Source organism: Jaculus jaculus, chromosome 8 (genome assembly GCF_020740685.1).
Source record: "Jaculus jaculus isolate mJacJac1 chromosome 8, mJacJac1.mat.Y.cur, whole genome shotgun sequence".
Lineage (NCBI taxonomy): Eukaryota > Metazoa > Chordata > Mammalia > Rodentia > Dipodidae > Jaculus > Jaculus jaculus.
In genome coordinates, this window is record NC_059109.1 from 29,278,555 (window position 1) to 29,422,733 (window position 144,179).

The 144,179-nt window shown below is 40.7% G+C and overlaps 1 pseudogene; it reads left to right on the forward strand.

Annotated features, from left to right (window-relative positions):
- The first annotated feature begins 9,660 nt into the window (after positions 1-9,660).
- LOC101598251 lies at positions 9,661-70,514 on the forward strand (annotated as a pseudogene).
- Positions 70,515-144,179: the final 73,665 nt, after the last annotated feature.

The window sequence follows — 144,179 nt, forward strand, 5'->3', positions numbered from 1 at the left end:
GGGTTAGCAGTTAGGACACTTGCCTGCAAAACCAAACAACCCAGGATTGATTCCCCAGGATCCACATAAGCCAGATGCACAAGGTGGCACGTGCGTCTAGAGTTCATTTGCAGTGGCAGGAGGCCTTGGCATACCGATTTTCTCCCTCCCTCTCTTTCTTGCTCTCTCTCTCTTTATCTCAAATAAATAAATAAATAAATATTTAAAAGATAATGGCCATATCCAATTTCCCTTTGTACACCTACAGTTGTCTTCAGGATCACTAAGGAAGCCTCCTAGGCTAAAAGGCTATTCTGCTCACTGCCTGTCCTTAACTAATTCTGGACAGCTGCCCACTTGTAGGCAGGATCCTGAATAGCTACATTCATCTATGTTTTTCGGGAGTGTTTCTTTCTCAGTGTTCCTTCCCTATCCTCACAAAACTCAGTCATTCCTTATCATTTTACCATCCTTTACTTTCACTCATATATCTTCATGATGAGTTCCAATTTCCCAGCTTGCAAATTATTTTCCGTTGATTTCATTTCAGACTGGCTTCTTGGTGACACGTAGGAAAGCAGCCGAGTCTCATCAGTTACAAGCCTTCAGATTGCGCTTGGTGGAGTTTACCATGGGGATGATTTCCTGCAGGTTATTCATCACATCAAAAGCTTATTGATCTTGTTCCTGTGAAATCAGAAAGTTTGTCCTTAAATCTGTGTCATAAAATGTTCATAATTACATAGAGATAAATGAAAGAATGAGAGCACAGATGAGTGAGTAAATTATTAACAATCTCAAGATTCTATCTTGCAGACCATGCCTGGACATGGCCTGCGCAATAGCAGTCATGTGCAGGATAAGTGGAAACATGAAGGCTGACCAGTGACACACAAAACCTTGGGCTTGACAAGACAGTCAGCTTCTGAGTCCAGGAGAAATGAATATAGTAGCGTAGACCCCTGGATATGAAGGCTGCGGGGAAATATGAGCAATGGTGACCTATCATATACATCAGGCTAGAAGGGACCTTGTGCATCAAAGAAAGAATTCTTCATGGAATTCTGAGGTAAGCAAATTCTTAAATGCATACCAATTGCTCTGAACTCACTGCCAGAGTGCCTGTCAGAGACACCAGGTCCCATATGACAGAGTCTCATTCCAGGAAGGGCCTGGCTTTAACGTCAAAGACCTGTGCTAAACCATGTGCCCGCCTCCTGCTCACAGAAAGCAGAGCGGGTTCCTGAGCAGCGGGACGGTGCAAGGTCAGAACTAAGCAGAGCAGTTCCCCAGCTGCAAGCTCAGACCCAGAATGCAGGGCTTGGGTGGGAGAAGTCATTCCTCCTGCTTGGCAGGCGGGCAGAGTCTGGATGTTCAGAAGTGAGGGAAGGGTATCTCTGACAGAAGGAATTTCATGAATCAAATGGGCTGCATTCCAAATACTGGCTGTATGGCCATAAGGAAATTAATTAACTTTGGGTTTTTTTTATTTCTTTGTCTATAAAAGGGAATCACAAAAAGACATTTCAGAATGCTTTCTAGAATTCATGTGAAACGTTTGATGGTGTTTCTAGCAAACGTAAAATACGTTAATCAGCTCTGGCTGTCATCACAAAATACCACAGATGAAATGGATTTTTTTTAATACTTTTTGTTCATTTTTTATTTATTTATTTGAGAGCAACAGACACAGAGAGAAAGACAGATAGAGGGAGAGAGAGAGAATGGGCGCGCCAGGGCTTCTAGCCTCTGCAAACGAACTCCAGATGCATGCGCCCCCTGTGCATCTGGCTAACATGGGACCTGGGGAACCGAGCCTCGAACCGGGGTTCATAGGCTTCACAGGCGAGTGCTTAACCGCTAAGCCATCTCTCCAGCCCCGAAACAGATTTTTAAAAAGGCAGATCTATCTCCCACACTGGTGCAAGTTGGAAGTTAGTACAGGGGTCGGGCTGCTCCGTTTCTCTCAGCTCTCTTGGCGTGCAAGCGGCCACCTTCGGTGTCTTCACAGGCCTTTGCTCTGTCTAGACATATCCATCTGTTTCTTTTTGTGTATTCAAACTTCCTCTTTGGAATTTTCCAAATTTCTTTACAAGACTGCAGTCACATTGGACTGGGGCCCAATTGAGTACCTTAATTTTACTACTTCTTTAAAAGGGCCCGTCTACAAGTAGTCCATTCTGAGAAGAGTAGAGACTGGGGAAACTTTTGAACTAAGAATGAGGGGAACATAGTTTTAACTGTAACAGGAAGCACTTATCACAAATGTGAGAAGGGTATGGGACCCAGAAGGCATAAGGCACTGAAAGACTACTCCTTCACCCATCCCATTGTTCCCCAGACACAGAGCAGACTGCGTCCAGGGATCTGTTCTAAGCTCAGGAAACACAGCAGTGACTAAGGCTGCTGAGTTCCTCTTCAGAGCTTCCTCCTCATGTGAGGGGGTGGGAGGGGAAAGCCAGACCAAGCACTGAAGGCAGCATTTCTATCTAAAGGCCTCATCAAGACATGTGGGATATAAGGTTTCTGTAAGAATGTACATATCCACCTGTGAGCTATTTCCCTAAGTAGGCAGTGAGGACAAGGTGTCATCTTCTGTAGTATGAAGAAAGGGGTACAGTCCTGTGTTCCTGGAAGAACCCTAAGGAAAAACAGGGAAGTTGTTAACAACAGGGACAAAGGCTGCTCAATGAGCTAGATGACATCCTGAGTTTCATCCTCAGTCCTGTTTGGGAATACCTTGGTCCACCTCTATGAGAACCAGCCCTAAGGTGCCATGAGACTAAAGAAAGAAAAACTACATCCATACTGCATGGAATTCAAGGTACTGAGGATTTATCGACAGAGGAGTGTTTCTGGGAAGATGACCAGTTGGATTTTGATCATTTGAGTCAGAGGTAGGGAAAGATATGATGCTCAAAACAATAATGACAGCTGGAGAGGTTGCTTAGTGGTTAAAGCACTTGCTTGCAAAGCCTAAGAATGCATGTTCAAATCTCCAGGTCCCACACAGCCAGACACACAGTGACACAAGCATGCAATATCGCACATGCACATGAGGCGGCGCATGCATCTGCAGTTCATTCACAATGGCTGAAAGGCCCTGGCATGTTTGTTCTCTCCCTCTCTCTCTCTCTCTCTCTCTCTCTCTCTCTCTCTCTCTCTTTCTATCTCTCTCTTTCTTCCTCTCTGTCTGTCTAAAAAGAAGAGAAAAAAATAATGAATTCATTCAAACTAGGATGTATCTGGTTTACCTCCAGCTAACGGCAGAGCTCACATGGACTCTCATGGTTTTGTTGTTTATACATGTGTGAGGATGAGGTGGGTGTCATGGCACATGTGTGAAGGTCAGACGACAGCACCCAGGTGTCAGTCATCTCCTTCCACCTTGTTAAGGACAGAGTCACTCTTGTTCACAGCTTCCCATATTCTACTGGCCCCACCTCCCATTTCACCATGGGAACACTGCGATTACAGATGCCTACCACGGCGTTTGGATTTTGTGGGTTCTCAGGATCTGAATTCGCTCTAGAAAGCTTGTATAGCGAGCACTTTTAACCACTAATCCTAACTTCAGTCCTGCATATTAGGAAACTAGGCCAGTCATGAGAATTATGACTCAACAAGTCTTGCTTCCATATCAGGCTAGTCCATATGCCTTCCTATAGTGTTGTCCTCTATGATTCGGTAAAATTTCTATTTGGTATTCTCAACAGTCAATAACCTTGATTGTCATCTAGACAGGATGTGGAGCAGTCTAGGAAACAAACCTCTGGACATGACTCATTACTTGAGGGCATTTCAAGGGAGGTTTGATAAGGTGGGGCCCGTCCACCCTGAGTATGGGTGGTGCCATTCTATGGGCTGGTGTCTTGAACTAAGTTAAAAGGAAAAAGAGAGTAGAGCACCACCATTCATCTCTCTCTCTCTCTCTCTCTCTCTCTCTCTTTCGCTCTCGCTCTCACTTTCACTCTCTCGCTCTCGCTCTCTCTGCTTCCTATGGTTTCGATGTGACTGGCCGCCTTGTTCTCCTGCTGCCATAGCTACAGCTGCTCTGGCTATAAGCCCCATCCACCATGATAGTCTATGCTCTCAAGTTGTCAGTCAAAACAAGCTCATTAAGTTGCTTTTGTCAGGCATTTTGTTGCAGTAATAAAGCAATACATTCTTTGTTCTACTCCTTAGGACACAACTCATACTGCCAATTCAGTCTCTAAAGTGATGATTGTCTCATTCAGTGAGATGACTGGTAGCAGGAAATTCTTCCATAGGCTGTGATTCAGTCAGAAGCAAGAATCAGTGACAGCTTTTATTTCTAGCTAACGGGGGTGTCACTAAAGGGAGATGAATCCTTAACTGAGGGAATCTTACACACAGTAGCAAGGTCGACAGTGCCAGAACTGAAATGAATTGGAAGGCACTCAGATGCAGTTTACTTTAGAGTTCACTGGTTGATGTGTGGGTGTGTGGGGCAAAATGCTTACACATCTGGTGTCAGAAATATTATGTTGACTGGTACTTGAGGGAAGAGAAACATTTTTTATGTCTCTTCTTCATTAATCTTTTATACTATCAATTTTCGTAGAATAAGAGCTATGAAAGCAGAGCAGGAAGGAAGGACATAGGAAAGAGGAAACAAACATCAGCTACATGAACTAGAAAGAACAAGACTAAAATCTTCACTAAGGAAAGGAGCCAGGGGAGGGATGATCACTGGGCTTTGAGCTAGGTAACCAGGAGGATGTGGAAGAGACTGTTTGGTCCTTAGTCAGGGACTGGAAAAGTAAATTTTGATCAGGCGGACATCATGGACATGAATTATAGCTGAGGAGGAAGACCACTTCGAAGATAAGTGACTCTGGCCCTGTCTTTTGCTCCCTTTAGAGAAAGAAACCCAGTGCCAAGTGACCTTACACACTGTTTATGCCATCATAACCAGCGACTGACTTTAAATTGATACCTTTCCTTCATCAAATACGTTGTGGAAAGAATGTATGTGAGGGCAGAAGGAATGTCACAATAGTTATCACATGATGAGATGACTTGTGTGCCCAAAGATTCTTTATCTTTCCAGTGAGTTATGAAGAAGGATAGAGAGTTGGCTTGTGAGTATGGGAGATGACGGCCTTTTTATCCAGGAATATGCCTGTTCCCCTACTAACCCATGGGCCAATAGGGTTCTTTAGTCTGCATTTCAATTAAATTTGGAAGTAACCCATGTGAAGATTTTCAGATACCCTTAAAAAATGGGTTTTTTTTTTTTTTTTAACTTTTAGTTAGTCTGTGTGGTGGTTTGAATAGAATAGATGGCCCCCAATATATTCCGGTCTTATTGTTAGTAGTTTGCATTCTGCAGCCACCTGGCTGGAGGCAATGTCACTGGGTAGATCTTTAGGTGTGGTGATGGGCTTCAGATTTCAATCTAAAGATATGCAAAGTGTGCCTAGCTGGAGTTCCTGAAGTGTGCTGTGGCTTTTGGCTTTTGGCTTTTGGCTTTTGGCTTTTGGCTTTTGGCTTTTGGCTTGTGTTTCTCTCTCTCTGCTTGGGCCTGTGAAGGCAGGCCAGCTTCTTCTGCCATTATGGATCTCCTGGATCTGTAAGCTTCAATAAATCCCTTCCTCCATAACTGTGCCTGGTCTGGAATTTTATCTCAGTGAACCTGAAGCTGTCTGCGACAATATGTGAACTTTTCTTCTTTACATTTTTGTATCTAAAATACACATTACTCTGATCATCCAATAAGGCAAATTGTTGGAATCAATCTGCTTGTTGCTTCAGATTGTGACCACCCCCACAGTAGGCTGGTAGGAACAGGTGTTGTAAGGCTGCCTTTGTCTAGAAAGGGCAGCAGTCCTCCTGTAGCACTAACTCCTGTGGAACAGGCTGTGGGAGCACGCCACAATGGGCCCTTACAGGCTGTGTTTAGATGCTGCCTATTAATAATTCATATTAAACTGAAACATGCTTGCTTCCAAAGCATGTGTCAATGGGATCAACTTTCATGCATTTTTGTGCTTTTTAGTATGGTATCTACATGCATGTGCATGTAGATGTATGTTTTGTTTTACTTTTACTTTTAGTTGACATAATAATGATTTATATTTTTCAGGTACATTGTGATGTTTTAATACATGTACACATTGTGAAATGAGCAAATCAGGCCAATTTAGAATGTAATTTATCATTGCATTCTGGGAGTGAACATTAAAAATCAACTCTTTTAAGGAAAAAGTGGAATTTACAGTAGAGTAGCTGGCAGTGAGGGTTAGAGAAAGGCAAATGGGGTAGGACTGCACTATACTAATATGTTGGAAGAGGAAGACATACAATTCTAAGAAAGTGATATATGTAAAGAAACATAGGTTTAAGCATGCTTTATAACACTGTAACAGTAACTCATAGGTCACATCAAATATGAGGCATACCTATTGGAAATGTATACTTTAAGTTCACCAAACTCATAGCAAAACTTTCATAGATTGCTTCAGAATCTGATTGACCAAGGAACAGTATTGTGATTATGTGCTGGGTATGAGAAGACCAGAAATATAAACAGCAGGAAACACTGTTGTCATTCAAAAAGAACATAGAGAGGGAAAGGAGGGGATGAGGAACAGTTGTTCATTATGAATCTTCTACTTGAATTTTTCCGGGGTGCATGTGTTACTTTGATAAAATATTAAGGTGAGGAAATACTAATAGTAATAGTGTAGGTGACAGAACCTGGTCTCTTTGCAGACAATAGAGAGAGAATGACACTGGTATAGTGTGTGATTTCATGACTCAAAGTCATGCTAAGGTGGAGCTGCACTTATTTGTGCAAAATGGTGGGTTTGCAGGTGGTGTGGGACTCAGCAGTACAGCATTGTGCTTTGTCATGTCCAAGGCCTTAGGGTTGATCCCCAACACAGGAAGAAAAAAAAAGATGGGTTTAGTAACATGGAGAAGCAAATGATCCTAAAAGACCACAAGATGGTGAGTTCAGTGTTGAGAGTTTATATATTCCAACCCAAGGAGGCAGAAAGTTCCATCAGCCACTTCTCGTGAGGACAGTTGTAAGGCCTGTGAGAATGCCTGAGAATGGAAAGTTGCAGTGCAATTAGCAGCTGACAGGGGCCCTACAGACATGATGACAGTTTTCTTACAGTCCCCTGATTACTGCTGATTTGTTTTCTGTGAGTTTCTGGGTTTTAGGTTTGTAGAGAAGGGCTCAACCTGATGCAGTGAAATCACATTAGGAACAGTTCACTTTGTCTGACTTCATTTTCATTAAAATTCCTTAAACAACAGATCAGTAACCATCATGAATGGCATGCCCATGGGTCTCATTTGAGCTACTCAACTCGCCTAGATTAATCTAGGCATTATCTTTCCAAGACTAAATGGAAATTGGACATTTGGTGTTTTAGTCAGTCTGGAATTACCACTAATGCTCCTGTGGGTCTGTATAAATCATAAAACACCCCTGCTTCTCTGACTGGATTCAGCTCTAACGTAAGAAACTTCATTTAAAGACTGATCATATTGTCAATGTTCTCTCCAGAATCCTATTAGTGATTCCTGGGATGTGCTGGCCTCCTAGGTGGGTTTTGATAATTGTGCATCTCTGTAACACTTTTGGCAGCTTGGTAGGGCATCATTAAGCTGAATGCGCTAATGTGTTGACCCAGGAGGAACCAGAACTAGTGGGATTTGAATTGTAACTTGATTGAGATGTCAGGAGCAAACATGTCCTTTAAGCAGATGCTACCTGACCCAGATTCAGAAGTCAGAAGGTAAAATGTCTACCATTTAAAGTAAGATAAGCAAGATACTATGCTGATCACTGAACTCCACTTAGGATCTCTGTCTACACACACATACGCAGCTGAAATGTTAGCAACAGTAGGTGCCTGTTCCTCCCACTGAAGAACATTTACTCATTCAACAAACACTCCCTGAGCATGTGCTGTGTGCCCAATATGGCTATAGGCACTTGCATGCATTAAGAAGAAAACACAGAAATAGCTGCACTACAAAATGTGATCTAAACCCTTGGCAGCGAGGAGACTGAGGCTAGAAAAGTGTCATACTCTTATTTTCTTTTTTTTTTTTTTTTCTAGAGGAACACAAAGCTGATCTTAGATGGTCAGCTGAGCATTATGGGAAAATGCGTAACATGTGCTAACACATGTCAGTATAAACGTCCGTCTGATATTAGTAACAGTCATGTCATGAGCCAGTATTGCCTGGTTCTTTAAATTTTCTAAACATTTCAAATCTATCAAGATAACTGACTTTCTCAACACTACACCTTTGTCATGGACACAGCAGAGAGACAGGGTACTTTCTGTACAGATGCACAGCTCATTGAAAACCTACGGATTTTTTTTTCTCATTTTACTACTTTATTTCCCTAATCAGTAGGAAATATGTGAGACTTCAGCCCAGAGTAGAGAAACAGATCTGAATATCAATAGAATGAAGGTCTAGGAAGTTAATTAGAACTGACTAAACTTATAAGTTTTCATTTGGTCTCACACACACAGGTGATTTCAAGGTCATGACTAGAAAAATCTATACCTTCACCATTCTTTTCTTTTTTATTTTTTTTATTTTACTTATTTATTTATTTATTTATTTATTGAAATAAAGTCTGGCTCTAGCCCAAGCTGGCCTGGAATTCACTATGTATTCTCAGGCTGGCCTCCAACACATAGCAGTCCTCCTGCCTCTGCCTCCCAAGTACTGGCATTAAAGGCGTGCGCCACCACACCCAGCACCTTCATCGCTACTTTCATATTATCTAGTGCAAACACTGGGCTCCAGGAGGCAGGGTTTTAACATGTCCACTGCCTGTCCTTTCTCTCTGATGCCCAGCTTTTGCTCCAAGCATCAAGGGCCCTACAATGAGAGACATGACAGCTAGAGACCCCAGCACCCACTGTCTGTGCTGACACGCTGATGGCATTAGAGCTGAAGCAGAGAAGTGTCTAGGCCATCTGGCGGCAGAAAAGTAAGCTGAAGGGAGAACCAAGAAGAGCATCTCAGAAAACTTCGCTCAGCCATCGTCAGCCCACAGGGCAAGACAACTCAGAAGGGATATCCATCTCAGTTCAGGTGACATGGTTTCCAGCTCAGCAGAAATGCTAATGGCTTTATGACCATGACTTTTAAACTTCCAAAGGCAATGTAACGGTAAATCTTGCAAGCCTGCCGGGTGCTTTGGCCGTGGCTGATGGCAATGTGACCAGCACATTATTGCCTTAACTCTGACTTAATGCAAAGCACAAAGACCCAGTGTCAGAGAGCCAAGCTCTGACCTCATTTGTACTTCATCAGTGTTACATCAGCGAGGCTGGACTGGAAACCTATCAGGTACACAGCACTGACAGCAACTTTTAATTGGGTGGTGATACCCCCACTTTTCTGATGGAACACTCGAGCTCAGACACCTTGAGCAACTCTCCCAACATCACTTAACTAGAAAGAGAAGAACAGGCTTGAAACTCAAGTTTCTACCACTCCAAAGACAACAGCCTTTTATCAGCCTTCATCTCTTCCACAGAAAAATCTATAGCTTGCTCAGTCTTTCTCACCAAGCTGCTGAGAAAGTGAACGAGCTAGTATTCATTTTTAAAGCTCTCTGAATGAACTTCAATATTATCTGAAAACTTATTTCTGCTCGGTACCAAAGTAAGCATGACTAGAGTAGCTGAGTTACAAAGCACATGCGGCAGCCCTTACCTCAATGTAAGTCATGGTTATGATGGTCAAGTTGAAGGTACTGACACTGCAGCAGTAAGCACCTTCCACATAGTCATAGTACTCAGGAGAAGTACCACTAAACCCTGATCTCTAGCCATGGCTGAGGATGAAGGAGTTACCATCTATGGCCCCTGTGCTGAGCCAAAGCCACAACTTAACTTCTGGGCTAACTATCACAATGTGACCCATGTTCTCGGTCTGGTTCCACTACTAGCAATCATTTTAAGCCGCTTATTATGCCCGCCCCTCCACCGTCTGCCTTTAGTGTAACCTGCCATGAGGTGCATTGTGGAGGTACTGCTGCTCTCAGAGACTAGAAGCTAGATGTGCTGAGCCATTATATCTACTGTAAAAGTCCCAAGTGGCACTTATTTAACTTGTACATACAAAGTGCTATGAAATGAGCCATTGTCCAGGAAACACAAATGCTAAGGGACTTTCCTGCTAGGCCATTGTGCCCCAAGAAGAAAAGGCCATTGTTCCCTTCGTGTGGTTTGTCGTGGCATGTAGTGAGGGTTCTTTCTCTCTCATCTCTCTCTGGGGCGATGGAAAGCTAAGCATCTCATTGACTAGATTAATTTGTGGCTTTCATAGGATTAACTAAATATCTCCAAAGGTAAAAGTTGAAGGAACTTTGAAGGATTCCATGTCCAGCAACAAGGCCATGCTGCTGGGGTGACCAGTGGATAAAGAACAGTGAGAGGCCCTGGGATCTGGGGAAATGGCTGAACAGCAAATTCAAGGAACTAAACTGCTGTGTCATGGGAGTCTAATGTGTTGGGTTTTTGTGTGAGAATTTCCCAAGTCTTTGCCCAAGATCTTATCCACTTTCTTCAGCATCTTCCTCCCCTTTTTTTTTTTTTTTTTTGAAATATTTTATTTGCAAGTAGAAAGAAAGACTAGGCATGCCAGGGCCTCTAGCCATTGCAAACGAACTCCAGACACATGCACCACCTTGTGCATCTGCCTTATGTGGGTACTAGGAAACCGAACCAGGGTCCTTAGGCTTCATAGACAAGTGCTTTAACTGCTAAGCCATCTCTCCAGCCCTTTATTACTTTGTGTTATTCTCATTTTATTTAAAACTAGAAAATAGGAGATAATAATGGGGCTGCCATTTTGTTTGGGAACACCATTTCTCATGTAGTTGACAGTATTTCTCCACATGTCTCCCCGTCACATACAGTGCACACTAGTGAACACTATTTGTTGAGTCTCACAATGGCCTTCTCCAGTGGTGACTATCTTCATCCCACTGACAGCACACCTGAGGCTCCAGAAGACTAAGTTCCCCAAAATATAAAATTTTATACCCTGAGTATCTGATGTTGTTATCAAAACCCAGAAAATACACATGGATTATCTCAGCTTATGCCCTGAAATCTTCTGCAAAGGTTTCTGGGTACTAGTGGGTAACAATAGAAGAATAATAATAAAAAAAAACTCACTTCTAAGTTCCCCCAGTAATAATGGCAACATTAACAAAGAACACAAACGTGACCTCAAACCTCTTCACACATATCATTTATTTACTATTTTTTATTTTTCTGTGATAAGCCAAAGAAGAAACAAAGCTGGAATATAAATTTTGGCTCCAGGGATATGCATTCTCACTTGGCCTTACTGGGTCAAGGGTTACATAATTTTAGAAATTAACAACTCAAGTCTTGAGACCCTCTGAGGGTGGCTTTGTGTTTTGGACACCAGGAATGTGTGCCCCATGTAGGATAAATGGCTGGCCCTCCCACAACAGGTTGGTAAAGACAGCTTTTACTGGAATCAACCAAAAAGCAAGGTGGTGTGTTAATACCACTCTCCCCTGTGGGCTGCAGACACACTGGCAGGTAGTTGTTGGCATACCGCGCATTGCCCACCAGGTAATTGCAGGGTCGTCTTGCACTCTGACCCACCAATCTTATCTAAAACACCAGTGAGAAGTCACCGAAGCACAGACTACGTAGCTTCAATTTCCTGCTCGTACAAACAGCCTGAGGTTGCTCTTCTGCTTCCTTCACACTCAAAGCATTTCAAGGATAGCTGTAAGCAACTCGCTTTGTGTAAAAACTGTGGTGATAAACAGGGTTTTCACTTACTGAAAGATTAGATACAAAAATAATCCTATCATTTCACATTTTAGAACCTAAATAGAAGACTCAATTAATTGTGAAATGAAAGAGTGAATGTGTGTTGTTGTCAAAGAAGCAGGATGTAAAATGTACACACCACTGCTGAGCTCAAAATTGTATAAGCTTTAGAATTCTTTATTGAATTGTGTTTTCCATGTAATTTTTTTGTAACAAATAAAACTATAAATAGTGCCACTTATGGGTTATTGCAATATGCTTATTGACTAGTCAGAGGCTATAAGTTTCCAAAAATGATTTCATATTTAATTTACATTACCAACCACATTTTAGAAAGGGAAGTAAAACTGTGGCCTAAACAATGCCCAGCTTGATCTCATTTCAGTGGCTTATGTAGGAAGGAAGTGTTATTTGCTGTTTTCTTTTCTAATTAGCATCTTTAAAGAGAGAAATGTTCCCTGTAACTTCACTACCCGTTATTGTACAGAAAGAGCAAGAGCGCCCGGTGTACTCCAGGAAGTAGTGAGCAAGGGTTTACCTTGCTCTTTGCTTCCACCTCGTGTTCAGTTGCCGGTAGAGTAAGTTTTAAAATGGCCAGTTAGCATAAAATGTTCGTGAAAAGAAAAGGTTTATTTAGCCTATGGATCTACTTTGTTTTTCCTTGATACTGACTTATTTTCCGTGCTAAACATGAAATCAAAAGTGCAGTGAGTATTTTTGTCTATCAACAGGCTCGTAAGCGCTGTGCGGGTAGCAGCTCCCAGTGATGCATAAAGCTGCCTTGGGGAGCTCAGGGGTCACAGACACCATTACATTACTGCTCCCTTCTTTCATCGCTGAGGAGGACATGGAGGCTTAAGGGATAAAGTGACTTGTTCAAACTGACAGACCAGTTATTTGTCAATGCAGACTGGAAATAAGGTTAGCCAGCTGTGAGTCCAGGCTGCCTTCCACCAAGTCTCCTTCTTTCCAACCAGATGTCAAAGTTCATGTTGTAAAGAGGCCCATATTATATGAACAGCAAGATGATCATTACTACTGCTAAATCACTCTCAAAATCATACGAGTTAACATATTTTTTCACAATCAATTATTCTTCTTATGAAAGAAAAGTTAACAATGAGGTTTAAGAAGTTGTATTTTCATTTTTATTTTAAATTTACTAAATCATAGCTCAATTTGTTTTTAAGCTGCACCTAATTATCTTCTCTCCCTAGACTATATTTTAAGTGGCGAACGATCTCTATTTCACTTTGCATTTACTTTGTGGTAACTGGGCTAGAGAGATGGCTTAGCAGTTAAGATGCTTGCCTGAAAAACCAAAGGACCCAGGTTTGATTCCCTGGTACCCACATAAAGCCAGATGCACAAAGTGGCGCATTCACTTGGAGTTTATTTGAAGTTGCTGGAAGCCCTGGTGTGCCCATTCTCTCTGTCTCTCTTCTATTCTCTTCTCCCTCTCTCTCTCTCTCTCTCTCTCTCTCTCTCTCTCTCTCTCTCTCTCATAAAATAATGTAAAAATTTTTTTTAAACTGTGGTAGTAAATGCCATGGAAATTAGCTCTAGTTTCCATGATAATATGCTGTGGACTGGGTGCCTTAAACCATGGAAATGTGTTCCTGCCCTTTTAAGAAGGTCAGGAGCCTGAAGTCAGGAGCCACATGTTGGGTTTGGGAGCCTTCACCAGATCTTCAAAAGACCGCATCCTATGTCCTTTCTTAGTGGGGTTGGGAAGCTTTCTCCCTCTTCTAATAAAGCTGGAGTTTTATTTTTGTGTTCTCACTTTTTGTCCACATTTAACCCTAGTTACACCTTAAGGTCATTCAGATATTCTCACACTGAATGTGTGATGTGGAAAGAAAGGAAATTTTGTGAACCTTACAAAACTCACTTGAAATCACTGAAAATAAAAGTAATTGGGCTGGAGAGGTATCTTAGTGGTTAAGGCTCTTGCCTCCAAAACCTAAGGACCCAGGTTCAATTTCCCAGTACCCATCTAAGCCAAGGTAGCACGTGCATCTGGAGTTTGTTTGAAATGGCTGGAGGCCCTGACATACCCAATCTCTCTTTCTCTATCTTTCTCTTTCTCTGTGTCTCCCTTGCTAATAGATAAATAAATAAAATATTTTTTAAATAATCTGCAGGGGTAGAGAGATAGCTTAGCAATTAAAGTACTTGCTTGTGAAGCCTAAGGACCCAGGTTCAATTCCCCAGTACCCACATAAACCAGACTCACAAAGTGGCACATGCATCTGGAGTTCATTTGCAGTGGCTAGAGGCCTGGCATGCCCAGTCTCTCTATATGCCTCTCCTCCCCTAATAAATAAATAAAATAAAATGTAAATAATAGTAAATGTAAATAATATTCTCCATATCCATTAGCCTTTGTAAGTCTTTTGGTTTCTGGTCTTTACCAAGACTTTCCTCCATCCTGTGCCAATGTAAGAGGCAGATTAGTAGTATTTTCTTTATCTTTGGAAAAATTCTCAAAAATGTAAAACACAAACCACTGTTCCTCATTCTTTAAGACCTTGTGTAAATTCTTAAAAATGAAGAACTCTGAAGTTTGAAAAGACCCCTTAACACATCCTGTCACATTCCAGGATTTTATCTTTGTAGCTAGGGACACTGAAACCTACCTAGGTCCTTGATGATGATATTATTCCTACTGATTTCCAAAAGGTTGTGCTATTTCTTCCTTATGCCTGGCTATGCCTGTGAGAAGGACTCAGTGGATGTCGCCATTATGACTGTATCCACCAGGAATGGAAGCCTCCCCCCAAAGCCATGCAACTTCAGGGCTCTAAGGCCATGATTAGAAAAGTTTCTAGGGCTGGAGAGATGGCTTAGTGGTTAAGCGCTTGCCTGTGAAGCCTAAGGACCCCGGTTCAAGGCTCGGTTCCCAGGTCCCACATTAGCCAGATGCACAAGGGGGCGCACGCGTCTGGAGTTCGTTTGCAGAGGCTGGAAGCCCTGGCATGCCCATTCTCTCTCTCTCCCTCTATCTGTCTTCCTCTCTGTGTCTGTCGCTCTCAAATAAATAAATAAAAAATTTTAAAAAAAGAAAAGAAAAAGAAAATTTCTGTTTATAGACAGCAATGACCACTGGGGTGGCTCAAAACTCACCAAAGTGCTAAGAAAAAGTAGATAATAGAGTGTTCATCACTGAGACATCTCTACCACGCCCTCCAAGGCTCAGGGACCACTGTGGAAGAGGTGACAGAAAGAATGTGGGAGCCAACCATAACTATTTAGAGGTCAGCTTGGAGAGAATAATATATTTAGCCAGACAACAGTAGTAGTTTTCCCCCTAGAGCTTATGATCTCCCAAGCCAGAGGCTTTTGATTAGTTTTCAGTACCAGGCATGGATTTTTCATCATGTCTTCAAGTCCAATCACAGAACAGTTTGTTTACCCCATAACAGACATGCCACCATTGCACCAATTAGTACATTTGGCTTGGCTAGCCAGAGGTAAAGCTTGCAGGGTCCACTGCTGGTTAAGACTATTGATGACTTTTATCCCCCAACAGACGCCATAGCTCTTTCCAGCATTCTGACAGCTAGGCAGCAGGAAGGAGACTTCCAGCTTAGCTCTAGCTTGATTTTTCAGTGAACTGCAGTCTAGACATGTGGAATGATTAGTAATATGGTCTTATAATCTAGTTTGCAGGATAACCAAGAGCCTTGGCAATAGCCTGTAATGTTTGGGGGGCATTAGGGGCTTTCCTGGCCAAGAACTTGCTAGAGGGTATCCCACTCCTGGCACTGAAAATTTTCTAATAACCATCTATAGCTTCTTGACACAACATTAAACACCTTGACAGGATACTTTCGCTCAAACTCTTTCTTTTTTAGTATATGTATTATTAGCTAGCAAAGAAGAGGTCTCCATATGACTTATTCATAACATCTAAATTTTTTATTAAGTAGAAACTTTGTATGGGCACATCATATGTTGGTACCACTGTTTCCCTCCTCTCTGTCTCCGCTCCACTGAGGGCCCTACTTAGTGGGAGTGCTGCTATTCCCATGGAGTTGTAGGTTATGGGTTGTGAGAGCAGCAGTAGCCACTGGGTGAGGCAATCCCCGGACATTCCCTCCCACCCTGTGGCTCTTACATTCTTTTAGCCCCCTCTTCTGAAAACTCCCTGAGCTGTGTTGGGTGTGTTTTAAGTCTACTTTAGTGTTGAGCTCTCAGCATCTTCTGGATTTCTAGTGTCTGTCTCCATCACCCTGGCCCAGGTTGTCAGGCTCGCTGTAGGAGCAGCACACTTGCTCTGTCTCATCAGCTCCTCCGTTGTCTCACCAAGGCCCTCATTGCTATGTGTGGGTGGTTTATCTCCTGCCAGGGAGTTGACCATCCTTGTCTTCTTAGTAGATTTTTTGATTGTCCTCAGTTCTCACTGCTTTCTGAAAAATGAAAACAGAATATCAATGGAGAACGAGATCAGCATATGTTCAAGGGGATAAGCATTGCTAATTTAGAGAGCTTTCAATGTGTGTAGCCTCACTTTTGGACAAAGATTAATGGGAGCTTCTCATTAAAGTCCATAATCTTGGTCTCCATAGAATTCTGACTTGTTTCCCAGTTCCAGCTATGGGTTCCTTTCCACTGAGTGGATCTCATAACCAATCAAGGAGCCATTGGTTACCCACCTAGGCTGTGTTCCTCTATTACTCAGGGGTGTACATCTTGTCAGGTTGGTTGCTTTCATATAGCAGTGCCCTTGCTTGCTCATAATGTTGTTGGCCATTTTCCCTTAGCAGTTTATGTAGCTCTTTTCAGCACTGTATAGGCCAAACATCTAAAATTTTGATTAACCCTCCTTTTCTCCATCTGTTCCCCTGTCCCCAGTTAGACCATGTCACCCAAGTCCTAGGATGTTCCTATAGTGTAGTGGTCTCCACACTCACCTAGCAGTCTCTTATTTTCAACACCGGTAAGTTTTTAGCCTCATCAGTATCTACCCCATCAGTATTAGTTAAACAGAAACACTTTATCTGCATTTGCAATTTAATTACCAATACCATGTGCAGTGCAAATTGCCTTGTGGAAATTATGAAACCTGCACAGCCTGGAATAAAGGTACTCTAGCTCAGAGAAGAGCTGCTCGTGTGCTCATCAGAACCCACTGAACAATATGCAAAAATGAGTCCATGAGGATCGTCTCTTATCTGAATAGTACCTGAAACTAATACATGGAATGTGCTTTGCTAAGGGTCTTAGGACTGAAGTAGGAGGAGAGCTGGGGGATCTATTTCCCTTGTTTCCTACTGATAAGGTTTGTTCAGTGTAAAAATGCACAAGAATGGGAGAATGTACCCCTGGGTATCTGTGTACACTGAGCATTGGACTCCTCATAAAGCTGACTCCTCTGTTAACTCAGCCTTGTGTGAAATCAACTATATTGATTTTATCTTTATTGCCTCTTTCATGTAGGCCTTAATTTCAGTTTAAATTCTTACCCTTGGATACCTGATACAAAGATCATTTTAAAATATTTTCCTTACAATTTTCCCCAGTGTTCATGATAACTTATACATTTACCTAGACTTTACAATACCAAAGAAAAGGCAAGAAGTGGGCTTGGTTAAGTGCCAAAGCTGAAGTTGAGACTGTTGTTCTCTATTCTGTTGCTATTTTTCTTGACACAGAGAAAGAAAACAGCAAAGCCTTCAAAAGACTCTAGGTATGCGTCCTAGAAGTACAGATGTAATCACACTGAAAACAGACCACAGACCTTCATCCTATGACTCTCTCTACCATCCTCCAGCCAGCAACCTCTGCTTCCCATACTTCTGTGCTCAGCCAGACCAACACCTGACCTTCAGGAAAAGTGACCCTGAGATTCTCAGTTTCTAAGTGTGCTATTTAAACACACACACACACCACATACTCCTTTATACTCGAATTCATTACATTAAGTGTTTTAAATTGCATTTATGAATGGTTAACATAAAATGACCTGACCTCCAGTTTCAAAACCCTTAATTTCTGCAATAGTCTCTGGCCTTTTACCACCAAAAGCCAAGATGAATCATCTCTTCAGGGTGAGTGTAGAGCCCCTGGAGCTCTGTCCTTCTGGCTTACTGTTACTGCTCATTTTGTTGCTTCTTCTTCTCTGATGAACACAATTGCTGCCTAAGCTATAGTTGGGCCCACAAGCATCAGAGAATAGCACATGTTGAAATAGCAAAAATCAGCACAACATGGGGGAAAGTAGACAACTGTATGTCATTAAAATCAAAAACTTTAAAGCCAGGCATGGTGGCACAAGCCTTTAATCCCAGCATTCAAGAAGCTGATAGGAGGATTGCCATGAGTTTGAAGCCAGCCTGGGGCTACAGAGTGTGTTCCAGGTCAGCCCGGACTAGAGTAAGAGCCTACCTTGAAAAACAGTTAACAACTTTAGTGTTCTAAAGGATATCGACTACAAAATGTAAACATAATACAGAGAATGGGAGTAAATATATGCAACACGTATGTCTGAATGTCTGATGAGGGCTTTGAGAATGCATACACAATTCAACAATAAAGACAGCCACCCAGATTTTTTTTAAGGATGGATAATCTGAATATCCATTTCTAAAAACAAAAAAAAATAGAAACATAAACAGTCAATTCGTATAGGACAGGAATGTTCAACATCATTCATGTTAAGAAAACCAAAATAGAGGGCTGGAGAGATGACTTATTGGTTAAGGCGTTTGCCTGTAAAGCCAAAGGACCCAGGTTCTATTCTCCAGGATCCACATAAGCCAGATGCACAAGGTCATACATGCATCTGATGTTTGTTTGCAGTAGCTGGAGACCTTGGCACACCCATTCTCTCCCTCCCCACCCTGACTCTTAAATAAATAAACAAACAAATAAATAAATAAATAAAAAGAAAACCAAAACAGACACTACAGTGGGCTACCACTTCACACCAACTGAAACAGGTGCAATCAAAACAATGGACCACAGTGAATTACGGCAAGGATGCGGACACAGTCGAGTCCTCACACGCTGCTGATGGGAATGCAAACCATGCAGCCGCCCTAGAGAACACTTTCCCACCACTAAGCTGATACTCACCAGAAAATAAAATACACATGCCCCTAGAAACTTCTAACTGAGCATTCAGAGCAGCATTATAAATAATAGCCAAAAGTGACTCAAAGGACCAACCTTTCATGAATGGGTAACAAAATGTAATACGTGGACACTAGGAGATTTCCTGGGAATGAAGAGAAAGGATTAATTATGGATTGAATGTGAAATATGCCCCATGAGCTCATGTGTTTGAACACTTGGTCCCCAGATGGTAGCACTGTTTTAGAAGGCTGTAGTGTCTTTAGGGGGTGGAGACTCACCCAAGGGAGGAAGTCACTAGAAGTTTCATAGCCTGCCCTACTACTTGTCCTCTTTCTCCTACACTATGACTGCAATGGGATCAGCTGCCTGCGTTCCTGACACCATGTCTTCCCCATCAGGCTGGACCATACTCTTCCTATGCTAAGCTGCTTTTATCAGGTATTTTGTCACAGTAATGAGAAGAATAACTAATATAGGAATTTATTCTTCTACATGACTGAATCTTTAAGACATAATGCTAAGTAAAAGATGCCAGTCACAATTGGCCACATGTTGTATCATTCCATTTATAGGATATGTCTACTCAGGCAAATCTATAGAATAACAAAACAGATTCACCATTTCCTCAGAGTGGGAACAGCAAGAGAGTAAGTAGCAAGTGCTAATGGGCATGGAAAATCTATGTGCAGTTATCAAAATCTTCTAAAGCTAGGTGAAGGGGGTGGAGGTGTAGCTCCTCAGTGGAGTTCTTGTCTACTATGTGCAAGACCCTGTATTTGATGCACAGTATCACACACACACACACACACACACACACACACACATGCACAGAGAGAGAGAAGAGATGATGGTGATTTTGCACAACTCTATGAGTACACTAAAACAATTGAAATGTGCAGGTTTAATAATTTTTACTGTATCTAAATTACTTCTTGATAAAGATTTGTATGAGAGGCCAACAAAATGGCTCAGTAAGTTAAGAGTGCTTCTTCAAGATGAAGGACCTGAGTCCAATCCCCAGCACCTACATTAAAAAAACTAGACATGGCCACACATGCTTTGCACCCTAGCACCAAGACAGAAGAATTGATGCCACTCACTGGTCACAAAATCTAGCCACAAAAAAAAGTGCTCCACATTCAGTGAGAAACCTGGTCTCAAAATAAAATAAAAATAAAGTAACATAATAAAGCAGAGAGGGCTGAAGAGATGGCTTAGCGGTTAAGCACTTGCCTGTGAAGCCTAAGGACCCCGGTTCGAGGCTCGGTTCCCCAGGTCCCACGTTAGCCAGATGCACAAGGGGGCGCACGCGTCTGGAGTTCGTTTGCAGAGGCTGGAGGCCCTGGCGCGCCCATTCTCTCTCTCTCTCCCTCTATCTGTCTCTCTCTCTGTGTCTGTCGCTCTCAAATAAATAAAAAAATAAATAAATAAAGCAGAGAAAGATACGGGACATCCTCCTCCGGTGGGCAAGAGAGAATCACACACATGAGCACACATACACACAGATGTGTATTTGTATGCATGCATATACAACGGCTCACATGCCATCCTTCTGCCATTACAGTCAAGCCCCTGGGGCAAACTCACAGACTAGAGAAAGAAACATGAAATCTCCCCTGTATTTGCAAGAACATAGAGCTGAAACAACTGAACCTTCTATTACTCCCCTACAGTTGCTTTTGGGGTTCCTTGACAATGCATGGGGGAAAAAAGTGACTTTCTCCTGTTCAACCTACTAAAATGCTATCTGACAGACTCTCAGACTTCTCAAACGCACACATTGATAAGGCACCTTAGCAGACTAAACCTGTGCTGTCCTGCACAGTAGCTGCTGGCCTCTTGCACCAGCTGAGCATTTAAAGCATTGCTAGTTGGACTTGAACTATAATGTAAATTTAAAATACAAACCTAGCTTTTTTTATTATTATTTTGCTTATTCATTTTTGAGGCAGGGTATCAGTCTAGCCCAGGCTGACCTGGAACTCACTGTGTATGCCAAGTTGGTCTCAAACTCAATCATCCTACCTCAGCCTCCCAAGTACTGGATTAAAGGCATGAACCACCATATTCAGCTACACTTGACCTTTTTTAAAAGGAAAATGTCTCATTAAAAAGATTTATTACATTTATTATATGTTGAAATGACCATGATATATTGGTTTATATAAAACATGTTATTAAAATTTATTTTACCATTTTCTTGTATTTTTCATGAAATTACTTCCAGAACATTTAAAATTTGATATATGGCTCACATTATATTTTTACTGAATTGCCCTTGTCTAGAAAATTGAGTGCTAAATGAGGTCATCAGACTAGTCATGAAAAATCCTGGAAGCTTGGAAAGACTGAGGACAAAAAGAATGCTTTTCTGGGAAGCTGTTGAAATACATGTATAAGACAGCAAGAATCAAGAAGCATGGGGCAGGGCTGAAGAGATGGCTTAGCGGTTAAGCGCTTGCCTGTGAAGCCTAAGGACCCCGGTTCGAGGCTCGGTTCCCCAGGTCCCACGTTAGCCAGATGCACAAGGGGGCGCACGCATCTGGAGTTTGTTTGCAGTGGCTGGAAGCCTTGGCGTGCCCATCCTCTCTCTCTCCCTCTATCTGTCTTTCTCCCTGTGTCTGTCACTCTCAAATTAATTTTAAAAAATGAACAAAAAAAATTTTAAAAAAAGAAGCATGGGGAAGTTGCTCTCTCCCTCTCTTCCTCCCTTTCTCTCCACAACATTGAAAATCCCAAGACAAATCTAATGTAGAGCTTCTTAGATATGCATTAATAAAATAGGCAGAAATAAAAATAAATCTCTTATAGTTGTATTTACAATAACTCTTAGTTTATACCTATCTTGTGTATGACTTTTTTTATTTTTGAACATACCCAGCACATAGTAGCTATTCAATAAGTATTCATCAAACTTAACTAACACAGGAAAGAGCCTAGCCAAGCCCTTAGTATTTGTGCTGTGTTTTTGTCAGCTTTCCAAATCTGGAGTTGTAAAACCCCTTGGTACCTCCAATTACCACCATGAATAACCAAGCTCTACAAAAGGAAAAATAATATTAGTATTTAACCTACAATTTTGAATTTGGTAAAATTTATCCTTAGAAGAACAGAGGATAAATGATAATATCTAGCAAGGAATAACCAGGATCATATGATTCAAAATTTTGAGAAATTTTAGTCTTAGTGCTCAATGGTTACCTACCATGATCCAAAGAATCCAATAAATAATGAGTGTAGGCCAAGCATGGTGGCGCACGCCTTTAATCCCAGCACTTGGGAGGCAGAGGTAGGAGGATTGCTGTGAGTTCGAGGCCACCCTGGGACTACATAGTGAATTCCAGGTCAGCCTGGGCTAGAGTGAGACCCTACCTGGAAAAACCAAAAATATATATACACATATATATAGATATAGAAATAAAATGAGCCAAACCAAGCCAAGGCTGATACCCATGGGAGTACTAAACAGAGAGCCTGTCGTCTACTCTTGGCTGCTGGGCAATGTCAAGCTGTTCACATACTAGTTTGTTTTTACCCAATTTCCTGCTTTTAAAAGCAGTTTTAATGAGCATAAGAGCAGATATTTATCCTGGAAAATCAGTTACAGTCATGTTGGAGCTGCAGAAATGTGTGCCTCTGGGACATTGGTGACATCCAATATATTATTTCTGACTCTTAAACAACTAAACAGCAGGAACTCTGCCTCAGATTTTTATTAGCTGCTAGTGGGGCTGGGGAGACAAGTGTGTGGAAAGTGGGGGTCCATTGAAATGTGTGCAATGTGTTAATATTGGGGTGTTTTAATGAACTAATGACTTCAACCTAGATTTTGAATTTTGTTTTGTTTTGTTTTGTTTTGTTTTTTGCTCTGCTAAGCAACATCATAATCTGAGCAGTCAATTTCAAATCAAATGTATTTTCACTATTCTCTCAATGCTGTTGCATATCAGTTTGGGAAACAGAGTTGGATAACTTGCATCATAATGAGAAATATCTTTACTTTTTCACATCAAATTATTAATGTTGAGTAATGAACAACTTCAATCTTTAATAATGTTCTTATAATTTCAAGCCAATAAGTCAGGCAAACGTAGAAAATAATAGCAAGAAAGATTCAAAAATTTTTAACATCTAAATATTTTACCTGGGGCTGGAGAGATGGCTTAGCTGTTAAAGCAATTGCCTGTAAAGCCTGAAGAGCCACGTTCTAACTCACAAAGGTTAGGCAAGCACAAGGTCACATGTGCCCACTAGGGGGTGCAAGCATCTGGAGTACAATTGCAATGATTGAGTTCCTGGCACTCCAATTCTCTCTCTCTCTCTCTCTCTCTCTCTCTCTCTCTCTCTCTCTCTCTCAAAAATGTAAAAAAAAAAAACTATTTCATTTTCTTATTTTAGAAAAACAGTATACACATAAAATAGACTTAGATGAAATGTTAAACTAGTTGATTGCGATTCAAAACCATCTAAAATGCCATCACAGTTCCAAAGTAACCACTATGTTGAAAGTACCTTCTCTCCCATGAACTTTTTGTCATTTTTGGCAAAAATCAGATGGCTGTAGTTGCCTGGATAAATATCTGGATCCTGTATTGTGTTACATTGATCTATGTGTCTATCTTTGTGCCAGTACCATGCTGCTTTTGTTAGTATGGCTTTGTGATATAGCTTAAAATTGGGTACGGTGATACCACCAGCTTTAATTTTGTTGCTCAAAATTGTTTTGGCTATTCGAGGTTTTTTATGTTTCCAAATGAATTTTAGGATTGTTTCTTCTATTTCTGGGAAGAATGTCTTTGGCATTTTAACGGGGATTGCATTACATTTGTAGATTACCTTTGGTAAGATTGACATTTTCACAATATTGATTCTTCCAATCCAAGAATATGGGATGTCTTTCCATTTCCTACTGTCTTTTGCAATGTCTTGCTTGAGTATTTTATTTATTTATTTGAAAGAAAGAAAGAGGCAGAGAGAGAGGGGGGGGGAAGGAGAGAGGGAGATAATGGGCATGCCAGGGCCTCCAGCCACTGCAAACAAACTCCAGATGCATGCTCTCCCTTGTGCATCTGGCTTATGTGGGTCTTGGAGAATCGAACCAGGATCCTTTAGCTTTGCAGGCAAATGCCATAACCGCTAAGCCATCTCTCCAGCCCTCACTTGAGTGTTTTAAAGTTCTCATTGTAGAGATCCTTCACTTCCTTGGTTAGGTTTATTCCAAGGCACTTTTTTATTGAGGCAACTGTGAATGGGAGAGACTCCCTGATTTCATCCACCACATGTTTGTTGTTAGTATATAGAAAAGCTACTGATTTCTGTGTGTTTATTTTGTATCGTGCTACATTGTTAAAAGTGTTTATCAGCTCTAACAGTTTGCTGGTAGAAACTTTAGGGTTCTTTATGTATAGAATCATATCAACTGCAAATAATGATAATTTATCTCCTCCTTTCCAATTTGTATCCCTCTTATGAGTGTCTCTTGTCTTATTGCTATATCTAGGACTTCCAATGCTATATTAAATAAAAGTGGACATGCTTGACTTGTTCCTGAATTTAGTGGAAAAGCTTCAAGTTTCTGCCATTTAGTATTATGTTGGCTATAGGTTTGTCATAAATAGCTTATATTATGTTGAGATACATTCCTTCTATTCCCAGTTCCTGTAGAACTTTCACCATGAAGGGATGTTGGATTTTGTCAAATGCCTTTTCTGTATCTACTGAGATGATCATGTGATTTTTGTCCATCAATCCATTTATATAGTGTATTACATTTATCAAGTTGCATATATTAAAACATCCCTGCATCTCTGGGATAAAGCCTACTTGGTCAGGGTGAATAATCTTTCTGATATATTTTTGTATTCTGTTTGCCAATATTTTCTTAATAATTTTGCATCAATGTTCATGAGGGAGATTGGTCTGTAATTTTCTTTCTTTTTTTTGTTCTGTCTTTGCCTGGTATTAGTATCAGGGTGATGTGGTCTTTGTACATGGAGTTTGGTAGAATTCCTTCCCTTTCTATTTTATGAAAATTTTTGAGAAGCAGTGGTGTTAGTTCTTCCATGAAGGTCTGGTAAAATTCACCAATGAACCCATTTGGGCCTGGACTACTTTTAGTTGGAAGACTTTTTATAACTGCCTGGATCTCCATACTTGTTATAGGTCTATCTAAATGGTTTATCTCATCTTGATTTAATTTTGGTAAGTCATATGAATCAAGGAAATCATTCATTTCTTTCTGACCTGGCCAGTGGGGAGTTGAACAAGGACCCGAGGGGAAGCTAACCTGAGTGAGAAAAGGCAAACAGACACGAGAAGGAGACTATGCTAGGTGTTTGTCAAGTCCTCGAGAGTTTATTTTTTCTACGTAGGTTTATAAAGGGTTGTAGGGGGAAGGGGACATGGTTAGGGCAAAGATCACAGAGTTACTGGTTAAACTGCAATGACTTTGTTTCTTCATCAGCTACCGGCAGGATGGGGGAGTGTTTAGCCAGGTGTACAATTCCATTGTTTCTGGTAGTTGAATATTAGGTAAGGAAGTAGAAACTTAACTTGCTATGTGGCAGTTTCTGTTAACTTGGCTGAGATTTGGTTCATAGCTCCCAACATCTTTCAGATTTTCAAACTTAGAGGCATATATATTCTTAAAGTATGTCTTTGTGATTTTCTGAATTTCTTTGGTGTCTGTTGTAATGGTGCCTTTGTCATCTCTAATCTTATTAATTATTGTCTCTTCTCTCTTTCTTCTGGTCACATTTGCTAAGGGTTTACCAATATTGTTTATCCTTTCAAAGAACCAACTCTTTATTTCATTGATTCTTTGGATTTTTTTGTTTCTATTTCATTAATTTCTGTCCTAATCTTTATTATTATCTCCCATATACTGATTTTTGTTTTGCCTTGTTCTTCTATTTCCAAGGCCTTAAAGTGAAGCATTAAATTATTGATGCATGAACTGTCTAATTTCTTTCTGTTTGGGGTTTTTTGTTTGTTTGTTTTGTTTTCAAGGTAGGGTCTCACTCTAGCCCTGGCTGACCTGGAATTCACTCCATATTCACAGGGTAGCCTCAAACTCACAGAGATCCTCCTACCTCTGCCTCCCAAGTTCTGGGATTAAAGGTGTGTACCACTATGCCTGGCTCTAATTTCTTAATATGGGCACTTAGAGCTATAAATTTCCCTCTTAGGACTGCCTTCATTGTGTCCCAAAGGTTTTGATATGTTGTATTCTCATTATCACTTAATTCTATGAATTTATTGATTTCCTTTCTTATTTTTTCAATCATTTTTTTCATCATTCAATAGTGAATTTCTGTATGCTCTGTAGTTTTTCCTGTTTCTGATTTGTAGTTTAATCCTATTGTGGTCAGACAAAGTACAAGGGATTATTTCAGTTTTCCTGTATTTGTTAAGATTTGCTTTGTGTCATAATATATGGTCTATTTTGGAGATGTTCCACATGCTGAGAAAAATGCTTATTCTACAGTGTTTGGATGAAATGTTCTGTAGAAAGAGAGATTAGCACTTCTAGTGCAGACCTATGTACCTGCTATTTTGCCAGTTGGCCTTGTTACCTTTTGAGGTGGCTTCCAATCTCATCAATACTGAGTGCCTACCTCCATGTTATGCTGTGGACCTGGAGTTCTAATCAGTTGTACTGAATGTTCTGCTACCAGGTCCTGAATGTGATCTCTGGAGGTTCGTGGTTCTGATGGTTGGGGGATGAGAGACTGTATGAAGCTTGAAGCTGTACTAGAACTGCTCAGTTGGTCCCACCTGTATCCCTTTCAGCAGCTGCTTAACTGACCTTCACTGTCTTCCCTTCTGGTTTGATGAGGTTAGAAAATCTCCTTGTTTCATCTTTGCTGCTGTAGCAGGGTGCCTGGCTGGGTGGATGCATAAATCCACGTGGGCCACAAGTGCCTCTGCAGTATTCTGGCTGGTTTCCTCCTTTCTAGTAGAACTTGGTCTCTCCTGCTTCTCCACTGTGATTGATAAAAGCCTATACACCTTGAATTTTCAAAAGAAAAGTATATTTTTCTGTGGTTTTGCTTAAATCCCACACTAGGTGGGTTTGGTGTGACTCCTATGCAGCCATCTTAAGTGTAAGTCCTGCTTTGATATCTTTTTATTTTCACCTTCCCTAATCATCCATGACAACATGTAGCAGACCCAATAACAAGTAACAATAGGTCATGAAAGCCAGCAATGAAGTCACTCATGCAAAAGCCACTTCATGTTCACAAGAGGACACTTCAGAGCATTCTTCCTTACTCTCTGGCTCTTACATGTTTTCTACACATCTTCTGCAATGTTTCCTGAGCCTTGGTGAATGTGATAGAGATGTCTCATTTAGTGTTGGGCACATAACTGTCACTTCTCAGCATTATGAGGAGTTTTGAGTCTCTATAGTCATAACTGCCTCTGTGAAAAGAAGTACCTCTGACCAAAAGTGAGCAGTACTAATCTATGGACATCAATATAAGTATTTAGAGGGCAATTTGATGGACATAGCATATTCATTTAGTCAAACAATACTATCAGTTTCCCTCTCTAGGGCTTAGGATCTCCCCAGTCTCAGGCTTTTGATGATATTTTTAGTGCCAGGTGTGCATTCCTTCCCATGCAGCTGGTCTCAAATCTAAGAAAAGAGCACTTTGTTACCTCCATAACAGTCATTCCATTATTGTGTCAGTGGGTACATCTTGCCTCGTGGTTTAGCCATGATCTTGCAGTATGCACTGCTGGTTTAAACTGTTGTTGACTTATCTACTCCAACAATTTTCATAGGACTTTCTAGCACAATGGCATTGAGCCAGGCAGCTTCCACATCAGTTCCAGCTTGATTTTTCCATGTCCTGCAACTGAATCATGTGCCATTTTGCACCCAGTTTTATGTGAGTGCTAGGGATCTCCACTTCAGACAGCAGGCTGTGGAACAAGCACCTTTAACCCCTGAGCCATATCCTCAGCCTCCTAATCTTGTTTTGTTTTTGTTATTTTGAGACAGGGTCTCTCTCTGGAGCCCTGGCTATTGCAGAACTCAACTTGTAGCCCAGGTTGGCCTCAAATTCACTGCATTCCTCCTGCCTTCATGCCCCCTACTCTGCCATATGAGATGCTGAGATTGCAGGTATGATGTGGTAACCCCTAGCTCAGAAGTTGTCATTTCTGCCACAAAATAAAACTAATATAGGCCACCATTTGAATCCAAAGTGTGATGGTGTGTGTATGGCATTTTATAGCTTTATAAAGTCATTATGCCTCTTAAGAGGGAAAATTGGATATAATTTTGTTTGTGTGAAATCTCTCTAACATGTAATGTCTTTCGAGCCTTTTTAACAAATTTGAGATTGATAGCATCATTGCACCCTTAGGGAACTTGACAGATACTTTGTACTTGGAGATGACACATATAATTTATAAAAGCTATGAAAATAGGCAAATAAACTTCAGAAATTTAGCAAATGCCTTTACTAAAATCAGAGAAAGTGGACTCAACATGCCCCCAACATGGATGCAGATGAGAAAAATACCAATGGAGTGCAGTTAGACAAAGAGGGACAGGAGTGGAACAGGATTACCTCTGGGCTCATTTCAATTAACACGATATACTCTGTTTCTTTCCATTTTCCTGCAAATTCCATGACTTTATCCTTCTTTATGCCTTAATAAAATTCCTTTGTGTATAAGCACCATGTTTTCTTTCTCTATTCTTCTGAAAAGCAATAGCATTTGAATCTATCTGTTAAAACTTACTTTTAGAATCCTCTTATTCCTTTGGATACATCTTCCCTAAAATGATCTTTTATTTTAAAGGCCTTTTACATGAACTAGTATGCAATACTGGTACATAAGTGACACAAAAATACCAGTACAGGTGCAACAGACCATACAGTGTATTCTATTTGTATGAAATACCCACCCTAGGAAAAAAATCTATGAAAGCAAAAGATAAATGGTTGTTAAAGGTCAGGCCAGTGTGAAGTGAAAAGTAAGGGCTCACTAAATACAGTATTTCCATTAGAGTCATGAAAATCTTCTAGAACCAAATTGTGTCCATTGAGAATGGACATAGCTGTAATCAGAGATAAGAAGCACAGTGGTAGACTGGTAAGGCTTTCAATGTGTGAGCCAGATGGAGTCAGGCTGGGGAAAGGTGGAGGTTACACTCACTGTGGTGTCTCCATTAAGTTTGGTCTGCTGTTGGCTGTAGCAGACTGCTGCCTCATCTTCTCTCCTAACTCCTGCCACTATTGTTAGATCAAACAAAATCAGCAAAGATAGTTTATGTGTCTTTGAGTCTGTATTCCCTCATTGATGTATTTCTCACAAATTTCCTACTGCATGCTTATCATGACTTCTGTCATGGTTCCAGTTCTCTAGATCCCCAACACAGTTAATGACTTCTCACATATTTTAAGATGAGTTGATCTTTTCTTAACTATACTTGGGGCCATACTCATTCTGTATACAGAATAGATTGCATCCTCAAACACTATACTCACTGACTTCACAGAGCCTTGGGTCCCCTGCCTTTCTCTTCTCTCCCCTGGTGAACTTGGCTAGAGAAACATGTATGACCATCAAACTTGGGTGAGCTTTAAGTTTATAGTAACCAACACAAATGACCTTTAATGCATCTTCCAAAAATTGTACCACATTTCTGAGTGCCTTCCCTCTCCCCTTCTCCTAGGTGGCTTTTCATACTATTTTCTCCTCAAACATCTAATGCATTCTCCCCTACTTCATGCATCTTTATCCATATACTCTTCTTGCTTCCTTCCCTTTCTACATATAAATTACTGCTTTAGACCCATCTGTACTGTCTTTTATGAAAAATAAATATTACTTAGTATATCATTTAAATTCCTGCATTTTTTCTTTCTTGTTTATTGACTTATTTGAGAGGGGGGAGAAAGAGAGAGAATGGGCATGCCAGGACCTCCATCCACTGCAAACAAACTCCACACACATGCACCATGTTGTGCATCTGGATTATATGGATACTGATGAATCAAAGCTGGGTCCTTAGGCTTCACAAGCAAGCACCTTAACCACTAAGAGATCCCTCCAACCACTGAGTTGATTTTTAACCACCCTGGGTGTCCTCCCCTGTGGTGTCATGGTATCCACTGTGAGTCATGAAGGCCTTAGTCCCTGTAGAATAGCTGGAGGATTGCACCTCAGGGTACTTCTGCCTACTCCATGGCTCTTACAGTCTTTCTGCCCCTCTTCTGCAGTACTCCCTGAGCTATGGCAGGGCTGTTGGCAGGCTAATTTAGTGTTGAATTCCCTGTAGCCTCTAGATTTCTGCTTTTATGGGTTTTGATTGATCACCAAGTCTTTCACCATCATCCTGGAGCTGGTTCTCAGGCTAGCAAGCAGGAAGAGCAGTATTCATGTCATAGCTTCCTCTGAAATTTCTCCTGGGCTCTGACAGATGTGATATAGGTGGCATGTCTAGTCATGGGCAGCCTCCTACCTTCTTATCAGTGGATCTTGCTTCTCCTCCATTTTCTCTGCCATCTGTAAAATAAAACAGATTCCCAACCAAGAGTGAGAAAAGCTGAAGTTAAAGGAGGTCCCATATGTTATGTTGGGTCCTTCTTGAATTTTTTATTTCAATTTTTTAAACTTTTTGACTTCAGAATTTTCATCTGATGCTCTCTCTCTCTCTCTCTCTCTCTCTCTCGATTTTCTCTTTTTATCTTATTTATTTATCATGGGGGTTATTTGGTGTTTTGAGGTAGGGTCTCACTCTGGTCCAGGCTGACTTGGAATTAACTATGTAGTGTTAGGGTGGCCTCAAATTCACAGCAATCCTCCTACTGCCTCCCAAGTGCTGGAATTAAAGGCATGCACCACCACGCCCAGCTTGGCTCTCTATTTTTAAGAGTAAATTGAATCTCTTTGCTGAGACTTTTCAATTTACCAAACTATTTTTTTAGTATTTTATTCATTTATTGAGAGAAAGAGGCAGAGAGATAGAGAATTGGCATGCCAGGGCCTGCAGCCATGCAAACAAACTCCAGATGCACACACCCTCTTGTGCATCTGGCTTACATGGGTCCTAGAGAGTCAAGCCAGGATCCTTTAGCTTTGCAGACAAACACCTCAACCACTCTCTAGCCATCTCTCTAGCTAAATTTACCAAATCATTTTTATTATATGTTTCTTTTAAGCATACTTTCTTTGTTATTTGAATGTGTTTATAATAGCATTTTTAACTCTTCAAATGTCAAATCCGAAACCTGAGAATATTTGAGTGATTTTAATTCACTGCTTTTGTCCCCTAAATATGCACCATACTTCCTTGTTTCTTTGGGTAGATTTTTGTAATAATTTTTGTTGCAGACTGAGCTTTTCAGGTAACATTCTGAAACAATGCTTAGTTTTATTTCCGATCTGAATATGGGTGTTCTATTTTGTTTATTCTGGTAAAAGTACTTATGACTTAATTTATGAAGGGAATCACTACCCATATGTGAAGATACTGAAGTCTGTTTGGCTATTATTTTCCTTCAGTCTCAGCCTACCTTTCTGACAGTCACCCCTGTGTCTTTGTAGCATAGAATTTATTCTTGCAGCTCAAACCAACAAATCTTCCATTTTCTATTCATGTGTCTTTATGTAAACTGGGAAGCACATGTTAACTCTTCTCTACACCTGAGTTCAGCTCTACCAGTGGGAGATAAATGGATGGCTTGGGACGTCTGTGCTCTCTGGTACGTTATACACCTCGGTCATGAAGATGCACTTGACTGCTGAGCATATGGGAAAGTTGTGGGATGTGTAAGAAGCAAAGCTTTCTCGTTTGCTACTGAGAGAAATTAGATATAATTTCATTTCTCTTATCCAACCTCCTCTAACATTGGACTCATTTTCTGGTAGATAATAAGGTTTATTATAATGAAAGGGCATTTCACAATAGGGCACCACTGAAAATTGTAGATATTTTAATATACAACCATGTGCATCTACTAATGCATTTGTTATTGAATTTCATTGCTATTCTGTGCTGAGAAAAAATAAACATGTAAGTAACCTCTTCAGGCTGCTCAATGTCATTAAAAACATTATGCTTTAAATAGCCATACTAGACAAGTGAGAAAATCTAAACAACTTTTCTTTCATAGAGTAGTGCAAAGCAAGAAGCCTATGCAGTCATATCTAATTATTATTATCTCATTACTGAACTAAGGAACAAAACAAAGAAAAGAAAAGGAAATCTCAACTGACAAAAGGTAAACAAGCCGGTGTTTTCTCTCTATTTCTGAAAAGTGATCCTGTGATGTTTCAGCCATAATGAACAAGCCATTGAACATTCCCTCTTATTTATTCAGCAAGCACGTATCAAATGCCTGCTGTGAGGCAAACACTGCTAAGCACTAAGCACTTCTATATCAAGTTTGTGAGTCAGTGCTGCACAATGGCAAGAGTGCCCTGCATGTTGAAGAATCCAGAGGATGGGTTCAGGGAGTGCACCCCAGAAGGGGTGACATGACTTAATCCCACAGCATGAATGGAAATTGCCCCTAGAATCTGGAAAAGAGACCAAGTGTTCTGCATGCAGGCAGAAGCGTGAGTTATGGAAGGAGCTATGATAAAGCAAAAACAAAGCAGATTCATGTCTGGAAGTAGTTCATATCTCAAGCCATGAGCTTGGAGTTAGTGGGAATGTGAAGAGTAGGGCTCTGGGGCCCTGCCCTGCTCTGTACTCTCGCTGCTCTCAGGGTCTACCTGTGGATGTCTTTTCCAGTTACTCAGCATGTGTTATGAAGGTGCTTAGAAATCAAGCTAGCCACTGATGTTGCTGATTCTTAGGAGCAGGACAAGGTAAATGCATTAACAGATAGTGTGGGTCTGGCCAGACCATTCCATTATCTTCCTGTTTAAAGGTTAAAAGCACTTCTCTGGAATTTAATTATCAATTAATCATTCTGGAACTGTCCACTTTGTGAAAATCAGTGCCACTCAACGAATGTGATAATCTGTATTTTTATTTTCATTTTAACTATATTCAGCTTAACCTTTTAGGTAGGTCATGGCTGCTTGTGCTTGATTTTTATTTACCTTTTATAAAGTAATTATTATTGGGAATAGAGAGCAGCCTGCTAGTGAATCCATTCATTTGAACTGAATGCCCCATATTCTTCCATGTGATACATTAAGAACCATCACTACCTAACCTGACTAGTTTGTTTGAGTATCATAAAAATGCACTCACCACATACACACACCATACACATGCATACTCACCAAAATAATGAACTACCAAGCTATGGAAGAAACTTAAATGGATATTGTGAAGTGAAAGAGGCCATCTTTTGCTGTTACATACTGTAATCTCAACTGGGCAACATTCTGAGAAGGGTGAAACTAAGTAAAAATTAGAAGATCAGTTGTTGGAGCTGGAGAGATTGCTAAGTGTTTAAAGTGCTTGCCTTCAAAGCCTAATGACCTGGTTTTGATTCCCCAGTGCCACGTAAAGCCAGCTGCACAAAGTGACACATGCATTTGGAGTTCATTTGCCACAGCTAGAGGCCCTGTTATGCTCATCCATATTCATATTCTCTCTCTCTCTCTCTCTCTCTCTCTCTCTCTCTCTCTCTCTCTCCTTGCAAATAAATAAACAAAAATATTTTTAAATAAAAAATAAATTTAAAAAAGAACAGTCATTGCCTGAGGTAAGGGGTCGAGATCTATGAACAGTCAGTGCATGAGAAATTTTCAGGGCAGAGAAAAATATTCTGAATGGTATCATAAAGTGGGCATACATTATTATACATTTTTCAAAGCTCATAAAATGTATAGCAGCAAGAGTAAAGTCTAAGGTAGGGTATGAACTGTGGGAGACAGTGCATCAAGGTAAATTCATCAGCTATAACAAATAAACCACAGTATAACATTGATAGCGAGGGACATCAAGAGGCTAAAGACAAGAGCTATATGGAGACTTCACTTTCCACTCCATTTCTTATGAACCTAAATTTTTTCTAAAAATATTAAAATATTATAAACTATTAAAAGATAAGTAGGGGGGTGGAGACATGGCTTAGCTGTTAAGGGCTTGCCTGTGAAGCCTAAGGACCCTGGTTCAAGCTTGGCTCAATTCCCCAGGACCCACATAAGCCAGATGCACAAGGTGGTGCATGCATCTGGAGTTTGTTTACAGTGGCTGGAGGCCCTGGCACAACCATTCCCTGTCTCTATCTATCTATCTATATCTATCTATCTATCTATCTATCTATCTATCTATCTATCTCTATCTGCCTCTTTTTCTCTCTGTCACTATCAAATAAATAAAAAATAAACAAAATTTTTATTTAAAATATAAGTGGGACATGGAGTTGCTCAGCCATTCAAAGAGCTTGCTTGTAAATCCTGTTGGCCAGTATTCAATTCCATGTAAAGCCAGTTACACAAAGTGGCCCATGATGCTAGAATTTTCAGAGGAAAGAGATCCTTGTGGGATGATTATCTCTCTGTCCCTCTCTGTGTTCACAAATAAATAAATTTAGAAAGTAAAAAGACAAATGATTTTAAAACAACTTTGTGCTTTGAGAGGGAAAGAGAAGTAAGCAAATAAATGTGTGGTTTAAGTATATAAAAAGTAGGTATATGAAATTATTATTTGACATTGGAGAAAACTGAAAACATCCTGACCTAGAAACAAATGATTTATATGTCCTGAATATATACAAAGAAAGAACTGCTTAAAAGATACAGTGGTCATAGCCGGGCATGGTGGCACACGCCTTTAATCCCAGCACTCAGGAGGCAGAGGTAGGAGGATTGCCATGAGTTCAAGGCCACCCTGAGATGACAGAGTTAATTCCAGGTCAGCCTGGACCAAAGTGAGACCCTACCTCGAAAAACTGAAAAAAAATAAAAGATACAGTGGTCATAAACCTTGGAGCTCAGGGGAAATATCCAGAATGGATACATAATGGATACATAAGTTAGAACTCACAAGCATGCATGAATAGCTGGAGTGATAAAAATTGTGAAAACAATTTAAGAAATAATTGAAGACTGGTGTTTCAGCCTACCAGTCTTTTGTCTTTGAAGTCTGATAAACAGACAGACACAGACCATAGGCCAATAATGTGTGGAAAACCCTAAAAATAAAATAACAAAGTTCTTTGGGATCAAAGAAGGAACCATTAGCTCAAGTTCATGTAAAAATCTGTCAAGTTCCTGAAAGGCATCTTAGAAAAATTAACAATATCATTTGTAAACAGTAAGATTTGTCTGTAGAAATAAATAAAAGATTTTAGGGAAGGAAACAAAGAAAAGCTTAGAGGGAAAATATACTCCTTGCCCCCCCCCCCCCCACCACCACCACCAGCAAAGATGTGCAGGTCTAGGAACTGAGCAGAGCTCAGCATTAACTACTTGGTGTAGGTTAGTAGAAGATGATGTCACAGTGTGCCAGGACAGGAAGAGGGAAGCTGTTCAGGTGTCAGTAGATGTGTCTTATTGGAAGAGTCCATGTATCCTGGGAGCAGAAGAGCTTAGAGATCAGAGTAGATAAAATGCAACATTTATCTTAAAATCATCCAAAGACTATGTGAATTGATGGGATGATAAGAACAGCTTTAACTAGTCGGGTTAACTAGTGGTGTCCTGAAGTGACGGCTTTTATTCATGAAGGATTTATTTGCTGCTCTCTTCTGCTACTGAATGGCTGTGGTGTCATAGTCTTCTGTTGCAGCATGTCGAAAATAAAGCAGGTGTTAAATGATATCTTTTCTCCTAAAATATAAAATACTGATTCAGTAATATGCTGTATTTTCTCTTATATCATACAAGAAGTAATACTATGAAGGATGCAATTTATACAGCAGTATCTTAGTGTGCTTGTGAGTGACTTAACAATTGATAGGAGATGAAATCATTGAGGCTGTGGGAAGAGATGTCCTCTAAATTTTAAATAGAATATGTCATCAGATCTGTGATCAACTCCATTGTTCAATTGTAAAAGCCAGAAAAGTCACATTTCATTTCTCTCTCAGTATAATTTCATGTGAAACTTTACTTAGAAGGAAAGTTGCATATTGACATATCTGAACCCACACTACTAACACACTGCAGATGCCGCCTCTCCAGTGGGCCTTGTTATGACAGCTTGTTTCTTGGTTAGCCATTTGCATTTTATTATAATAAATGAGCCAGGCAGTGCTCTGACCTACCTGCCCTGCCAATGTCTGCTTTGAAGGAGAATAAGAACAATTAATCACTTAATTAAATTCCATTAGCAAAAAGTAAGAAAACAACATTGTGTGCCAAGTATAAAAGTTGCTTCCCCGTCTATGCACATTGGATTCTCCAAGGTACACTTTCACTCCAGGAAAATGTTCAACACCCTGAGACTCTTTCAAGGGCATTCTTTGCACTTTTGAAAAGTGTCAACCCTCAATATTACAGCTTTTCACTTAAGACTTTTGGGAGCACTTTCAATCTTTCATAATTTATAGACATCTCCCAAAACTGGATAGGCACTGTTAAAGCAGCACTCAGAGTAAAGGACCAGTATCTAGATTGAAGTGCTCTATGACATCAATAAAGAGAATAAGCTTTAAAAAAAAATCTAAAGCAGAAGCCAACCGTGTTAGTGTCTCATCATCTTATTATCGTTTTATTTCCAAATTCCCTAAAGAGTTGATCATTGAAAATATGTAATGTTGAAACTGGTCTACCATTGCCTCTTCCTGGAATCTTCCAGACACTTAAAGTGATCTTGTATATTTTTCTTTGGTAGTAAAATCAAACATGTTCAATAGTTTTTCTCTTTTTGCTTAGTCTGGGTTATGATTTGAAGGTGAGGTGCCCTCCATAGACACACGTGCAGGGTTACTTGGTCCCAGGTTGGTGATGCTGTTTGGGCCTCAGTGGTGGAAGTAAGTCACTGGAGACGGGCCTTGAGGGTTTTAGTTTGACACGCTCCCTGTATGACCTATTTCCTGACTATGAATGTAATGTGAGTGGGCTACCTCCTAGTCCTGGTCCTGCTTCCCTGCCTTCGCAGCAATGGTGTACTGCACCCCTTCTAAGAATTCAAGCCTCATCAAGTTGCTTCCTGTCCAATATTTGATCACAGAATGAGAAAGGAACCACTACAGTCTGCAAAGACCATGGCACTCTGAATTGCAAACTCACATAGAAAAATGAGAATTAATCTTGTTTGGCAGATGTATTTCTTAAAATGTAACCTTAAAATATATCAGTTTTAATCCTATAAATGTACTTAGAAAATTCAGGTCTCCTTAATTTTAATGCCCTACTTTGAAATAAAACAGGTTTAAGATAATCCTGATAACATGATTCCATCCAGTATATATCATCTGCTTTTTTTTGTTCAATATTAACTTTACATAATATCTGGGCACTGTTAAATCAGTGTGTGACAAGAAATGTTCAAAACCAAGTTTCTCTCTTTACTTTAGACACCAGAAATCTCATATGTCAACTATTAATTATATATATTATTATATAGGTCTTGAATTTATACCACACATGCCCAGCCAGAAAAGCAGTGAATTTGAATAGTTCAAAGACTATCGTGCATGAGAGAGAGAGAGAGAGAGAATGAGAATGGACATGCTAGGCTTCTTGTGGATGCAAATGAATTCCAGACACATGCACCACTTTATGTGGATACTAGGGAATCAAAGCCAGGTCAACAGGCTTTGCAAGCAAGTACCATTAACCACTAAGCAATCTCCCCAGACCAATTCAACAAATATTTGTGTGACATTATACACCACTCAAAGTGAAAGACTATTTCCCCCAAGGCAACTACTATGCTCAATGTTCATATCTAAGAGTTGAAGGATCATAGGTCAATAGAAAGTTCTTTTCAGTGCAAAGTGGAGTCAGTTTCCACTGGAAATAGCATGAATGGGTTGAACCTAGCCTATCATGGGTCAACTGGGAACATGATTAAACATATATGCCCAGTTTCTGAACGTGTGCTTTCAGTAGCCTGTGCCACTGGCAATTTCCTATAGAAATTCTGATACAGAACCTATTTTAAGACCTGCTATCACCCTGAAATCTTAACAAGATTTTGTGAGTCTTCCTATCCTAAAGGCTAGCCTTCACCTTACCTGTGTCAGGATTCAAGACTGCTTTTTAGAGATGGGCGTGGTGGCACATGCCTTTAATCCCAGCACTTGGGAGGCAGAGGTAGGAGGATTTCTGTGAGTTCAAGGCTACCCTGGGACTATATAGTGAATTCCAGGTCAGCCTGGGCTAGAGTGAGACCCTACCTCGAAAAAAAACAAAAAAGACTGCTTTTTGTTTTTCAGTACTAGGGATAAAATCCAGAATGTCTATATAATAGCAAGTGCTCTACCTTTGATACATTCCAGGCCCTGGATCTCATAGTTATTGAACATCTGGATTGATATGTAAAAAGCACCAATGTGTCCAAAAAAAAAAAAAGAACAAAGAAAAAGAGAGAGAAGCTACTCTAGACAAGGGTACCACTAAGAAGCTGGCACTGAAGTGGTCCTTAGACTATGAGAGCAATGTTTGCTTCTCGCCCTAAGAAGAGTTGAACATGGAGGATAGGTTTGCATGGGGACAACTCTGAGGTAAGAGGTACCCATTCCAAGACTGAAGAACAGCCAACTTCCAACCCATACCACAAAACCAGCAGCTGACTTGACCAGAAATTGAGAACCTAGATTTTCATTGTCTCCTGGAATAAGAGCATTATCACTGGACTACAATGAAAAAAGCATAATTACTATTTATAAAACATATAATTCCTAATTAAGGTATTATAGAAGTGCCAGAAAGATGGCTTAGTAGTTAAAGCACTTGCCCAACAAAGGCAAATAACACAGATTCAGTACCCCAGTAAATACATAAAACCAGATGTACAAGGTAGCACACATGTCTGGAGTTCATTTGCAGTGGCCAGAGGCTTTGGTGTGCCCATTCTCTCTCTCTCTCCTTCCCTCCCTCTCCCTCTTTCTATCTCTTGGTCTTTCAGATACATAAGTAAACAAGTAAAATTTTTAAGAAAATATATGAAAGGATATTAGATTGCTGTTTAGAAACAGCACTTAAATTGGTGCTAACTTAGCTGTGTAATTTATTATGGTACTCAAATAGAACAGAAATTTAATAAAACTGGAAGTACTATGCATATGCAGGGTATTTCTTCACAGAAATAATACCAAAAGATCTTAAGATATAGCATTTCCAGGCTAGAAAGATGGCTTAGCAGTTAAGGTGCTTGCCTTTGAAGCTTAAGGACCAGGTTCAATTCCCCAGTACCCACATAAACCAGATGCATAAGGTGACACATACATCTGCAGTTCATTTACAATGGCTAGAGGCCCTAGTATGCCAATTTTCTCTCTCTCCCTTTCTCTCTCTCTTTCTCATATAAATAAGTAAATAAAATATTTTTAAAAGATACAGCATTTCCATGACAGGTGATAAATTATTTCAAATTAATATGTAAATTCACTAACAAAAATACTATTTTAAAAATACATATATATAGGAAAACTATCTCTCCAAGAAGTTACATAGTGTAAATTCATTTTTTCATTATGTTAATAAGGATTATTTTATAAGTCAAGTACAAACATATATTCGAGGCATTTCTTACTCAAGATTTCAAAAATGAGAATTTGATAGGTTATCATAAAATATAAATTTGACATAAAAAGAAGCCTTCATATTCTTTACATTTAAAAAATGATTGACAATTTTAATTAGTAAGATACAAACTAGGTCAATGTTTTAAAATACATATTTAAGGCTAAGGGTAACATATACAGTAAATCACATCAAACCCACCTACATTCTGTGATATTTTACAACTCTAAACCCAGATCAAGATATACAACAGTACCCAGAAGGTTCCTTCACAGTACACACACACATGCACACACACACACATACATACACATATACACATACACACATATACACGCACACACACACACACATACACACATATACACATACACACACACTTGAAAATTTAATATCTATCTGACTAGAAGTTTTTAGTAAAACTGAAAAAAATGGAAAGCAATGAGTCAAAGAAAGCTCTAATTAGAATATCTTTGTCCATTTTTTTCATGATGGAAACTTCATGTTAATGTCTGAAGCACTTGATTCACTTTAGAAAAGTATTTCACATATATGCTCTTTAAAGAAAATATTCTAGGGGTTAGATAGAAAGCTCAGCAGCGATTAAAGCATTTGTTTGCAAAGCCTGAAGACCCACATTTGATTCCCCAGTACCCACATAAAACTAGATGCACAAGGTGGCACATGCATCTGGAATTCATTTGCAATGGCTAGCCCTGTCATTTTGTCTGCACATGCGTGCGCGCGCACGTGTGTGTGTGTGTGTGTGTGTGTGTGTGTGTGTGTGTGTGTCCCCTCTGTCTTTCTCTCTGTGCTTACAAATAAATAAATATGAAAAAAGAAAAATGCATTTTATTTTTCATCTTTAAACACATCAAATTTCATTTGTTCATTCCTGTAAGCTGTATTAATTGAGTTATTGATCACACACTGCCATTGTTCTAAGTCCTTAGAGCACAGAGTATAAGATTCTAGGAAGAACACAGGTAAATAAGTAACCAAATAAATTAATGAAAGGATAGGAATATTTCAGAAGTGACCAGTTGGCAATAAACACCCTAAGAGTCATATAATGAAGAACAAGAAGTCAGGGCCAATTCCTGAAAAGGCCCTTCTCAGGAGCAAACATCAGGGTTGCAACTTAAGGATGAAATGGCATCTGCTGTGCAGAGCCATAGAGAAGAGGAAAAGGCCCTAAATGGGAAGCAAACAGAATAGATCCCTGTGTCCCAAAGCAGAGATTGTGGTGCAGGGTTAGTCACAAGATGTAAAATCACTGCTGGGAGGACTCCATGCTATGAGGACTCGCTGAGAAGCCCACAGAAGTCCTGCAAGAAGTGTTTCCTTAAAGGTTAAAGGCACATGCATTTATCTGCCAAGTTCCCGCTGTCATTGTTTGCATGCTACCCCATGGATGCTAGCTTTGCTTTTTCCTACTGTTTACACAAGAGTTGAAGGGATCTCTCAAAAGTGCCAGGACCAAGTGAGGGAACAACTTGTAGTTGTCAGCATGTGGCAAGTGTGAGTTCTCAGGGAGCCTGAGTTCCTTGGGGCTGTGTCCATGTGACATGGCATGCTAAAGGCATGAGAAACAAAGGCTAAGTCCAAAGGGCCACATCACAGGCACCACTGTGCCCCCTAAGAAAGTTGAACTTTTTTCAATAAATGTAATAGAAACTCATTGCTCTAAAATGTGAGGAGAGACAGGAAATGCAGCTCAATGGTAGAGGACTTACCCAGCATTTGTAAGGCCTTGGGTTCCATCCTTAACACCACCAAAAATAAATGAACAAATAAGTAAATAATATAAGCTAGAAAGTGTTGTGTCTAATGACTAGCTCAAACCATCCTTTGTACAGGGTGAAAATTTTGTTAGGGTTTATAGATTTGGACTTTTTCTGGAATATTGCCTTAATCAACCACAAGGAGTGTCATAGTGACTGGTGAAACTGAATGCATTTTGAAAGAAAGTCAGGAACATCTCCGCATGATCTAGATAAACTTAGCCTGTTCTTCAAACATTCTCCTCATTTTTAGCCTCAGTGAAAATCCCTGTCTTCAAGCGCTGGGAGAGAGGAGATTTCCTCTTGGATTTTGACCTTCATGTATGTTGTTGCCTGTTTAAAATATCTCCACTCTCTCTACCTTGACCCATTTTCATTTTTTTATTTCATTTTAATTATTAACTCCCTTAAATTCTCCCCTGAAAACCCATCTAAATTAGGCCCTCTGCTGTGCTTTCCTCTAGCATTTAACATAATTATTTATCATTTTATGTTCAGTCATTTAACCCGTCTCCACACTCAGATCGTAAATTCAGTGCAAAGTAGGATCCACAGGGTGATGGTGTCTGGCTGTGTTCTAGCCTAGGGAAGAAGTGCAGGAAATGTCAGCTCTGGGGGTGAATGAGGGTGTGGCAATGAAGGTAGGCAAACTCCCTCTGGTTAAGGCAAAATGGATCACAGGCCAGCCTGTTGACCCTTGTGGAGACTTATGGGACACCTTTAAGGAGTTTTACTACAAAACCAAACAATTGTCCCAGTCTTGCCTTGAGCAAATGGTATAGACCTGAAAAGAAAAAAAGAAATCATTTACTGGAAACATGAATAAAATCCTTTGTAATAAGACAAAGTATCCCTTAAGTGGTTTGTTTTATACTTTGTGATCTTCACAAGAAAGTTTTCCTGAGGAATGGGGACAATCACTAACAACACTTATGGGAAGAAATGACTCATAGCTTGGCATGGTGGCACACACCTTTAATCCCAGCATTCGGGAGGCAAAGGTAGTTCAGGTAGAACAGTGAGTTCTAGTTCACCCTGAGACTACATAGTGAATTCCAGGTCAGCCTAAGCTAGAGTGAGACCCTACCTCTAAAAACCACAAAAAAAAAAAAAAAAAAGAAAAGAAATGACTCATGAACACCTTCCAGGTTAGCAAGATCTTTTGTTGTTGTTGTTATTGATTTTAGAAAGTAATAACTTGAAGGATGGGGAGATGGCTTAGCATTTAAGGCAGTTGCCCGCAAAGCCTAACAACCCAGGTTCAACTCCCCAGTACCCACATAAAGCCAGATGCAGTGGCACATGCATCTGGAATCCATTTACAGCGGCTGGAGACCCTGGTGCTCCCATTCTTTTATTTTTTTTCCTCTCTCTCTCCCCCCTCCCCCCGTCTCTCTATGCTTGAAAATAAATAAATAAATAAATATTTTTTAAAAAGAAAGAAATAACTTGATTTTAGATAGCACAGGTTACAAGGAGCTGCAGGTTCTTTTCAATTAAAAGTTGCAATACGTTTCTTATTTCTAGTGCAAGGGGTTGAATGGGGTTACAGAAAGTGCTGACCTGGTATTAAGATGGACTGTCTAGTCATTAAGCATCCTATAGAACAGGCACTTCTCTAAGTCCCTGAACACAGGGCAACTCCCACATGTAGATAAATACACTTCCTCTTTGCCCACTGCTTTTGTCATTTGTATTTTATTTTTTAAATATTTTTATTTATTTAAGAGGGTGGCTTTTTGCCACTGCAAACAAACTCCAGATGCATGCACTACTTTGTGTATCTGCTTTATATAGATACTGGGGAATCAAACCCAGGCCGCCAGGTTTTGCAAGCAAGCACCTTTAAACTAAGAGCCACCTCTCCAGCCCTGGTCTTTTTATTTTAAAAACCAAGATAAACCAGCATTTTTACGTGAAGTCTTAAAATTTTATGCCAAAAAATTAACTCCATATGTCTTTTAGGCTAAACACTAATATTTTGCTTATATGCGGCATAGATGTGAGAAGAAGGAATAACTAGAAGGTAAATAAATTAAGATGTTGATTCAACTTACAATTTAATGCATTCTTAGCAAAACCATATTTAAACATGTCCATTCAAATACATTTTTTAATTATTTTATTTATTTGAGAAAGAGGGAGATAGGAAGGCAGAGAGAAGGAGAAAGAGAATACGCATGCCAGGGCATCTAGCTACTGCAAATGAACTCCAGATTCATGCCACCTCATGCATCTGGCTTATGTTGGTCCTGGAGAATCGAACCTAGGTTCTTTGGGTTCACAGGCAAGTACCTTAACTGCTAAGCCATCACTCCAACACTTAAATACAATCTTAAGTTACTTTAAAATTTTTCATGTGGCTGTAAAGTGACAACAACTCATAATATAAATATTAGTTACCAAAAAGTGGAACTTTTAAACCAGAAGATAGTTCAGACCAATGAAGCAAATCTTTCAATGATTCTTACAAAAAGAATTTTTTTTAAGGTCTCTCTGGATTTCATGATCTGCTGCATGCCATCACCGGTCTCAGGAAAGTGTTCCTGATTCCAGTGGGTAATCCCTTCCCAAGCCAGCTGGATTTCTGTGCTGTCAGGAACCTAGCCGTTTGGGATTTGTTGAGTAAGGCAACTTAGGAATTGCTTCCTTCAGATGGAGATGCACTTTGTAGTGAATTGGGGCTTTCAAAATAACAAACTTCTGTAAAAGAAGCTTAAAATGATCCCCCAAATAGTGAAATCTTATCTAGCCCATCTGATGGAGAACTGAGGGGAAGCAAGCTAATTGAAATCATTGAAACAGCAAAACAGTTGCCTGTTCTTTTTATCTTTTTTTTTTCTTTTTATCTTTTATCCATTTACTGTAAAAGAAATTGTCACATCAGATAGAGTGTCAAAAAGTGGTGTTAACCAGGTATAAATGGCTTTTAAAGCTGTCTTTTCCCATCCATAAGGTCACAGCACTGAGTCCTCGCCTGCAGCAGAATGCTGTTGATGAGGACTGGCCATTGAACAGGGTATGCAAAGAGATGGTGTCGTCCATTTTAGAGACATGTCAGCCCACTCCAAGAAAAGATTTAGTCTTCTCCAGTGCAAAAAAAAGTTGAAAATGCAAAGTTTTAATTGAAAAGGCCTTAAGCCACTTTCAACCTCTTATATTTAAAACTCAAATTACCCCTTTCAGGATTTAAAAGAGAGAGAGAGGAGAAAAGGGAGAAAAGCAGCACTAGACATAAAGGCAGCAAAATGGTGATTTAGCATCCAGGAATGGTCTTCCGGATCTTGAAGCTGAGCGTGCATGCTAGTATGAGGGGGTTAAAGTAATGGGACAATTATGATAAAATCACAGGCATTCTACATAGTAACTAGTTTTTGGTTTTTTTTTGTTTTTTTTGTTTTTTAATTTAATTTATTAGTTTTCTTTTCAGTAAATACAGGCAGTTTGGTACCATTATTTAGGCTCATCTGTGATCTACCCCCTCCCATTAGACCCTCCTTATTATTGAAAATGGGTCGTGCATTGTGGAGTTAGCCCCCAGTTATTAGTATGGTAAATGTCTCTGCAAATCATGACCCAACATGTAACTCTGACATTCTTTCTGCCCCCTCTTCCGCAAGATTTCCCTGAGCCATGTTGGGTTCATTTTTGGTCTGCTTCAGTGCTGAGGTGTTGGGGGCCTCTGAGGCTCTGGCTCTCTGATTTGGTAGGAGTTGATTTTTCTCTGCATTGATCTCCTTCCCCTTTGTGCTGGTATCCAGTTCACAGGAAAACATCACCCTTGCTTATTTCACCAGTTGTCCTTAGTTTCAGTTGGGCCCCTTCTGAGGTATGGTGGGGCAGCTCTCTTCTTAGGATCTGCATCTATCTGGAAAAGAGAAGCAGATTCTCCAACGGAGAGTAAGTTAGCACCCAGAAAATTGAGATAACACTTACTTTTTTGACAGACAGTTTGATAGGTGTAGGCCCTCTTATACCCCGTGATTGATGGTAGCTTGATATTGTAGAGTGGGCTTGTGTTTGGGTATGGTTCTGACTTGTTTCCCAGCTCCAGCTAAGGGTCTAGTACCACTGAGTGGATCAGTTAGCCAAATCAAGAGCAATTGATTCCTCACCATGGCTGTGTACCACTATTGCACTTGTGTGGGTATCACATCCGGTTAATTGTTGCTACTTAGGTTAAACAATGTGTTGCTTGGACAGATCTTGGTCACTTCCCCCAGTCGCCTATGTAGCGCCTTCTGGCACTAGACACGCTGACTGTCTGGGGACTGACTCTCTCCTGGCTTCCAGCCATGTCATTCCATTTTACATGTCAGCTGCGTATGGAGTCTTCAGCAATAGGGTCTTACCACTGGCCTTTGGTGGGTCATCAATTACTCTGACAGAAGTCTGTCATTGTTTTGGGAAACCTTGTAGGTTTCTCTGATCAAAAGCTCATTGTGGATTGTAGGCCCAAGCTGGAAGTGGGGGTTACAGGTCAGTGTCCACTAAGAAATTGAGGAAAAAGATAACTAATATACAAGAGTTAGAGAGGAGAGACATAGAGGGGAGAGGGGGACAGGGAGGGAAGGAAGATGTAGGAGATTTAGGTCAGTCTTGATCCTACCCTCTCCAGTGTCTTGTGGTTCAGGTGTTTCCTGTAAGGGACTAGTGAAGGTTCAGTCATTTGGTCTGTCTTTTAGGAAGTAGAATTTTATGGTACCATTGCCGTTTGCGTCCGGATTACTGTTTTCCACCCTTTGATTCCCTCCCCGCCCTCCCATCCATCTTATTGTCTAGTCCATGAGGTACTTGCTGGGTATGTAAGGCATCTTGGGCAAATTCAGGTTAGGTGTTGCAGATGAGTGAGACTATGTGTCGATTTTTTTTCTGTGATTGGGTAAGTTCGCTGAGAATGATCTGTTCCAGGTTCAATCATTTTTCCTCAAATTTCTTTATGTCGTTTTTTCTTACTGCTGTATAGAATTCCATTGTGTAGATATACCACATCTTTGTTATCCATTCTTCTAATGATGGACATCTGGGTTGATTCCAGCTTTTAGCTATTACGAATTGAGCTGCTACAAACATGGTTGAGCAAATCTCTCTGGCTTTTGGTTTGAAGGTTTTAGGGTAGATGCCCAGTAATGGTATAACTGGGTCTGTTGGTATTTCTATAGTCAGCTTTTTCAGGAGTCTCCATATTGCTTTCCAAAGTGGTTGTACCATCCTGCATTCCCACCAACAGTGAATGAGTGTCCCTGCTTCTCCACATCCTTGCCAGCATTTATTTTCATTTGACCTTTTGATGTTGGCTATCCTTATTGGGGTAAGGTGGAATCTCATAGTTGTTTTAATTTGCATTTCTCTGATGATTAGGGATGATGAACATTTTCTTAGGTGTGTGTTTGCCATTTGTATCTCTTCCTCTGTGAATTGCCTGTTTAACTCTGTGCCCCATTTTGTGAGTGGGGTATTTGTCTTCTTATTGTTTAGACTTTTGAGTTCTTTGTAAATTCTAGAGATAAGGCCTCTATCAGTTGGATAACCTGCAAATATTTTCTCCCACTCTGTGGGTATTCTATTGGCTTTGTTTATTATATGCTTATCTGTAAAGAAACTCTTCAGCTTCATATGATCCCAATGGTTGAGTGACTGTTTAAGAACTTGAGCCACTGGGGTTTTATTCAGGAAGTCTTTTTCCATTCCTATATCATGGAAAGTACTTCCTAAATTTTCTTCCAGTAGTTTTCGAGTTTCTGGTCTTATGTTGAGGTCTTTGATCCATTTGGATTTGAGTGTTGTGCATGCTGAAATGTGTGGATCAAGTTTTAGTTTCCTGCATGTGGTTATCCAGTTTGTCCAGCACCATTTGTTGAAGATGTTATCTTTTTTCCAGTCTATATTGTTTGGGCCTTTGTCGAGTATCAAGTAGCTATAGTTGCTTGGCCCAAAATCCGGGTCCTCAAGTCTATTCCATTGGTCTATACTCCTGTTTTTATGCCAGTACCATGCTGTTTTTATTACTATGGCTTTGTAGTATAACTTTATATCGGGTATGGTGATGCCACCAGAGGTATTTCTTTTGCTGAGGATATGTTTGGATATGCGAGGCCTTCTGCCTTTCCATATGAAATTTGAGATCATTTTTTCTATGTCTGTGAAGAACATTGTAGGGATTTTAATTGGAATTGCATTAAATCTATATATTGCCTTTGGTGGGATTGTCATCTTCACAATGTTAATTCTGCCTATCCAGGAGCATGGGAGGTCTTTCCATCGTTTCAAGTCCTCCTCAATTTCTTTTTTGAGAGTTTTTATATTTTCGTTGTATAGATCTTTTACTTCCTTGGTTAATTCCTTTTTGTTATTGAGAACTTTAATATGTGGAAACACTTTGACTTGATAGTATTCCAGTCCTATTACCCTTTTTAATCCCTTATTCACCAACCCCAACTGCACTAAGGACCCTCCTCTTTCCAGGTAGTCCTTCCTTTGTCTTGTTGTCCTTTGTTTGTCTTCCTCTAGCCTCCATGTCAAAATGGTGACAGCTTAGAATATGTCGATGGGTCATGTAGTGGTGCCAGCATCCACTGAGAGATCATGAATGCACCAGTCAGTTCATGTCTGTAGGACAACACCCCAAAGTACTCCTTCCCACCCTGTGTCTTTTACATTCTTTCCACTGTCTCTTTCACAACATTCCCTGAGCCATAAAGAGCCCATTAGATATCACATTTAGTGTTGAGCTCTCAAAAGGCTCTTATTTTCAACTTTGCTAAGTTTTGAGTCTCCTCAGTGTCGACCACCTTCTCTATAGAGAAGGTTCACAGGCTAGCAGTGAGAGCAGCACTCATGTTCATTCTGCCACTTTGTCTGCAGTGTTTCTTGAGCCCTGGCATATGTGACAGCTATGACTCATCCAGTGCTGATCATTGGTCTTTCTTTTTCTCTCATCATCTTGATAAGTCTTGGGTCTTTCTAATAATCGTCACCATCTGTAAAAGGAACTGTCTCTAACCAAAGTGAGAACAGCATGAATCAAAGGGCATAAACAAATACATTTAGAAGGGTTTTCGATGGACATCACATCTCCAACTTGCCAAAGAACTGTGGGCACTTCACACTTAGAGTCTATGCCCTTCCAAGCCATAGGCTTTTGACTAGGTTCTCAGTATTGGGCATGAATTTCCCCCTGCGGAGCAGGCCTGTAGACAGAGAGAAGTTACTCCCACGACTTTGTGGGCCACTGTTGCATCTGTTGGCACATCTCGCCTGGTTGATTGATTATGTAGCTTTCAGGATCCACTACTAGTTAAGACTATAGATGACTTTTACTCCCAGCAGCCAACACAGCACTTTGCAGCACTGTGACAAGTAGCTGGAAAGGAGGAATCTTCCTGGTCAGTTCCAGCTTGATTTTTCAGTGTCCTTCAACACCAGCCTGTGGTGTCTTCAGCAGCAAGGTCTTATCATCTAGTTCTAGTGGATAACAAAGTGCTTTGGCAATGACCTACACACTTTTGGAAGTCTTATGAGCCTCTCTGATAATACCTCTCTGTGACAGGGTAGTAGACGATCCATTTCTGGGGCTGGGATTTATCTGCAGCAACCTACGGCTTCATGGCAAAGCTTTCTCCACCCCAGCATGGTACAAAGTTCAAATTCTTTTTTCTTTTTTTAATTTTTTTATTTATTTGAGAGCGACAGACACAGAGAGAAAGACAGATAGAGGGAGAGAGAGAGAATGGGCGCGCCAGGGCCTCCAGCCTCTGCAAACGAACTCCAGACGCGTGCGCCCCCTTGTGCGTCTGGCTAACGTGGGACCTGGGGAACCGAGCCTTGAACCGGGGTCCTTAGGCTTCACAGGCAAGCGCTTAACCGCTAAGCCATCTCTCCAGCCCCACAAAGTTCAAATTCTTAATGATATCAAGGATCCTTGTTGTTTTTCAGCTGTGCCCTGATTGCACACTATGCTTCAAATATTAAATTAGCCTTATCAGAAGATGCCTCTTTTTGGAACTCAGAAAAGAGGGTAGAGCAATATGTGCAGAAAGAGATGGCATGGGGAATCAATCACAGATGTGCTCCCAAGCACATGTTCACTGGTGGAATAAGAAGTGGTCATCTCCTCTGAGAGCAGAAGATGTGGTTTTAGATGGGGAAAGCTCAACACAGCCATTATGTTGCAGGAGGAAAGAAATCAAAGCCAAAATTAATATAAGTCTTCAGATAAATGGATAGGAAAGGTAGCTAATATATTAGGTAAGATTTGTTGTAAGGAGAATGCTGTGTGAGATAAAAGGCAAACTGGGATTGGAAATGAGGAAATGATCTCTGAGTAGTGAAATGGATATTGTACCTAACCTTGGATCTAGACATTATAATTATAACTTGCATATACCCGTGTAGTTCCAGAGGTAAACAGTACACAGCCTTGCACCTTGCATCCAGTAGTCTCTGTCTGACATTGTTCATGACACTGATGCTGTATAAGGTGATCTGACACAGTGCCAAGCATCATCTCGTCAATCTAAGAGACAGACAAAAAACAGTACGTTAAAATCCAGCTTGCTGAATTATTGTATGTAGAGGCAAGACTTCTAAATGTCTTGATTTGACACCCACAGAAAATCAGAGGATAAAAACTTAATAGAAAGTAGAATATAGAATAATTAATAATTTGTAAAAGAATATATATATATATATATATATATATATATATGTATATGTATATACTAATTTTTATTATAAATTTGCCTGCAGCAATACCCACAAAAGGTATTCTGTGTTCATAACCATGTGTCTTTCTAGGGAGTTCGTATCAACTATTCCTTACATTTGCAAAGAATACAATTTCTACACACTGCAATTTTGTAAGCAGATCTTAACAGCAAAACAGAGCAACCATCAACATGCATGCTGTGTTTTCGCTTTCCCAACAGCAGGTGAATCCTCTATCATGAAAACTGAGTGAAAATTATGTATATGTGAACATTACTGATGTCAAGGAAATGGGGAAATGACACTTTGTTCACTTAATTTTTTGAATTTTTTTATTTATTTTTATAGTCAGTGAAGACAGTCAAGTTGGTACCACTGTTAGCCTCCTCCCTGTCCTCCTCCTTTAAATATTTATATAGGATTTTTTTGTTTAGAGGATATTCCTTCTTAATAATAGTTAAAATAGCATTTTTAAAGATTATACAAGCTCTTCTAGCCTTAAATAGCCACCATGTGGGTATATTCTCTTTATGGGAAATTGGGCACTCTGGAGCTTCAATCACACAGCATTGAATTCCGTATTCTTGAGACCTACCCACGCTTCCCTCACAGTGCATGAGGCTGGAACATGGCTGGTTTTACAGTTAGCAGAGTGATAGAATTTATTATGAAATTATTGTTAAAGCAAAAATTCTAATGCCAAGAGCCTGAGGTTCTTTTGTAATTGGAGGGAATTATTTTAGACATTGAAATGATGCATCCATTCAACAAATGATGAGTGCCGCATTGTTTGGTTTTCTGATCTTTCAGCGCTCTTCACTTCATTCTTCCTCCCCAGCCCACAGCTCTTGGCACCAGTCTTCATCATGCTGCTCTTGATCCAACAACTGATTCAGACACAGCTGATTACATGCTCCATGTGTGTGCGCCACTTTTCTCTAGCAAATATTGGGCCAATGATCAATACCAAGTTGTGCTAGAAACATTGTCATATAGTTCTCATGTAATTTACTGTGACCATGACCACTTTTTTACCATTCAGGCTCCACCTCTGGGATTTGACTCCATTTCATAAGAACTAGAGGTAAAGGTCATGAAAGTGGCATGTCTTTCTGGAAGGAACATCCTTATGCACCTCTGGGATGGAAATTCTACTCAGCTTTCTTTGTACAGTGAACTTTGGTTTTACAGGAAGGGGGGGACACCAGGAGGAACAGAGGGAGGGAGGAGAGGAGAGGGGAGTGAAAAAGATATCTTTATATAAATTCTTTGGTTTTTTTTTTTTTCAACAAAATACCCACACAATTGAATTGGGTAGATCCTTAAAAAAGCGGGAAAATATATTTATATTGTTTGTATATTTTCTGTTTTATACATTATATCTTCACATATGATTTCATAGCATATATTCTATGTCTTTTATTATTGCCCTTATCATTTTTTTTTTCTTCTCTCTGTCTTTAGTAGAACCTTTCCATACAAAAGAAGATGTCCCCGCAGCAGGGTATTTCCTCAGGCTCTCTGTTCATGGATGTACTGTATATGCAATGCTTCTCCAAGTTCACTTTCTAGGACCCTATAAGGCAATTTTGTTTTTTTGTTTTTCCTTTTAATTTTACTTTCATGCTTAGCTATTTTTAAGAGAAAAACTTAAAATGAAAAATGTCAAACATAATGGTCCACCTTAATGCAAGTAGTACCCATTCAGACAGCTGGATCATAGACTCACAGAGAAAAAAAACTCATGACGCTGAAGCTTGGAGACTCCACACACAGCTGAAAAATGACAGAAGTATAAGGAAGAGGCTTGTGGGAAAGGGAAGGGTTGCTCTACAATCAACAGACTCAGTAGTATGGAATTCATAAAAACAGAGAGAAGCTCTGCTGGCACCCCAGCTACTCGGGATCTCATCTGCATTCCTTCTTAAGCCTGGGCTGTGGAGCTATAAATAGAAGAGCCTATACATAGAGACAAGTCGTTTCCACCAATAGCTAGCTTACATCTAGAGATGCAGCGCATCAATATTCACTTCTGCACACTTCCCCACTGGGAAGCTCCCTCACCTCATGCTGTGTGTAGCCAACTTTGAAATCCACTAACGATGTGCTACATACAAAGAGTGCAAGGAGAATTATTTATTTTTTAAGTTAATACATGCAAGAATCCTCTTTGTTCTAAAAGATTTCTGGCATCTAGTTGTGTTATACAAATGCTGGGCACCCTTAAGTAGCACAGGGTTCCATGCTAACTCCTGAGCCTTACCCAGCCAATATTTTTCTAAAAATAATTTTGATACCAATAAAAATGTAATGACAGTCTCTTGATACATGAACTTAGTATAGACTTGTCATCAAATACTCTATAGCAGTTACAGTGCCAAAATATACAGGTGTTTTCATGTGCATAGCTAGATGATACTTTTAGATGAACAAGCCTTTTTAAGAAAATAAGGTTTTCTCTCTTCATGGAAGTATAACATACATGCACTATACCATACATTTCACTACAAAAATAAAAAAGCCTCCAATTGGTATACCTTAACGTACAGATGTGAGGTTTTCATAATATGTTGTTTAAAAGTCAAAGTGTACAAGGGAGATGTGTGATGCAGGGCCTTTAATCCCAGCAGTCAGGAGACAGAAGTGGGAGGATCACTGTGAGTTTGAGGCCAGCCTACATAGTGAATTCCAGGTCAGCCTGGGCTAGAGTAAGACCCTACCTTGAAAAACCAACAAAAAAAAAAAGGTCAAAATATAACCCAAATAAAAAAATAAAATAAGGGCTGGAGAGATGGCTTAGCGATTAAGCACTTTCCTGTGAAGCCTAAGGACCCCGGTTCGAGGCTCGGTTCCCCAGGTCCCACGTTAGCCAGATGCACAAGGGGGCGCACGCGTCTGGAGTTCGTTTGCAGAGGCTGGAAGCCCTGGCGCGCCCACTCCCTCTCTCTCTCCCTCTATCTGTCTTTCTCTCTGTGTCTGTCGCTCTCAAATAAATAAATAAATAATTTAAAAAATAAAATAAAATAAAATAAAATGCTGCTGCTGGTGGCATAGCAATAACTAATGCCTATCATACTTTTATGCTAAGAGAATTTTTGCCATGGCAGGGTATGGATTTAGCTCAAAGATGGCCTCATGAAATTTCCTGATGGACTGTCAAAATGTTAGATCTGGTGCCTCACTCCACACCTTCTGGATCTGAACCCCAGGACCAGGGTACTTAGGGATGTGCATATATAAAAGCCACCCAGGGAACTGCCTAGTAATTCCTGTTATCAGAGGACATAGGAACTTCCACATGAATTAATTGTATTTTGGAGATAAGGCCTTACCGTGTTTGCTTCTGTCGTTATTTCTTTGTCACACGTACTGGGCTTTATAGAAATTTGTTTGCACACTTTCCCCAGAGAAGAAGAGGCTCTCATCTACTTCCTTGGCACATGGCTCCATCCACGACCTGCATCAGGGCATATCCCTGGCACAGTAAATGTTGGTTCACAACAGTCGGCAAAGAATATGGTATTCTGGTACACAGGAAGAAGCTTCCTAAATGCCTGGATTACTTCTAAGCCCTTCTTCATTTCATTAAGCACTCTTTTACTTCCTTGCAGAAGAATGTTAATACTGTGTTTTGTAGGTTTTTTGTTTTGTTTTGTTTTTTCAAGGTAGGGTCTCACTCTGGTCCAGGCTGACCTGGAATTCACTATGTAGTCTCAGGGTGGCCTTGAACTCACATCGATCCTCCTCTTTATTCTGCCTCCCAAGTGCTGGGATTAAAGGCATGCTCCACCATGCCTGGCTTAAAACTGTTTTATGTGTAATTTGTAAGTTCTCATGAAGTGTAACTTTTTTTTTTTTTTTGAGGTAGGGTCTCACTCCAGCCCAGACTGACTTTTAATAACTTATTGGTTGTGAGAATAGTCCTTTTCACCCAAGCAGGTTACTTCTGTTTAAATCTTTTTCTTAATTATTTTTTTAATTAGCTAACAAAGAAATCAGTTTCCATATGAGCTCTTCCTATATCTTTAGTTTTCATTACCTACCACCCCTTTATCTCCCTCCTCTCACCCCAAGACTGCTTAAACCTTTCCATCCCAAAATTTTGCACTTCTACTTTCGTATCAATAAGTTTTTCTTCCCCTCCTTTAAATTCCCTTCCCCCGACTCATGGCCTCTTTCTAGTTTCCAGTCTTCTACTGACTCACTTCAACTTAAAACATATGAATATAAAATTCAAAGTTAGGATCTGCATACGAGAGAGAGCATATGCTGTTTATCTGGGCCTGAATTACCTCACTTAGTATAATATTTTCCAGTTGTATCCGTTTCCCTGCAAATGTCACAATTTTATTTATTTATTTATTTTTGTTTTTTTGAAGTAGGGCCTCACTGTAGCCAAGGCTGACCTAGAATTCACTAAGGAGTCTCAGGGTGGCCTTGAACTCATGGCTATGCTCCTATCGCTGCCTCCCAAATGCTGGGATTAAAGGCATGTGCCACTACGCCTGGCTTTTATTTTTCTTTGCATTACAGCTGAGCAACATTCCACTGTATGTGTGAATCACATCTTCATTACACATTCATCATTCATGAGCATCTAGGCTGATTCAAATTTCTAGATATTGTGAATGAAGCAACAATAAACATAGTTGAGTAAATATCTCTGTAGTAGGGTGTATATCCAGAAATCAAATAAAAAATGGGGTATGGAACTAAGTGGAGAAATCTCAAAAGGAAAAATACAGTCAATATATATTTTAAAATTGTTTCAGCATCCTCAGCCATCAGAGAATGATTAAGATTCCATCTCACTCTGGTCAGAATGGCTGTCGTCAAGAAAACAAATGACAACAAATGCTAGTGAGGGTGTAGGAAAAGAGGAAGCTTTATTCACTGTTGGTGGGAGTGTCAGCTGGTACAACCACTACGGAAGTCAGTGTGGCGGTTCCTAAAAAGCTAAAAATAGACCTATCACATGACACAGTTATACTACTCAAATGATTCTACACCCTTCTAACAGAGATATTTGCTCATCCACATTGGGGTTCTTACTGGCAATATTTGTAAAAATATAGCTAGAAGAAACATCTAGGCCCAGTGTCCCCCAATCAGGAGGAAAAATAGATTTGAAAATTATTGGTGAAATATGTAACACTCAAGGAAGTCTTTTGGAACCCTGTGGTATAATTTGGGGTATTGGACAGAAGTGACACCATCTGACATACCTCAAGTAGCTCCGCAACAAGGGCTAATGGAACAAGACAACAGCCAAAGGCCTGTGTCCACACCATTGCTGAACCAGGGAAGGTGACTTTCCCTTCTTTGGACTGCTTTCTGTGGAATTTCTACTTCCCTCTTCATCCTAGCTGTCTACTGACATGTAAACACACACAGCCACCTCTATATGAATTTACACAACCAATTTCTTACTATAGTTGATGATAACCAAAAGAGGAAATGAGGCTTAGTGTATCAATAGGATATAACTTAAAATGTCCTATTGATGTTTAACATAAAAGCATCATTTCAACATCTCAAATCTATTTAGGGTTAACGTACTTAACCAGTGTTCAGACTTTCACATATGTAATAATGTCCATTAGCTTAAAAAGTCATTTGGTCCTTATCGAATGCTCCTTTTCAAGATTACAGTCTGAGACATTATCCCTACATATTATAGGTCATCATCATTTTGCCATTTGATCATTGACTTTTTCCCCAGTTTTGTAAAACATGAGATTATAAAACCATCTGATAAGCATAAAATTCTATGAAATTCCCATAATAGTTTTAAAATAAGTAAATTACTAAATAATTTCAGGATTAATTTTTTGTGTTGACAAAAATGATCTCAAAACTTAACATCACCTCAAAGCCAGCCTTCCTGCTGCTCAGACTTAAATGTCCTCATTCCATCAATATGAAGAATCAATAAGACTATAGGTATTCTAAAGAAACTCCCTTTCACATTTCAAATTATATACTATTCAGTAAATGGAAGAAAATGGTCACTGATTGCACACAAATTTATCTAGACAAGGACGGTGATTCATAAAGACAAAATGTGCAGAAAAAAATCTAAATTTTCATGTATGGCAAATATGTGAACTAAAGTGTGCAAGTCATCACTTTTCACTACTAGGACAAAACAGCTGATATGAAAGATTTTTAAAAGGGAAAGATTTCTTTTGACTACTGGTTTTAGAGGTCACAGTCCTTGGTCAGATAGCTCTCTTGCTTTATTTGGACCTGAGGTAATGTAGAGCGTCATGGACGTAGGAACAGAGGAGGCTGGCTACAAGGAACCAGAGATGCACACGAAGGAGCCAGAGACAAGATGGGCCCTTCAGAAACAAGCCCCAGGACCTCTTAACAATTCACACAGACTTCACAAATTAACCCATAGATGAAGTCAGTGTCCTCATGATCCAATCACCTCGCAACATCACCACCACTGAGGGGTTGAGCTTTTAACACATAATCCTGGCCTACCTGTGTGTGCACCTGGCCCTAGTCCCTGTGATTTCAACAGAGCAGTGTATGCTGAGAATACTGGGGATGCAAATAAAACTGAGCTACAGTCACTTTAAAGAGAAGAGGTGGATGCTAGGAAGGCAGAAATAACAGACTCCAAGGCAATTCCCCTCCTGAGATTGCCTCCTAGAAGGTGAGTGGAGCAGTTTTCCTGAGCTCTGCTTTCACAGTGTCTCACAGCCTGGGGCCTCCTAGCCAGATTTTAAGTCAGAGAATTGTATAGTCATTACAGCTCCTCCCCACTGTGCCTTTTCTCAGAATTACCACCGCGCTGCTCTTGGAGGACTTTGCCCTCGATACAGGAGCTTATCAGCAGCTTAAAATTCTCCTCTGAGCTTTGAGCCTCTGATGGCTTTGCCTAATAGCATTGGAAGCTTTTATGGAAGCAGCAGTGGCATAGTTAATGAGACCCTGGGAAGGCACCTGAAGTGAAATAAAAGATGGGATAAATCAAAAATAAAAATAGATATCTAAAAATAGCACCCATGGATTCAGACTATGAAGCTCTTAATCTGCTTTCAATGTAAAGTACACAGAAGAAAAAAAAAAAACTACTCCAAAGTTAAAACAGAAAAAGCACTTCAAAGTTGCACCTGTAGGTGTGTTAACATGTGTATGTCTGTGTCCATTAAATATTAACCACTTTCTGATTGCTTTGTTGTGTGTGTTTGTGGTCCTGGTGGTGGAGCCCAAGGCCTCATGGATGCTCAAGGCAGATACTCCACCATTGAGCTATATGTCTGCTAAGCATTTTCAATTCTTTTGTTTTCCCAGTGATGCTGGCAGCTGGTTTTGTGAGTGTCCATGGCCGTACTCTGGAGAACTGTGCCAGTTTGTTAGTTGCGAACACAACCCATGCGCGAAGGGGGCCACCTGTGTTCCGAGGTCTGGAGCCAATATCATCTGCCTCTGCCCGTTTGGGAGGTCTGGGCTTCGTTGCACTGATGGTAAGAGCATTTGGTCATTGAATGTGAGATAGCAAGAGTCACTCAAAGGAGGGACAGCTCCTGATGGATCAAATGCCTCAGATCTTGTTCTCTGTTCTCAGTCAGATGAGACAAGACCCATTAGTGAGACTGATTGCTGAGCAGGTGTTTTTCATATCCATCAAGTCATTACAGGGGAGATAATGAGTTTTCCCTGGAGTTAGACCACTGAAGATCTCTGCAGTATGAATTCTTCAAAGTCAGTCTAATGATAAGAGAGTAACAAGGAAAATCAAGAGCAATACATAAAATCCAATTATCTCCTGTCGTCTTTCAACCTGAGAGTGCAATACTAACAAACCCACTTGTGGCCCAGCATGACTTCTACATTCAAAGATAACAAGACTTATGACCCCATTAGACATACCAAAACACTAAATCACAAGTACTAGCCATGTGCCTTTCCGGGCAAATAAATATGTAGGAAGCCTAAATTTAAAAGGCCACAAGATGCCATAATCAAAAATTACTTCAAGAAGGAAATTGAGGGCTGGAGAGATGACTTAGCAATTAAGGTGCTTGCCTGAGAATTCTAAGAACCCAGGTTCAATTCCTTGGGATGTACGTAAACCAGATGCACAAGGTGGCATAAGCGTCTGGAGTTTATTTGCAGTGGCTGGAGGTTCTGTTGCTCCCATTATCTGTCTGCCTCTTTCTCTTTCTCTCTCTCTCTTTCTCTCTCAAATAATTGAACAAATAAAAGTTAAAAAAGAAGGAAATTGAAAACTCCAATGTTAGCACAGATACACAAGAGATCTGTGTCAGCACATATTTCCAGAAATAATAAAAAATAATTTATATTAATATTTAATCAGTAGTACTAGACCTGTTCCACCTCTATTTTGAACATTAAAATATAAAACAAAGCTTGTTTTGTTGGCCCTAGTGACAATGGCATTTGGCAAAAATAAATTTAGAAAAATGCTACCAAAAAGAGCCCATGGCACTATGCCTCAGAAACATAAAACGAAGCAAGACAACCCAGCCTCCAAAGACACATTAGAAAGACCGGCACCACATGTGCTAGTTATAAAAATTAAAACTAGAATAGGGTATTATCTGTGGCTAAAAGAATTGATGTTGTTGGTCTATATGTCGTCAAAGGGAATTGAGACAATGGATTTTGTGTACAGCTGGAAGGGGAAAAGAGTTAAAAAACAAATACCTAAGACATACTAGACATGCCATGCTCCATGTGGCCAAGTTATACTAGAAGTTAGTTGTATCATCTTGATAAAAAGAAAGACCATCTTAAACTGGGTAGAAATGAAGTCTTGTTCTTTCTTATAAAAGCCTCATGCTTCTCAGACATAATCATTCCATCTAGATAAAAGCTAATGAAAAATGCAATTGGTTTCAATAAACTTGATTGCTAAGGGATGACTCATCAGTTTTGCTTTATTCATGAAAGATAAAATTGATCATGTGAAGTAAGAAATGAAGATTTATGACAATGTCTTCATGTATTCACATACACACACACACACACACACACACAAACACATATGATTGTTTCCCTCCTATCTGGGTCTCAATCAGAAATTTAAAGACAACAGAGATTTATGGATTTTGTAGACATGAAAAATAAGACACTTTTTTTGCCTAAACGTAACTAAGAATTTCTTGCATGTACCCATGCAAAGGAATCTCTTAAGATAATTAACTCACTCATCAATATCTCCCACAAAGTTGACTACATCCAGGCATAAGAATTGTAAAGCTTTACAAGAAAGATAAGATTCTGCTGGGCACCACTGGTAGTGCAGGCCTTTAATCCCAGCACTCAGGAGGCAGAAGTAGTAGGATCACCGTGAGTTTGAAGCCACTCTGAGACTACACAGTGAATTTTGGTCAGCCTGTGCTAGAGTGAGACACTACCTCAGAGAAAAAAAGAAAAAAGAAAGAATGTTGTCCTCATGGAGATAAAAAATAAGACCCAAGACACTGTATCAGACTCTTTTTTTTGGTAGGGTCTCACTCTAGCCTAGGCTGACCTGGAATTCACTGTGTAGTCTCAGGGTGGCCTCGAGCTCACAGTGATCCTCCTTCCTACTTCTGCCTCCCAAGTGTAAGGATTAAAGGTGTGTTCTACCATGCCCAGCTATAATATTAGACTTCTAAGACAAAAACTGTGAAAGGAATAAGTGAGTAAGAGTAACTAGGGTGGAAGATATTGTGTAAATGGATCATCAAGATGCTGATTCTCAGAGGAGTCACCTCTGCTGAGGCCTGGAGAATAAGGAGCATGCCACAGGAAAAGCAAGGCAAGAACTATCCAGGTAGAAGTTTCAGGAAATGCAAGACCTTGAGAAATGATAGAATCTGGACAACTGAAATAATATAAAGTCGCTGAGGGGGATGCTAGGAAGATGGCTTAGTGGTTAAAGGAACTTGGTTGCAAAGTGTGCTGGCCTGGATTTAATGTCCAAGTCACCCATGATAGTAGGTCACAAAAAGTGGAGCAGGCATCTGCCATTCATTTGTGATGGCATAAGGTGCTGGTATGTGTGTGCATACACACACACACACACACACACACACACACGTGTGTGTGCACATAGCTGAATAATTTTTTAAGCTGTCAATGCTGCCAAATGTGTATTTTGGTTCGTCTGGGCTGCTGTAACACATCACCATGGACTTGAGTGACTTATAAACTTACCTCGTACAGTTTGATGGCTACATGGCTCAAGACCTAGCACCAGTATATTCAGGTCTGCTAGGGACTGGTTTCTCAGTTCATAAGCTGTCTTCTTACTACATTCTCCCATGTATCAGAGACTAGCTAGGTCCATATGGTCTCCTCTTTACTAACCTCACTCATGAAGACTGCCCCATGGTCTAGTCCACTCCTAAAGTCTGCACCTTACCAAGGCACTCACATTTCAACACATGACTTTGGAAGGCATAATATATAGTAATGAGTGTACAGGGAATAAAATCATATATTGTCAGAACCTAGAACACATAAGGCCTTGGAAACATGGGAAGGTTTTAGTCTTTATGTCAAGATGACTATGGAAGAAGAAAGGAGGTTGTAAAGAATAACTGGAAGACAAATGGATTCTGTGTTGTATTTGAAAGATTCTAGTTACAGCAGTGAGAGAAGCTTAGAAGCTTATCCTACTAGTTCTGCTAAAAGATGGTTGTGCCCAACATGAGGATGATGTCAGTTGAGACAGAGGTTAGATACTAGATGAGAATATTCTGTCTTCAATGCCCCTAGCCCTCCCCCACCTTAGATATATAAAACTGACCCCTCTCTCTCTCTCTCTCTCTCTCCCATATTAAAATATTTTTTAATCTCGAATTTTGCTTCAAAACCAAAAAGAGAGAAAGAACTAGAAGCATTTTAAATCTGTTCTGGAGATATACTGATAGAATTTCTAAGAGAATATAAAAAAGGGTAAAACCAAAAATACCTATCTTTCTTCATTTTGTTTGTTTAAACTATGGGCTAGATGGTGGTACCACAGGAAGAATAGAAGTGTAATATATTTCCTAGAAGAAACAGGATATAATGGAATTTTTAGGAGACTATTGGGGGCAAGTAGGAATTTGATTTGGTATAGATTAACAAAAAGTACCTGAGGATATCCAGATGGTAAGGGTGCATGGATGCCTGGATAAATGACACAGTTCTGTGAAGACTGGTCCAGGACTAGAGACAAGACAGGAGTCAACAAAAAAGAAAAAAAGAGGTGTTGTTTCACATTTTAGAACTACTGGTTGTCTAAGAAGAAAGTATAATGAGAGGTTATGAAGAAGAAGATAAATCCTAGAGAAGCCCTCAGGACTCCAATCTCTAGGTTCTGGTGGAGGAGATAAAACCATATTAAATCCCAACCCCATGCCTGACAAATGCCCCTATCTTCTTTCAGCTTGTGCATTGCTCCTTTCTTACTGTGCCATTGTCAGCCTGGATTCCCCACACAGGCAGATACAGGATGAAAAAATTTGCTTTCTACTTGTTGATTATGGAAATATGACAAGGTCTCCAGGAAAAGAGAAGGAAGAACAAATCACAGAAGACAGGAAGTCAGACGAAGCTGCACTGGCTTTCCTAGGAAAGCTCCTAAGAGAGCTGACTCAGTCACTCCATTGCTCCCAGCCAATGCGCAAATTTCTAACCACTGGCTTCTGGTTCCATTTGATTGAGGGGGGCCCACAAAACATTAATTTCCCCACATTTCTTCACCCACATGCAACAGAGGTAAAACCGTTCAACTCACTGCAGCTTAGGTGACAGCCGACTCTCACTGCCGCTTAGGTAACAGATGACACTCACTGCAGCTTAGGTAACAGCCAACTCTCACTACAGCATAGGTGACAGCCAATACTCACTGCAGCTTAGGTGACAGATGACACTCACTACAGCATAGGTGACAGCCGACTCTCACTGCAGCTTAGGTGACAGCCAACTCTCACTGCAGCTTAGGTGACAGCCAACTCTCACTACAGCAGAGGTGACAGCCGACTCTCACTACAGCAGAGGTGACAGCCGACTCTCACTACAGCAGAGGTGACAGCCGACTCTCACTACAGCAGAGGTGACAGCTGACTCTCACTACAGCTTAGGTGACAGCCGACTCTCAGTACAGCGTAGGTGACAGCTGACTCTCACTGGCAGCGTAGGTGACAGCCAACTCTCACTGCAGCATAGGTGACAGCCGACTCTCACTACAGCATAGGTGACAGCCGACTCTCACTGCAGCATAGGTGACAGCCGACTCTCACTGCAGCTTAGGTGACAGCCGACTCTCACTGCAGCTTAGGTGACAGCCGACTCTCACTGCAGCTTAGGTGACAGCCGACTCTCACTGCAGCTTAGGTGACAGCCTGACATGAAGAGATGCTGGAGGTGTAATAAGAGGAGCTAATCGCATACATACGACTTTAAAATAACAAAGATGCCCACTCCTCTTGCATCTCTCTCCAGTTGCCATTTTTGGCTCTAGGATGCTTCTAAATGATTTCTTTACTCCTCCCTGAGTCTTCTTGGAGAACTCATTATTGCTAATATGCCCTCTCTGAGAATGTTCCGAAGATGCTGAATGTACACTTTTTCATAGAACATCATGACTCTACATGCTCAATTATGACTACACATTAAAAGACCACAAAAAAAAATTCAGAATTCTGTCTCTTTTCTCAATAGCAGAGGATGAAAAGTCATCTATTTTTATTTTGTCAGCAGGTGTGGCTGCTGTACTATGCTCTCCGCTCAGGATGCATGTGTATCTTCCATCCTATCCTGTAGGGAATAAGGGAAAACAGAATCATGACATTTTCTCTCTTGCTAGCATTTTCACTGTGGAATTCATTCTGTGGTGCCAGTGGCAGTGAGGAGTAGAGCTAAGATAAGCAGGCATTGCAGATGGGAAATCTGTGGCTCCATCCTTGGAGTCAAGCTTCACTGCCCCTGCCTGTCTCCTAATGCACTCTTGCTGTATTTTGTAATACTAGGATAAATTCTTCTTCAGCTTCCTCATTCTAAGAGAGGATGCTTCTTTATCTTCACTCATCTTGCTTCTATTCTACCAATATTTCTTAAGGAACTTACTTTATCCCCAGTTTATACCTTCTAATTGGACTTGGCCCAAGTGGTATAGCATGCTGGCTGACAACCCAGGGCTAATATTCCCATTGTAAAACTAACTTGACAGCCCTAATAATCTCTGCACCCTAACTTCCCTGGGCCTAATTGTAAAAATAGATGTCATAGAATTCATGAGATAATGTGTGCAAAATGCTTGAGGCATTTTTTATTGGACATAAAGAAAAAAATGCTTTTGTTTTGTGAAGGTGGTCCAGGTAGCATTCTTACTCCCACAGGAAACTTTCACTTTTCTCATCATGGGAAATAAGGCTGAATCCCCATTCCAGCTGCAAAGAAAACTCTTCAGAATGTCAATAGAAATCAAAATTAATGTTCTTTGAAGATGCTTTTAGAGTTGGTGGCACTCTTTGCAGTGATTAAGGTCGGCCAGGGTCTTACAAAACCAGGGAGCCAAGCAGTGCTCCCAGGACATGGATAATCACCAAATATTTAAAGGATGATACCTGCAAAGCAGCTTAATGTCAGGCTGGCATTTCATAGTGGCATATTTCAAATGCCTGTGACGTACTGTCACATAAGCCCATAACTCTTGTGATAGCATCCACTCCAATATGAACTGGCTTCTCTCCAGCTCCACAGCTGCAGATTGCCCCACTGCTCCAAGTGTCCAGTGTCCCTCATTTCTCACTATGTTTGAATCTGCATTTTCCACCTCCCAGGACAAAACTAAAATGCTAGAAGATCAAGTCCAATCCCAGAGGGTAGCACGCTGACGGGTCATTGTGGTCACTCGAGAAAGGGCTCGGGAAAGTGATAGCTCTTGCTCAGGGTGGCTGCAGTCATTGAGAGCTCTGTGTTCTATTTTTTCTTCCTTAAGAACCAAGGAAATTGCTTTTCCTTTGGCTCGGTGGGAAGTTGAGCACCTCCTGCCTCTCACTGCCTTGCTTATTTCAGCATATAGAAAGACAGCACACAGAAAACAGCAGTACTTAAAATATATCTAATGTACACTGAAGTGTTCTCAAAAAATAAATCTGACAGCCTCCTGCTAGCTAATCCATTGACATACTGAATTACCATCTCTTTTTATCTCTGTAAGTGGTAGTCTTAGCAAAGCAATATGTCATTCCAATTATAAATACCAGTGCTTAGTGCTTATAAACCAATGAATCTTGTATGTGTGAACATGTATGTGTGTGTGTGTGTGTGTGTATATACATATACATGGGAAATATTTTCTGATCTAATGCTTTCATTACATTTACAAATTTCTTTTTATTCTTTAATTTATTTTATTTATTTGAAAGGGAAAGAGAGAGAGGCAGGTAGAGAGAATGGGTGCATCAGGACCTTTAGCCGCTGAAAACAAACTCCAAACACATGTGTCACCTTGTGCATCTGTCTTATGTAGGTCCTGGAGAATAGAACCTGGCTGCTTTGACTTTACAGGCAAGCACCTTAACTTTTAAGCCACCTCTGCAGCCCAACATTTACAAATTTCTAATGTCTTTATTTAATGCTTTAGCGTTACTCTTAATGCACTATACTTCCTACAAATGACCAGTGTTGAGGTTTGAGTATTGTTTTATATATGTAATATGCATAAATATATAACATATATGCATACATGTATACATACATTCATATGTACAATAACAATTTAAAAATTATATCTGTTGGCCAGGCATGGTAGCACATGCCTTTAATCTTAGGACTCAGGAGGCAGAGGTAGGAGAATAAAATAAAATATCGAGTTAGTTTGTGGGTCTCCATATCTTGATTCCTAGGGAGCCATACATCTTTCATGGTCTGCTTTTAAACAGAGAACAAAGGCTATCACCGCAGGCTGTGTTCACTGCCATCAGGATAACATGACCTCTAAAATCCAAACACCCTTTTTGTTCCAGTCAGCACCTTGACATTGTCAGACTCGTCGATTTTTCCCAACACAAGCATGCCTTGCTTATTAAAATGTTTTCTGGGGCTGGAGGGATGGCTTAGCAGTTAAGAACTTGCCTGTGAAGGCTAAGGACTCCAATTCAAGGCCCAATTCATCAGGACCCACGTTAGCCAGATGCACAAGGGGGCACTCGTGTCTGGAGTTCATTTGCAGTGGCTGGAGGCCCTGGTGCGCCCATTCTCTCCCTCTCCTCTCTCTCTCTCTCTCTCTCTCTCTCTCTCTCTCTCTCTCTCTCTCTCTCTCTGTCTCAAACTAATAAATAAATATAAACAAAAAAATATAGTTGCTAAAAAAATGTCTTCAGCATGGATACACTGTACAGAATAGTCCCTCCTGAATATCCTGAAGACAAATGAGTTATACAAACAACACATAGAAACATAAAGCTCTCTGTTTCATCCTAAAGCTCACCAGAGTTTAACTTTGCAGGTCTGTCAGACAGGCTTTTCCACAAGGACTCATTTTTGGGTATCAAATGAATCCTGTCAGATTCCACCACACCTATTATGTTATGCTTGGTTGGTTGAAGAGCTGTACTAATGTGATGCACCTGCCACTTACCAGCAATGGAGAGAACAGACACATTGGTGGTGCATTAAAAAAACAATCTTTTCACAGAAAAAGAAAACTGATGATTAGACCCTGAGTAAATATATGCCACACACAAAAACCATGAAACAAACATTTTATGAAGATACAGTGGAATTCATTGATCGTTAGGAGTGAATTCAACAGCAGATAGAGATGTGTGCCTATGAAATAATTTGCTTACCATACTGCAGGGTTATACTAACTATTCATGGCTCTCTTTGTCCACCAATATGCTCATATAAGGTGTCTGTAATATTCTATTGTTCTTGCCCTTTGAACTTGAAAATGTTCTCTTCTTTTTCTTGGAATGAGAACTGTTTAAAATGATACAGTTCTAACCTATAACCCCACATTATATGCCCTCTATTCAAAAGCTGTTTTCCTATTTTACACAGACCTTTTAATGGTTTAATGACAACCTTTTAAGGTTGGTCATCAATCCACCCCTGCAGCTGAATTCCAATAAGGCAGGTGCCATTTCTTCCTTGGGCACCGCTGTATCTGGTAGGCTCTTAGACTTGTACTGAGTTGAAAGTTTAAAGTTCATCAGAACATTTATCTAAGCTGTTACTCTGAATTCACTGCTCTGGGTTTTAAAAGAGAATAAGTTCTTGTCACACAAAAGTAATCAAATGAAATTATCAATAAACAAACAGTCTAACTCAAAGCATTTCCAGTTTCCTATGCACTAATGCAGCAAGGTGTCTGAATAACTTGTCTGGGATGAAATGAACCTGTGTCTAGTGAGGATGCACCACAGGCCAGGCCCTGGGCTAAGTCCTTTTTATTCACTTTGCATATGATTTGTGTAATAAGCTAATGAGGTACATCATTATTTCTATGACACAGATGGAAAACTGAGGTTCACGGATATAAAAATGAGCCAGGTATGATGGTGTGAGCCTTTAATCCCAGTGCTTGGGAAATAGAGGCAGTAGGAGGAATATGAGTTTGAGGTCATGCTTGGCTACAGAGCGAGTTCAAGCCTAGGACCTAGACCCTGTCTCAAGACAAATTTCTGTTGCTGAAATGACCTGTCAAAAGTGATACAGTCAGCCGGGCGTGGTGGCGCACGCCTTTAATCCCAGCACTCGGGAGGCAGAGGTAGGAGGATCGCCATGAGTTCGAGGCCACCCTGAGACTACGGAGTTAACTCCAGGTCAGCCTGAACCAGAGTGAGACCCTACCTTGAAAAACCAAAAAAAAAAAAAAAAAAAAAAAAAAAAGTGATACAGTCAGCCAGGCATGGTGACTCTACCTTGAAAAAAAAAGTGGTACAATCTTTAGAGGGTACCACCAGGAATCTCTGGCTTGTCTTTCTCTAACACACAGTGTGTAATATGCTGCTGTCAGTTCGGGCACTCACAGTGTGCAGCATCTTAGCAGAAACTTTGAGGAGTCCTAATGCAATGACAGTGTTCAACGGGGAGCTCCTTCCCAACCAGCCAAGCCACTGCTCCCCCAAGTGAGGTGTATGCACCTCATTACAATACTGGGACAATAACTATTTCTTCTACCTTAGTCTTTCAATCTCTAGAATTCATATTTAATGATATCAATATTGTCTGAGTACATGTATATGATTTTAAAATAGCATTTATGACATGATCAAAGTGTTTATACTCAATTCTATTATCATGTGGCATTTACATTAAGTAAGAATCTCCAGTTTAATCTTCTGCATGTCCCAGTGACATAACTTCCATAAACAATGTGATTTGAAAAGAGAAGTGAGATGATGACAGGAGACACGTATATTTCATCTGCTTTTTACCTTCATGACTTTAACTTGTGGTTTGTTCTGCTTTTTCATTGAGAGGGGGAAATAGTTGGAATTTGTTCCTAGATGTATATGTCATTGAAAACTAGATTATCATTTAGAATCATGTTACTGTTTCTCATTAGCCCAGGGATTTCTCTGGCTTCATTGACTATGTTTATTCTCAGGAAGGCACTGAGGGTAAAGAATACCTACCAGTAGCTGTGGTCATTTCTTTCCCCACCCAGTGAGGATTACAGGTCAGCCTCTGGGTTATTGGCTTGTCCTGCAGGGAGCAAGTGGATTCAGAAAGGACCAGAGATGCAGGAGCTCCCTCCCCGCTAGCATGCCAGGCATTGACAGTTAGGAAGCTGCCCAGCAAGCCAGTCTGCCCATGAGAAGTATTTAATAAAAAGTTTGACCCAGGTCTTAGATTCTGTGACTCAGAATTCATCAAAATATTCTTAACTTTTTGCTTGCATGTGTGGATATACTATTATTAACAACATATTTTGTATGGATACATAGTGTATTAGTACCCTCTTCCATATACAATATGAGTTAATTTAAGCTATTATCTCTGGAAAATGTTTGTCATATGGTAAGATGGATGAAAATTTATTTGATAATTATGTAACCAAAGTGGTGTGACTTAATATGTCTTCATTTAGAACAGGGAAATGTTGCCTGGAATAAGGAATGTAATGGAATCATGGAAGTTGGGTGGCTGTGTGGAGCAAACTGAGGTACAGGTGAAGGAAAATGGCTCACTGCAGAGCTGGAAGGGAACCCTGAAGCCAGAAAATAACCTGGATCAGCTATAACAGTACATTTGCAGCTCTGACATCCCATGAAGCACATCTGGCTTATAAAAGATGTTAAAGAAGCCAGGCGTGGTGGCACACATCCTTAAGCCCAGCACTCAGGAGGCTGAGGTAGAAGGGTCACTGTGAGTTCAAAGCCAGCCTGCAACAACATAGTGAATTCCAGGTCAGCCAGGACTAGAGTGAAACCCCACCTTGAAAAATAACAGCAACAACAAAAGAATGGAAGATGGGTGTAGGGGTGCACACCTTTAATCCCAACACCCAGGAGGCAGAAATAGGAAGATCACTGTGAGATCAAGGCTGTCCTGAGATTACATAGTGAATTCCAGGTCAGCCTGGGCTAGAGTGAAACTGTACCATGAAAAACCAAAAAAGAAAGAAAGAGGGAGGGAGAGAGAGAGCAGGAAGGAAAGCAAGGAATGTTAAAGAATTTTATCATTAGTAAAAATGCTGTTTTGATATTTCTAAGCTAGTTACCAATCCAATAAGCATGTTTTTCTATTTTATATTGGTTTTCTTGTCCTATTTGAATCTGAACTTACTATTTACTGAGAATCTTCTAAAAACATTTTCAGGTTTAGTCTCTGCCATTCATGACATTCACCCAATACCCAGTGCATATTCTGAACTACTGTCCGTTAGGTGTAATTATGGCACCTACATGAACATCCATCAGAAAGGCAGATCTTCAGTGACAGTGGGCTGCTTTTCTAAATAGCACAGTATTAAGACAGTGAAGTGCAGCACAAAACAGCTTGGGGCCCAGATGACTTGTTTATGAAGTAGACTGCAACTGGAGAAGCAGTTTTGACATTAGGGAGTAAAGGCAATCAGTGTCCCTAGGTTCTGGGCTGTTTTGTGGTGTGTTTTTATTCCCAAGGATGTGCCAAGGTGCAATGCGTGATCAATACAAAAGGAGAAAGCTATATCCAGGACGCACAGAGCCCAGGCTAACTTCAAATTCACTATGTGGTAGAACCTGGATTTGAACTCCTTGTCTTCCTGTCTCTACCTCCCAAGTGCTGGGATTATAGGTATGGGTCACCACACCCAGGTGCAAGGTGAGGGGAATTTTTGTGACATAAAAATACAGGGTATAGATACCCATTCTTCAACATTTCTCAGCCTCTGATCATGGGAGTTGGTTTTCATTTCCAGGTGATTTACACATTTGTAAAGATAAGAAAGTGACTGGGGGGAAAATGTATATTGTGCTTAAACCTGTATAGCCACTCAAGCAGAAATAAATCATCAGGATCTGTCATTTGAGCCTGGGGAGTTCCCTTAGCACCTGTCACCAATGCTCATGCTATGAAATAAGAGCATCACTAGACTCAGGTTCATTCGGTCCCCGTGTGGAACAGTGAAAAATGCTTTCATGGGCCAGGTGTATCATTACCTATAGAGTCTCATTCTTAAATCCTCAAGTGCTGTCTGTCTATTTGGTTAAATATCATTTTAGGTGAATGACATGTGGAGCACTAATGCTCTTTACCTCCTACCCAGGAGAAATGGATTCAGACATATCTCAACAAGGAACTGATTTTTTTTAACCATCTTATACTGTTGCCAGATATCAAAAAGCAATTGATGACCTACTCCTGCCTCCTCTCAGCAGCTTCCGCAGGGCCCCAAGTGGCCAGCGGCCAGCCCAGCAAGCCCCAGCTAGGGTTTCCCTCTGGCTTCTTCACTGCTGGCCTGAGTTGCCAGCGCATGCTCCAGGAGATGCTGGAGAAGAATCCATATGTCAAACTTCTTCATGATGCTATGAAGCACTCGAGTTGTACTGTGAAGAAAGAAAGACACTTTTCCTGTGAAGATTGTAATGGAAATGTCAGTGGAGGCTTTGATTGTTCAACATCTCAGATTGCTTTATGCCAGAATAATATGAACATATGAATAATATGAACCGGGTGGTCACCCACGAGCTCATTCATGCCTTGGATCATTGTCAGGCTCATGTCCACTGGTTCACCAATGTGAGACATCTGGACTGCTCAGAGATGCGTGCTGCAGACCTTAGTGCAGACTGTTCACTTCTAAATGAAATACTCAGGTTTCCTTTGGAATTAAAAGGACACCATCAGACTTGTGTGCGAGACTGAGCCACTTTTCTGTTTCGGCGGTTAGGAATATCAGCAAAGAAGAAGCCCAGAAGGCTGTTGATGACGTTTTTGAATCTTGCTTCAGTGACCTTGAACCTTTTGGAAGGATCCCTCATGATAAGACTTTTAAGCAAGATATGCTCACAGAGACTTTCAAGATGGCCACCGATATTACTCAAATATATGAAAACAACATTTTATATTACCTGGTGCCAGTCATCATGACAGAAAAAAATAAGATGCTTGGACTAGACAGATAGCTCAGCAGTTAAATGCATCTGGTTTTGCAAAACTTGAAGGCCCAAGTTTGTTTCCCCAATACCTATGTAAAGCCAGGTACACAATGTGGCACATGCATCTAGAGTTTGTTTTCAGTGGCTGGTGTGCCCATTCTCTTTCTATCTGCATCTTTCTCTCTCTCAAATAAGTTAAAAAAAAAATGGAAGACAATAATTGTATCTTTATAGCTAGTCAGTAAATAAGATAAATGAAATTTTTATATTTTCTACATTATACCATAATATACTATAAGTAAATGTTTATTTATTACTTTAAAAAAGAGAACAATTGAGTTGAGTCTCTGAAAAAGCCAGGTCTGGAATGTGTGGGGTAACATACAAGGGAGTTTCCACGTAAGCAGAGAGGCTTGTCAACTCACCAGTCTCATACCCAGCTTCTCATGAGAGTCTTAGCAGCTAGCTGCTCCTTGCCCATGCCTTCCTCTTAAACTTGGTGATCTGGCTAAGGTGTACTGCAGTTTTTAATTCTTTTTTACCTTATATTCTACCATGAATAATATTAATATTCCTTTTGTCAACTCAATAATTGAGTTTGCTTGCCTGCTTATTTCAGCATATGTTCAGAGGCCTCTGATATAAACAATTCTTTCCAACATGACCTGGATTTTTTTTTTATTAGCTCCATTCATCTCACAGAACTAATTTAGAGAAAATGATTTCAAGTTATCCTTCAAATGCTTGTCTGTATCATACCCATAGATACTACTGATTACATAATTTTAACTGTTGGAAGAAGCAAGAAAGTGGCGTACTAGACATATTCTTTCTATTGAACTTAAAAGCCTTTAAAATCACCTACATAAGACATGTAAGCAGAGGGGCAGAATACTGGGTGGAAAGGTCTAAGTTGGGTCAGGAGGGGGGACAGAGGATAAAGGGCAGGGAGGAGGGTTAACCACAATACTAAAAGGCTTTATAGAAACCTATTTCCTTTTTTAAGCTTTTTAAAATATTATTTATTTATTTATTTATTTGAGAGAAAGAAGCAGAGAGAGAAGGAGGGAGAGAATGGGCATGCCAGGGCCTCCAGCCACTGCAAATAAACTCCAGATGCATGCACCCCCTTGTGCATCTGTCTTATGTGGGTCCTGGAGAATCGAACCAGGAACCTTTGGCTTTGCAGGCAAACACCTTAATGCTAAGCCATCTCTCCAGCACCCAGAAACCTATTTCTTTATCAGCTAACTTAAAAATATAATTTAGGCCAGGCGTGGTGGCACATGCCTTTAATCCCAGCACTCGGGAGGCAGAGGTAGGAGGATCGCCGTGAGTTCAAGGCCACCCTGAGACTCCATAGTGAATTCCAGGTCAGCCTGGGCTAGAGTGAGACCCTACCTCGAAAAACCAAAAAAAAAAAAAATATATATATATATATATATATATATATATATATATATATATATATATATATGATTTAGGATTGAGAAATAGCTCAGCATATAACAGTGCTTGCTACCTAAGTATACAGGCCTCTCAGGCTGGCAACTGCCAAGTTCAGCTCCCCAGAACCCTGGTAAAAAGCTGAGTGTGCACTGGGTATGGTGATGTTTGCTTTTAATCCCAGCACTTGGGAGGCAGAGGTAGAAGTGTTTTTTTTTATTTTTAATTAATTTTTTTGTTTATTTATTTATTTGACAGCAACAGACACAGAGAGAAAGGGGAGGGAGAGAGAGAGAGAAAGAGAGAGAGAGAATGGGCACGCCAGGGCCTCCAGCCACTGCAAACGAACTCCAGATGTGTGTGCCCCCTTGTGCATCTGGCTAACGTGGGTCCTGGGAAATCAAGCCTTGAACCAGGATCCTTAGGCTTCACAAGCTAGCGCTCAACCACTAAGCCATCTCTCCAGCCCCAGAGGTAGAAGTTTAAGGCTACCCTAAGACAGTGAATTCCAGGTCAACCTGGGCAAGAATGAAACCCTGGCTGAAGAGATGGCTTAGCAGTTAATCACTTGCCTGTGAAGCTGAATGACACCAGTTCGAGGCTCGATTCCCCAGGACCCATGTTAGCCAGATGCACAAGGGGGCACACACATCTGGAATTCATTTGCAGTGGCTGGAGGCCCTCACACACCAATTCTCTTTCTCTAGCTGGCTCTTTCTGTTTCTGTCACTCTCAAATAAATAAAAGTACCAAAAAAAATTGAAAATAAAAAGAATGAAACCCTACCTCAAAAAACAAAAAAAAAAAAGAAGAAGAAGAAGAAGAAGAAGGAGGAGGAGGAGGAGGAGGAGGAGGAGGAGAAGAAGAAGAGGGAAAAGAAAAGAGAAGACAAAAGAAATGAAAGGAAAAATTCTGACTGTGGCCACATACACATCAGTCTCCCCTGTCCATGGGGAGCAGAGGCTAGAGAATCACTGGGCTCAACCACAGCAGCAGCTCTGGAGTAAGGGAGAGACTCCATCTCAGAGGAGAGATATGGATGGGTGATGAGAAGGATCCCAGTGTTCCTCTAAACACAAATACATGGGACACACTACACACGTACATATGTATATGTGTGTGTGTGTGTGTGTGTGTGTGCGTTTGTGTATGTACGTATATATATACTTTAAACAGAGAGAATTGGACAGAAGTACCTCAGTGTGGATAATGCTGTACCCAGACATAGGTTACTATAGGAAAACCCCAGGGCTAGGAGTGGGATACCTCCAAGTGAGTTCTTCATCAAGGAGGCCCCCAAAACAGCATAGGCAGATTTTCTTGTCTACACATCAGAACTGTATGGTAAGGCCCTATTCCTAAAGATACCACATGCTTCCATTGTAGAAAACTCGGAAATAAATCTGGAACTGATGTTGTAGTCATGGTGCTAAAAAAAAAATACTATGCAGGCTGGGGAGGAAAGTCATCAATCATCTTAACCAGCATTACCCAGCAAGCTACACAAACAGCCAGCCAAGTAAGTTGTGCCCATTGGTGTAATAGTGGCAAGAGTGGTATGGAGGTAATCAACTGTTCTCTGAGTGGATTTGAGGCCCACTCCGTGGAAGGAAATTCATAGTTTGTGCTAAAAGCTGAGTCAAAAACTCCCAGCTAGGAAGATCATAAGCCTTAGTGGGGGAATCTTCTACTGTGGTTTGGCTAATAGACTTGTTGTGCCCATAAAATTGCCTGCAAAATATTTATGTTTATGCCCTGATAATAGTGATGCTTCACTTTTTATCATAGAAGCCTTTCTTTGTAGAAGACAGTGGTGACTTGGAAGACTTAAAACTTGTCAAAATGCTGAGAATAAGTGATAAGGGCTTAGCAATAAATAAGACATATCTATCACACCCTCCAAGGCTTAGGGAACATTGTGGAAAAGGAAGAAAAAAAAAGAGTATAAGAAGTACTTTGCAGTTCTGTCTTCTGGACACAAAGTTACCATTGTAATCAGGACCAGACAGTGACTGTCATTTATTACACAAGACCTTCATAGTATTGGGCCTATCAACATGTCATCATAGATGATGGGGGGGGTGAAAACATTAAAAATGACATCAAAATAGAAGAGGATAGAAGAAGGACTCGTTGGAAAGAAGAAGGGCTTCGTTGGAAGAGACTGGGGGAGGGGCAGAAGACGGTCATGGGAGGGGTCATGATCAAAATAATTATGTACATGTATTAAAATTGTCAGTAAAATAGTGTAAAAACAAACTACTTATCCAAACACGATTAATTTTGCTTATGTTCTCTAAGCTTCCCCTTGCTTCTTTTTGCCTTTTACAGATGATAACCCTTCAATATTTACATATCCTAAAACATGTTCAATCATTTATAAAGAGCCATATGCTCATTTTAGGTAACTTTCTACTGGTAAAACTGTGTAGATGCAAATATGGATAAAGTTATATTTCTTATATTCTAATAAAATCAAACAAATCTAAAAGACTATTATTTTAGGGCATCATCATTTTAAAGGAAATTTCGAAATATAGCACCATTTATTCTGCCAACTCAGAAAAATAATTTCTTAGAAGAAGAAATGAGTCCAGCAAAGGAACAGTTTGAAGTAGAACTCCAACTATTGTAGAAGCTACTAGTCATGATAATAGCTGGTAACTCTGACAGGTTTATGGCCTATGTTTATTGTCAATAAGTTCACCATTAAAATCTGGGGTTCCTATCAGTATGCATTTATAAGACAAAGATTAAGGTGGGGAATAACAAAAAATAAAAATAGGTGAAAAGAGAAGGGGAAGAATGGTAGAGAGAAAGAGAAAGGGGAAGGGGATGAAAGAAAATGAAACAAAGAAGCTATTTATGAGAATTATAGTTTGTAAGCAAACACTGACTTCACATATATCTACTTGGCATTAAGATAATCCCATATTTTCAAAATATACATGTCCTTCACAACATTAAATGCCCCTCGTCTAATGAGAAGCAAAGAATAAACTCAAAAGTAAAGGTAATCAGTCTTAAATGATCAAGTCAAGATCCCAAAAATGTATGGTAATAATGATATTCTGAATGCCAAATCTGGACATAAAGTAATCATAAACCTTACTTAGTATGAATGATTTCTATGGGCAATTCCTAGGGAGGGAAGGTCTACTAAGGGTTACTAAGAACCAGACTTCCTATTCCCTTCTGAGATGTTTTTAATTTTTTTTATATTTTTTATTTCTTTGAGAGAGAGGCAGAGAGAGAAAATTGGTATGCCAGGGCTTCTAGCCATTGTAAATGAACTCTAGACACATGCACCACTTTGTGCATCTTGCTTATGTGGGTCCTGGAGAACTGAGCCCGGGATTTTGGCTTTGCAAGCAAATGCCTTAACCACTAAGCCATCTCTCCAGCCCCTGAGATGTTTTTAAATAAATGTTAAGATTCAAACTCTTAAAATGTCAAGTGTGAATAACTTCCAATCGTCCACTTGTTAATACATTTTAAAGCATGTCTCTTTTCTGTTGCCTGAGCAGCAAGCAAGTGCATGTATGTCCTGCTGGCCTCCTCAGCTGGGTACTTGAGTGAAAGAAATGGCAGCAGTTAACTCTTTCCTTCTGCCATCCCGAAGCTCTGAGCCCCACTGGAATGCCAGCAGCTTCAGGGTTAATGCTGCTGTCTAAAACCCAGCATTTTGCTACCTATTTTGATTCTCTCCATGACCAAATGCCTGGAAAGTAATATCTGATCTTTTCCAGGGGGCAAGTCTGAATATTGCACTTAATAATTCCATCTAAGAAATGGCATTTTGTAATTCTCTCTCTGCCATTGCAAAGTGGCCAAGGGCATTTCTGAATCTCATCTTTCCCATTCATGTGTATTAATTCAACTTGAAATTGCTAAAGTGGGACCCTTTCTGCCCCAAGTCTTTAAGCTCTAGAGAAAGAAGAGCTGTCATCAGGGTGAGAGGCTGATAACTGCTTGTTGGAGTGTGTCCCTGTCATTCTCCAGGTGATGGCTTAACATACACCTTATTGACAGCAAATACCAAAGGGGGCTTCCCTGGAGACTATCACCATATCCGCCCTACTGAGCAAGCTCCCTGGGTACATGTCAGGGCTGCTTTCTTTCTTAGCTATAGCACAGTTGAATTTTCCTAAAGTAGCTATGTCCACTGCATTTTAAATTTGACTGTCTGTGTAAGTTTCAAAATTAGAATATTTTAAAAATAAATACCTCAGAGAGAATGTTTTGTCTATAGTTGTAAAACCCTTGACAAGTGCAGCCTGTTTCTTGCCTCTGCTAAATCCTTTCCCTCGAGACTTGTTACATTAAGCAAACACTTTAAGTAGCAGCACACCCTAGCATCTTGAATTTTGAGCGTCTGAATGCAGTTTACCTCCATGAGGGGAAAGCCAAACAGATATCCTCCATAGCCATTTCTCCCACACTTCATGTCTGCAGAGGAATTGCACAATATCTCTTCCTGCAAATTAAGACTCAAGACACCTCCCTGCTGATGTCTCAAGACTCTCTTGATTATTCAACACGTGTTGCTTTTTTGGAACAGGAGACTATGAAAACACCTGGACAACGCACAGAGGGTTGCAAATTTATGAGTATATTAAGCAAAGTCTAATTATAACCTGATTTTATATAATCCCCAAGACAAAAGCCTATTTCTAGTGAAGCAGTTTTTGTAAGAACAAACTTAGAAGTGATTATATCCCAAATATGCTACTTGGTAACATTGAACCATTACTCAAAATATTCTTAGCAAAAGAGGGGCACTGTGAGGACACTTGGTGTGGTGTGGAGGGTCCTGCACGGTGAGGACAAAGACATGAAACAGCTGTGTGACACTGAGCAAGCTACTTCAGCTTCACTTTCCTCAGCACTGAATAAAAGAGTTGGACCACATCGGGTCACTCTTCAACATTTCTATTCCAACCAGGACCCATACACTGAATATAGAGTAAATACCCAGATGTGGTGGTGCACACCTGTAATCCCAGCATTCAGGAGGTACAGGTGGGAGGATCACCATGAGTTCAAGGCCACCCTGAGACTACATAGTGAATTCCAGGTCAACCTGAGCTAGAGTGAGACCCTACCTTGAATAATAAAAACAAGAGGAAGAGAGAAAGAAAAAATAAAACATGACTTATCCCCAGCTTCATTTTATTATTGTGTCTACTTCATTACAAGGCATTGTAGGTTGCTATGAATTAACAAATTAGAGTCAGCAATTCTTGAGTCTTCTTAACACAGACAGTTGTATAAATGCTTTCTTTAGAATATCTCCTTTAATCTCTAAAGGAGCACAGACTAGCTCTTATTATTATTATTCTATTTTATAGATGAACTCACCAAAAATTAGAAATGGTATGAAACCACTACAAGACCTGGTCACAAGCAGTTAAGGCACTTGCTTGTGATGCCTAGGGACCCAGGTTCAATACCCCAGGTCCCATGTAAGCCAGGTGTACAAGGTGGTGCATGGATCTGGAGTTCATTTTCAGTGGCTAGAGGCCCGGGCACACCTGTTCATTCTCTTTCTCTCTGTTTCTCTCTCATCTCTGTATCTAATAAATAAATTTTAAAAATATATATCAAAAGGCCTGGTCAATCAGTGGCAGAGATGGAATAAAAATACTTTACTTATGAGTACACCAAAAACAATAACAAAGTTTATTCTTTTCAGAAAAGTGGGTTAATTTGGAGGATATTATATTAAGTAAACTAAACCAAAGAAAGATAAATCCCACATGTCATCACTCATTTGTGGAAGTTGAAAAAGTTGACCTCAAAGAGAAGACTGCAGTAGTGGTTACCAGAGGCTAGCGGATGGGGGACAGGGATCCAAAAGATGTTGGAAACCAGGTCTCTTGCAAGGAAACCAGGTCACAGATGAGCCTACTAATGGTACCAAACTGCCTGTATTTGCAGAATAGAAAACTAATAAAAAAAAAAATATTAAAGCCAAAAAAAAAAAAAGTCACACTATGATGTAACCTTTCCTTTATAAACCCTTTTCCTCTGAGGATCAGGGCTCTCTCCCTCACTACCACTGTTCCGGATTGTGTGGACAGAGCCCAGGCCTAGGCTTGTAACAAATAAACCTGCTGCTGCTTAAAAAAAAAAAAAGATGTTGGAAAATGTGCATCAAACTGCAGTCAAATCAAAAGAATAAACTCTAGGGTTTTATAGCTCAAGAAAGTAGCTGTGGTCTATAATGACCTAGTATGTATTTTATGGGGAACTGAAAGGAAGGAACTCAGAGACTAAACATCAATGAATGGTGAAGAGATAGAAATACAAATTGCCTTTGGTCATTATAAATTGTATATATTTGCTAAATTATATATGTATATGTGTGCTACAGTATACCACATACACATGAATATTCATTGTAAGTTTCATAATTAAATTAAACATGGCTATAAAACCTGTGCTTTGAACTTTAATATATGAAAACACATACCTGTGTTTGATTTGCAATTTGATTATATTCCCATCCCTTTATCCTTTTGTGTCACTTTTCCCCACTCCTAACCCTTGAGGGCCCTCCTCTTTCAAGGTAGTCCTTCCTCTGCCTTGTCTCTTTCTTTTTCTTATCTTTTATCACCCATTTCAAATCACTGATGGGCTCAGAACAGATCAGGTCTTGTGAGAGGATCCATAATTACTGCAATACTATGGGTTCACCAGTCAGTTCATGTACAATACCCCAAAGTATTTTTCCTACCCTTTTGCTCTTACATTCTTTCTATCCTCCTTTTTGTAATGCTCCCTGAGTTTTGGAGGACATGGTAGAAAATCCCTTTGGTGCTGAGCTCTCAGCAGCCTCTTATTTTCTACTTTGATGAGTTGTGAGTCTCCTCAGTGTCTACCGCCATCTCTGTAGGGATGGTTGTCTGAATAGCCATGTGAGCAGCACTCAGTGCATTCCAACCAACAACTACCTTTGCAATGTCCCCTGATCTCTGGAATATGTGTATGACAGAGATGACTTTTCTAGGGCCAAGCCCTGGGCTTTCTTATCATTTTGATGAGTTTTGGGTGTCCCTAGTATTCACCATCATCTCTAAAAAGGTTCCCTACCCAGCCTAGTGTGGTGGTACATCACTTTAATCCTAGCACTTGTGAGGCAGAGGTAGGAGAATCAGCATGAGTTCAAGACTACCCTGAGACTATGTAGTGAATTTCAGGTCAGGGCTAGAGTGAGACCCTACCTCGAAAAACCAAAGGAAGAAAAAAAAATTCCCTAACCAAAATTGAGAACAGTATTAATCAATGAGCTTAAACATATGCATTTAGAAGGTTGTTTGATGGAACTAATCTATATTTAGCAAAAAAAAAAAAAAAAGATAAAGAAACATGGAAGTTTTCCTTTGGGGTTCTATGACCTTCTAAGCCATATGTCTTGACTCAATTCTCATTACCACATGTGAATTCTCTCCCAGTGAAGGGGATCTCTTATCCAATTAGTGAGCAGTTATTCACCTCCATAACTTAGGTGCCAGTATTGCTCCTTAGAGTACATTTACCTGGCTGGAAGGTTTTGAAGCTTGCAGGATCCACTGCTTGTTCAGACTATAGATTACTGTTCTCTGCCAGTAGCTTACACAGCACCTTTCAACCTGATGGCAGCTGTCTGGCAGGGAGACGGCTTCCATCTCAGTTCCAGGGACATATGCTCTCAACTCTTGTGTTATTCTAAATCTCACAAGTGTGTTTCAAATACATAGTTTCAGTAAATTCTGCATTTAAAAGAAACTCTAATCATGAAGTTCTTACTGATTATTTCACCAAAACTGAAATATTTGCTGTAGCAGTTACCTCCTCATTGCTGGGACAAATCACAAGACCATAGGCACCTAGTGGAAAGACAGGGTTTACCTTGGCTTATCATCTCCAGAAGTCATGTCATGCAGAGTAGAGGCCGGACATCGCACCAGCTGGGAAGTGGTAGAAAGAATGAGCTAGCCTTGAATACCAAGTGGACTGGACTATAAACATGTAGGCTCACCCCAGTGGCCTATCTCTTCCAACAAGGTTCTACCAGCTGGGGACTTGAGGACATGGGGGACATTTTTACATTCAAACTATCATACCTTCTAAAAATAATGAATCAAGTATAAAATTATGAATTGTTAACCAAGTGTTATATGACTAAGATGTTATCTAAACAAACAGACTTTGGGAGAGAACTGTAAGTTATTACCGCTAATGTGGAAGTTAGTGCCAGAATTTATTAAATTTGACATCAATGTCCCTAACTTTTCTTATTACTAGAAATAATCTTATAAATTATAAGATAAAGTTGTAACTTAATTATAAGAAAATTTATTTATTTATTTGGCAAATGCTACTTCAGTTCTGTCCTAAGTGCTTGATAAAACTTGTGAAATAAGGAGCTGGAGAGGTGGCTTAGCAGTTAAAGTGGTTGCCTGCAAAGCCTAATGATCCAGGTTTGATTCCCCAGTACCCATATAAAGCCAGATGCACAAAGTGACATTTGTTTGCAATGGCTGGAAACCCTGGCATGCCAATTCTTTCTATGTGTCTGCCTCATCTCTATCTCACTCTGCTTGCAAATAAATAAATAAATAAAAATAAAAATAAAGCTAACCCCATAATGCAAAACCCATGTAACCCAACAAGGAGGGTCCCTGTGGGGTGGGGGGGGGGAGGTCAGGGAGGAGGCTAACAATGGCACCAACTTGACTGTATCCACTGAGTACAAAAGTAATAAAAAATAAATAAAAATAAAACTTGTGAAATAAAATATATAAACCTTTGGATTCGGTAAGGATTGATGTGCACATTAGATACAGGGGGGGGAAACAATATAAAAATTCCAAATTGTGATTGGTATTGTAAAGGAAATCAACAGATGTCACAATAAGAACTGGGTGGGACTCAAGTCATCAAGGAGGGACTCTCCAGGAAAGCCATAAAGTCTGCATGTAACACAAGGCAAGAGTGAGGTATCAGTAAAAAATGAGGCCAGGGCTTGAGAGATGGCTTAGCGGTTAAGATGATTGCCTACAAAGCCAAAAGACCCAAGTTCGATCCCCAGTACCCATGTAAAGCCATATACACAAAGTTGTTGCATGCATCTGGGATTCATTTGCAGTGGCTAGAAGCTCTGATGCACCCATTCATATTCTCTCTCTCTCTAATAAATAAATAAAATATTTTTAAAATATTAAAAAAAAAACTGGCCTGGCATGGTGGCGCACACCTTTAATCCCAGCATTTGGGAGGCAGAGGTAGGAGGATCACCATGAGTTCAAGGCCACCCTGAGACTACATAGTGGATTCCATGTCAGTCTGAGCTAGAGTGAGAACCTACCTCGAAAAAACAAAAAATAAAACGTGTGTGTGTGTGTGTGTGTGTGTATTAAAAAAAACTGAATCCATATCATTCAGAGATTTTGTAGCTCATGACAATAAATTTGAATTTTACTTAAATTCACAGATATGCTCTGAGTTGTGATTTGTGTGCATTAAATACTAGTTGGACTCCTATAAAAACATTAGTGCAGGGATACCAGAAAAAAATCTCAGAAAGGTGATGCTTTAATCCACATAAGAAGAAATGCCTGAGCAAAGTGGGGAAGAATTAGCCAGGTTCAATTTTTTGTCAACAATAGATTCTCAAAGACTTGCAGAAAGATTGTGCTGGTGTAAGGATAAAGAAAAATCAAAAATGACTCAGAATTTTTTGCTTGAGAAACTTAGATAATATAGTATTTTATTAAAAATCAAAAAGAGTAAGCTTGGACTGGGAATAGGAGTTGAGCTTTGTTTCAGATGTGTAAGCAGAGATACTAGATCGGCAGCTGGATATTTTTCATCTTCAAATAAGTGCCTTGGCTTAAGAATTTGAAGCCTTTAGTATTCAATGCTTCAGCAAATAGCTTTATGAAGCCTACTTAAAACTTCACACCAAGATGCATTTAGGTCTTATTCCAAAATATATCATTTCTAACTTTTAAAATATTTGAAGGCTGGTAAGATGACTCAGTAGTCGAATGTGCATCTTTGCAAAATATGATAACCTGGGTTTGGCCCCCAGTCCTCATATAAAGCCAGATGCATAAAATGACACATGCAATGGCAAGAGACCCTGCCATAGCCATTCTCTCTCTCTTCTTTTGTCTCTTTGGTAGTTTGAATGTATGTCCCTCATAGACTCTGTTATTTTATTAAGCTTGTAACTTGGGACTCCAGATACTTGACTAGAGGCAGTGTCACTGGAAGTCCAGCCCAAAGGTGTCTTTGGGGGTGGATCTGAATCCCAGCCCAAAGATATAGAAAGAAATCTGAGCTCTGGCAGGGTCCTGCTTACTGTCAATTTGTGCTTGCTACTTTTTAGTGTTGCTGGCTAGTGGTGGTTTCTCTTTCTGCTTTGATTTATGAATAAAAGCCAGCTTTTTCTACTATAGATGGAACTTCCCCCTGGATCTGTAATCTAAAATAAATCCCTTTTTTCCATCAACTGATTTGGAAGCTCATCCCAATATCATAGAGCTATCTACTACAGTCTCTTTCTCTCTGTCTCTCTCGCCCTCTCTCTCTCTCTCAAATAAATAAAAATATTGTAAAATAAACAAAATGCAAAGAACAGGCTGAAGAGATGGATCAGCAGTTAAGGCACTTGCTTACAAAGCCTAACAACCTGTGTTTGATTCCCCAGTACCCACCTCCCTGCCCCCGCTTTCTCTGCTTGAAAATAAATAAAATATTTTTTAAAAAATACAAAAAGCAATAACTGTGGGCAGAGAAAAATGTTAGAGCTCTTGAGAAAATGTTAAAGTAAAGATAAATTTGAAAGAAATCTGAGAATGTTACAAGGCCAGGTTGCAACAAAAGACTGTCTTGCTTGTCTTTGTAACCCACCTAGTGGTGAGGTTGGTACCTTCTGTATTAGTGAACTAGTGAGTAGTTACAAGTGGCCAACTGAGATATATGTCTTCATTTCCTAAGGAACTGGATCAATGAATTCAACCCATCTATTACTATATTTCTCTGCACTATTGTAAGTGCTTCATATTTTCTTTGCAATATAGTAAGTAAAGAATTTTTTACATAAGCAAAAACATTTGGTATTGTATTACAGTTAGTTTGCTTACATAACAATTAGCTGCTATTACAGTTAGTTTCTGGCACAAATGTTTATCTTATGATGCTCACTTGTTATTATCTTTAGTTTGATATTTTGCCACATATTAGAACAGTGACAGCTGCTTGCTTTCTAGCTCCATTTGCTTTCCTCTCCACCCTGTCACCCTAAGCTTGTGTTTGTTTGCAGTGGGGAGGTGAATTTCATGAAGGCAACAAATAGATGGATGCTGGATTTTAAAAAAAAAACAAAAAAACTTTATTTTATTTTTATTTATTTATTTGAGAGAGAGAGAAAGAAGCAGAGAGAGAAAGAGAGAGAGAGAGAGAGAATGGGTATGCCAGGCCTATCAGCCACTGAAAACCAACTCCAGACACATGGTTGCATCTGGCTTATGTGGGTCCTGGGGAATCAAACCTGGGTCCTTTGGCTTCTCAGGCAAGCACCTTAACTGCTAAGCCATCTTTCCAGCCTGGATCCTGTTTGTTTTGTTTTTTTTTTAATCATATCTGCTGATCTATATCTTTTGATTGAGGAAATGAGACTATAATGTCCAAAGTTGTTACTGGAAGCCAGAGCAAAAGGCCTGCTTCCACAGCACACACACAAGATCCAGGCCACCCCAAGCCAGGAGCAGGGGTACCTAGACCAGGACCAGGGAACTGGGAGGTAGAGAGCTAACAGGGAGCTCTGGCCTACTCACTACATATGTGCACAGCCTCAGGCACAGGGGATCCAGGAGTTGGGGACCCAGTGACAGCCCAGTCAAGAAGCTTGAGCAAGAGGCCTGCTTTCACAGCATGTTCACAGGGTCCAGGCTGCCCCAAGCTAGAAACAGAGGTACCAGGGCCAGAGAAGTGAGAGGTGGGGAATGATCTAAGAGCTCTGGCCCTTAACTTTTTGATTGACAACTTCCATAATTATAGGTAATAAACCATGACAATTCCATCCCCTACTTTCCTCTTCATAGATCCACCCTTCGTTGTGTCCCTCCCCCTCTCAATTAGTCTTTTATTTTGATGTCATCTTTTCCTCCTATTATGAGGGTCTTGTGTTGGTAGTAGTAGGTACTGTGAGGTCATGGATATGCAGGCCATTTTGTGTCTGGAAGATTGCGGTGTAAGCAGTCCTACCCTTCCCTTGGTTCTTACGTTCTTTCTGCCACCTCTTCAGCCTTGGAAGGTGTAATAGAGATGTCTCAGTGCAAGTTTATTGCAGCAAGAGCTCCATTTCTTCAGAAAAAAAAAAAATTGTATTGGTTATTTCTCATGGTTAGGGCAAAATAGCCAGCCAGAAAGCAGTACTAAAGATCTGATATATGCTTAGAAATACTGTGTTCAGTGTGCTCTGTTGTTTTATGTTTGATTTTAAGTGGAGCATTAAGGAAGTGCATAATTTCAATTATAATTCTGCCAACACTTCTATTTAGGGGTCTGTGTTTGTCTTCTGTAGAATCTTTGTTGCTATGGAAGACAGGATTACAGTTCTAACAGACTGAGATAGTGCTGCATGTTCTTAGTTATCAACATAAGAATGGAGCCGGGCGTGGTGGCGCACGCCTTTAATCCTAGCACTCGGGAGGCAGAGGTAGGAGGATCACCATGAGTTCAAGGCCACCCTGAGACTACAGAGTTAATTCCAGGACAGCCTGGACCAGAGTGAGACCCTACCTCGAAAAACAACAAAAAAAAAAAAAAAAAGGGAGCCTGGAGTTTCTGGGTTGGTGAATATTCACAGTATGGGGGAAGCATGATACCTCCTGTACAGTCTCAGTTCCATAAATAGAATGTTGTGGTTATGCGTGCACAGGCCAGGCAGACATGACCAACAACTCAACTGCCTATGACTGGATGACTGATTTTTGTATCTCATGCTTTTGCTTCCTGTAGTGTACATGTTTAGAAAGAAAAAAAAAACTTCTTTAAAATAATAATAACGTGCAAGCCCTAAAATTATAGCAGCATCCTGAATGGATTCTACCACCATACTGCACAGAAGCAGGAACCAAGGGCAAGCCTTCTCACAACAACCTCTGGAGACCTGCTTACAACTTCCTTCCTTCTGTGACTCTGAGCTCTGCTGGTTTACAGACTTTGGGTACCAAGAAGAGCACAAGCTCTCTGAGTCCCAGCAGCATGTCTATTGAGTTAGGATCTGCAATGGCCACCTCCCATGTCCACTTCTCATGCAACCACACAAGCAGGTACAAAGGAAATGAAAAGTATGACCCAGAATGACTGACTGTGAGGCCCAGAAGGGAAGCAATATGAGCAGAGAGCCAGACATCACCCCACATGCTTGGACACAGCAGAGAACAAGTGAAGAAATTCGCCCTTATGGAATTCACATTTCAGTGACTGGAAAGATAATCTGGTAACTGGTTTGAGATGGCAAGTGCTATGGGAAAATAAAAACAAATAATAAAAAGAAAAAAAAGAATACCAGGGAAGGGATCAGGATATTTATAAGACTTATAAAACACTCAAGTAGATGCAGAGCAGAAGTTTCTGTTACAGCATGAAAGGATAGAGGGCTTCTGCTCAGGACTACATGAGCGTTCTGCCCAGGGCCAGGGCATTGGCAAGCTGAGGGCTATGCATTTCAAGTGTGCAGGATTATTTAGACCTTAAAGACTAATGAAATGACCAGTGGTGGAGTGCTTTGCTAGCATGCACAGGGTCCTGTATTTGACCCCTAGCACTGCCAAATACAGAAAAAAATAATACCTCTACTATGAACTTTAAACTTGACAAATCATGATAATTATTTTTCTTTGTTTTGTTATCATTTTATTTTATTTTATTTGAGAGAGGGGGAGAAACAGAAAGGGAGAGACAGAGAGAGGAGAGACAGAGAGAATAGTTTTACCAGGACCTCCAGCCACAGCAAATTCTAGACACGTGTGCCACCTGGTGCATCTGGTTTTACTTCAGTACTGGGGAATCAAACCTGGGTTCTTTGGCTTTGCAGGAACGAGCCTTAACTGCTATTGCAGTTAGAATCACATTGCTGGCAGAAAGTGCCCTACCAAGAGCATCTTGTGGAGAATGAAAAGGGGTGATTTTGGCTTACAGACTTGAGGGGAAGCTACATGATGGCAGGGAAAATCAAAGTCATGAGCAAAGAATAGACATTACCTACTCACCAACATCAGGTGGACAACAGCAACACTGTGCCAAACACTGGCAAAAGGAAGCTAGATATAACACCGATAAGCCTGCCCCCAACAATACACTGCCTCCAGGAGGCATAAATCCCAAAGTTGCCATCACCTAGGAACCTCGCATTCAGAACACCAAAGTTTATGAAGGACACCTGAATCAGACCACCACATTCTGCCCCTGGTATCCATAAACTGATATATATGATGTAAAATACAATGCATTCAGTCCAACCTTAAAAGTTCCCATAGCTGTTATCAATCTCAATGATGTTCAAACATCCTCATAATCCAAGGTCTTTTAACTGAGCCATAATACAAAAAAAAAAAAAAAACTCAAAACACAAAACCCATAATGGCACAGAATAAACACTCACACTGCAAAAGATGGTACTGGGCATAGCAAAGAAATATTCAACCAATATAAGATTTAAAACAACCAAAATAAACATCAAACTCTGTAGCTCCAAGTCCAACAACCCTAACTAGTGACTAGTCTCCAAGTCTGATAATTCTAACCAATGACAAGTCTCTGGAATTCTAACTCTGACTCTAGCTAGGCTATTCACAGTCCTGGAAAATTTCATCTGGTGCCAGCAGCTCTTCTGAACAGCTATCCCATAGTCCTGGCATCTCCACTGGGTCTCCACCTCAACCTACAGTTCAACCTCATGGCTCCATTGGGTCTCCGTGTAGATAATCCAACAAATCTGTTTCACACTGCCCATGGCCATTTCCACAATATAAGACTATATTGGAAATTCAATGACCCCCCTCTTTCCTGCATTTCTTGATAATACCAAGTGGGCTGCCAAATTGTTAAAACAGAGGAGAATAAATCAGACTTTGAAGAACAGGATACTCCTTCAGCATTAAGGTCCCTTACAAAGACTCTGCAATCTTACTGTTGCCCCAGTGCAGGTCACCTGGCCTAATCTCCATGGTTGTAATCATTCATACAATTGCAGCTGAATGGGTAGAAGTTTGGGCCCAAAGATTTCAATTTCTTTGTGCCATATCCCTCTGCTCACACCAGTCCATTTCTATGCAATGCAATACTGCACAAATTCTCAGGACACAGACATAACAGCAAGACTCTCTCACAAACTGCTTCTAGCCCAGTCCATGTAAAGCTCTTTCTCACCCTCATAAGCCAAACCTAATAGTCCATAGTTCTTACTGCATTCAGGTCTTTCAACTCTGACCAGAATGATCCATCAAGCTTTACTTAGAGCACTACAAGGCATCTCTTAGGCCAAGATTGTAAATCCTCCCATGTTCCTCTTGAAAATCAGTTCCAAAAGGCAAAAAGCCATGCAGTCGGGTTTCTAGCATTAATGATGCCACTTCTTGGTATCACCTTTACCATTGCAGTCAAGTTCACATTGCTGGCAGAAAACATCCAACCAAGAGCAGCTTGTGGGTGGAAAGGGGGATTGATTTGGGTTTACAGACTCGAAGGGAAGCTCCATGATGGCAAGGGAAAATGATGGCATGAGCAGAGGGTGGGCATCACCTCCTCACCAACATCAGGTGAATAAAAGCAACAGGAGAATGTGCCAAGTAAGGGAAGGAAAGAGCTAGCTATGACACCCTTAAGCCTGTCCCCAAGAGTACACTTCCTCTAAGAGGCTTTAATTTCCAAGTTGCCATCAGCTGGACGCCTAGTGTTCAGCACACCTAAGTTTATGGGAGACACCTGAACCAAACCACCACAACTGCTAAGCCATCTCTCCAGCCTTTTTATTTGTTTTATTGGCAAACTGCTTTGGAATGATCTCTCAGGCCATATTTATGAATATGGACTCTTCCTTTGAGTGTATGCTTTTGAGTCACCATGTGCTGTGGTCCCCAGAAACAACAAGACCTTCTGACACAATGCTGCTTCCTCCCGGCAGATGAACAGTAAATCAGGGATGTCCTAGTCTTCCCTATCATAGCTCTGGTGGAGATTGTTTCTCTCTCACACACAGAGTACCTGCTGTTCTACAATAAATCAACATTTTTATTTTGGGGGGTGTTGTTAGATATTTGCATTTCCTAAACTGTTTTTATACAATACCAAACCAAGCATGAACAATATAGTTGTATGGAATCCTTGTATATACACATATGTGTGCAGGTGTCTTCAAATACTTGAAAAGCTTTTAAAACATATTGAGCCAGGCATGGTGGCACACACCTTTACTCTCAGCACTTGGGAGGCAGAGGTAGGAGGATCGCTGTGAGTTCGAGGCCACCCTGAGACTCCACAGTGAATTCCAGGTCAGTCTGGCCTAGAGTGAAACCTAACCTCTAAAAAAAAAGAAGAAGAAATACATATTGAAATTTTTAACACTTTTTTCATTTATGTTGTGTACATATTGGGAAAAATGAAGCTGCTATTAAAATCTATCTATTGATAAATTCACTGATATGTATTAAGGACCAATTAAGTACATTGCATTGCAAGTCAGTTAATACGTATTTCTAATTTCATTTGATATAGAGATGGAATTGGAATCCTACATATTTTCCTGAGCCCATGGCCAGGAATTGGAGCAAAGTGTGAAAATAGAATATATTTATTTGTATGAAATGCTTTGAGAAGAGTATAAGTATTAATAATACAAAATATCTACCAACAACATTTAATTTGCCAAGTCACGAGTATTGCAGCCATTAAAATGAAGTAATGTGCTTATCAGTTTTTTTGTCATTATAACAAAACACCTGACATGAATAATGGAAAAGAACAAAGATTTCTGCATGAGCCTTAGGGTGCCATGGTCACTCTAAGCTTGAGCTGAAGCAGGGTACCACAGTGGAGAAGATGCTCAGCTGCTGACAGTGAAAAAATAGACTGACAGGAAAAGGTCAAGGACAAGCCACATCCTTCAGAGACATGCCCAGTCACCCATTCCTTCTCATCAGGCCCCACCTTCTAAAAATCCATTCAGCTCAGTCACAATGCAGTTAGTAATCTTTTCAATAAAACCACTTCCACCAGCTGGAGATCCAGCCATCAGCAAATGTGGGGATACCATATCCAAACCACAGCAGGTCAGCATCATAACATGCTGGAAACAGCAAGGCAATAGGGCCAAATATGTCTGGGTTTCACTACTGGCCCTGTCATTTCTTATACCTGAGAGAAAGAGTCTCTTCATCAGCTAATACATGAACATGTAACTGCCCTTCCTGATTCATTGAGATGGAAAGGCCACTCACTTCCACTGCCTTGAGTGCCGCCAGGCCCTCTCTGCCACTTGAGCTAACTATGGCCAAGCATGAACACATTGCCACTGAACCCAACGTCAGCAATTTCTCATAATGAAAAACCTGAAGACACTCTTAGGATATGAATGTGAAATATTCAAAACATATTAGTTACAGAATATTCTCCATGTATCTTAGTTAGGAGTGTCCTAACTCTACAAATCAAAGCTACTTAATCTAGTGTAAGCCTTATGAATTCTACAGGTTATGAAATATTTACCATTCAGAGTTTAAGTCATAAACTATAATGCAGTGGAGATGTTACGAATTAAACCAAGGATTTTTTTTTTTTTTCTTTCTTGTTAGCATTTTGTGGGGAGCTGCATAACAGCCTACCTGGTACAGATTCAGAGCACTTACCTCTCATGGTCAGAAGGTGGCAGTGTTTTCTAAGTTTGATGCACCTGAAAGGTAGACGCTGCTTCTGACTTGTCTTCCTTTTTGCTGGCTGACCAATCTCCACCCCATCTACCTTAACGTAAAAGTCTGTTTATTTCTAACTCTTCTCTGACAATTAGAGAAGTGAGACTTGAACAATTGCACATCTACGTAGAATGCTTCAATGATTTAATATTAGCTGAAATTAAAACAGACCAAGTTTATGTCATGGTATTTTAATGGGTAAATTGAACATTGCATATATCCGTTTGAAAAGAGAATTTGATTTATTCATGTGCTGAATATCTTTATCCTGCTTCAGAGAAAAGATAAATTTATATTTTCTATATAAGCTAGATCTCAGAAATGTTTGTTTTTATTCCTTTAAAAGGAAAATCACACTTTTAAATGACTTCTCTTTTTGGTTTGTTTGTTGTTGTTGTTGTTGTTGTTTGTTTTTTTGGTTTTTCAAGGAAGGGCCTCACTCTGGCTCAGGCTGACATGGAATTCACTATGTAGTCTCAGGGTGGCTTCGAACCCTCAGCGATCCTCTTACCTCTGCCTTCCAAATGCTGGGATTAAAGGTGTGCGCCACCACACCCGGCTTTAAATGACTTCTTTATTTCTACATGATAAAGTTAAACAGTATGGAAGCATACACACTCCACAAGGATCTTGGTCAAGAACGAAAACAGAACAATGACAATTGTGTATGTAATTTTATAATGTACTTGCACTTGAACAAGAGGGTATTGAATAAATCTATTCCTATACTACTAAGAAGCCATAATCAAAGAGACAATTAAGATTTTTTAAAAAAAAATTATTTGAGAGAGAGAGAAGAGAGAAAGAGAGTGGTCCCAGCTGGTCCTTTTTGTGCATCTGGCTTTACATGAGTACTGGAAAATTGTACTCAAGTAGCCGGGCTTTCCAAGAAGGTGACTTTAACTGCTGAACCATCTCCCAACCCAAGAATAAATATCTTTTTCTTAAAAAATATATTTTATTTATTTATTTTAGAGAAAGAGGCAGGGTGAGAGAGAGAGAGAGAGAGAGAGAGAAATGGGTGTGCCAGGGCCTCCAGCCACTGCAAACGAACTCCAGATGCATGCGCCACCTTGTGCATCTGGCTTATGTGGGTCCTAGAGAGTCGAATAGGGATCCTTTGGCTTTTCAGGCAAACGCCTTAACCACTAAGCCATCTATTCAGTCCCAAATAAAGATCTTTATATTCAAATCTACAAAGGAAATCTACAGAGCCCAGCAGTGGCCTTGTGTTTTTACAAGGGTATCCATCTGCCTAAGAGTAGATTAAGTATCCTGACAAATTTTAATGTATATTTTGAGATAGCATCTTATTTTATAATATACTGCTGAGCACCATTTTTGGAAAACTGGCATTTTAAAGTCTTTCAAAATCAGCAGTTTCCAAGGGGGAAGATCTACCTACCATCCGCTTGCCCCACTAACATACAAGACAGGGAGTAAGAACTGGGATGGATTTTTACTAGTTCAGCACTCCCTTGTGTCCACTCTGCTGAGGTCACTACACAGCAACCTAAAGTGAAAACAAATTCCAAGGAAAGGTCAACACAATTTTTTTCATCTTTTATATCTATATTAAATAGAGACTTTATTTCAAAACAAATACATGTAGATCACACAATCCATCCTGGAAACACTTAACATTTTCTAGTTTTCCTTCAACTTTCTTTTTTGGAAGAGGGGAAGTTTGAGGTAATGTCGCCCTCTAGCCCAGGCTGATCTGTAATTCACTATGTAGCCTCAGAGTGACCTCAAACTCACAGGCAGCCCTCCTATCTCTGCCTCCCAAGTGCTAGGATTAAAGGAGTGTGCCACAACTCCTGGCTTCCGTCAACTTTTTAAAGCCTTCTTTGTGAAATCATAAACAAGGAGGTGAGAACATCATAAGGATACTTTTGTCATGTAAAAGCCAAAATATATATTATTTAACTATTAAAGAGATACAATTAGTATTTTAGGTTATAGGTTCAAAATACATTGTTGACAAATAGTAAACAGAAGCTAATATTGGTAAAATAACATTTACAAAATTATAGCTACATTTGCACAACTTAATTATGCAAACCAACTGATTTGTCAATGTGGTGGTCAAACATAGGAGTTTTCTCCTACAGTACAGAATTTAAAACTTTAATAGCACTGCAAAAACTTAGTAATCTTTTCATTCTTTACACTGACTATAAAAATAATTTTCAAATTAGTGCTGATGATCCTGTAGAAATACTGTTTTTTCAGCTTTTTCTGGCATCTCTAACCACATAAGAACAGTCTTGTAATTAAATCATATATGTCATTATATCATAACAGAATGGTGAAGATGCTAGCAATTAGAAAATCACATTAATAGGGCTGGGAAGATGGTTCAGTGGATAAAGTGCTTGCCTCACAACTCTGAGTACCTGAGTTCAGATCCCCACACTTCATAGAAAAGCCAAAAGCTGTGGCCAGCTTCTCTAATCCCAGTGTTCCTACAGCAAGAAGGGAAACTGTGACAAGATAATTTTCTAGGAACTTACAAAGGGGGCAGTAAACAACAAGAGGCCCTACCTCAAAACAAGACCTGACTGGAGTCTGCAATCTAACTAGGGAAAGAAAAATTGAAAGTTAAAGAAAACATATGGAACTATGTCAGAGCTAATGAAGTTGATTCAGAACCTGGAGAGCTATTGAGGTAAAAGGTATTGTGGTCAGCTTTGTATTGCTGCCCAAAATATCCAACCGAGAGCAGCTTGTGGGGGAAAAGGGATTATTTTGGCTTACAAACTCAAGGAGAAGCTCCATGATGGCAGGGTGAAACAATGGCATAAACAGAGAGTGGACATCAACCCCTGGCAAACATATGGCGGACAATAGCAACAGGAGAATGTGCCAAACACTGGCAAAGAGAAGCTGGGTATAACACCTATAAGCCCACCCCCAACAATACATCACCTCCAGGAGGATCCAATTTCCAAATTGCCATCAGCTGAGGACCTAGCGCTCAGAACACATAAGTTTATGTGGAACACCTGAATCAAACCACCACATTCCACCCCAGGCTCCCATAAACTAATAACCATCCATGATGTAAAATGCAATGCATTCAGCCCAACTTTAAAAGTCCCCACAGGGGCTGGGATAATAGCTTAGGGGTTAAGGTGTTTGCCTGTGAAGGCTAAGGACCCTGGTTCAATTTCCCAGGACCCACGTAAGCCAGATGCAAAAGGGGGTATATGTATCCAGAGTTTGCTTGCAGAGGCCCATTCTGTCTCTCTCTATCTGCCTCTCCCTCCCTCCCTCCCTCTCTCCCTCTCTCTCTCTCTCTCTCTCTCTCTCTCTCTCTCTCTCTCTCTCTCTTTCTCTCTCAAATAAACAAACAAATCAATAAGTAAATCTGAAAAAAATCAACAAAAAAATTAAAAATTAAAAGTCCCCATAGTTTTTATCAATCCCCATGCTGATCAAATATCTCCATGGTTCATGGTCTTTCAACTGAGCTATAATAGCAAAATAGCAATAATAATAATAGCAATGGCACAGAATAAACATTCATATGGCAAAACATGGTATTGGGAATAGCAAAGAAATATTGAACTAATACAATATCTGAAAGAAATCAGGCAAGCATCAAACATTAGCTCCAAGTCTGACAACTCTCTAAGTCTCCAAGTCCAGATAATTATAAGTAATGATGAGTCTCTGGAGTTCCAATTCTGCCTTTCCAGCTAAGCTACTCACAGTCTTGGAAAACTTCATCTGGTACTACCAGTTCTCCTTGGCAGCCATCCCATAATACTGGCATCTCCACTGGGTCTCCACTGCAACCCACGGTTCATCCTCATGGTTCCATTGGGCCTCTGTACAAGGTGACACATGCATCTGGAGTTTGTTTGCACCAGCTAGAGGCTGTGGCACACCCATTGTCTCTATATTCTCTCAGTCTCTCTGTGTATGAGAATAAATAAATAAATAAAAATATTAAAATATATAAATAAATAGCTCAACAGGGTAATCAGGTGAGACCCCTGCAAAAGGAGGACATGTATGATCAATGTTGAAGCAAGTGACAGAGCTGCCATGTAATTTGCCATGTAATTTGGGGGGAGAAAACCGTGCCAGGTTTTGGAAGCAACATAAATAAGAAGCCGGGATCCAGGACACCCTGAGCTCATTTGAGAAACATGAAGAAATTGGCATATGAAGCAAAAGAAGCAAAACAAAAAGAGGGAGAGAGAGAGAGAGAAAGAGAGAAAGTAAATTGGGAGAGTAGAGATTTTAGGCTATGGTAAAGACATTTGAACTTATTTCAAGCTTCAAGAAAAATACATTTTTAAGTATTCTGATTATAGTAAGGAAGAAAGTGGAAGCACGAAGATCAATTATCAAACAGATGTGCTGGTCCAGGCTCACAAGTGTGCACTGAACAGCGGTGGTCAAAACTAGTGATTGGGATATAATCCCAAGATGAACTTTGTAGGGTTTGATAGGTAACTCGTTGAGGTAGAAGAAAGAAGTTCTTTAGAAAAGAGTTTAAAGACAATGTCTGGGTTTTGTTCTGAGCAGAAGTGAGACTGGCTAAGACAGGCCAGGACTCCTGGGCATTGCCTTTGAGCAGATGAAGAAGTCAGGTTGGAACCAGAGAAAGGTTGAGAATACAGATCAAAATGAAGAGGTGAAAACAGTAGAATTTGATGATACAAGATGCTGTAGGTTCTTGTTGATTGTGTAAAAAGCAATGTCATTAATTAGTAGGGAGACAAAAAAAAAAAAAAAAAAAGACCTGGATTTCCAAAGGAAAGAGGGAAGTGTGAAAGGAGTGCCTGAGAGGATGTGAAGTGAGTTGGCAGGGAAGATGGAGAGCAATCCAGGCTAGGGCTGGGGCAAGAGGTTTGCCCACTGGAGGTCTGTGGTTAGGCAGGTGTGTGCCTCCTTCAGCTGGGTGCTGTTCCCGTTCATCACAAAATGATTAGATTCTTACTTTCTCATTTTATAGATAAGAAACTAAGACAGAGATGTTAAATAGCTTGCCCAAGTTTACCTAGGGAGTGAAGAACTTAAGAGAGCACCTGAGCTGACGAGCTCCAGCTGGGTGCCCTCCATCACTATGACTACAAAAGACTGCCTCTCCTTCCAGCTGGCAGGCTTCAGGAGCCCTCCGACTGCAGAGCTGAGAGAGGATGTTCCGTAAACTGCTCTATACATCTGTACGCTTTCCACATCCCAAAGCCCACTGAGGCCACTTCAGTAATTCAGCATATTTTTAAAGGAAAAAAAAAAAAAGATACAGTTCCACTTAAAATCATGCCTTCTTTCTCTGCACTTACAATGAATGAAAAAATTCTACCTTACCAAAACTAAAATCAGAATCTCCCAAGACAGTTTTTCAGCAAACTTTGCTAAAATATGTTTCGTAAACATAATGTAACAAATTCTAAAAAGATTATACATTGAAGTACTATGCAACATATCACTATAATGGGAGATATTATGCTGCTCTTCCCACTCTCAAGGTCTGAGAATTTTTAGTAGCCCTACATGATGCCCAAGTACTTTCGCCTGTGTCTGAAGTGTTTGCAGAACACTGTGAGTGATTTTTCTGCCTCTTACAGAAAGCAATTAATGTTTAATTTAAATTCTAGGATCTGCTTTCCTTCCTCATGTTCCCAATTCACTGCCGTAACTTTAAATGAAGTAGAGAAATGCATGAGATTATATACAGGAGCCATGGGGCAACTAGAGATTACAGGAAGAAAAATATATTTAATAACCCCAAAATGTTGCCATTATGATCTGCTTATTCTCATTGTTAAGGGAGTTTGGGGCTCCTTGCCAATGCCAATTGCACCAATAAATTTAAGGTACCCTGGATCCTCGTCTTACGAATTTAAAGAATTAAATCCATGGACTAGAGGGTAAAACTTAGAAAGACCATTAGATTTAAAGGAGAAAAGTAAAGAGAGCTCCTTGCATGTGGAAGGCACAAGGAAGTAGGGAGCCCAAGTGGGTGTAGTCAGGGGTCTCTCTCCCATCTCGGCCCAGGGCCAAGATGAAGGGGGCTTATCAGAGCAGGAACCTGAAAGTTCAGGAAAAGTGAAAGACCAAAAAGACCTTGTCCAGCTGATGAGGATGTATTTATAATCTTACTGTGGTGGGGTTTGCCCTCAGGCTTAGGTGAGCCTGGAAGAGAGCTGACTGGTCTGGGCTCAGGAAGGGAAGGGGGAGAGAGAGCTGACTGAGGAGGCAGGAGCAGACAGGTGGTGTTACACCCTTTTCATTCCCTCTTTTGGGTCCAATCCTGACTACTTCCCCTTTATCGTGATTTAAAATGTTTCTAGCAAAAGAATGTAAAGAGCTGGCTTTAAAGAACTGGAAGATCTGTCTTCTGTATCCTAATCAGTACCCAGCATGGTGGTGAGGATACAGACTGGTAACTCTGTGATGGGCTACATGATCAAATTTCATCCCTCCTCCTTGGCTATTTCGCCCCTTGGGTGACTCCATCACTTTAGAAGCTCAAAGTCACCGAAAGAGAAAGTCCCTTGAAGTAAAAAGCAGCCATGGGTTCCAGGAAGAACTCACCTGATGCTTACTTCTCTCTACACAGAAGTATGTGAAGTGATTTTGTTTTCAGTCAACACAATTTTTAAAGTGAAAAGAAATAAGTGATATTTATTTTAGCAATACATTGTAGATGTATTATATGTTTGATGCATATAAAAAATCTTGGGCTACAGAGATGGTTCAGCAGTTAAACACATGGCTTGCAAGGCCTGATGGCCTGGGTTTAATTTCCCAGTGATGCAGGCTTTTGGGGTTCAGGAGGGGCACCCAGAATTATGAATCCCAAGTTTTGAGTTCTGTCCTACCTTTAATAAAGAATTAATAGAGACAACTCAAAAAGGATAGATTATGAATTATTAAGTTTATTTAGGCAAAAACACAAATTGTAGGGTTTATTTAAGAGAGGTTGGGATTTAAGAGAAAGTGAAGCTTTTAAAGAGAGATTAAAGCCACAAACATGTGTAAGGTAAGAGAAATTGAGACTTCTAAAGAGAGATTGGAGTAAGGCTGTAAGCACATGGAGTATGGAATTTAGGAGCTGGTGAAAGGAGATGTGGAAGGAACACACGTGGCAGCTGCTGTGTGCTCTCCTACGGAGGGAAGTTAGGAGAGCAAAAGGTGAGCCTCAAGGAAGAATAAGAGGGATATCTAAATATCAAAGCAGAGACCAAGAACTTCAGAGGAGAAATGAATAATGAGGAGAGTGACTTCATGGTTACCCCAACTTTAAGGAAATTGCACAGGGAGCAGGCCTAGAGTTAGAGAAAGCACCCACATGGTAGATCTAGAGAGTAAGGGAAACACACACGTGGAAGATTCAGACACTAGAGAAAAATCATGTATGTAATCACGTATTGTATGTAAACAGTGTAAACAGGAGACAAATTCCAAACGAACTAGCTGTGTGACATGTTAAAAAAAAAAAATAGTTCTCCCTGATCAAGAAACTGTATTATGCTCTCCCCCTCCACCATGTGGGTCCAAGCAGAGGTGAGGGAGAATCCGGAGAGAGTAGCACAGAGAGAGGGGAGGGAGGCCTAACTCAGCCGGCATAGCCAGTTCAGGTAGGCAAGAGGAAGACCAGATTGGTTTGGAGATTTGGGGATTTGGCCAACCCATTCAGGGAGCCTGCTAGACTGTGGGCAGCAGGGGTTTGTGTAGATAATCTCTATCACACATGAGTTCTGTTTCTGTCAAGTGTTCGGTTCTTGTGCCAGGGGGAGGTTTTCAGTGGCATGAGGCTCTGATGTGCCCATACGCCCATACTTTCTGTCTTTTTCTCTCTCTGTGTGTCTCCCTCAAATAAATAAATATTTAAAAAAAAAAAAAAAAAGCTTTCAGTGCCCAGATTGAAAGCCTATCAATATTTTTACTCCATGTTAATTCCAGCAGGTCTCATTTCCCTCTAAACCCCTTCCCATATTGATACTGACAGTAAAGAATGTGGCGGGCAGAAATAGATGGTAAGACCCTGTTGCTGAAGACTCCACATACTTGGGCTGCAAGGCCACTGAGAAATCCTGCTGGAACTAAGCTGATAACCTCCTCCATGTATACCAGCTGACAGAAAGCTGGAAGAAGCCATTCTGTATGCAGTTCAATGGGAGAAAGAGAAATCACCAGTGAAGATACTCAACAGTGGACACTGCAAGCCTTGTATTTGACCAGCCAGGCCAAATAAGCCAACAAGTGCAATAGTAGTATGTCTGTCATGGTGGAAACCAACTGCCCTCTAATTGGACTGGAGGCCCACTCCATGGGAGGGAATATATCCCTGATACTGAAAATTTAAAACAAGGCTAGTCATGAGCCCTAGGGATGTAACATCTGTTGCTGTCTGGATAAATGTATATACTATGCTTATCAAACTGCCCAGTAAACACTTCTCTTAATGTTCATACCCTTATATTAATGCTACTCTCACTTGTGATAGAGAATCTTCTCTTTTCAGATGGCAGTGACCTTGGGATGAGTCATAAGGTATCATGGTGCTGGAAAGAAGTGACAGGAGTGCTCAGTACTGCAATATCTCTATCAAACCTTCCAAGGCTCAGGGTCCATTGCAGAAGAGATGCAGAAAGAATGTAAGAGCCAAAGGAAGGGTAGGACTCCTTACAACATGCTCCCCCCAGACACAAAATGGCCTGGATATCCATGACCTCACAGTGCCTGACACTACCTGCACAAGACCATCATAAGAAGAGGAAAAGATCATGACATCAAAATAAAAGAGACACTGATTGAGAATGGGAGGGGATATGATGGAGAATGGAGTTTCCAAGGGGAAAGTGGGGGGAGGGAGGGTATTACCATGGGATATTTTTTATAATCATGGAAGTCGTTAATGAAAATTTGAAAAAGAAAAAAGAATGTCGTAGGAAGAGTATTCTACTGTTGGCACACAAGCCATGAAGATAAAAAGATAGATAAAAGCATAGTGTGGCATGTAATACACCTCGATATCCCCACTTCACAATCACCTGAGCTTGGACAGAAATTTTGTACTTTATGCTACACATCTCAAGGAATAACCTAAGGCTTCAATAACATAACAAAATGAATTATTCAACTTATTCGAGAAAATTTTCCAGATTAAATAGTCGTATGACATAAATGGGATAATAAACTTCTGATAAGAAGAATCTTTGTTCTCAGGAAAATAAACTTCTGATAAGAATCTTTGTTCTCAGGAGAGCATAGTCATTTGCTACATAAACAACAATAACCAGACATAACAAACTCTTCTGCTTTAAGCCTTAAGTGCCATAGTAAAGCTATTTCTTAAGGCTTGTAAAACCTGTAGTTTTACAGCATCCCAGGAGATCCATCATCTCTTGAGAAGACAGAAGTAGCATAATGCAATCAAGACAAGCTCCTCTTCCATCTGCCCCGCTGTCCCCAGACAATAAAAGCAGATCCTGACAACATCTTTTAGTCTGGGAACATTGTCCGTAACAGATCAAGGGGAGTTCAACATCCCCTTCTTGTTTCCTGTGGTCCTCTTGGGATAGGAAAACAAAAAATGAACTGGGATGCTAAAAAAAATACTAAACAATATTTAATAAAAACGATGAAAAGGAAGAGCCTGCATACAAGGTTAGAGGCAGGATGAAAAGAGCGTAGGTAAGGAAGAATGCTCTGTAGTTAGACTCCATTTTGAGCAGAATGCCTCCATGTCTTTGCTGTCATTCCGAGTTTGTGATGAGCAACCTGCAATCTTCATCTTTACTTTGTTGTTGTTTTTCTTGTTTTGTTTTGTTTTGTTTTGTTTTGTTTTGTTTTGTTTTGTTTTGTTTTGTTTTGTTTTGTTTTGTTTTGTTTTGTTTTGTTTTTCAAGGTAGGGTCTCAATCTAGCCCAGGCTGACCTGGGATTCACTATGGAGTCTCAGGATGACCTCAAACTCACAGTAATCCTCCTACCTCTGCCTCACTAGTGCTGGGATTAAAGGCGTGTGCCACCATGCAGGGCTAATCTTCCCATTTCTTAAATTTCCTAACCCTCACCATGACTTTGGCTCATAAAAAGGGTCAGAGATAAGTACGGGTTGTTCCAAGCTGTGAGTTCTACATCACTTCCGCATTTGGCAGCTGGACTGTGTTTATAGAGCACCTGAGCAAATAAGTTTGACTGCCAGTGACTTCTATTTCTGAAAATAAGTTTCAAAATCAAGGGCTTGCTTTTAAATTCTTTATTATGTAAGAGCTTATGTGAGGGAAAGGGTTGTACACAGGATCTCAAAACATTTCATTTCCTTCACTGGTTTTGAAATTCTTGCTTGAGTCACTCTGGTTGCTCCGTCCTAGAGGACACTTAAGTCTAATGAACATGGTGGCAAACAGGCTGTCTCCCCTGGTGTATGAGCAATGCACAACTTTCCTGGTACAAGTGCTCTCTCAAGTTTACTTGAACTGTTTGGTTTGGGTTTTCCCACAGCTATTAACATCACTCAGCCCTGGTTCAGCGGCATGGACGTCTTTGGATACACCTCATTCCTGGCTTATTCGTGGATTCCAGACATCAGCTTCAGTTATGAATTCCACTTGAAGTTTCAGCTAGCAAACAACCATTCAGCACTGCAAGATAATCTGATATTTTACACAGGACAGAAGGGCCATGGTAAGATTAATTGAGCCCTCTAGGACTTGCAACACTCTATTAGAAATACTTTAATTGGCTGTGGATTAAAAAAAAAAACATTTTCCTAGATGCAACCTGCTGCTGTTTTCCGCCTCCAGCTTGTTCCTCGCAGCTCCCTTTCTGTGTCCCTGGCTCAGAGCACAGCTAACTCACAACAAACAGCAGGGCCTGAGGGCATACACAAGGATTTAGAGGTGCCGTCACTAAGGAAGTGGGCTTATGGTCTTGGTCTCTTCTGTTTGTGTTTGGGGAGAAGGAAAGTTCTTAGAAATAACATCAGCATATATAACACACTCAAAAGAGAATGATTTGAAAATGCTCATAAATGAATCATTCCAAATTAAAGGAGCAAGAAGTTAAGAGAGTACTTGCCCTGTAACGAGAACTTTGGGGCTCTAGCTTTGGTGGGAAATCCACTTATAAGTTAAATTCATCTTTCTTAAGTAGAAACCAGTTTTGCATGTTTTAGGTCAAGTCCTGGGCTAACAGTTTAGCAACTGACTGCATGCCTTCTCTGAGCTCCATGTTCTCTTCCCAGACAGTGCAGAGTATCCCAGAGAGAGCTTTCTCTCACCCACCAGTGCTTCTCCTGTGCTGGGCCAAAGGGTACTCTGAGGTGTTTATTTGGTTTGGTTTCTACCTTACTCAGGGGTTATCTCCCAATATGGAATATTCTGGATTAACACATGCCTGAGAAGAGCCTGTACCCCACCCAGCACAGTGCAGTCTGTCACCCTCACACCACCTCTGAGAGGAAGGGAAACACCTTGTCACGTAGAGTGGTCTTCATGCTGCCCCCAAGTCCAAATCTCGTGCCCATCTCTACGCCAAAACCTTATGCCCCGCTCCCCACTGGCCCCATAACTTACTTTCCTACCTGCAGGGAATCAATTATCCCACCTGAAGTAAGACTTACTTCCTTAAAGGGTTTATGAGATCAAGTCTGGGCCTTGTTTAAAGCCCGCCTATGGCTTCTCAGTGCTCTCACAATGAGACCCCGGCTTCCTTACCTTGTTCCTAAAGCAAGGTCAGCATCAAGCCCTACACCTATCTTTGAGTGCAGCCTGCCATCCATCTTCATGGGCCCCGACTCCTGAACGTCTCACCCAGTGCCGTAGTCACCAAGGGCCCTCCTGTCTGCAGGCTCCCAGCGTGCTCTTTCCTTTGTGTTGACAGAAAATGCTGTCAGCCTTGTCGAGAGAGGAGGCTCTAGCTGGGTACGGTGGCTCACATCTTCAATCCCAGCACTTGGGAGGCAGAGGTAGGAGGATCGCCATGAGTTCGAGTCCACCCTGAGACTACATAGAGAATTCCAGATCAGCCTGTGCTAGAGCAAGACCCTACCTCAAAAGAGAGAGAGAGAGAGAGAGAGAGAGAGAGAAGGCTCTAAAGCCCAGCTAGACTTGAATCCAGTGTCGACTCACTCAGTATCTATGCACCTCCATTTTCTGACCCTAACGATAGTTATAACAGTTCATTCTCTAACAGAGTCGAGAGCTTCGACCAAGCCAATGCTTGCAAAGCATCAAAAATAGTTCTGGGGTAAATAAAACATGGCCCCTTGAATTTCCTACTAGAGCGTTTTCCCCAACCACCTTCACTAAAGTAGGTCCACCCTACCCAAGTTATCCTCCACCTCAGCATCTTACTTCTTTCCTTCATAACCCTTACCTTATTGTAATTCTTTTGTTAATTTTTTACTTATTTTATTTATCCCAGAGAAAGAAAGAGGGAGAGAGAGAGAGAATGAATGGGTGTACCAGGGCCTTCAGCAGCTGCAAATGAGCTCCAGATACAGGTGCCACTTTGTGCACCTGGCTTACGTGGGTCCTGGGGAAGTGATCCTGGGTCCTTGCCTTTGTAGACAAGCACTTTAGCTACTAAGCCCTCCCTCCAGCCCCTTTTGTTGATTTCTATACTGTTGTTTCTTGAGCAGCTAGAGAATGGGAGCCCAACACAGGAGGAAGCCAAGTCAGTGTCATGTAACTCTATGACCCCACACCTAGCACAGGGCCTGGAACATAACCAAGACTGAATGAATGAAGAAAAGAATTCAATAGCTGAGCCTGCATAGTGGTGCACACTTTTAATCCCAGCACTCAGGAGGCAAAGGCAGGAGGATGGCCATGAGTTCAAGGCCACACTGAGACTATATAGTGAATTCCAAGTCAGCCTGGGCTAGTATGAAACTCTACCTTGAAACACTGAAAAGAAAGAAAAAAAGAAAGAAGGAACAGAAGAAAGAAAGAGAGAGAGAAAGGGAGGAAGGGAGGAAGGAAGGAAGGAAGGAAGGAAGAATGTGTAGGTAATTAGTTTCACTATTTAGGAACACTGAACAGCCCACTGCCTCCTCAAAAAAAAAAAAAAAATAATAAGAACTCAGTAAAAGCAACTCATTGAATAACATAAGTCAAGAGTGGCCATTCTTAGGGGACTCCAGTTCCAATGTCATGTCATCCATTAGGGTCACCAGGCAGCAACTGTCCTCATAGCACTTAGTAGACCTCTCCTCATTGTGAACATAGCCTGCCCCACATTTCAGGTATGGACCCATTGGTCCAGACTAGTCTGGGCGGCAAACTCTCTAAATGTCTCTGATCATACAAGTGGCATCCCAGGAATAGTGACAACTCCACAATCCTCCTGCAGTGGTTTTAGTCAACATCTGCTGGGTGACTATGAGGAGGCCTGGGGACAAGGAATTCCCACCACTAACCCTTCCTCTGCACAGCTCTCATCATGTATTTATCAATTATGTCCTCAATGGTCAAAAAAACTCAAATACCACTTCAGACTCTCAGTCTGTCTTATTTTAAAACAGATCTGTGAGTTCTTAAAGACTTACAAGAGGACAACCTGAGTGCAGGATAAAAACTTAGCTATCAAAATGCTACCACAGGGATGGGCATATGGCTCAGGGTTAACAATGCCTGCTGCTTAATTAACCATGCCAGACTCTCCAGCCAAATACTGCCAAGTTCTCCCTGGCAGCTTCGGGTTGAGGGAAAAATCCCATCTCAAGAAAACATGCAGAGGAGTAATAAGAGTGGAACCCAAAATTCTCCTCATGCCTCACATGTGCACACATGAAACACACACATCTGTACACACATACATGTATACATTACCCATCACACACACAAAAAAACATTTATCCCATGATGGTAATTTTACAGAGTCTTTGCAGAAAATGTCCTTTAAAATTCTCAAAATAAATAAATGTCTACACTTGCACTTACAGGGTTATCATGGGATTAAACAAAGGCTAGGTAGCAAGTGGACACTGTAAAATTCCACTTTCTGGTCCGTGAAAATAAGAAATCCAAGGCACACAATTCCTCATTCGCCCACCTGGGGGCGCAAGAACACCAGCCAAAAGAAAACCGAGAAGCCGGAGCTTTGAAGGAGCATTTCTCCATGGAGAAGTCTTCACACCTGTCAGAATCACATAAAGACGGGCTGGAGAGATGGTGTTATAGTCAGGTTCGCATGGCTGGCAGAAATCACCCAACCGAGAGCAGCTTTTGGGAAAAAGGGGGTTTATTTTGGCTTACAGACTCAAGGGGAAGTTCCATGATGGCAGGGGAAAACGATGCCATGAGCAGAGGGTGGACATCACCCCCCCCCACCACCAACATATGATGGACAATAGCAACAGGAGAGTGTGCCAAACACTGGCAAGGGGAAACTGGATATAATACCCATAATCATACCCTAAAAAATACACCACCTCCAGGAGGTATTAATTCCCAAATCTCCATCAGCTGGGAACCTAGCATTCAGAATACCTAAGTTTATGGGGGACAGATGAATCAAACCACCACAATCCGCCCCTAGTCCCCCAAAACTGCTAACCATCCATGATGTAAAATGCAGTTCATTCAGTCCATCTTTAAAAGTCCCCATAGATTTCATCAATCCTAATGATGTTCAAACATTGTTGTCCAAAGTCTTTTAACTGAGCCCTAATACCAAAAAAATCCCCCCCCCAAAAAAAAAAACATAATGGCACAGAGTAAACACTCACACAGCAAAAGATGGCATTGGACATAGCAACTAAATATTCAACCAAAAACAAGATTTAAAACAACTAGGGCAAATATCAAACTCTGTTTTCTCTTTCAGGAGTTTATTTTCTTCTTTGATTCCCTCCATTTTTTTTCTCTGATTTCTTTGAGCATAGATACAATCATTTCTTTGAAATCTTTGTCAGGCATTTCATCTAAAACAGTCTCATTGATGATCATTTCTGATGGATTTATACATTTTGGTGGTACTGTATTGTCTTGATTCTTTGAGTTTCTTGTATTATAATGTAGTGACTTTTGCATCCTGAATTGATTTGATGCTTGGGTTTCCTACTTCTCTGCAGTGTTCTTAGATGTGGCAATCCACCTTGATACACTTTCAGGATATGAATTTAAGGTGCCAGGTGCAGCTCTTGTACCCCAATCCAGTCATAGAAGTAGCCCTTAGTGAGTCAGGCGTGGTGGCGCATGCCTTTAATCCCAGCACTTGGGAGGCAGAGGTAGGAGGATTGCTGTGAGTTCAAGGCCACCCTGAGACTCCATAGTGAATTCCAGGTCAGCCTGGGTTAGAGTGAGACCCTACCTCGAAAAACCAAAAAAAAAAAAGAAGTAGCCCTTAGTGTTGAGTTTGCTTGCTAAGCAAGTGTTCTAGTGAACTGGGTGGAACAATTTACTGCCAAATGTGAAACTTCAACTGAGCAATATACACATTCAGTAAAAACCAGCACAAAGTATGCAATTGCGGGGATTAAAACAAACAGATAGTCTTATAAAGCCAAAATCCCTAAGGGTGTGTAGTGCTCTGCACACTTAATCTTGTCAGCTAGGAGGTAGAGATTTCTGTTCTCAATTGGATTCCAGGTCAGCCTGGATCTGAATCAGACCCTGTCCCCAATAATGACAGAAGCAAAAGATAAAGGCCGTATATATATGAAAGCACCAAAGGCAACAATATTTAACTCCCAAATACAGGTTATTTGAAAAAGGTAAAGCCAACTAAGAATATATAACCCATAACCTGCCCTGCCATGGAAAGAGATTAGTTCTTCCAATGCAAGCCTATGTACCTGTTTTTTGTTTTTGTTTGTTTGTTGTCAGTTGGCCTCATTACCTTTTGGGGTGGCTTCCAATTCCACCAATGCTGAGGACCCACCTCAATCCCTCCATGTAGTGCTGTGGAGCGGAGTTCTGATCAGCTGTGCTGGCTGCGCTTACACTGGGGGCCAAATGTCGGAGGTTCGTGGGTCTGATGGTGGGGGATGGGAGAGTGCAGAAAGCCTGGACTTGCTCCCACAGTCCCACCTGTATCCTTTTCAGTAGCTCCTTAGTTGTTCTCAGCTGTCTTTCCGTCAGATTTCTTGACTGTTTGGTCTCTACTGCTGCCACCACGTGGGGCACCTGGCGGGCAGTGCCAGGCGGGTGCTCCCATCCTGCCGATCAGTAGGTCCACAAATGCTTCCATGGGACTCAGGCCATTTTCCTCCTTTCTGGTGGATTTTGGTCTCTCCTGCTTCTCTGCTGTGTCTAATAATAACCTATACTCCTTCACTTTTTGGAAGAAGAGTGTATTTTGCTGGGGTTTTGTTTAAATCCCTCCCTAGGCTGGTTTGGCATAGCTCCTATGCTGCCATCTTACCCGTAAGTCCCCACAAACATCAGACTATGTAGCTTCAAGTCCAACAACTCTAATCAGTAACAAATGTCCATGTTCAATAATTCTCACCAGCAACAAGTCTCTGGAGTTCCAATTCCACCCCTCCAGCTAAGCTACTTACAGTCCTGGAAAACTTTCTCCTTGGCAGCCATCTCATGGTCCTGGTAACTCCATTGGGTTTATGGGGGACACGTGAATCAAGCCACCACAGATGGCTTAGCAGTTAAGAATCCAAGTTCAACTCCCCAGAACCCATGTTAGCCAGGTGCACAAGGTGGCACATGTGTCTGGAGTTGGTTTACAGTGGCTGAAGGCCCTAGTGTGTACATTCTCTTTCTCTGCCTCTCTCTTTCTCTCTCTCTCTCTCAGATATAATAAAAAAAAATAAAAATAATCAGATAAAGATGCTTTCTGAAGTATTCTGATTCCAAGGCCCTCCTGAATCAAAAAATTAAATGCCACCAAGCATCTTGGGTTCTTTTTTTGGAATTACTATTTGGAGACAACCACTCAAGACTCCCAAGGCCCACATATGGGAATGTTCTAAGTAACATAATTATTATACATCACGTACAGAGATGATTCATTAATGCATGTAGCTTTAAGCTACTAATTAAAGATATATTCCTTTAAAACATACTATGATCAGCATGGAATTTGTAATTCTCCATTTAAGAAATGATGATACAAGTCATTTTTTTCTTAATTTTTTTTTTTTACTTATTTGAGAGAGAGAGGGAAGGAGACAGGGAGGGAAGGAGGGAGAAAATGGACACGCCAGGGCTTCCAGGCACTGCAAACGAATTCCAGATACATGTGCTAGTTGTGCATCTGGCTTATGTGGGTCCTGGGAAATTGAATCTGGGTCATTTGGCTTTGCAGGCAAGTGTCTTAATGGCTAAGCCATCTCTTGAACCTCATGTAAGTGTTTTTAACAGGGGTCTCTCTCTCTCTCTCTCCCTCTCTCTCTCTCTCTCTCTCTCTCTCTCTCTCTCTCTCTCTCCCCCACATTTAGGTGTTGTAGTGAGATTGTTCTCTGACCAGCATATTGGTTGTTACTACTGAAACCACCACACTGCAATCTGCCTTCAGTTTTTTCATGTGAAGAGCAGCGTAGAGCCCCAAATTACATAATGACTTGAACTGTAAACCAGTTTCTAATTTCTGATATGTCAAATAAAAAGGCAAGAGACCTTTATTTGCCAATAGTGCTTCTTTCTTGAGCTCCCCGGGAAGTGATTTTTGTCCAACTTCCTTGTCAGTGAACTCTGGACACCCTGTCGTGATGAAGCTTTCAACCGGAAAATGTCTCTCTGAAGCTCTGATATTCACTGACCCAGAGATCTGCCTATGCATCTAAAGTCAGAGTGGCATTTGTTTCATTTTATCCTTTCCTCTCTCTGTGTCCTTACCTGAATAATCCCTTGTAATATGATATGTCAACAGTGGTCCACCTGGAGACAAAGTCACTTCCCCTTCTACACCTCTTCTGTTGTTCACAGACACATGACCTTTCTGTTCCAGCCAGGTACCCAAGAGTCACCTGCATTCTCCCTCTTGGCCATCCTGATACGTATTCACTGGATACTAGATGATCTGTTCAGGAGATAGAATAACAAAGCATATGAGACCCCTATCCCCTCTCCACTTCCCCCATGTTCCAGTATTGGGATTCAAAGTTGAATGTTTAATATATTCCATGCCTGCCTTGCTGGCATGGTGCTGTCTCCAACAATAGAAGCATTTCATTAATCTTTTTTAAAATTTTTTTTTAATTTTTTTTTATTTATTTATTTGAGAGCGACAGACACAGAGAGAAAGACAGATAGAGAGAGAGAGAGAGAATGGGCGCGCCAGGGCTTCCAGCCTCTGCAAACGAACTCCAGACGCGTGCACCCCCTTGTGCATCTGGCTAACGTGGGACCTGGGGAACCGAGCCTCGAACCGGGGTTCTTAGGCTTCACAGGCAAGCGCTTAACCGCTATGCCATCTCTCCAGCCCTTTTTTTAAATTTTTTATGTATTTTATTTATTTATTTGAGAAAGAGGAAGAGGCAGATAGAGAGAAAGTGAGAACAGGCATGCCAGGGCCTCTAGCTACTGCAATTGAACTCCAGACACATGTGCCACCTTGTGAATCTGGCTTACATGGGTCCTGGGGAATGGAACCAGGGTCCTTAGGCTTCGCAGGCAGACACCTTAACAGCTAAGCCATTTCCCCAACCCCTCATTGATCTTATATATGCTGTCTGAATATATCCTCTGGTGTTCTGACATGTTTAATAAGGCTGACACGCTGGCCATATATTTCCTGCCTCCCCTCCACTCGAGCCCAGCAACCGTAACTCTAACTCCTCCCTGTCTTCTCTTTACATAGGATAAACCCATACTCTTTTTCATGTATAAACTCCTCTGATGATTAGCTTGTAGAAACATTCCCCAAGTGGGCTCTTCTTTAAGCTCCCTAATTAGCTACATGCCCTTTGCCTGTAGATGGATGTGCCTTCCCTGAGATGTACTCACTTTAAGAACCTTAATTAGCTACTGCCATCTTAACCTTCACCTATAACCTTGAAAAGTAGCAGATGTACTTTTACTAATAAAAGACAAGCACCCCCGTAGGCTGTGTGATTCTCCACCTGGAGTTTCCACCCTGTGAGGCAGCTCAAAGACAATTTTGTTTGTCTGAGAGATCTGTCATCTATGACTCCATAATTTTAGCCAACACCAGTGTGATCCATTTTGCTCCCAGGACTTTTTGAACCATCTTCTTTCCATCCTCATTACCCCTGGCCTATGTGTCCCAAATGGTTACAGCAACAATGGCCTCTTTCCCAGGCTCCTGCTCAGTCATGCCCTCTTCCCCTCCATCCTCAGCTTTGCTCCAGAGCATTCATGTACAAGTCCAAACACATGTTGCCTAGTCAACACAAATCACAAAGAACACTGTTTAATTGGCCCTACAAAGCATGAGACTTTTACCAGCCCTCTCTCATTGGCAAAGTCTCGTTTTCCTCCCCTAACCCTGCACTAGACACTAATGGCACATTGTGCCTCCAGTGTCATGATCTCACATCCACAACACCTGGGCTTTCTTTGCTCAAGCCTCCTGGCCCTCTAGCACCTCATTTGGTGTCCACAGAGAACCTTTATGCCTTGGCTCAGCAGACCATTTCTGTTGTTAAAAGTGCTTAGCACTTTCAGAAAACATTGTGAACTAACCTTGCTGCAATTTGTGGTAACAGCTATCATGTTTTATGATGACTGTGTGGATCTCATTAAGAACCAGAATGATTACTTTTCATTTTAATATCAATAGCAACAACTTACTCAACAGATGTTGAAAGAATGAACACAAAAGTTCACAGTCCTTGTTATAATAAAAGTTGTAACTCTTTAGGGAGAGGAGATATTCTTTTTTTAAGTATTTTTTTTATTTTTATTTATTTATTTGAGATATCGAGAGAGAAAGGCAGACAAACACACACAGAGAGAAAGAGAGAGAGAGAGAATAGGTGCACCAGGGCCTCACGCCACAGCAAACAAACTCCAGATGCATGTGCCACCTTGTATATCTGGTTTCCGTGGGTCCTGGGGAATTGAACCGAGGTCCTTTAGCTTTGCAGGCAAATGCCTTAAGTGCTAAGCCATCTCTTCAGCCTCAGAGAAGATATTCTTAAAATCTTGCTAACTAACGATATTACACCAGAGATCAGAAATTATATCTGGTTTACACAGTGTCTATCACACGTTACACATATTAGGAACTCAAATATCATTGAATGAAATAAGGACACAGTGGTAGAAAACACAGAATTCAGAGAGATGTCCCACAAATGGAACAGTCAGGAAGTATGTCCCCTTCAGTGCTTTCTATCACTAGTTCTCTCCCACCCAGGCTCAGCTCTGCCTCAACCCAGTCACCGTATGCATAAACATTGGAGACCTGCCACCCTATTAATCCTGCCTTTTCATCTTGCTTTTTCCTGGAATACCTGTCCCAAACCCCATCCTCTTCACTTCTCTCACCACAACCCTCATGCAGTGTTTCTGATGAATTTTCCCCCTCACGCACTGCACAAAGAACACAAGGATCTTGTATAGCTCCTGTGGGTTTTACTCTATAATAGAGATCTAATTACATACGGTTTTGTCATTCACAATCACTACCTTGAGTCATATGCAGGTACCATTTTCATAAGCCAAAAATGTGAAAGCAGTAAAAATGAATAACCTTGTCCCTCAGAAACATTAATCTTACATTCCTTTAAGATGAACCACACATGCTTCAGTTTCTTTTATATCCCCAACTGCATCATTCACATGCTGGATACTATGTGAGAAATCAGTATGGCATGTTTATTGATCCTTTCTCAGTGGGAAGGCTCTCAATAGACAGTGGAAGTGCTGGTTAGCTAACAAGCCTGTGTGGGCATACATTGGTCTGGATCATAGAGAGGTTTAGGGCCTAAGTAAAGAGGGAAAGGAAGACATGTTCCCCACTGACCTTTTTAGAAAGTAAGTTAAAATCTTACCTTTCTTTCAGAGCCTGGGTTACTTCACTTAACACAATGTTTTTCAGGCCCACTCATTTTCTTGAAATTTTTATGATTTTATTTCTTACAGCTGAATAAAATTCCATTATACATACATATATATATATATATATCATGTCTTCATCATTCATTCATCTGTTGATCATCTAGGCTTAGCTTCTAAATGTTAAATGTATGTATCAGATTGGAGTAAAAGAGCAGGACACTTGAAAAGGGCTCAGGAGACCACAGAAAAGAGGCTTTAAGGGAGAGTGTGAGGGACACAATGGAACATATGATATTAAAGTAGAAGAGGGGGGGCTGGAGAGGTGGCTTAGCGTTAAGCGCTTGCCTGTGAAGCCTAAGGACCCCGGTTCGAGGCTTGGTTCCCCAGGTCCCACGTTAGCCAGATGCACAAGGGGGCGCACGCGTCTGGAGTTCATCTGCAGTGGCTGGAAGCCCTGGCGCGCCCATTCTCTCTCTCCCTCTATCTGTCTTTCTCTCTGTGTCTGTCGCTCTCAAATAAATAAATGAAAAATTTTTTTTAAAAAAGTTGTTTAAAGTAGACGAGGGAATACTGTGGGCAAAAGAGCACCATGTGAAAAGGGAGCAATGACATAGAGAGTGGGGAAAGAATAAACCAAAGTAATGTAATGTAGAAATGCCATAAGGAAGCCTGTTACTTTATAACTTAATTTTAAAATGAAATTTAAAATTCTCTTCCATAACCAATACACTGATAGAAATTTTTTCAGGAAAAAAAAGCATGGCTTCCTAGAAATTTGATCTATGTGCCAGGTGTTTTATCTGTATACTTTCCCATCAGTCATAAGCACATGGGTCTTCCATGTTGTGGTAATTAGAAACGGTTGCCATATTTCATCCCAAATGAGTTCTTGTTTGCTTCAAGCCCTGTTATTAACTGTCACAGAAAGAAGAGTACATAAATATAGCTTGATGTCTTTCTATAGGAAAAAAATTAAATGAATGTCATTTACAATAGCAAAGGAAAAAGACAGACAGGAAGAAAAATGAAGTAGGGAGTGTAGTGAAAACACAGATCAGGCTGAGAGAAGGGTCCAGTGGACAAGCCAGGAGGCTGCAGCCTAGTTCAGTGAAGCACCTCTCTCCGCTGCACAGCGCAGAGGCACTTCATAAGCCAAGCTGACCGTGTGCCTGGATAAAATGGCTGAACACCGAGAGTGCTCGTCATGTTCCTCTATAATCACAGTACAGTGGCTAGAAATCATGAAAATTTTCTTCCCGAGAGTGTCAAACTATCAAATCTTAGTTCTTATGGCATTAAGCATCCTGGATTATAATATCAAGATTATCCATGTTATTAAGTAAGCTTAGTTTTCTAAGACAGCTATAAAGAAGTTAAACCTTTCACTTTATTTACTTACTTACTTAATTGTTTGTTTATTTTGGCTTTTCGGGGTAGGGTCTCATGCTAGCCCAGGTTGACCTGGAATGCACTTGGTAGTTTCAGGATGGCCTTGAACTCACAGTAGTCCTCCTACCTCTGCCTCCAATGTGATGGGATTAAAGGTGTGTGACACCACACCTGGCTACCTTTGATTATTTTGAGGCAGGGTTGCATGTAGCCCAGTTTGGCCTCACAATATAGCCAAGGATGACCTTGAACTCCTGATTCTCTTGTCTCTACCTCCCAAGTAGTGGGATTACAGGGCTATGCCACCATGCCCAGTTCTATTCTTTATTTACTATTAAGTCCCTCAAAATGACATATCTTTGAGGGCTGAAGAGATGGCTTAGCTATTAGGACACTTGCCTATGAAGCCTAAGGACCCAGATTTAATTCCCCAGTTCCCACAAAAAAACCAGATACACTTGGTGGTGCATGTGTCTGGAGTTTGTTTGCAGTGGCTAGAGGCCCTGGTGTGCCCATTCTCAATCTCTTTCCCTCCTATCCCCCCTGTAATAAATAAAAATATTTTTAAAAAAAAATCTTAGAAGAAAATATCTCTGAATTTTTCCTGTTATGATTAAGATTGCTGATCAGCTGAGTGGGAATGACCATGTTTCTATGGCAACAAAGGATCAAAGTCACAATAGTAATGTTTGCATGGCCTAGAGGCAGCTGAGATATACATGGGTTTCAGAGCACTGGCCACCCTAAGTGCTTCGAGTCCAATATGCTCCCTCAAAACCACCCAAGGAATAACTCCTACAGTCCTCATGACCTTGTCAGGGCAAGGAGAAGTGTATTTATGCCCCTTTCAAAGCCAACTGTTTTAATTTCTTGGGTGAAACAGACCCTGTGAGAACACTTGCCTATACATGCAATGTGATGATTTACAGTGAAAACATATGCATACTTGTGCAACATTGTGATTTACAGCACACCATGACAGACCGAAGTCAGTAGGAGAAACAAAAGAGAGGGACGTTTAGAATCTCTCCAACACAGAGATGTGATTCTTTTATACACAGGTCTGACTTGCTTTTGAAAGCTTCATGAAGTAACCATGGCTCACACCACAAACTTCTCTTGCCAGGTTTCCCTTCCAAGTGAAAACAACACTATTTCCTTTAAAAAAAAAAAAAAAAGTTTTATTTATCTACTTATTTGAGAGAAAAAGGGAGTAGGAGAAAGAGAGAGAGAACAGGCATGCCAGGGCCTCTAGCTACTGCAAACGAACTCCAGATACATGTGCCACCTTGTGCATCTGGCTTATGTAGGTACTTGGGAATCAAACCTGGGTCCTTAGGCTTCACAGGCAAGCACCTTAACCACTAAGCCATTGCTCCATCATGAAACTAAGACCATTTCTAATCATGCCATAGTCCCACAAGGATCCTGTCACCATTACCATGAGGTAGGTGGGGTTTCTGCACCATGCTCCTTATTTTCTCTCTTGTTCCTGTAGAACACCTGACCTGCATATAATTTCTTCTCACCTTTAGGATTATTTTCTCCCTGCTGTGGAACAGATTTTCCCTTGTTGGCCATACATGTCAATTAAATAAGAGGCCATGCCAACATGACTCAGCCATCTTGGAGAACTTCTGATATAAACAACAAAACCTTTAAACTTAAAAACAAAACACAACCCTACCTTGAAAAACCAAAAAAGAAAGAAAGAAAGAAAGAAAGAAAGAAAGAAAGAAAGAAAGAAAGAAAGAAAGAATCGAGCCTAGTGTGGTGGTGCACACCTTTAATCCCAGCACTCAGGAGGTAAAGGTAGGAGGATCACTGTGACTTTGAAGCCACCCTGAGGCTACATAGTGAATTTCAGGTCAGCCTGGGCTAAAGCAAGACTCTACATAGAAAACAAAAACTAAACAAGCCCTGCTTCATAGCATAAGTCTAATGAGCCTATAACCCCAGACTCAGGAGGCTGAGAAAGGAGGATGGTAAATCTAAGGCTAGCCTGGGGTATATGTCAAGTTCCAAGTCAGCCTCCTGTACTATAAGACCCTGTTTCAGAAACAAGAAAGGCCCATTGAGAATCCTATGAGTACTTCTAAGTAATTTATGGCACAAAATGTCATAACGACTATAATGATACGCTTATAATGGAAATATTCTGCTTCATATCTTTCTAAGTTTTTAACAATTTAAGGTCTGTTACTATCACCACTACTCCCTCACAGCAGACTTTTCTAAGACCCGTCAGAAACAGTTTAGAACTGCCTCAGAGCTCTGACCTCAGCCTCTCTGCACTTCCCAAAATTGTTCCATATTTTCCTCACTATGCCTGTCCACTAATTCCACCATCCCCTTCTTTGCCTACATGGAGGCTGTGTTTCATTAATGATTCTCTACTGTCTGCCCACTGTGAGGCCCATGGGATTTCCTCTAACAATTCCGCTATGAACTGTTGTTATAAACTAAGCGTGGTTAACATCAACACACACTTAGATGCTCTCTGCTTAATAGCAGACTTGAGTTACAACTTTTCTTCCTAGCCAGAGACACTGCTTTTCCTGTTCATTCTAAAGAGAAAGAGCTTTATTTGTCTGCCCAGATCTTGTTACTCTTAACCACTATTTGTGCAACACCAACCCCAGTTGTTTCCTGCACCCCCTTCTACCACTTGCACAAGATAATCTCTCTGAATTCTTCCTTCTGAGCACTAGCTCTGGAGTAAGATCCAACAAGCATCCCTTGTCTTGTCTGAAAATCTTCCTATGCCCATTTTCGTGGAGAATCTCTGTGGGTTTGTGCTCTGCATTCTAAATGAACTTAATTCTAGTCCTTCCCATGAAAACAGCTGTTATACTGTCAATCTCAAAACATCTTTCTATATAACAGAAATGTGGGATACAAGGGCTGGAGAGATGGCTCAGCAGTTAAGGTTCTTGCCTGCACAGCTTAACAAGCTGGGTTCGATTCCCCAGGACTCACATGAAGCCAGATGCACAAAGTGGTACATTCATCTGGGGTTCATTTGCAATGGCTAGAGGCCCTGATGTGCCCATTCACCCCACTTCTCTGTCTTGCTGTATCTCTCTGCTTGCAAATAAATAGAAAAACAAAGAAATGTGGGCTATGACTTGTTGTTTTGTGAATTGACAAACATAAAGATACAAGCTTCCATATTTCCCCCAAAGCTACTCATAGAATAACATTCTAATAGAACAATGAATTGAAGAGGAAATTATTCTAAAGAATCAGGTGTTATTTAAATATGTCATTTGTTTATATTATTATGAACTGTTAAACCAAGAAATTTCTATGATAAGAAATACCAGGAAAGTGACATTGGACCTCTAAGTGGATGCCAGCAAACCTTACGTCATGTGGCTGACCTGCCTAATCTCTTATTTGGATCAAAAGTAACAAAATGGAACTATGGTTGTGATTTTTGTTTTGCCTTCCCTTGACAGACACTCTACTTCTGAGCCATACTCCTGCACAAGGCAATAGCCTAAAGCAAAACAAAGACAAATCTTGCTGCTGTCCCTGAATCTTAAGGTTAATTTGGACCCCCAAGTCTGTGCTCCAGCATGGGGACCGGGCACCTACTTCCCAGACTTTGTGTTAATCAAGCAGGGGGAGAAAGAAATGGGAGGCCAGGTCATACCTGACAGGAAGGAGAAAAGCTACTCTGTGATGATGTTCACATATTATTTGACTTATCATGGACAAAACTCATGAGATATTTTTCTTTCCTTATTCCTCAGAGAGGGGTACTTGAGAGCTGGCAAGTTCTGAAGGTGAGGAAGGAGGGCACAGCCCCGCCCAGTGCTTGCTCTTTCTCTTCTGAGCAGCGCAGGCTCTAGCATGAGAGCCCTGTGAGCCTCCTGCCCTGCCCGTATCACTGCCTCACCCGTCTCAGCAACACGCAGGGCTCACGACAGCCTCAGACGCTTACGTCCATCAACTTGTCATTTTTCTCTATTGGTTTTCTTTCAGCTTTTGTATTTGGGCTCACGTGTGTGTGCATATACTGTGACCAGAGGTTAATATCGGTTCTCTTCCTCCATTGCTCCGCAGAGACCTTGCTTTTTTAAAACAGAATTGATTTCACATCCCAGAGCTCATCAATTCAGCTACATGCCAGCAAACCCAAGGAGCGCCCTTTCTCTGTCTCGGCAGCACTGGGATTACAGGCATGCACCGCCGCCCCTGGCATTCACGCGGGTGTTGCAGTTCTGAACGCAGGTCCTCGTGCTCGCGGGGCCAGCACTTTACTGACTGAGCCATCTCCCCAGCTCCTGTTTCCCTCTTTCCTGGTTTGACTCATGAAGGCACCAACTGGCCCCCTTAGTCCCAGCTACACAGCTTATGGCACCTGTCGCAAAGTAAAAATGTGACTTCTTTGTTGAAAAGCCAGGAGGATTGTGTTATCAAAGGCACTAAAATATAGAGCATTTTCTTTTTTTGTTTGTTTTTGGTTTTTGAGGGAGGGTCTCACTCTAGCCTAGGCTGACCTGGAATTCACTATGTCATCTCAGAATGGCCTTGAACTCATGGCAATCGCCGAACCTCTGCTTCCCAAGTGCTGAGACTAAAGGCATGTGCCACTACGCCCTGCTCTAGAGCATTTTCAGTCACCATCAACCTTTAGTTGCCTTTTTGGGTTTCTTTTTGTGCAATTTTACGTTAAAATTCAAACATTCAATTAGCAACATGAATTTTATCACTCATTTATACTGTGCAATGCCAGTCTAAATGCAAATATAGAAGCATTAACTGAAATAAAGAACCACCCATATTATGCAATTGGTATTGCATAGGCACTTTCTACTTACCAGTGAAGACCTGGCACAAAATTAAAGGAACTTTCTTGTACTTCTTAATACATGCACATTCTGTCAATACTCACAGCTCTTACCTTCCTGATGGCTCATTATTACAGTGAATAATTAGATAACACAGTGAAGTAACATGAGTAAGAAAGGAATGACAGATTTTTTAATCATTCAGGTATTCTAAACTACCACTGACTTAATTTTGATGTTAAGTGAGTAATTTCAGTGAGAAGCATGTACAACTCCTCAGGCCAGTGTGGCTCCTCTTCCACCTGTATCCTATCCTTAGAGCTGCTCTGAGAGCCTCTAAAGTCCAGATTTACATAGTTCTCTGAGAATCCACCCATCATCCCTCAGCCTCAAGCAAAATGTTTAAATTGTTTAGTATAACATATCATGGCTTCATAACCAGCCCATTCTGCCTTCCAGTTTCTTTTTCTTCCACAGACAGAAAATGCCAGTCAAGCTCAGGGTCTCTCCAGTTCTTTCAGCACATGGTTTCCTGCCCATGTGGGGGTTTTGCATATTGAGGAATCTGATGAACAGAGCACCCCAGTATTTCCCCTTCTCTTCCACCAGCAACTCTTCCTTTTCACCTCATATGTCAGCCCAGAGCTCCATTGAAAATTATCTCATTTTGAATTATCTCCACACTGTCTCAAGGACCGCACCCACTTCCACTCCTCCTCTGATCCACATGGCACCGGGCACAGGCTGTCTCCAGAACAAGGGTCCACACTGGCTCCACTCTTATTTGATGTGGTTCTTGAAGTCTTAGAGCAACAGGACAAAAGAAAAGTAAACACTACTGTTCTTTTGGTTAAATGGATACATATGCCTACTAAGTTGCTTTTAAATGTATATGTTCATGCCCATTGATTAATGCTATTCTCGCTTTTTGAGGAGCTTCTTTTTTATATATTATTTATTTATTCATTTAAGAGAGAAGGGGGAGAGAGAATGCACACATACTTGCATGTTGTGGCCTCTTACTGTTGCAAACTCCAGATACATACACAACTTTGCTCATCTGGCTTTATGTGGGTAAGGGGAATTGAACCCAGGCCACCAGGCTTTGCAAGAAAGTGCCTTTAACCACTGACACATCACTCCAGGCCCAGAGAAGCTCCTTTCTACAAATTGCACTAAATATTAGGGAGGCACAAGATTCATCAGGTAATGAGAAGAGAAAGCCCGGTGCTTAGCACTGGACAGGTCATCTCTATCACACTCACCAGGACTTAGGGAACATTGCAGAGGGAGGGGCAGAAAGAACAATTGTGCCACTGTCACTGCTAGCCAGAGAAGCTTCTCTGTGGGACTGGCAAAAGACACTGAGGAGACTCAAAACTCATGAGAGCTGAAAATGGGCTATTGAAAGCTCAACACTAAGCAAGACATCTCTATCACACCTTCCAAGGCTCAGAGAACATTACAGAAGAGGTGGGTAAAGAATGTAAGAGCCACAGAGCAAGAAAATATCCTCTGAGGCATTACCTCCATGCCATAGAAGTTGACTGATACATTCAATGACACCTCAATGACTACCACTAACCCCACTGAGGAACACCTCAGTGGAATGGGGATGGAGGAGAGTATAACTTTATACAATAAATTTCTCAGTGATAAAGAAAAGAGACTCTGCTATATATATATATATATATATATATATATATATATATATAGAGAGAGAGAGAGAGAGAGAGAGAGAGAGAGAGAGAAGCAAATAAATAATTGAAATTTTAAAAAATTAAATTAGGGCTGGAGAATATGGTTTAGCAGTTAAGGGATTTGCCTGCAAAGCCAAAGGACACTGGTTCAATTCCCCAGGACCCACATAAGACAGATACATAAGGTAGACCATGCATCTGGAGTTTGTTTGTAGTGTCTGGAGGCCCTGGCATGCCCATTCTCTCCCTCCCTCTCACTCTCTCTTTCTCTCTCTCTCTCTCTATCTATCTATCTATTTATCTCTTTCTCTCTCAAATAAACAAATAAAAATAAATGGAAAAAATTTAAAAATTCCCAACCTGAGTCTCTGGGTGGGACTCCCCATTTAAAAAAAATTAATTAAAAATTTAAAAACAATGCTAATCAATAAATGGATTAGTGAAATAAGAAAAAATAAAAATGGTCAAAAGATATCTTTAAAACTGTTCAACATCCTTAGCCATCAGAGAAATTCAAATAAAAAATTATGACTACTTGGAAATTTCTTCTTACTCCTGTCAGAATGGCTGCCATCAAGAAAGTTAGTAACAAATGCTGGTGAGGTTGTGAAGAAAGGGGAACTCTTATTCACTGCTTATGGGAGTATCTTGTTATAGCAACTATGGAAATCATGTGGAGGTTTCTCACATAGCTAAAAATAACTGTCATATGACCCAGCTGTGCCATCCTTAGCATATACCCAAAGGACTCGATATCCTAACAACTGCACATACATACGGGGATTTTATTCAGCTAGAAAGAAAAATGAAATTATGAAATTTGCAGGAAAATTATGGTATTGGAAAAGATTGTTCTGAGGTAAGCCAGACAGAAATATAAAAATTTCATGCTCTGTCTCATATTCAGACCCAAAGTTACTTATTTAAGTAAATGAGGGGGTATGAAAGTGAGTATAGACTATGATGGAGAAAGGAGATCATGAGAAGGGGAACAAAAGAAAACACAGTCTATCACTGCTGTGGGAACAGTGAAGGTGGGGAAAGGAAGTAGGGAATGTGGAAACAACTCACTTCTAACTGGTCATAGGGCACGGCCAAGAGCTTCTCTGATAGAACAATGACAACATGCTCTGAGCAAGGAGGAATCAGTTCTCCCTCATGGTCTCAACAAGTCATGGAGAAACCCCAATGCCAAAGCTTTCGTCACTATCAGAGCTCAACAACATTGTGAAGGTCTTATCAGAAAGTGCATACGCAAAGTCAGTCAAACCAGGATTTTTTAAAACTTTTTTATTGAAATCTTCCATAATGATACACACTAAACAATGATAATTCCCTCCCTTCCCCAACTTCCTCTTCACAAACTCACTCTCCATCAGATCCCCTCCCCCTCTCAGTTAGTCTGTTTTATTTTGATGTTGTCATCTTTTCCTCCTATTATGAGGGGCCTGCATAGGTAGTGCCAGGCACTGTGATGTCATGGATATCCAGGCCATTTTGTATATGCAATACTGTATTATAAGCAGTCCTACCCCTTCCTTTGGTTCTTACATTCTTTCTGCCATCTCTTCTGTGATGGATGGTGAGCCTTGGAATGTGTTATAGAGATGTCTCATTGCTGAACCCTCCACTGTCACTTCTTCTAAGTACTATGGTGCCTTCTGAGTCATTCCAGTGGTCACTACCATCTGAAAAGAGAAGCTTCTCTAACAAAAGTGAGAGTAGCATTAATTAATTAATATATGGGTATGAACTTTAAGAAAAATGCTTACAGGGCAGTTTGGTGAGCATAATATATGCATTTAGCCAGACATCAGCAGGTGTTACACTCCTAGGGCTCATGACCTCCCTGCCATAGGCTTTTGGCTAGGTTTTTAGTACCAGGTATGTATGCCTTCCCTTGGAGTGGACTTCCAGTCCAATTAGAAAGTGGTTAGTTTCCCCCATAACAGACATGCCATTATTGTACCCATTGGCTCTTTTTGCCTGGCCGGCCAAACTTAAAGCTTGGAGTGTCCACTGTTGTTTATCACTGCTGATGACTTCTGTCTCCCATAGGGCTGCAAGCTGTGCAGCTTTTTCCAGACTTCTGTCAGCTAGTCTATAGGGAGGAAGTTTTCAGCTCAGTTCCAGCTTGATTTCTCAGTGAACTTGTAGCCCAAGTATGTGGAGTCTTCAAAAAGAGGGTCTTACCATTTATTTCTGGTGGGAAACTAAGAGCCTTGGCAATGGCCTATAATGCTTTGGGGGCATCAGGGACCTCCCTGGCCAACAACTCACTGGAAGACATTATATCCCTGGCACTGAAAATTTTCTAGTAACAATCTATGGCTTCTGGGTGAGCCATTATCAGAAAAGGAGGTTTCCATGCAGTTTATTAATACCATCTTAAATTTTGATTAACCCTCCCCCGCCACCCTTCCTTTACTTAATCTCTTCCCTGACTTCACTTCAGCTATTCCACCCCTAGTAATCCATCCATCTATTTACATATATACAATACCATCCCCTTAAGTCCTCCCCTCTCCTCCCTCCCTTATAGCCCCTTTCTATCTTACTGGCCTCTGCTACCAATTTTTACTCCAATTCACATACAAGTCTAAACATTTGTAGCTGGAATCCACATATGAGACAGAAAATGGGGCATTTGGCTTTCTGGGCCTGGGTTACCTCACTTGGTATAATCCTTTCCAGTAATCTAGTATGACCATAACACTTTAAAGAAAAAAAAAAACACTAATGATCCAACAGTGTCTAGGGTGTAAATGATAATAGCCCATTGCACACACACCTGTTATCACTCTTCACTCTGGTCTGAGATTGAACACCCAGCAGTAAAACAAGGCTGGTCGACTCCTGAGCATGCCCAGTGAGCACTCTCCATCATCATCTTCTAGGGCAGAATGGCGATGACTTCCTGGTGGTGGGCCTGTTCAATGGCAGTGTGGTTTACAGTTACAACCTGGGATCTGGCATAGCAACTGTCAGCAGTGAGCCCCTCGATCGGAGCCTTGGAGTCCACATTGTCCATGTGGGGAGGCGCTTCCAAATGGGCTGGATGAAGGTAAGAAGCCATCTATCTCTTCCTCTGTGCAGCAAATGTTCTGAGCAAGAGCATACTGCTGAGTTGGTGCCAAGGTGGAGAGGCCTCCACCCAGAGAAGCCACAGATTAGCTCACCAAAGGCAGGAACAGAGTGATGATCACAACGTGAGAGAAAAATAACCCATGGATGAGAGAGGAGGTCCAGGAAATGCTGGCCAGAAAAGTGGAAACTTAAGCACAACCCAAAAGTAATCGACATTAGAAAGGACAGTACGGTAGCACATGCAGGCTTAAGAAATGCGAGTACTTTGTGAGTTTTCAGATGGGGGATTGGGGAACAAGAGGTGTACTTAGAGGTACACAAGATCTGTAAAATCAAATGACTTAGATATTATGCTAGGACATTTGGATTTTTATCTAAAGAGCTACAGAGAGATACTTGAGGTTATGGTTGGGTATAATTGTCGGTTCCACACACATATATATATTATCTATTACTTGCAAGCAGTAAGAGTGAGATGAAAATGGGTGCACCAGGATCCCCCTGCCACTGCCATGGAGCTCCAGGTGCGTGCGCCACTTTGTGCATCTGGCTTTCCGTGGGTACTGGGGAATCAAACCTGGGTTGCTAAGCTTTGAAGGCTTGATTTTTACCTTTTTTTTTTTTTTTAATTTAGTGGATGTGCCTATGGATGAGGACAGGGCAAGTCTAAATGGATAGGTGCCAGCAGGACACCGCCTCCTAATCCTTGAAGAGCTATGATTTTGACTGACAAGCAAAACTGTGGTTGTGATATTAATACATCAGCACCCAGCAGAGAAGTAGAAGTTTAAGTGGGGTGTTTTTTTTCTTTAAATTTCAAGTTGTTTTAGACTTTCTATGCCAAGCTAATGGGACCTAATGTGCCAGTTATCTTAACAGCTCATTGTGGAGAATTAACTTACCCTGGAGAATTAATGTTTTGTTTTTTTTTTTTAAATAGGCTTTGATTTTTTTTTTTTTCTTTCTGACAGGTAGATGACCATGAAAATAAAACTGTCATCTCCCCAGGAAGACTCACTGGCCTCAATGTCTTTAGTCACTTCTATGTAGGCGGCTACAGTGAATACACTCCAGCGCTCTTACCAGATGGAGCCCACTTTAGAAACGGTTTTCAAGGTAAAGAATGGGCAGATTTGATCCTATAGCCACACTACCAATTTTAACAAAAGCAAGAACTCTCAAAGTGTGCATCTTAGTTCACAAACCAGCTATGTGCATTGCTTTCCAATCTGACTTGAGTTTTATTCTAATCAAAGCATTTGTTCACTAGGTGTTGCTCACGCGTTTTCTAGGTGTTTGGTGCTTTTCAGTGACCAAAATAAAGATTTTCACTCTCATTAATTTACATTTGATGTAGGTAGAGGAAACAGGCAATTCAAAAATGATAAAAAAGGGCTGGAGAGATAGCTTAGTGGTTAAGCGCTTGCCTGTGAAGCCTAAGGACCCCGGTTTGAGGCTTGATTCCCCAGGACCCACATTAGCCAGATGCACAAGGGGGCGCACACGTCTGGAGTTCATTTGCAGTGGCTGGAAGCCCTGGCGCGCCCATTCTCTCTCTCTCTGTCTCTGTCTCTCTCTCTCTCTGTCTCTCTCTTTCTCTCTCTGCTTCCTTCTCTCTCTCTGTCATTCTCAAATAAATAGATAAAAGTAAACAAATTTTTTTTAAAAAAAATTATAAATAAGGGTTGGAGAGATGGCTTAGTGGTTAAGGCACTTGCCTACAAGAATTAAGGACTCAAGTTCAATTCCCCAGTAACCATGTAAAGCCAGATGCATAGGTGGCACGTGCCTCTGGAGTTCGTTGGCAGTGGCTGTAGGCACCAGCACATCCATTCTCTCTTTTTCTCCCTTTCTCTGTCCCCTCTATCTGCATATTTCTCTCTCATATATATAAACTATTTCAAAATGATAAGTAATTAAATAGCATAATATAAATTCCATGGGAGAGAGGAGAAATAAAGATGTGATAGGAGGGAACCAGATGTATGGATAATTACTCTTATATAGGATAATTTTTAATATAGGCTAAAAAGGGTAGCACTCATAGAGTTACAGTAAAAACTGAAACTCCATCTAGTTTTGAGTGTATTTGATATACATGGTAAAAGACCACATCACCGCATCACCCTAGCTGTTCCAACAAGCAATAAGACCGTTGCAAACTACCACTTTACACCTTAATCCCAGCACTTGGAGGCTAAGGCAAGAGTACTGCTACAAGTTTGAATCCAGCCTGAGCTACATAATGAGTTTCAGGCTAGTCTGAGCTACAGTGTAAGATTCTAAAAGGAAAAAAAAAAAAAAAAAAAGGCGATTATGCTTTCTTCTTGAGCAAGTAATTGCATCCCATCATTTTTCCCCTTGGGCTCAAAAAGAAACATAGTTTAGAACTTCCCTTAATTAATCACTTTAATTTTGAAATAAAGGCATATTTTGAATTGCTGTAGTAATCCACTTGGTGAAGTTAGGCTTCATAGTGGACCTTGTCCCTGAATATCTGGACACAGAGCTACTCCATGTGGTGTTCTCCAGTCTTTGATCAGATTGTCTGCTATCCAGCAGAAGCCTAGGAACAGAAATCAGCATAGGACACACAAGCTGGGAGAGAACAGCTGATGCCCAGGGCCAGCCAGCTGCCTCCATGCTCGACGTGCCTGGCAGACTCTTCCCCACCATCACTGACGTCTGCTGCACATTAATGTAAGTTTGCAAGAAATAAATAATAGATGACAGATAGCCAGGTAGCCAGGTAGCTAACTAGATGATTGATAGATAGATAGATAGATAGATAGATAGATAGATAGATAGATAGATAGGTAGATGGGACATACAGACAGGCAGGCAGGCAGGCAGACAGACAGACAGACAGACAGACAGATAGATAGATGATAGATGATAGATGAAATAGACTAGAGGACCATAGCTAATCCTGCAGGATGACAGACAGGTTCTAATAAAGCACTTCATTCTGCCAAGGCTCTCAAAGAAACTTTCTCTTTGAATATGTAATCAGTCCTAATTCTCAGAAGTGTGTTAAAGATTACTTTAAAGCATAGCATAGCACTATACTAAATGTACTAAAGACATCAACAGCTCTTTCACAGCAGGAGAGAATAAATCAACAGGTTTTTAACAATGTTAGATGCAAGAAAAGAGACAGGCAGGCTTCTGTACAGGGATAAAGGAAGTGCAGGAGGGAAGCACAGACCCCACAGAGGGTGGGTTTCACTGATTCATGGGCATGATCTTTACTTGAGCACTTGGGGTTGGTTGGCTCCTGTCTGTGAGAGGCTGGAATGATATCAAGGATCGAGCATCACATTCAACATGCTGCAAGCTCATGACCTGGCTTCTCTCCTAACTCCCCAGTGCCTCTTCTGTAGGTGGGACACTAGCTCACCTCTCTCCATATGTTCTGAGAGTGAGTTGATGCCCCACACCCCAAAAGAGCTGCTGCTTCCCACCAAGGGTGGAGGCCAGAGACCTCAACGGTCCCAGCTCAGGCCGTTAGCACGCGGAGCCGCCTCGTCCTCTGCCTGGATGAAGCGCACTCACACCAGTGAGGGCCATCTACCTTCCTCGGCTGCCAAAGCAAGGGGCCCTCTTCCAGAAGCGCCTGTGCAAGAGAGAGGGAGAGAGAGAGCGCGTACACACACACACACACACACACACACACACACACACACACACACTTGGCCAAATGTCTGAGCTAATCAAATTGGCAATAAAGTGAATGATCACAAGATCTAATCACTGCTCTGTTAGTATTACTTTTACCTGGCTCTGGCTCTTTTTTCAAATCTCTCAAATTTCGCTTGCCTTAAAATCCACCTCAAAGCCAGGCGTGGTGGTGCCGGTCTTTAATTAAGAGGATTGGCATGAGTTCGGGGCCACCCTGAGAATACATCTCAAATCCCGCTTTGTCGGTGGAGGCACATGCGCTCAGCCCTTATTGTGATCTCAGTCTTCTCTCTCTTCTCTCTCCTCTCTCTCTTCCCCTACTGTCAGTTCCTTTCCACTTAGTATTTTACCACTGAATACAATGGTATATGTAGAAAATATGTGATTAGAAATGTACTTCCTTTAAAAGCAAGCATGCTTAACCCCTGAGCCATCTTCCCAGCCCACTATATGTACTTCCTAAAAATTTCACCAAGCTTCTAGAGAATAGGAGCTGGGTTTTTTGTTTCTTTGTTTGTTAGTTTGTTTGCTTGCTTGCTTGGAGGTAGGGTTTTACTCTTGTCCAGACTGACCTGGAATTCACTATGTAGTCTTAGGGTGGCATCTAACTCACAGTGATCCTCCTACCTCTGCCTCCCAAGTGCTGGGATTAAAGGCGTGCGCCACCACATCCCGCTAGGAGCTGAATTTTTTAAAATATCTTCATTTGACCGAGAGAGAGATATATATAGAGAGAGAGAAAGATGCAGGGGGGGAGAGAGAGAGAGAGAATGGGCACTCTATGACCTCCAGCCACTGCAGACTCCATAAGCATGTGCCCCCTTGTACATCTGGCTTATGTGGGTTCTGGGGAATCAAACCTAGGTCCTTTGACTTTGCAGGCAAGTACCATCTCTCCAGCTCCAGGAGCTAAATTTTTGAGTTAGACTTCCACAGCAGGTGGAATGGTACACTCACATATACATGCTTGTATCACAAATCTCTACTGTTAGACTATTCCCCACACAGTGAAATATCACCAGGTATGATGTCCACTCTTTCTGGGTCTTGCCTATGAACACTCTCTACACAGTCCTCCACTGTGCTAACCCACAACTCTGGCCACCTTAAGTTTACATGAACAAGAAATAAACTTCTGGTGCTACATAAGGCAACAGGTGCTAATTGGTACATAAACTATTAAATGCTTTTTATCAACTGAGTAGAGATTATCAAGGATGGGTTATTCCATTCTAAATGTGCTCAGCTTGATCTGTACAGTTTCTTCTTGCTTGTTCAATTTTTTTTCTCCTTTTTAAAAAATCACATGGGATTTTTCAAACAAGATATCATATGGAGAAAATGAGTTTCACGCAGTAATTTAAAAACCTCTCACTATCAAACAACAAAAAGCTATCATCATTTATTTGGTACCCAGTCAGTATTACAACCTACTGTGTACACACTTATTGTCCCAAAAGCTTGTGCTGTAACTGTTTATGACCTGTTGGATATACACGTATAGCTGAAAGCCTGATTGGCCGTGCTGCACTATGAGATTCTGTTTTACCTGCTTTCATAATAGGGAGTGGGTTATGCAATCTGTTCATTCTCTGTTTCCACTCTCATCACTGTAAAGTCTTTAAGTTGCCTCATGCTGATGGCATGAAGTAACACTGAAAAAATACATTTAGTTATTTTTGTTTCTTAACCCTTTGTTGGGGGGGTGGTGAGGTAGGGTCTCACTCTAGCTCAGGTTGACCTGGAATTCACTATGTAGTCTCAGGGTGGCCTCAAACTCATGGTAATGCTCCTACCTCTGCCTCCCAAGGACTGGCTCTTAACCTTTTATGAATAGAGAATTGTTACATTTTTAGCCAAAGACTTATTTTAGCATTTCCTGGTACCAAAGGCATTTCATTGACCCATGTAAAATGATGTCAAATGAATGTCTCCAAACATTAATATATAATATAGTCCTTTACAAAGCATTTTGTGTAAAATTATATAATACTTTATATAAAGTATATAATATAGTTTTAGAATTTCAAAAAAAAATTTAATACACTTTATTATTTCTTTGCAAGCAGAGAGAATGGACGCACCAGGGCTTCTTGCCACTGCAAACAAACTCTAGATGCACATGCCACTTTGGACATCTGGCTTTACTTGGATCCTGGGGATTCAAACCCAAGTCGTCAGGTTTTGCAAGCAAATGCCTTTAAACACTGAACCATCTCTCCAGCCCAGGAATTTCACAATTTTTTTTCTAAAAAGAAACTTCCAATTTTAGAAAAGAAGTAGGGATTTCTGACCCTGTGTAACAGCAGGTGGCATGTGAGTGGAGCACAGGACCAGGCAGTATACTAGGAAGCTTGTGCACGTTATCTTATTGATACCACTTGATCCACAGAGTACTTATTGTTATCCCCACTTTAAAAAAATATGGCATCATGCCAGGTAGAGTGGTTTGTGCCTAGAATCCTAGTACTTGAGAGGCTGAGACAAGATCATAATGAGTTTGAGGCCAGCCTAGGCTACATAATGAGTGTCAGGCCAGTGTGGGCAACTGCCTCTGTCTCAAGATGACAGAACAAGAAAGGAAATTAATATGGATCATAATAAATGCTGACCACCTTAATCCAGCCACTAATTCTGCTCTGTAAGTTGAAGGACAGTGATCTGTTGATTAAGCTACTATTCAGCAAAAAGCAGTCAGCATTCATTCATTTCTTCTGTCAGAACAGCTAGCATATGTGTGTGTTCATGCGTGCGTGTATGTGTGGGTGTATGTGGGTGTGTGTATGTGTGTGTGTAAATGATGGCACTTGGGAAAGCTCAAACCTAACAAAAACAGTTACTGTTTTCTCAATAAGAAAACACAGCTGACAATGGGTGTTTGGCAGTAAAAATTCCCAGGAAAATGAAGTTGGAAAGTAAAGTCTTGACTGTCCAAAATCAACTTGTTTTTATTTACCATGAAGAATTTTGCCACACTTTTGGCTTCTGAAATATTCTCAGATTTATCATTTGAAAAGCCTCCCTTATGGTGGAATCAATTCTGGTTTGAAAGAACTTTATAAACCAACTCCAAGTTACTGGAAGAGAAGAGGAGTAAAATTAGAACATATCTTTAGCTGTCAAACCCTTTCATTTCAAGTCCCTCATGGAACTGCTCATCATGTTTATAATTATCTAATCTTGGAGTAGAAAAGACGTTCCTAGTGATATGTACAAAGACAAAAGTTCAGAAAGAAAAAAGATAAATGTAATAAAATAAATATTATAAACTTATCCATGGGGGATAAAAGCAAAGGAAAGAAAATCAGCCTGGCATGTTGACATACGCCTGCAATACCAGCACATTCGAGGCCGACACAGGAGGGTCATGAGTTTGAGGCCAGCATGGGCTACCAAGGAAGACCTTGTCTCAAAAGAAAAGAAAGTTTAATAAAGACATCATTACAAGCAAAACTAAACAACAAATGTTAAACTGAGGTGAATATTTATAATCTATATCACAAATAGCTAATATGCTCATTAGCTAAAGAAGGCTCCCAAATAAATATTTTAAAAGGTGGACAAAATATGTAATAAGTAACTGAAAAGAAAGTTACAAATGACCAACAAGTTTACCAAGAGACTTTTAATTGCATTTAAAAATATCCAAAGAGGATGGGGATGGTGGCACACACCTTAAATCCCAGCACCTGGGAGACAGAGGGTTGTCAGAGTTTGAGGCAAGCCTGGGACTACAGAGTGAGATCCAGGTCAGCCTGGGCTAGAGGGAGATCCTACCTGGAAAAAGAAAATTCCACAGAGAATACTGTGAGTTACCGCATGGACAAATTAAGTAGCACGACACGCCTTGCAAAGAGGGCTGTGAAACAGGCTTCCCTGTTGCTGGGTCCAGTTGTACAGACACATGGACATACTGCAGGCCTCCCTATCCTTTGTCCAGAGAATTCTACTCCTATAAATGTGTTGACAAATGCTCAAAGATACACATTCCAAATATTCATCGCAGATGCATTTTCTTTTACTTATCATTTTGTAAAAATACTTAACTGACATTGTACATATGTATGAGTATCACAGGATGTTTCCATATGTATATACATCATATAACATGCAAATCAGGGTAAACTATTTATATTGTTGAATATTTATCATTTCTGTATATTGAAAACATTCTAAATCTTTGCCTGCCTGGCCTTTCTTTTTTATCTTTTTTTTTTTTTTTTTTTTTCAGTGCTGAAGACCAAACCCAGGGCCTTGTGCTTGTTAGGCAAGCGCTCATCCACTGAGCTTTAAAAAAAAAAAATGTATAGTTCATTGTCATTACCTATAGCCCCCTTATTGGACCATAGTTTATATTCTAATAGTAAAAGGTATAAATGAATCTGTTGTCCTAGAGTTGAAAGCTGATTAAATAGATTATGACATAAGATAATATGCCATCACTTAAAAATAGATAATGTTTCAAAAGGGAAAGTGTGGGGGTGGGGAGGGAGGGAATTACCATGGGATATATTTTATAATCATGGAAAATGTTAATAAAAATTTTTTTAAAAAATAGATAATATTCGGCTGGAGAGATGGCTTAGTGGTTAAGGCACTTGCCAGTAAATCCAAAGGACCCAGGTTTGATTCCCCAAGACCTATGTAAGCCAGATGCACAAGCTGGCACATTCATCTGGAGTTCATTTGCAGTGACTGGAAGCCATGGCATGCCCATTTTCTTTCTTTTCTTCTTTCTTCCTCTCTCTCAAATAAATAAAAATAAAATATTAAAAAAGAGCTAATGCTATGATAAAAGTTAACAGCATATATATAATGTTCTATCTTTTTAAATAAAAATATTTTATTTATTTATTTATTTATTCACAATCAGAGAGAGAGAACATAGGAACACCAGGGTATCTAGCCACTGCAAATGAACTCCAGATGCATACATACACCACTTTGTGCATCTGGCTTTATTTGGGTACTGGGAACTGAATCTGGATCATTAGGCTTTGCAAACAAGCATCTTAACTGCTGAGCCATTTCTCCAGCTCACAATGTCCTGCTTCTATTATATTATATATTGTATAGTTTAATGCAAGATTCTATTTTCATTTTATAAACACAACTAAATATAGAAAAACAAATTATGCATACACCAAAATGTTGATAATTACCTTCTCTGTAGTTAAATATAGTACTGAGGGCTGGAACGATGGCTTAGCAGTTAAGTGCTTGCCTGTAAAGCTTAAAGACTCCGTTTGGAGGCTGAATTCCCCCAGTATCCATGTAAGCCAGATGCACAAGGTGGTGCATGCATCTGGAGTTCATTTGCAGTGGCTGGAGACCCTGGTGCACCCATTTTCTCCCTCTCTCTCTCCCTCTTTCTGTCTGTCACTGTCAAGTAAATAAATAAAATAAAAACAAAAATTAAAAAACAAATGTAGTGTTGATATTGAATTCTAGTTTCATATTTTTATTAAAATCTTACACACAAAATTTGGGCTAAAGGGATGGCTTAGTGGTTGAGGGGCTTGCCTACAAAGCCAAAGGACCCACGTTTGATTCCCTAGTACCCACATAAGTCAGATGCTCATGGTGGCACATGCATCTGGAGTTCATTTGCAGTGACTAGAGGTCCTGGCACACCCATTCCATTCTCTGTCTAAATAAGTAAATAAATAAATAGAAAAAATAAAAAACTTTGAAAATCTTACACACAATTTTTTTTTGGGGGGGGGGAGTCATACTTCTGCCATTTATTAGCAGTGTTGAGTAAACAACCTCTTTACCTCAATGTCCTCAGCCTATAAAGTTAGGATAGTAGTATCCTCATGGAACTGTTCCAAGGATTAGACAAAATTATGCAACAGTCATTTTGTACATATGCATTGCACAACAATAACACATAATAGGGTTTTTTTTTTGTTTGTTGGTTTTTGGTTTTTCGAGGTAGGGTCTCACTTGAGCCCAGACTGACCTGGAATTCACTATGGAGTCTGAGGGTGGCCTCGAACTCATGGTTACACACAAATCTTTATTTGAAAATGATAAATCAAGCCGGGCGTGGTGGCACACGCCTTTAATCCCAGCACTTGGGAGGCAGAGGTAGGAGGATCGCCGTGAGTTCGAGGCCACCCTGATACTCCATAGTGACTTCCAGGTCAGCCTAGGCTAGAGTGAAACCTTACCTTGAAAAACAAAAAAAAAATGGGGTGGAGAGATGGCTTAGCGGTTAAGCGCTTGCCTGTGAAGCCTAAGGACCCCGGTTCGAGGCTCGGTTCCCCAGGTCCCACCTTAGCCAGATGCACAAGGGGGCGCACACGTCTGGAGTTCGTTTGCAGAGGCTGGAAGCCCTGGCGCGCCCATTCTCTCTCTCTCCCTCTATCTATCTTTCTCTCTGTGTCTGTCGCTCTCAAATAAATAAATAAATAAATAAATAAATAAATAAATAAATAAATAAATACATTTTTTAAAAAAAGAAAGAAAGAAAGAAAATGATAAATCATTATCTCACTATTTCATCTATTTCTTCTGTCTGCTAATGGAGTGTCTCTGTCTTTCCTTCAAGGCTGTATTTTCAGTATTCAAGTGCGCACAGAGAAGGACAGCTGTTTCAGGGGTTTGGGAAACCCAGATGCAGGGCGCAGCGTTGGCCAGTGTGATGCCACTGCTTGTGCATCAGTGACGTGTGGCAATGGTGGGACGTGTGTCGAGCATGGATCTACGGTCTAGTAAGTACGACACTCTGAGGAAAGATCTAGTGGGTCATTTGCCTTCTGGCTGCACTGCACCTGTCCTAGCAACACAACCCCAGGCTCCTGTTTTTGACATGTGAAATGGCTGGAGAACAAAAACAATGACTAGGAAAGAAATATGGCCAGTGGAACATCTATGCTTTCTCAATTCTGCTCAACAGTGAAAATGAATCACCAGTCCAAACGCCACAGAAAACAGCTTATATTCACTGTGGAGAGAGCAGACACAAATGGTACTGGCACAAAGGTCTACAGAGTAGAAGTTTCTTGCACATTGAGGTTGAGCACCTCTGGAGAGGTTCTGCTCAGGGTGGGCAGCAGTAAGGAGACTTCTGGACAACTTTAGCATGAAACCAAACCTAGATATACCATGTGGGAAGTAACTTCTTGTGTGGAGCATCTACCGGAGAAGCTCTGCAAATATGCCCAAGAAAGATGAAGGAAGTATTACATCATCTTTTCACACTAGTTATTTATAAAACTGTCATAACTCAACCATGAATGAGACACCTAAAGCAGTGACAGATCAAAGCCTCTCCCCGTGCTCTCAGCCTTAGTCAGAGAAGCTCCATTCGACAGTAGACAGTGGTTAATGGAGACATTCCTAACTGCTCAAATTGCTAGAAGTGACTGTTGAATGCTCAGCCTTATATGACATGCATGTCACCTCCACTATGCCTCACAGAACATTGAGGAAGAGAGGGACTGAAACAGTATAAGAGCTGGAGGATAAGGAGCAGTGTCATGAACCACTGTTACACAGTGGCCATTATATGAACGAACACACAGCTGCTATGGTTACCTGCACATGACCTGAACAAGGTTGGACCCGGCAACATTCCCTCACAGAACCTCCAACTCTCCCTGATGAGCTGTTTGCAGTTAACAGTTACTGGGGAGGGGAAAACAATTTATTCGATAGTGTAGCCACTGGTAGGCTGCACATGTCCCCGTATATCACCCCCCAACAGGCTCATACAGGCAACCCCACTAAAACTCAGGGGGTCACAACAAAAGATTTCACTCTAAAAGGGAAGAAGGGGTTCAACATCAGCAGGAACGGTAGAGAGATAAGAGAGGAGAATGAGGGGTGAATATGATCAAAATGCATTATATATGTTCTGACACTGTCATAAAATAAGTAAGAAACATCTTGCTGGGACACCTAAGAAGCTCACTAGCTGCAAAACAGCTGAGGAAGACAGGCCTCTGGGGCAAAAGTGGAACAAGGTGTAACTCTGCCATCCCTTTACTTTCTCACTGGAAAATGATCCCAAGAAACTTTCTTGGATTATGCTAATGAAAGTAGTGTCTTAAAATGACTATTTTGTGGATAATAAAATAATATTTTATACATACTAAAAAGATACAAAACACACATGATAGTTGAGTTCTGTTGTCAACTTGATCTGATTAGAAATCCACAGACATTCCTCTTGGGTGGGTGTCTGAGGTTGATTCCAAGAAGGACTAACTGAAGGAGGAAGTTTTTCCTTCAGAGTGAGCCCTAACCCCAGAGTGGGAAGCCCTCCAGGAGGGGACTTTTATGTAAGGGGTAAAGAGAGGAAGGAGCCCCTTCATCCCAACTGGCTGCCAGTGCTGCTGGCTGGTGAGTGTCTTCACTTGCATATGTATATGTCCTGTTTGACTAGCCTTCCTTGGCATTGGAGAACCAAGTTTCCTCAGCCTTTCAGCATGGACTGAAGGTCAACTGCTCTCCTGGAAGCCTCTAGGCCTTTGGTGCTGGATGGGGACTGCTGAGGCGTCCAGCCTTGTGGAGAGAGAAGCTACCGGTTATTTGACCTGCAGTCTGCTATTATTGGATTAGTTTATGGCTAGTCTGCTATTATTGGACTAGCCATAAACTAATCCAATAAATTCCCTTTTTAATACAATTTATTCTATTGGTTCTGTTCCCATATAGCATGTGAAGAAAAATGAGCTCCAGAGATAGCAGGTCAGTCCAGAGGAGGTGTGAGCACCTTTTAAGTAATATAGTGGGACCCACACCCCAATCTTTCAGATGCTGAGTCAAGACTCCCCCCGAGAAACTAGTAAGTGAACTGGAAAATATCTAATAATTAGATTGTTTTTTTAAATAAAACACAATTAAGTAACTCCTTTTCCACTAGATAATAATTTGTTAAATTTATCTTCAAGTGGCATTCCATAATTTCTCCAAATTGGAAATCCCTTGCCTCATAATACACACCCTGGGGTTTTCATAAATAACTCTGTGGGTGGAAAACTGCAGCTCACAGCTTACCATGAAAGCCTTAATTTACATAACAAATTCATAAGCTTCCTTACAAAACACTAAGTATTTCTTACCAACACTGTGACAGTGGGGGCTGGGGAGATGGCTCAGTGGATAAAACACTTGCTGAGAAACTCTGAGTACCTGAGTTCAGATCCCCAAGCACCACAGTCCGAAGCTATGATGGGTTTCTATGATCCCAGTGTGCCTACGGTGAGAATGGCGGTAGAGAGAGAATTCCCAGGAAGTTTGTAAAATGAACAGTGAACAGCAAGAGACCCTGCCTCAAACAAGATGGAGGGCAAGAGTCTACCCAGAAGTTTCCTTTGACCTCACACACAAAAACATGTACATACATATACACACGATAACTAATAAACAAACTTCTTTTAATTATGATCATGATATGAGGTTGAGACTCAGTTGTATAGCACATGCCCAGGTGCATGAGGCTCTTGTGATCATCACTTTTGGTTACTTCTGATGGTCATAAAAACTAGATAGATATTGCTTTGACACTATCTGAGGCATTAGTGTTGAGTCAGAAATAGCTCTTTTGACTATAATATAATGTTGTTACAATTATAGCTCTCTAACCTAAAGCAGGTGGATTTTCTTGGCATTGAGTGAATTATACCTCATAAAAGGTATCTGAAAGCATGAAGGCCACCATTCACAGCCACTCAGCTAGCCCGGCAGCACTTCAAAGAATTTTTACTGCTGAAAGTTCTGTAATTTGTTTCCAATCTCAATAATGACACTCCCTCCTATAAGGGAAAAGAAAATGTATTATCATTGTCAGTGATACCTAAGTTTTCTCCTGTCCTTGCCCCAGCTCTAGGCTCTTGGTTTTTTGTTTCCTTGCTTTTATTTTTCACCTGATGCACTGTGATAGTAAATTGGGTTTTGAGGAGGTAACATTATAGACCATTCAAAATTAAAATACAATCATTTCCAAAAAAAAAAAGAAAGAAAGAAAAAACAGACATGCTAAAACATTTTAAATGCTCAAGAAGCAAGTCCCAACCCAGAAGCATACATTTCATGGTGTTTCAAATAAATTATAAAAGCAAAATCTCAAGGCTAGTGAAGTGTCTTTTTTGTTTTATTTTTTTAATTATTAAATTATCATATTTATTCAGGAAAGTACAGAGCCAAGGAATGGTGCCCACATAGATAGAGATCCCACATGGAGGGCTTGGAAAAATATTACAGAAAGATAAAAGAAAGTTCAATGAGTTCCTGCCTTGTAGGGACCTGGAGGGAGTAAATGACCCCTGCAGAGAGTAAGGGCTAGAGGACCTCCTGAGACCCAGCCAGCCCAGGATGAGCAGAGGGAAAATCTCACCCATGGCTGGCAGCCTGCCCTCCCCTTGCAAAAGTACTTTTAACCTTATATTAGAGGGCTGTCTTCTGGCTCAGGTGAACCAGAGGGACAGCTGGTTGGTTAGGGCTACAGGATGTCTCAGGAAGAAGCTAGCCCTGACACCAAGTTCTAGGAATTGAACTTTTGATCAACCACAATGTTTAAATCCTATGAAGGACCTTCCTCTAAGGAAGAGTACTGGTTGCTTGTGGAGAAATAGGTCTGGGAAACTAGGCAAGAGATAAGAAGTCAGATAATCTTTGATTTCCAGCAAGTACTGACTTTCCTGCCTTTTTTACCTTTAGAGGTCCACTCATCTAACTGTACCCACCCCCATTTCTCCCTCTCATGAGAAGACGTTCTAACTGCTATTAAAGGAAAAGGGATGATGATGTCAGACCATGAGCTATTTCCTGCTGAATGGGGCACAGAGTTGTGGCAGCTAGTGAGTATACTCAGAGAGAGGAACTATTCTAAAGGACCCCAAAAATGTATTGATGGGGCACAGGAAGATAGTCTTGGAATAAAACGTTGGGGAGAAAGAATGAAAGTAAGGAGTTAATGAGAAGTGAGCACACAGCAAACTGGTTGCCTTTAGGGTTGTCCTTCTTGTGGACGTCTAGGCCTTGAGGAGCATTCATGGGAAGTCAGGTAGATGGAATTGGATTGTCTCAGGGCCATCAGAGCATGAGCTGGAATTGTTCATAAGTGGCACAGTAGTGTCTAACAAGGCCTGAATCTGTTTCTTTGTGGCTTATAAAACACAAGAGATAGTAGCTGAATCATCAGTAATATATCACATTTAATCTTGATATTGGCAAATATACTGTATTTTGTATAACACCCTTCCAGAGTGTACTCCTTTTTTTTTTTAAATTTGTCCTGAGGTTAATCAGGGACAATGGTTGGTACCATAGAGCCACTGGGTACCATTAAGAGCTATACAAATATGTTTTGACCTTGGGGCATATTTATTTATTATTAGATATGGACATATTTTGTATGTAAACATCACATGTTGGTACCATCCTTTCCCTCCTCCCTACCCATTTTCTGAAGAGGCCTTCCTCTATGGGGATGTAGGTAAACCCCATGAGGATTGGGGATCATGCATTATGGGGAGAGGGCTGAGGAATGTCTCTGTGCAAAATGTTCCAACTTGTGGCTCTAAGATTCTTTCTGCCCCCTCTTTTGCAAAATTCCCTGAGCCATGCTGGGAGCATTTTAAGTCTACTTCAGTGATGAGCACTGAGAAGCATCTGGATCTCTGGTTTGGTAGGTATTGAGTGTCTTCAGTATCTTTCTCCATCACCCTTGTGCTGATACCAGATTCACTAAGAAAGCAGCACTCTTTCTCATTTCCCCAATTCCTCTGTGGTTTCAGCTAGGACCAGGGTGGAGTGCACTGGGTCCTTTATCTCTGCAGGTCCAGTTCCCATCTGAAAAAGACAGTCAGATTCTCCACCAGAGAGTAAAGTCAGTGCCAGTTAAATGGGATAACCATCATTAATTTAGAGAGAATTAAAAGGGTTTAAAGCCAGGGATGGTAGCACACACGTTTAATCCCAACACTCGGGAGGCAAAGGTAGGAAGATTGCCTTGAGTTTGAGGCCACCCTGAGACTACATAGTGAATTCCAAGTCAGTCTTGGCTAGAATGAGACCCTACCTCAAAAATAGTGGGGGTGGGGAATTAAGACACTCTTATAGTCTAAGATTAGTGCGAGCTTGACAATGGAAAGCAGAATCATTAACTGGATATGATTCTGACTTGTTTCCCAGTTCTAGATATGGTTTCCTTTCCACTGGGCAGATCTGCTATCCAATCCAAGAGCAGTTGGTTACCCACCATGGCTGTGTGCCACTATTGCACTTGTGTGAGCATCACATCAACTTGTTTGCTTCTGAGTCCCTTAGACTCTGAATTGCTTGGACATATGTTGGCCACTTTCCCCCTGTAGCTAATGTAGCACCTTCCAGTGCTAGGTGGGCGACTTGCTTGGGGACTAGCTCTCCTCCAGATTCCAACCAGGTCCCTGCATGGTCCATGCCAACAGCATTTGGTGTCTTCAGCAGTAAAAGGGTCTTACCATTAACCTCTGGTGGGTAATCAAGTGCTCTGAAAGAAGTCTGTCTTGTTTGTTTTGAGAAATCTAGTAGGTCTCTTTGATCAATAGTTCGTTATGGATGTAGCCCACATCCTGGTACCAGGAATTACAGGCCAGCCCCAAGAGAAAAGGAAACGAGAAAAAGCCAGAGAAGAAAGAGAAATAGGAGAAATTTGAGGTTAGATTTCACTTCACTCTATCCAGGGCACTTTGATTCAGGTGCTCCCTCTAAGGTCCACCTTTTAGTCTGACTTCAAGAACATAGGATTCTATGGTACAAGTTCAATTTAGGTTCAGTATTGTGTTCCCCACACACCCTTTCCCTTCCCCAAAGCCCTACTCTCCATATTGTCCAAGCCTCAGGATGTTATTTAGTTATGTCAGCAACTTGGGTTTACCCAGGTTAGGAACTGCAGATGAGTAAGAACATGCAACAGTTGTCTTTCTGTGATTGTGTGAGTTCTCTTAGAAAGATCTGTTCCAAGTTTGACCATTTTTCTACAACTTTCAATGTGCCATTTTTTTTTCTTACTTCTAAGTAGAATTCCATAATGTAGATATAAAACATCTTGATTATCCATTCATCCAATGATGGGCACCTGGGTTGATTCCAGTTTTTAGCTACTATGGATTGAGTAACTATTTCTGAACTGAGATGTGGAGCTTTTAGGGTCAATGCCCATAAGGGAGTAACAGGATCTCTTGATAACTCTATACTCTTCCTTTCCAGGTGTCTCCAAATTGATTTTCACAGTGGTTGTACCAGCTTACATTTTCACCAGCAGTGAATGAATGTTCCTATTTCTCCACAATCTCACCAACATTTGTTTTCATTTGATTTTTTTTTTAATATTTGCTATCCTTATTGGGGTAAGGTAGAATCTCATAGTTGTTTTAATTTGCATTTCCCTAATGGTTATGTATCTTGGACATTTTCTTAAGTGTGTGTTAGCCATTTGTAACTCTTCCTCTGAGAACTCCCTATTTAGTTCTATACCCCACTTTTGGAGTGAGTTTTTTGATCTTTTTATTTAGTTTTTTTAGTTCTGTATAGATTCTAGATATTAGGTTTCTGTCAGTGGCATAGCTGGCAAAGATTTTCTCCAATTCTGTGGGTAATGTATTGGCTCTGCTTGTGGTATGTTTGTGCAAAAGCTTATTAGCTTCATGAGGTCCCATTGGTCAAGTGCTTGTTTCATTTCCTGGGCTACTGGGGTTTTGTTCAGGAAGTCTTTTCCCGGTCCTATATTGTGGAGAGTGCTTCCTATTTTTTCTTCCACTATTTGAAGAGGTTCAGGTCTTATATTGAGGTGTTTAATCCATTTAGACTTGATGTTTGTGTATGGTGTATGGGTCTAATTTCATTTTTCTACATGTGGCCATCCAATTTGTCCAATATCATTTATTGAAGATGCTGTCTTTTCTCCAGTCTACATTATTGACACCTTTGTCAAAGATAAAGCAGCTATAGTTGCTTGCCCTAAGGTCTGGGTCTTCAGGTCTGTTCCATTGCTCTATGTTTCTGTTTTTGTTCTAGTATCATGCTGTTTTTTCCCATTAAGTATTATTTGGGCTTTAGGAGCTGTATATATAGCCTTTATTGTGTTGAAATATAAACCCTCCATGCCTATTCTTTCCAGTGTTTTGATCATGAAGTGCTGTTGTGTTTTGTTAAAGGTCTTCTATGCATCAGTTGAGATGACCATGTGGTTCTTATGGTTCAGTTTATTTAACGTGGTGTATTAAGTTGACCGATTTCCATATGTTAAACCATCCCTGCATCCCTGGGATGAAGCCTACTTGATCAAGGTGGATAATGCATTTGACATGTTGAATTCAGTTTCCAAGGATTTTGTTCAGGATCTTTGCTTCTAAATTAATTAGGGATATAGGCCTATAATTTTCTTTCCTTGTTGCATTTCTGCCTGGTTTTGGTATTAGGGTGATGCTAGCTTCATAAAAGGAGTTGGAGAGGATTCCCTGGTCTCAGCTTATGGAGAATACTTTGAGAAAAAATTTGTTTCAGTTCTTCTATGAAGGTTTGATAAAATTAAGTGGAGAAGCCATCCAATCCTGGACTTTTCTTTTGGGGGAAGTTTTTTATTACCTTTCAACCTCCATGGATGTGATAAACTTGCTTAGGATATTAATCTGGGACTTGAGATATGGCTTAGTAGTTAAAGCACATGCCTGCAAAGCCTAAGGACCCCAGTTCAATTCTCCAGGTCCCACATAAGCCAGATGCACATGGTGGCACATGTGTCTGGAGTTCATTTGCAGTGGCTAGAGGCCCTGGAGTGCGCTCTCTCTCTCTCTCTCTCTCTCTCTCTCTCATTCCTCCTCCTCCTCTTCCTCCTCCTCCACCTCCTCCTCCCCCTCTCTCTGTCTCAAATAAATAAATAAAATAAAAACTTTTTTAAAGGGCTGGAGAGATGGCTTAGCAGTTAAGGACATATATCTGTTATGAGTTTAGTTTTGGTAGGTGGTATGTGTCTAGAAATGTATCTTCTTCCAGATTATTTAATTTTGTGGAGTAGAGGCTTTGGAAGTATGCCCTGATGATTCTTCCAATTTCATTGATGTCTGTTGTGATCTCTCCTTTTTCATTTCTGATTTTGTTAATTTGAAATTTCTCTCTTTTTTGCTTGATCATTTTAGTCAGGGGTTTGTCAGTTTTGTTTATTTTTTTCAAAGAACCCACTCTTCATTTCCTCTATTTTTTAAAATTGTTTTCTTAGTTTCCAATTCATTAATTTCTGCTCTAGTCTTGATTATTTCTTATCATCAGGAGCTCTTTGGGTTGGATTCTTTTTGTTTTTCTATTGCCTTTAGGTGGACAGTCAGGTTATTGATTTGTGATCTCTCTGTCTTTGTAATGAAGGCATTTAGAGCTATGAATTTTCCCATCATGAGTGCCGTCATTGAGTCCCATAAGTTTTGGTAGGTTGTGTTTTCATTATCATTCAATTCTAGGAATGTTACAATTCCTTTTTTGATTTCTTCCATGACCCATTCATTGTTTAGCAGTATGTTGTTTAGTCTCCAGGAGCTGGTGGAGTTCTTAAAGTCTCTCTTGTGGTTGATGCAGGAAGTTACTTAAATTTTCCTGATTTTTTGAAGGAATGCTTTAAGGCCTAATATATGGTCAATTTTGGAAAAGGTTCCGTGGGTTGCTGAGAAGAATGTCTATTCTGTAGAGTTGGGGTAGAAAGTTCTGTAGATGTCCATTAGGTCTAGTTGATCTGTGATGTTGTTGAGCTCTATTATTTCCCTGTTGATTTTCTGCTTGGATGATCTGTCTATTGATGATAGTGGAGTATTGAAGTCGCTGACTGTGATGGTGTTGGTGTTTATTTCTGTTTTGTTGTTGAGTATATTTTGTTTTATAAACTGTGGTGCCCCTGTGTTCGGCTCATGTATGTTTATGTTTGTGATGTGCTCATGTTGTATTATTCCCTAGATGAGTAAGAAGTGATATTCTTTGTCCTTTTTGAAAACTTTTGGTTTGAAGTCTGTTTTATCAGATATTAATCTAGCTTGTTTTTTTATTTCCATTTGCTTGGAATATCATTTTTCCAACCTTTCATCCTGAGGAAGTGTTTATCTTTAGTGGTAAGGTGGGTTTCTTGAAGTCAGCAGCTAGGAGGATCCAGTTTTTTGATCCATCCTGATATCCTATGTCTTTTGATGGGTGAGTTAAGACCATTAATATTTAAGGTTATTACTGTGAGGCTTAAATTAATCCCTGACATGATGAGGTGTTTTATGGGGTTTAGTGCTTTTTTGTGTTATGTACTGGTTTGAGCTTGGTTTATTTTGGTTATTGTGATCTTCTTGTTGCTGGCTCTTTAGATTGGTTGTTTGACTGTCCTGTGTGGAGTATTCCCTCAAGTATTCTCTGTAGGTTTGGCTTTATATTCATATAGAGTTGTCTTTTTCCACAGAAAGTTTTTATTTCACTATCTATTATGAGGGATACCTTTGCTGGGTAAAGTAGCTTGAGTTGGAAGCCATACTTTTTCAGACTTTGAAGTGTTCTATTCCAAGCCTTTCTGGCTTTCAGGGTTTCCACTGAGAAATCTGATGTTATTATAATGGGATTGCCTTTATATGTTGTGAGTTGCTTCTCTCTTGCTGATTTTAACACTCTCTTTCTCTTGGTTTTCATTGCTAAGAGTTTTAACTATAATGTGTCTTGGAGAGTTTCTTCTGTGATCCTGCCTATTTGGTGTTCTGTGGGCATCTTGTATCTAGATGGGCCTTTTATAAGATTTGGAAAATTTATTGAGTATGTTCTCTATGTCTCTGGTCTGGATCTCCTCTCCTTCTGGTTTACCCATGATCCAAATGTTTGGTCATTTTACAGTATCCCACAGTTCCCTCATATTCTGTTCACTTGATTTTTTGAACTTAGCAAAGTTTTTGGCCTCCTGATCAATTTCGTCTGTATTATCTTCCAGGTCAGAAGTTCTGTCTTCCACATTAGTAACTCTGTTGGTGAGTGTTTCTAGAGAGGTTTTTATAATTTCTATTTGATTTTTGTTTTCTGTTGTGTTATTTTGTATCATGACCATCTCTTTTTTGTGGTATGATTTCAATTCAAGTTTTGATTTTCTTGATGCTTCCTATAGTTCATTCTTGCATTTGATCAAGTCTTCATTAAGCTTAATCAACTAGTTGTTGAAGTTTCCCATTTCTTGGCTTACCTTCAATTTATTCATATCTCTTTGTAGGGTTCTAATGTTTTCTTCAATCAAGTTAAGCCAACTGTCAAAGGCTGAACACTCTAGGAAGTGATTCTGTTCAATTTCATTGATATGATTGTTGGTTCTTTGATAGTTTGCTTCAAATTCAGTGATTTTTTTTTTTAATCAGGGTCTCATTGGTTATTGTGTATTCATTTTGGAAATGAATTTCTGTTGATTTCTCTATGATTTCACTGGAGGCTCCCGTTGTAGGAATCCTTGGTTGGAGATCTCTCAGTTTTCTGACTTTTATTCACTTTTTTGCATTGTTGTCTACCCATTTTAGGAAGACCCTTTATTTTATTGAGGAGGAAGCAAGTTTTTGTCCTTTGGCCCATTCACCCTCAAACTCGGGAGAGCAGGGATGCTGATACCTAGTGACCAGTCAGGATACTAGAGCAAACGGCCTGATTCCACAACTCACACAGAGACCAGGCTTCCCCAAACAAGGCACAATGGGACCTACCAGGACTAGGGGGCTAGAAGGAGCAAGGGAACAGGAATCTGGCTTACTTTGTGCTGTGCCTTCCAGGACACAGACCAGTGAAGGCAACCCACATAGGAGAGGTAAGAGGAGCCCAGATACAGGGGTCTGTCCTACTCACTCAAGATCACCACGCCCACCCACACACTGAGCAAGGAACTCAGACCCTGGAGTTGGAGAAGCCCAGAAATGGATCTGGCCTATTCACTCCAGACCACTGCGCCCACCCACACAGTACCTCAGAGCTTATTTAATGATGTCCTGGCAGAAGTTAGAAGGGACTCACCATTGTTCCCAGTATAAGAAAGTCTTAACTTAAACAACCCCTGGTCAGAGTCATCCATATATATTTTTGGTTTGGAAATAACCCTTTTGACATCTATGGTCATTTATAGAATTAGAACTATTAGAGAGGGGCCCACATGTCTTAAGGCCTTGTTTGTTTCTCCCCTTGGAAAACTCTTGTGTTATTTAATAGGCCACTTATATATTTGAGGTATCCCTTTATCTTTGGTTATACATTTCTCCTCAAGTGTTTAAGACCAAGTAGATAGTCAAAATTTAATCAAGGATTATTTTTGGAGGCCATTAATTGCTCTCCAAAGGAGACTTCAGGGACCTAGGAGTAGCCCTATAGTGTCTCTGATACTGCTGTTGTCTGTTATGGTAAGTCAGGGCTGTGCTGGCCAGACAGTTTTCTCTTCTTTTTTTTTTAATTTTTATTTATTTATTTATTTATTTATTTATTTGAGAGCGACAGACACAGAGAGAAAGACAGATAGAGGGAGAGAGAGAGAATGGGCGTGCCAGGGCTTCCAGCCTCTGCACACAAACTCCAGACGCATGCGCCCCCTTGTGCATCTGGCTAAGGTGGGACCTGGGGAACCGAGCCTCGAACCGGGGTCCTTAGGCTTCACAGGCATGCGCTTAACGGCTAAGCCATCTCTC